General features: G+C 36.8%; 1 protein-coding gene across 1 annotated transcript; it reads left to right on the forward strand.

The window, feature by feature from the left end:
- Positions 1-3,791: 3,791 nt before the first annotated feature.
- DARS1 (aspartyl-tRNA synthetase 1) lies at positions 3,792-104,892 on the forward strand. The gene is made up of 16 exons (XM_036886618.2): positions 3,792-4,017; positions 6,029-6,086; positions 10,345-10,437; positions 33,686-33,788; positions 83,235-83,337; positions 86,103-86,183; positions 87,516-87,575; positions 89,030-89,141; positions 89,942-90,076; positions 92,091-92,238; positions 97,593-97,739; positions 99,379-99,421; positions 100,726-100,806; positions 101,872-101,983; positions 102,168-102,239; positions 104,534-104,892. Exons 1-16 carry the CDS (start codon positions 3,952-3,954, stop codon positions 104,623-104,625), a joined length of 1,506 nt encoding a protein of 501 aa, XP_036742513.1. The 5' UTR covers positions 3,792-3,951; the 3' UTR covers positions 104,626-104,892.
- Positions 104,893-124,587: the final 19,695 nt, after the last annotated feature.

Here is a 124,587-nt window from a genome sequence, read left to right on the forward strand (position 1 = left end):
GCTCCAAATTCCAAGTTGTAGCCTCAGCTATAGCTGTGGCACTTTTACTACAGCAGATGCACAAGACCTCAGGCACAGGGTATGTGGCTATTGATCCTTTCCATCACAAGCAGGAAAGAAGACCAGAAGCAAGAGTATATATTCACAGTCTTCCCCCAGGGCTATGTCCTAAAAAAATATATATATATATGCCTCTACGGAGGCAATGGGATCAAAGTAAGGAAGAAGTGAAAGTGGAGGCCTCACAGGCATTGGAAAGATATATCACTACCCTTAGCAGAGTGATAATATATGGGATTTTAATTCTGATTTCTGACCATCAGTTCATACATCAGGACTGTATCTGTTTGAGGAAATAAAAGCTTAAAAATATCCCAGGATGGAGAATCTTCATAGATGCTCTTCTATGTTGTAATCTCAGGACTAGGCAAGAATGTTTTATTGATCACAAAGACTCAGTGCTCCCTGAGAAATGGGTAAATTATCCTGGCCTGTGGAACTCGGGAAGGCCATGTGCCTTTTTTGGCCAATGAAATAGGACCAGAATGTGAAATGTGTTACCTCCAGGCAGCCAGTTTAAGAGCTAGGTTGTCTTTTCCCTATCTCTGTGATCATAGAAGCATGTCAAAATGGGACATCTAATCAGCCTAGGTCCCTGAGTGACTACATGTGCACAGGCCCACTGCTAACCTGCAAGGACTAGCATCAGTGAGAAACAGATTTTTGTTTTAAATAGCTGAGATTTGGGGAGTTTGTTACCACAGCATATCTGAGCAATCCTGACTGGACAAAAGTCTGCTAATCTGCCCAAAGCCCAGAAATTTACTTGGCCTTTGCAGTGGACATTTGTAGTTGCTTTTCCCGGGTCCATTTCCCTGCCCCCTAACTTCTGACAGAATTCCACAGGATTCCAGTAAAGCTAACTACCCCCAGCTTCAGGAGGCATATTGTCTAGGCTGAGCCAATCAGAACGTTTCAATTCCCCAGCATGCCATTGGGTCAGTAGTGGACATGTGCCCTAAGCTGAGCCAATCAAAGTGAATCTTAGGATTTTTACTTGGAATGCACATATTTACCAACATTACAACAATTGCCTTATTTCCTTATCATTAGTTACATGCTATTTTACTAACTGGAATGCACATATTTAGCAACATCACAATTGCCTTATTTCCTTATCATTAGTTACATGCTATTTTACTAACTGGACTATGTATTATTGAGAACAGGAATCATGATTTATCTTTTTATTGCCAGGACCAAGTGTAATGGGTGGCACAAAGTAGATGCTTATAAGTGATCATTGATCAATTATATGGGGAATAAAATTTTATTCTTTTCCTTCAAACTTCACTCCTCAAATTTCAGGGCAACCTATATGTCTGGATAACCACACTCAATTATTTGCACCTCTATATTTTCTTCTATCCTGATTTAAGGATAAATTAATTTGCCCAGTGTTGGTCTTCTGTGTTGGTAAAAATTTTCTTCTCATTTGTATGTGATGTGTATGGCATTTGTATGGCTACTCAGGGCAGATCGCTTCTGGGCTCCCTTCTGCTGAGCAGCATCACCACCAAAAACCCCACAGTGAGTGAAGCAACTATCTGCCCCTCTGTGACTCCACCAGACCAGCCACATGCTTTTGGAGTAGTCTCACTTCCAAGACCAGCTCACAATGCCTTATCATATTGGTCCTTACAATATAGAAATAATACCAAATACCAAACAACCTAGAGGGCTAATTTAACCTTTCCCATTCTCCTCAAATCACCCATCTTCCTTTTCTCCCTTCCCAGAATACACAACCCCACCATTCATAACTTAGCCTCTTCCTCTGGTGAAAACAGAAGTTATCAAATGGGAGTTTTCTCATTTTCCTGAAACCAAATGTCTACAACTATCCTAGCCTCCTTTCCTCGTCCGCTTAACCTACCACCTGTGCTTTCAAATCTAACTTTCCCTTATAGAAAAATATCTTGTACCATCTCTCAATCCTCTGTTGGCTTGCATATGCATCTGCTTTTTCACGAATCCTTCCCATTAGTTTTTAAATGCACTCAAGTCTCTCTCTCTCTTAAGAAGAAAGCTTCACTTATTCCCTATTAGCTGCCATCTGTATTTTTCCTTCCCCTCACATTCAATCTTCTCATTGTCTTCCAAAAGCAGGAAAGACAGTGAAGTACAGTGGTTAAGAACATGGATTCTAACACCAGAATTAAAATTCATTGTCATTTAATGGCTTTGAAACTGTGGGCAAGTTACTCACTGCCCTATGTCTCAATTTCCCCATATATAAAAGATAATAGTATTATCTCTTTGATAATGCTGGTGTAAGAAAGAGTTAGTGTATGTAAAACACTAACAGTGTTTGGCACACAGTTAAGTACAATATAAACATTTGTTGTAATTGCTTTCACAGTACTTACATTTCTTCACTGTCACTCACTTTTCAGCCCATTCTGACTCCATCACTTCACCCCAGTGTTTACTATTAACACCAATGACCTCTATGTTGCTAAATCCAACAAATATGTTTCAATCATCATCTTACTTGAGGTCTAGGCAGCAGTTGACAATGTTAACGCTCTCTTCTTGAATGCTATCTTTCCTAGTCCAGGGCTTCATTTACCACCTGCTTGCTGGACTCTAACCCAACTTTACCTGTCGTCCAGACCTCTCTCCTATAGTCCAGATCCCACAAGGCCAGTAGTACCTGAACATCTCCCCTTGACTGTCTCAGACATCTCATGTGCACACCCAAAAGTGAGCCATGCTATCTCCACAACCCCCTCTACCTTGAATATTCTTTCAACTCCTCTTCACCTGGCTGACCCCTACTCCTGCTTTAGATTTTTAGCTTTAGTATCACTTCCTCAGGAAAGCCTGAGGTGAATGCCCTCAAAGAAACTTTCATAGCACCCAATACCTCTACTTCATACCTGCAATGAGATGACAAGCTACCCATGGGCAGGGACCATGTCTGTCTTCTCACTATTGTACCCAGGACCTGAATGAGGAAGCCTCCAGAGTCCTTTAATTTGAACTGGGGTCTATCTGCACTCTTTAACAAGTATTATTGGTGCCACTTTGTGCCAGGCCAAGACAATACTAAGATAGTTAAAACTTGACATAGTATAGAGAAGCCTAGCAAGTGAGACAGCATTTAACCAAACCTCCAAATTATTTTCAATTATAAGAGGTTCATGAATGACTTAGCCTACCTCGGGGAGATTTCATCCTTTGGACAACTAACACCATAGCACTGTCTCTAACAATGCAACAATTCCCAGGCCATCAGTGCAACTGTGGGGATTTTGCCATTGTGTTTACACCTCACTTATCATTTGGGTACCGGTACCCAACCGTACCTCAGCAAGCCAGCACTCATAACCCAGCACTCCTGCGTCCCAGCGCTAGGAGCAGCAGTTTGCGAAGAGGTCTCCCTTTGACCCATGCAGCTACACTGCCGCTGGGGAGAGTGAAGGCGCGTTAGTTCAAGGGAGGAGAAGCCGAGGCCTGAGGTTGGATGGCTGTTTTAGTGAGAAGACTGCGGCTAAACCCGGGAGCGGTAACTAGGGCTGGAAATAGAGCACAAGTTGTCATTTGGGATAGGGCTGATTACTGAGAGAGTTACAAGGTGCGCCAACCACTAGAGCCAATCCCGCGAGACTATAACGAATTCCCGGGGATTCCCTCCAACCAGGTAGACACCATAGGGGCGGGGCAACAGGAGACGGCGACGCGAGGCCGCCCGCCTTGGCGGCGATCTCGAGAGAGCTAAGGTTCTCGCGATCTTTGCGAGCCCGACTATCCACGCGGAGTGCAGTGTGTGTGTCTTGACCGGAGTGCGGGGAGGGCGGAGACTGTGTGGGAGGGAGAAGCCCCTTGGTCTGCCCTACGGAAGCCTGCGAGGGAGGGCGGTGAGCGCTACCCGGTCGTTCTGTCCTGATGCCCAGTGCCAACGCCAGCCGCAAGAGTCAGGAGAAGCCGCGGGAGATCATGGACGCGGCGGAAGTGGGTTTACTCCTTCCCCGGGCCTGGGAGGACACCCCGTGGGCCGGACTGCACAGAGGGAGGGAATAGGGTGAGCGGGGCCCTGTCCTCGGGGTCCCTGTCGGCACTTTGCCTGCAGGCCGCTGGCCTGGGGTCCGGGCAGCCAAAGGCCTCACTGGGCCTCTAGGGCCTTTGCCCAAACAGCGTGGCCAGACCCACTGCGGATCGCATTTCTCACGAGGGCTCCCGGGAGGCATGGCCTGCAAGAAGCGTGTTCCGGGGTGGGGTGGACGTGAAGCATCAACTGTCTCGGAAGGAGCGGTGGGGGTCACACTTGAGACTCCCGAGTTAGGCACGTTCTTCACGTAATCCACCTCCTCTCCCCGCTCCTCCCCGGGAAAATTTTAATGTCCACTAGTTGATTTTTACTCAGCTCTCGCGTTCTTAATGTTTGCAGGTTACAACAGTACTACGTAAAACGGTCTACCATTATGTTTAATGACCATTTAAATATGACAGCTTGAAAAATACTTGTCCCTTTATTTACTTTCTCCAAGCAATCCAGTGAGGTAGGTAGGGAAGTTTGCCGCGAATACATTTGGGTGAAATGGCCCAAAATCATGTGAGAAATTCATAACACCCAGTGGTCCTTTGCTTCTTTTCAGAAATGAAAGTTTGAAACTATTTTACAAGTTATGTGTGCTGTAGTGTAATTGAGCCTAATCCCTACCTGGCTTCTAATTTTTTCTATTGAGGAATTGTGAATTTGTGATAAACTACATAAGGAATAGGTTGTGTTAAGAATATCAGGTGGATAGCGTTGGTGAAATATGAACAGTACTAATTATCTTTTATTTCTCTTCACACACTGTAACCTATTATGCAGCCCTCATGCCACATTGTATGACTGTATCTACTAGGGCTTGGGTTATCTTTGTCTTTAAGGTGTTTTTTATCTTGCTCTTGTTTTCTTTTAATTTGCAAAAGAAATAATTTCAGTAAGCATCTTAGCATGTTGTCTGGTTTATTTTGATATAAACACAAAATCCAGTATTCTCCAGATCTAAAGGTGAGGATTCTAACAGATAGCTGTAGAGTGGCAGAAACTTAATTGTTTCATACATATCTTAAGTTACCTTGTAAAATCTAAGGAAATTATTTTTGTATATTCTTGATCTGATTAATTACATAAACTGTGCACCCTTGCCAATAGCATAGGTCTAGATATAAGGTAGACAGACATGTGGCAGAGTTATTTTATAGCTTGAAGTATCTGGTGATCATTTTAGAGGTAGAGTGAGATTAAAATAAAAAGCCACTTACCTATTTAGTAAGTAAATTTGTTAAAAATAGTCTGGACCCTAGGTCTCCTGTTTGCTGTTACTGACTTTAAATCTCTAACAAAGTCAGGTATTATATAGTCAGCATTGGATGGCTTGCAACCTGGTGTGCTGAAGTCAGTTTTTAGAAATAGGAAGCTGGTGAATTTTTTGATGATATTTTACAAAAGGAATGTTGTAGTTAGTTTATACCTAACATCTCCAATTTCTAAAAACTGTGGACATCTGGTGCTCAGAAAGCTTACCCAGAAAACATTGGTTCTCTTTTGAACATCTCTTCCTGTAATAGGAAGTTAATAAAACTGTGGTGCTCCATCCTACTCCCTTCACAGAGGAAATTTATAGCCCTGCTTTGAAGTAGTTTAATCTCCTTTTTGAAGAAAGTAGTTCAGATGTGTTGAGTGTGTGTAAATGTTATCTGAGAATGCTGTTATGTATGGTATATCGACCCAGAAGTGGCAATCTCCAAAACAAACTAACCAGGAACTGGGTGCCTATCTTTTTTTTCTATAAAGTTCATATGTAAATGATATGACAGATTTCCACACTTTAAAACTATTGACTCTGAATTAATAAAATGGTCCAAAAGTTAAAACGAATTCCTTTTTATATTCTGTTATTTGTATCTATGTGTTTACTATGCTGTTAGTGTTTAAACAAAGAATCATAATGCAAAAAAACTTTTTTTGTAGGATTATGCTAAAGAAAGATATGGAATATCTTCAATGATACAATCACAAGAAAAACCAGGTTAGTAGTTATGTGGTAATAAAGCATTTTTTTCCTTTTTATTCCAAGAAAGTGCTTCATGAAGTTTTAAATGAGGTTGACATAACTAAAAGCATAACTCTGAAAACTTTAAATGACATTAATAACCCAAACAGAAGATTATAGCCCTGCATAAACATTATTGGCTTAGGGTCCCTAATCAAGACAGGAAAGAAAATATGTTAAATGAGTGTATTTTAAATGGCAAATTATATTAAAAAGATAATTCCTAAGTGATTAGGTAAAAGATTTAAGATTTAACACTGGCCTAGAAGATAAAAGAATAATGTTTAATAATAACTGTTCATCATATGCACACTTTTTGCATGTTTTATGAACCTACCTCCTTTACTTACTCTTCCCCTATGACTTAATTGTATTTCTTTGAAATTGACTTCTCTCGTATTATTTTTCCTAGACCTGTAGGTTTTCTATTAGTAAACATTTGCCTTCCTTTTGTTTCTATTTTGTGTATGTAATTTCAACAGATTTATCTTACTCAACTACTTAACAACCATTTTTCTTTTGGTACACACCCAAATTAGATCGTTCCATCTTTGGTACAAATGCAAACCTTTAAGTTCTGGCCCATTGGAAGTACTAAGTACAACTGACCCTTGAACAATGCACCTCTCCCACACCCTCCCAGTCAAAATATCCGCATATAAATAGAATTTTCCAAAACTTACCTACTAATAGCCTGCTGTTGATGGGAAGCCTTACCAAATAACATAAACAGTCAACATATTTTTTGTTACATGTATACATATTGCTACAATAAAGTAAGCTACAGAAAATGTTTTTTCAAAGTGTTGCTCATGTCCGTAAAATTTCCAATATATTTATTGAAAAAGATTCACATACAAGTGTGCAGTTCAAACCTGTGCTGTTCAAGGGTCAATTATAGTTCTGATTTAGAGGCCTGCTTTATTAATTTTATGCTCTGGAAATAATATTCCTTTAGGTTAATCTTACTGTTATTTTGGGTTTGATTTATTACATCATCACAAAATCACTTTTCCTTCCCAACTTTGTTGGAAAAGTGTACAATAAAAGACCGAAATAGCTTGCTAAAAACAAACCATTTCCAAAGATAAAGACAGTGAGGTTAAATAATTGAGTTCATGGTGGGATGCAAGCAATATTGTATAAGAGATGACATTTTTCTGCTAGGACAAGCAGAAGTGATCATTTGGGACTTTTTTTTCAGCTTGAAGTATCAGTGTACACTTGGACTTCCTTGAGGTCTAACACAAAGCAGCTCAGGGGAGTTGCAGTCTCTTACATAAGCCCTTATCATTCATTGCCATAATTACTGTTCCCATTTGGCTGGCAAATCCAGACTACTGTCTTCTACATACAAATGCTCCTCACTGGAGGGAAAGATAAACTTTGTATGTAATGATTTCAGTAATGTAACAGTAACACTACCTTTGATTTTCCCTCTGCTGAAGTCCTAACACTTGCTCAACATAGTTTCTTTTTTCATCTGCTTCAGATTCTCTAAATTCCTTCATTCTAATGCCAGTAACTTAAAAGCGTGGAGGAGGCAGTAATTATCAAACTGAAACCAACTGCCACTACTCACTGCCATAGCAGTACTGCTGGGAGTGTGTGACATGTGCCTCAAGTCCTTGTGGACCTGTTACAGGTTGGATCCCAGTGCTGATTAGTCAGAATGCCACTTGAAAAAAGGGCCATTACTCTTTCCAAGTACTGTTAGAATTATTGAAATCATGACTTTTATTTGTAAGTCTCCTCTTTTAGATTTATGATACTCTTATTTCGTTTTGAGTTTTGATTGCCCGGTTAGTAAATAGTTTTTCTAATCTTGGTATTTTCAAATCTGTCTTTTAAAATTTTAGGCTGTTTTGTCTGTCTTTTCTCCTTAACACTTTCTTTTGCCCGAATTTACACAGCAGAGTTGCAAGTTGAATTAACTCATAAGGTCCATTGGTTTTGTAGAAACTCTCTTTTAAGTCTGATGGCTTAAAAATTCCTCATTCATTCTCTGTTTTTGGCAATGAAAACTGTATTCTCTGGTAAATCAAATTCTAAGCTGCATCTTTGCTCTAAGAGACAATTATAAATACATTTAGACAAAGTAGATAAAATATATTTATAATGTGATTTCATTATAATATTCCTCTCAGATTTCTTTTTTTTTTTTTGTAGATAATTATTTTTTATTGAAGGGTAGTTGACACACAGTATTACATTACATTAGTTTCAGGTGTACAACACAGTGATTCAATATTTATATACATGATAATTCTAGGTACCAGCTATCACCATACCAAGTTGTTACAATATTTTGACTATATTCCTTCCTTATGCTATACATTACATCCCGGTTACTTATTTATTTTACAATTGGAAGTGTGTACTTTTTTTTTTTTGTGAGGGCATCTCTCATATTTATTGATCAAATGGTTGTTAACAACAATAAAATTCTGTATAGGGGAGTCAATGCTCAATGCACAATCATTAATCCACCCCAAGCCTAATTTTTGTCAGTCTCCAATCTTCTGAAGCATAATGAACAAGTTCTTACATGGAGAACAAATTCTTACATAGTGAATAAGTTACATGGTGAACAGTACAAGGGCAGTCATCACAGAAACTTTCGGTTTTGCTCATGCATTATGAACTATAAACAGTTCAAATATGAATACTCATTTGCTTTTTATACTTGATTTATATGTGGATACCACATTTCTCTCTTTTATTATTATTTTTAATAAGATGCTGAAGTGGTAGATAGATACAAGATAAAGGTAGAAAACATAGTTTAGTGTTGTAAGAGAGCAAATGTAGATGATCAGGTGTGTGCCTGTAGACTATGTGTTAATCCAAGCTAGACAAGGGCAATAAAACATCCACATATGCAGAAGATTTCTCTCAGAACAGGGGGGGTGAGGTTCTAAGCCTCACCTCTGTTGATCCCCAGTTTCTCACCTGATGGCCCCCCTGCGACTGTGCCTGTCTTAGGTTGTTCCTCTTTTGAGGAATCTTACCCGTCTCTGGCTAACCAGTCATCTTCCGGAGCCATACAGGGAAATGTAAAGTTGGTAAGTGAGAGAGAGAAGCCTTATTGTTTGAAATCAGATTTCTTTTTAGTTTTGTTGATAACTAGGTCTTAACTGCATGTGATATTGACAAATTTAGTTACAGTTAGGCAATATAACCCTTGAAGACAGAGATCTTTTTATTACTCTTGATATTGTGATGTCTATTACTGTGTTTTTAATTAATACCTAATTTTTTTCTTTAATATTCAAATTATAGCTTATTTAGAATAACAGAATGATTTCTGAATCATGATTGCCTCATATCACTATCTTCAGATAATAGTTGCCTTGTCACAGTTTTCTTATTTGGGGGACTCTAGATGTAGTGCCTTGTTATTAGTATCAGAGGGTATAATTGTTGGGGCTCCCTTAGAGCCAAAAGGGGAAGTTACTGGCTTACATGACTGGGGAACAAAGTATGAGATTACACAGGCACGATTGGATCTAGAGGCTCAGATGGCATCTTCTGAGATTTCTCTCCCCACTTCTTGCTTCATTATCTCATCCTGCAGGCTCAGATAGTGGGAAAGATGGTGGCTGCAGTCCTATGCATATACCATCACAGCTCAGCAACCCCAGGGAAGAGAGCTTCATTCTCAGTATCTGTATATTAAGTCCCAGAGACTTAATACCTGAATCTAGGGGGTAACATGCCCTTGCCTGCATCAGTCACTGTGTCCTGGGGAATGGTGTACTATGACCGCGCAGGCCTGGCACAGTCTTCCCCTGCAGCCAGCTGACTTAAATACTGTAAAACAAGGAAAAATACCATGTCCACTTAGGCAAAGGAAGGTGAAGATAGGCTGTGTTTGTCCTTATAAGGCATTGAAGTGTTCAGCAGCTTTGCATTTTGAAACTCTGACTCCAGTGTAGACTGAATTAGGGAATCGGGAGACTGCTGTTAGAAGACTATTGTACTTTAGGCAAGAGAATACTACTTTGAGATGGTGGCAGTGAGGATGAAAGAGATTTGGGTAGATTTTAGAGATACATTTAGAAAGTACAATTCATAAAACTTGAAGCAAATTGCATATGGGGGTTGATAGAAAAGAAGGTGTCAGATTGAAAATTAAGATAATACCAAGTATTTATGCTAGCTGACAAACCAAAATAATTACGATCTTTTTGTAAATTCGGAATTACAAAATTCTTCCACTTACTTACTACAGATCGGGTTTTGGTTCGGGTTAGCGACTTGACAGTACAAAAAGCCGATGAAGTTGTTTGGGTGCGTGCAAGGGTTCATACAAGCAGAGCTAAAGGTAAGGTTAATTTAATGACTATAGCTGTTTTGGTAAGGACTCTGAATTTTTTGTTCTGCAAATTTCTCACAAAGTAAATCTTTGAAAACAAAACAAAAGCATCTGTTTCTTTCTTAAATCACGGTAAAGTATTAGCCTGTGGTTAGTTATTTTTAGGTTTTTACAAGACTTTCTTAATAATTTGACCTTAAAGAATCAGATAAGATATAAGACTTCAATAAGGTACTTCCCTAGCATCTCTCAAAAGTTTAATTTTCTGAAGTAGAGTGTTTTTTTTAACTCATTTTAATATCATTAATCTACAATTACATGAAGAACATTATGGTTACTAGACTCCCCCCTTCACCAAGTCCCTCCCCACAAACCCCATTACAGTCCATCAGCGTAGTAAGATGCTGTACTACTTGTCTTCTCTGTGTTGCTCATCCCTCCCTATGCCCCCACCCAACATTATACATGCTAATCGTAAGGCCCCCTTTCTTTTTCCCTGCCCTTATCCCTCCCTTCCCATCCCTCCTGCCCAGACTCTTTCCCTTTGCTAACCGTTAGTCCATTCTTGGGTTCTGTGATTCTGCTGCTGTTTTTTTCCTTCAGTTTTTCTTTGTTCTTATACTCCACATATGAGTGAAATCATGTGGTACTTGTCTTTCTCCGCCTGGCTTATTTCACTGAGCATAATACCCTCTAACTCCATCCATGTTGTTGCAAATGGTAGGATTTGTTTTCTTCTTATGGCTGAATAATATTCCATTGTGTATATGTACCACATCTTCTTTATCCATTCATCTATTGATGGACACTTAGGTTGCTTCCATTTCTTGGCTATTGTAAATAATGCTGCAGTAAACATAGGGGTACATCTGTCTTTTTCAAACTGGACTGCTGAATTCTTAGGGTAAATTCCTAGAAGTGGAATTCCTGGGTCAAATGGTATTTCTATTTTGAGCTTTTTGAGGAACCTCCATACTGCTTTCCACAATGGTTGAACTAATTTGTATTCCCACCAGCAGTGTAGGAGGGTTCCCCGTTCTCCACAACCTCACCAACATTTGTTGTTGTTTGTCTTTTGGATGGTGGCGATCCTTACTGGTGTGAGGTGATATCTCATTGGGGTTCTAATTTGGATTTCTCTGATGACAAGCAATGTGGAGCATCTTTTTATGTGTCTGTTTGCCATCTGAATTTCTTCTTTGGAGAACTGTCTGTTCAGCTCCTCTGCCCATTTTTTAATTGGATTGTTCACTTTTTGTTCGTTGAGGTGCATGAGTTCTTTATATATTTTGGATGTCAACCCTTTATCAGATCTGTCATTTATGAATATATTCTCCCATACTGTAGAATACCTTTTTGTTCTCTTGGTGGTGTCCTTTGCTGTACAGAAGCTTTTCAGCTTGCTATAGTCCCACTTGTTCATTTTTGCTTTTGTTTCCCTTGCCTGGGGAGGTATGTTCATGAAGAAGTCGCTCATGTTTATGTCCAACAGATTTTTGCCTATGTGTTTTCTTCTAGGAGTTTTATAGTTTCATGACTTTCATTCAGATCTTTGATCCATTTCAAATTTACTTTTGTGTATGGGGAGAGACAGTGATCCAGTTTCATTCTCTTACATGTAGCTGTCCAGGTTTTCCAGCACCATCTGTTGAAGAGACTGTCATTTCTCCATTGTATGTGCATGGTTCCTTTCTCATATATTAATTAACCATATATGTTTGGGTTAATATCTGGGATCTGTATTCTGTTCCACCGGTCTGTGGCTCTGTTTTTGTGCCAGTACCAAACTGTCTTGATTACTGTGGCTTTATAGTAGAGCTTGAAGTTGGGGAGCGAGATCCCCCCACTTTATTCTTCCTTCTCAGGATTGCTTTGGCTATTCAGGGTCTTTGGTGTTTCCATATGAATTTTGAACTGTTTGTTCCAGTTCGTTGAAGAATGCTGTTGGTAATTTGATAGGGATTGCATCAAATCTGTATATTGCTTTGGGCAGGATGGCCATTTTGACTATATTAATTCTTCCTAGCCAAGAGCATGGGATGAGTTTCCATTTGTTAGTGTCCTCTTTAATTTCTTTTAAGAGTGTCTTATAGTTTTCAGGGTATAGGTCTTCACTTCCTTGGTAAGGTTTATTCCTAAGTATTTTATTGTTTTTGATGCAATTGTGAATGGAATTGTTTTCCTGATTTCTCTTTCTATTAGTTCATTGTTAGTGTATAGGAAAGCCACAGATTTCTCTGTGTTAATTTTGTATCCTGCAACTTTGCTGTATCCTGATATCAGTTCTAGTAGTTTTGGAGTGGAGTCTTTAGGGTTTTTTATGTACAATATCATGTCATCTGCAAATAGTGACAGTTTGACTTCTTCTTTACCAGTCTGGATTCCTTGTATTTCTTTGTTTTGTCTGATTGCCATGGCTAGGACCTCCAGTACTATGTTGAATAACAGTGGGGAGAGTGGGCATCCCTGTCTTGTTCCCAATCTCAAAGGAAAAGCCTTCAGCTTTTCACTGTTCAGTATGATGTTGGCTGTGGGTTTATCATATATGGCCTTTATTATGCTGAGGTACGTGCCCTCTGTACCCATTTTGTTGAGAGTTTTTATCATGAATGGATGTTGAATTTTGTTGAATGCTTTTTCAGCATCTATGGAGATGATCATGTGATTTTTGTCCTTTTTGTTTATGTGGTGGTTGATGTTAATGAATTTTCGGAACTGGTACCATCCTTGCATCCCTGGCATGAATCCCATTTGGTCATGGTGTATGATCCTTTTGATGTATTTTTGAATTCGGTTTGCTAATATTTTGATGAGTATTTTTGCATCTATGTTCATCAGGGATATTGGTCTGTAATTTTCTTTTTTGGTGGGGTCTTTGCCTGGTTTGGTATTAGGGTGATGTTGGCTTCATAGAATGAGTTTGGGAGTATTCCCTCCTCTTCTATTTTTTGGGAAACTTTAAGGAGAATGGGTATTATGTCTTCTCTGTATGTCTGATAAAATTTTGAAGTAAACCCATCTAGCCCGGGGGTTTTTTTTCTTGGGTAGTTTTTTGATTACCACTTCAATTTCTTTGCTGGTAATTGGTTTGTTTAGATTCTGTGTTTCTTCCTCGGTCAGTTTTGGAAGGTTGTATTTTTCTAGGAAGTTGTCCATTTCTTCTAGGTTTTCCAGCTTCTTAGCATATAGGTTTTCATAGTAGTCTCTAATAATTCTTTGTATTTCTGTTGTGTCCATCATGATGTTTCCTTTCTTGTTTCTGATTCTGTTGATGTGTGTTGATTCTCTTTTTCTCTTACTAAGTCTGACTAGAGGCTTATCTATTTTGTTTATTTTCTCAAAGAACCAGCTCTTGGTTACACTGAGTTTTTTCTATTGTTTTATTCTTCTCCATTTTGTTTATTTCTTCTCTGATCTTTATTATGTCCCTCCTTCTGCTGACTTTAGGCCTCATTTGTTCTTCTTTTCCCAATTTTGATAATTGTGACGTTAGACTACTCATTTGAGTTTGTTCTTCCTTCTTTAAATATGCCTGGATTGTTATATACTTTCCTCTTAAGACTGCTTTTGCTGCATCCCACAGAAGTTGGGGCTTTGTGTTGTTGTTGTCATTTGTTTCCATATATTGCTGGATCTCAATTTTGATTTGGTCATTGATCCATTGACTATTTAGGAGCGTGTTGTTAAGCCTCCATGTGTTTGTGAGCCTTTTTGCTTTCTTTCTACAATTTATTTCTAGTTTTATACCTTTGTGGCCTGAAAAGTTGGTTGGTAGAATTTCAATTGTTTGGAATTTCCTGAGGCTCTTTTTGTGGCCTAGTATGAGGTCTATTCTGGAGAATGATCCATGTGCACTTGAGAAGAATGTGTATCCTGCTGCTTTTGGGTCTAGAGTTCTATAGATGTCTATTAGGTCCATCCGTTCTAGTGTGTTGTTCAGTGCCTCTGTGTCCTTATTTTCTGTCTGGTGGATCTGTCCTTTGGAGTGAATGGTGTGTTGAAGTGTCCTAGAACAAATGCATTGCAGTCTATTTCCTCCTTTAGTTCTGTTAGTATTTGTTTCACATATGCTGGTGCTCCTGTGTTGGGTGCATATATATTTATAATGGTTATATCCTCTTGTTGGACTGAGCCCTTTATCATTATGTAATGTCCTTCTTTATCTCTTGTTACTTTCTTTGTTTTGGAGTCTATTTTGTCTGATACTAGTACTGCAACACCTGCTTTTTTCTCCCTATTATTTGCATGAAATATCTTTTTCCATCCCTTGACTTTAAGTCTGTGAGCGTCTTTGGGTTTGAGTTGAGTCTCTTGTAAGCAGCATATGGATGGGTCTTGTTTTTTTATCCATTCTGTGACTCTGTGTCTTTTGATTGGTGCATTCAGTCCGTTTACATTTAGGGTGATTATCAATAGGTATGTACTTATTGCCATTTCAGACTTTAGATTTGTGGTTACCAAAGGTTCCAGGTTACTTTCCTTACTATCTAAGAGTCTAACTTAACTCACTTAGTATGCTGTTACAAACACAATCTAAAGGTTCTTTTCTATTCCTCCGCCTTTTTCTTCCTCCTTCATTCTTTATTTATTAGGTATCAAATTCTGTACTTTTTGTCTATCCCTTGATTGACTTTGGGGATAGTCCATTTAATTTTGCATTTGCCTCACAATCAGCTGCTCCACCCTCCCTACTGTGGTTTTACTACCTCTGGTGACAGCTGTCCAACCCTAGGAACACTTCCATCTATAGCAGCCCCTCCAAAATAGACTGCAGAGATGGTTTGTGGGAGGTAAATTCTCTCAGCTTTTGCTTATCTGGAAATTGTTTAATCCCTCCTTCAAATTTAAATGATAAACCTGCCGGATGAAGTAATCTTGGTTCCTGGCCCTTCTGCTTCATGGCATTAAATACATCATGCCACTCCCTTCTGGCCTGTAAGGTTTCTGCTGAGAAGTCTGATGTTAGCCTGATGGGCTTTCCTTTGTATGTGATCTTATTTCTGTCTCTTGCTGCTTTTAACAGTCTGTCCTTATCCTTGATCTTTCCCATTTTAATTACTATGTGTCTTGGTGTTGTCTTCCTTGGGTCCCTTGTGTTGGGGGATCTGTGGATCTCCATGGCCTGAGAGACTATGTCCTTCCCCAGATTGGGGAAGCTTTCGTCAACTACCTCCTCAAAGACACTTTCTATCCCTCTCTCTCTCTCTCTTCTTTTTCTGGTATCCCTATAATGCGGATATTGTTCCGCTTGGATTAGTCACACAGTTCTCTCAGTATTCTTTCATTCTTGGAGATCCTTTTTTCTCTCTGTGCCTCAGCTTCTCTGTATTCCTCTTCTCTAGGTTTCTATTTCATTTATTGTCTCCACCACCGTATCCAACCTGCTTTTAATACCCTCCATCGTGCTCTTCAACGATTGGATCTCCAACCTGAATTCATTCCTGAGTTCTTGGATGTCTTTCTGTACCTCCATTAGGATGTTGATGATTTTTATTTTGAACTCCCTTTCAGGAAGAGTCACGAGGTCCGTCTCATTTAAGTCTTTCTCGGGAGTTGTATTAATAACTTTACTCTGGACAAGGTTCCTTTGGCGTTTCATGTTTGTATATGGTGCCCTCTAGTGTCCAGAAACTCTATTCTGGAGCTGCTGAGCCCCTGAAGCAATGTCCGGGCTTGCAGGGGAGCGGTACTGGTGCCTGGGGGGAGGAAAGAGCTGTTCCCCCCTCCCGGCTCCTGTGCCTGTCTCCACTGCTTGAGCCAGTGGGTTGTTCACACAGGTATAAGCTTTTGTCCCAGAGCAGCTGGATATGGATCCCTGCTTTCCACAAGCGGCCAGAATCCCAGTCTCCCCAGGAACTCTGCCTGTATTAACTTTCCAACCCAGTAGTCATGTGAGTCTCATGAAAGCACCATGAAATGTAGGTTTGTGCTCCCAGAGCAGATCTCCAGAGCTAGGTATTCAGAAGTCCCAAGCCTTCCTCTCCCTCCCTGCTCGGTTTTTCTTCCTCCCACTGGTGAGCTGGGGTGGGGGAGGGGCTTGGGTCCCACGGAGCCACAGCTGTGGTACGTTACCGGTTCGCTGATGTCTGCTCTTTCCAGGTGTGTGCAGTCTGGCGCTTCCTCTTTCCTGTTGCTCTCTCAGGATTAGTTGCGCCAATTAAGTTTTCTAATTGTATCCAGGTTTAGGAGGAACCCTCTATCTCTCCACTCAGGCAGCCATCTTTAATCTCTGAAGTAGCATGTTTTTGAATTGCTTTTCATTAGTTAGTATTCTTACATTTGTAGTATTTAGAATGGGAAGAAATGGAAGAAAGATAAGCTAAGACTGAGTACAGTAGCCACTGGTAACGTTTAGTTACTTAAATTAAAATTCGGTATTTCAGTCACTACTGTTATTCTGAATGCTTAATAGCCACAGTGGCTAGTAGCTCCCATATTGGACAGATAGCACAAATATAGAATATTTTTACATTATAGGAGGTTTTGTTGGACAGTACTGAGAATTTAGCATAAACAACAAAAGAAAGATTAGTGTGGTGTGGACAAACCTCAGTTCCTTATAGAAAATTGTCTTAGCTTAGTGTTCAGAGTTGTTTAAAAATACTAATGACACTCATATTAGTTGATAACTTTATATTTTTCCCACATTTTTTCAAATTTGATCATCTTTGCAAATGTGTCAAGTAGGCTGAGCATTGCTACCCCACTTTATGAATGAGGAGGTTAAGGTTCAGAACAATAAAGCTACTTGGCCTCAAGTTCTTGTAGTCATTGGTGGGATATGAACAGAATCCAGAAGCTTTCTAAGATACCTTCTGTCTCCCTAACAGAATTAGTTGCTTCTGTAGTATTTAATACACTCTACATTATAGCATTTCTTATATTGTGTTTTAAAAATTATTATAGAATTAATATAGGCCTATTATTTCTTAAATTACGGTATTTTGTACATATCTCACACTCTAAGTATCATTACTTTTGAGAGTTTGTGGTTCCAGTGTCCTCCCCTCAAACATGAATAGTGATGGACTTTGAGAAGAATTCTGGTGGAGTTTTGACATTTTACAAAACGCTGATTTGCATTTGTGGAAGGTTAGACCATTCTACCAGCAGATAACCAAGTTGTAACCCTTCAGTTCATTGTCTTTCTCCTATTAGACATAATAAATAAAATAGAACAGAGGGTGCCCTTGTTCTGTCCATACTGGGCAGTTTGTTTCCTAAACAAATTTAGCAAATTAAGAAATAGAAAGCATAAAAGCCTAAACCAAGAATACTTGCTTGCACATTGTCCCCAAAATCAAACAGCTTGCATATCAATAAGGATAACTGCAGTAAATTGAAACACATCAGATATATTTAAATCCGTAAATTTATAATAATGCTGAGGCAGACAAACAGAAAACCACAGAAACGAGCTCATTGTTTTGGAAACTGGTAAATAAAGAGAAAGTATAATTTCTGTGTGAGTTGAGTGTATCACTGGCTAACCAAATAATAGATGTGGGGAATTGTCTTTTGAGAGAAGTAGTCCTGCTAATAAAATTTAAAAAGAACATTAGACTGTCATCATTTTGTCCCTAGTAAATTATCTGGCCATTGATCAGCATTGATTACTAACAACACACTAGGGACACAACCAGAAATATTTTATGTCTATTCATAAAAGAATACACCACCACCCAGTAAAGCAGCCTTGTCCAGAAGATTGTACAGGCATCTCATTAAGTCTTTACATCTACTCACCAACTTACAGGACAAAGGAACATGTTTAGTGGCAAAGATGATGCAATCAGCAAAATCTACACTATAGGAATCTGCTGGTCAAAAATGATCTCTCCAAATAAATTGGAAGGTGTGGCAAAACCAATGTATTAAAACAGATTTAAGATATCTCTCAACCGTCACTTATCTGGACCCTAATTTAAATATTTGATTAAAAAAAGCACTTGAGACTTGGAAATTCAAGTACTGGGATGTTAGATGTTAAAATACAGGGATTTTTTTTTTCGTTGAGATAGTAGTGTGGTAACATTATTTTCAAAAAGATCTTATATCTTAGGGATCCATACTGAATTACCTAATGGGTGAAATAATGTGCCTGGGGTTTGTCTCAAAATAGTATAGATACTGAGGGATAAGTGGATTGGGGCAAAGCTGAAACAAGAATAGCCATGAGTTGATAATTACTGAAGCACATGGGGATTATAGGTAGACACTGGTATCATTTACAAATAATGATCATCTTGTTCTTTTCTTTCATATGTTTATCTCATTTCTTGTTTTTTCTCTTTGCAATAATTAGTGGATTCTACAATACTACAGGGATTATCACAATGTAGAATTTCTTAAGCAACAGAGATTTAAGTTCCTGATAGGGTATATCATGTCTTTAGGTGTTCTGTAAAAAAAAGAAAAAGCTATTAGAAAACAATGCCAGAGTTTAAAATTTTTTTTCTTCTAGTTCCAAGTTTTCTAGTACCAGAAATGGATGTTAACATTTTATCAGACCTTTTTCCAGCAGTTTTCCCCCTCAAAATATAATTGTGTTGAGTGTATTATATAGAGGTTCATTATACTTTTCTTTCTGCTTTTGTGTTTGTTTGAAATTTTCCATCTGATAAAAAATGAAGAATGAAATACAGTTGATCCTCGTTATTCATGGATTGTGTATTTGCAAATTCACCTACTTGATAAAATGTTTGTAACTCTAAAATCAATGCTTGCAACATTCACTGTTACTCACAGACATGCTTATGTGCACAGTGGCAAAAAATTTGAGTCATGCAGTGCACAGATATCCCTGAGGTCAACATGGTGAAGCTCTTCTTTTATCAGCTCTCGGACAAGTGTCCTTTGACAGTCTATTTAATGTCACAATCGTAACAGTTTTATGCTTTCTTGGTGATTTTGCTGTTTAGCATGGCCCCCAGGCATAGTGCTGAGGTGTTCTGTAGTGTTCCTAAGTGCAAGAAGGTTGTAACATGCCTTACTGAGAAAATATGTGTTAGATTACATTTTTTAGTTAATCGTGCTCACTGTTGGCCCTGAGTTCAATGTTAATCAGTCTACAATATACATTAAATAAGGTATCTTTAAACAGAAACAAAAAACAAGGCAATGTGTTGATGGACTAATGAAAATATTGTGACCAGAAGCTCTCTGAAACCTAACCCTGTATATCCCCTAGGAGCAATTGTTCAGTATTCGCTAATCCTTTGTTCTTGGTGACTTTATAGAACATAACTACCACAAATAACAAAAATCAACTATATGTAATTGTAATGATTTGCAATAATGGCTTTCTTAATGTTGAACCATTTTTGAATTGTTGGAATAAACTGAATTTCGCAAAGGTGTTGGTGGTATTCTGTCCCGAACAACACATTCTTGGAAACTGTTCACATCTTACATGCTCTTTTAACAGCAGACAGTCCATAGCAGCGCGATTCTGAGGCACCGCAGCTCGCAATTCTCTCACTTCTTGGTGGAGTTCAGATAATACAGAAGCAGTCAATTTTGTTGTTTTGCTGTATGCGCAGGCCAGCTTAGATATCTCCTTTAGCATTCCAACGACAAGTCCAGGAACCAGCAGGAGGAACGCAGCTGCAACTGCAACAGCAGCAGGACCTCAAAGCTCCAAGTTTTCATCACAGTCAGATGGCAGAGCTCGGAGAAGCCTCTTGTGCTTATATTCAGGATGGTCTATTAGAGCAGGAAGAATGTGTCTCACCCCACAAACACCTTGATAGTGTGGAGAGAGGGCTTGATATGTTTTGTTATTACACAAAAATACTTAACCATTTGGAAGTCTATATCCAGCAGACTATTTTACATTGATTGTACAATTACAGTAAGAGGGTACATGAGTACAATTAATACACACACAATCAGTAATTATAGTAGTACTAACAGGTAAATGTAATTGGGCATCAGAAGTAAGTGTCTTAGGGGGAAGAGTGACATTTCTGTAACATAAAACATTCAGTAATAAAGTTTAGCATTATTCCTTTTGACAGCACTTTTTAGGTAAGTATATATCAGGTAAATAAGCCAAATTAGTCAAATACTTTCTTTGATCAGAAGAAATTCTACTGATATGTTCCAGGGGCCCTCTGGAAAATATCAGAGTTAATTGAGAGGTAAAAATACTTTTTTAAAATTTGGTCTTGGGAAGTTGTCAAAAGGTTTTAAGGCACTTGCCTAAATAGAATTATAGTTATTAAATAACACTTATTATTTAACTAGAATGATAATAAGAAAGTTTAAAAGCAAATGCAGAAGGTTACATAGTTGTTAACACTTAGCTTAGTCTTTTTAATATTAGGATCTTATTTTCTTAAATACTCAGACAATTCATTAAGACTTTAAGCATAAGAAACTGTTTTAATAAAACAATTAGAGAACCCTTTGCAATCTTTCAATATTAAGAGCAGAATAACAGTTAAAGAATACTTTGTCTTTCCAACTGAAAACAAAACTCCAATTTTGCTGTGTTCTCGATATTAAGACTCACTTGCTTTAATTTCAGATAGCACGACTGTATCTGTAAGAATATAGTAATTTATTCTTCATTTGCCCCATGGTCCCAAGCACATAAACCGGTGAGAATTATGCCTGGGCTTGCCTGGGGCTTGACTGGGTTTATCCCGCCTTATCTCTTAACATATTGACCCTCCCCCAAAGCAACAGGCTGAGCGGATCTGCCACAACAAAAGGCACCACGCTGCTGCACCACACTGCTCTCTCTCTCTCTGTTTCCCTTTAAATAAATAGCTGTACTTTAGAACAATTAACCTTCTTTTACTCTCAACAAAACGAATTTCCATTCTTTATACTTTCTCTTATTAAAACACACATCTTAACATACTAAAATATTTTCCTTATTATATCAAGTAGTTTTCATTAGAACTTAAAACTATTTGATACTTTAACTTTCAGTGAACACTGAAAAATAGGCCACTGTAAACTGTTACACCAACATTCTTCAGATTGATACATTTATGAACATATTTTATCATTTTTGGAAATGTGCCTTATAGCACAATTTCTTATTAAGTACAAAATACGTCTATATAGCTTAGCAAACTTTAAGAATTTCGGTTACCACAAAAATTCTCAAGCTGTTTGCAGATATATACATTTATACATTAATACAGTAATATTATTAAAAAGTTTATTTGCTACACTTGTTTACTTATTTTTAGCAACATGCCAGATTACTTATAAAACTTTTACTAAACATCAAAGTCAAGCTTTTCTTTAAGCATCTTCTTGAAATATTTAACAGGTAACATCAACTTAAATGACTTTAAGTAAACTTTGGCAGTTAATAACAAGGACATGTCCGTATCAGTTAAGCTTAAATTAGCGTTAATGCATAATATTTTTTATTAGATTTTCTGGAAGTTTTAGAATGCCCAATTTTCACAAGCGCTTGTTTTTAAATCAATTTTTATTAATACCATCCGGAGGTAGAAAACATTTTTTATTTACACGCTTAGACACACAAACATACAGACCAAGACATAATGACTACAGTTAGCAACACTTTTCATATAAAAACATACACAGACAAACTGACATAAAGATTTGAGTTTCTAATATTCAATTGTCTTCTTTCTTCTTAGTTTATTTAATTAAAAGTACTTCAGTTTTCAAGAATACACTCTAAGGGCAAGCAGTTTACATTACCGGGTTAAGGTTTAGAAAGCCCCAGTCCAGGGGGCTGGAAATACCAACTGGAATTTTCTTTGGTCTGTGGGCAGTATAATGGGATTGTAATTTTTTTCCTACAACAATTGGGATTCAGAGGAGCTTTTTGAGGGGAGGGGAAGGGAGGTGGTGGAGCTTTTGGGGGAGGGATAACAGGGAGAGGACAGGAGTCAGTGGAATTATTAGGGGAGGAAACTTTGTCCGTCGGTGACGGGGAAAGACTCGACAGTCGGTAAGGGTGGGAGTCTGTCTGATGTCTGAGAGGGGTTTGCAGCGGAATCTGAAGGATGTTCTTTGAGAGAAGGGGAGGCTGGCCAGGAAGCCTCGGAGGGGGGACGAGAACGGGATCTCATGTTTTTTTTCTCCCTCAATGACAACTTTCTGCAAGTCAGGCTACTCGCGATGAACGCCCAAGATATCATTAATAAGGTTCCAATAGCTAAATGCTGACACAGGTACTTTTTCTGTACCAAAAACTCTGTAATACTCTTGAAGGCAATCGCCTATCCGTTGCCATTTTTTTTTTTTACTAATGGTTCCTTCTTGAGGAAACAGGGACACACATCTTCAATAAAGACTAAAAAACGTTTCAAATCTTTTTTCTTAACCCTTGTTCCTCGTGTCCTGAGGGACTCTTTGAGTCGGCTATGAACAAATCTTCCTGCAAGAATGCTTGCCCCATGACATGCGTCGCCGATTGAGTACACACGAGTCTGTCTCACGCCGGGTTCAGAACGTGGCGACTCTGGCGAGGGTCTAGCTGCAGACACCTAAGACAGTATGTGTCTGAGACAGATACCCAGAGGGAAATTTCTGGGTTGAAGAATATGCAATTTAAATTTCTAACACCAGGTTACCCTCCAGAAGTGCTACACTCAGTCACATAAATATGTGACTGTACCACTTCTTCCTCATCCTTGCAGTAATGATTGGTTTCTACCAAAGTAGACTATCAAAAAATAAATAAAATCTTGTGCTCTGAATTTGTAAAACTCTGCTGCCTTTTTCATCCTTACATAGGAAGTAATTATGTCAGTAAATAATGACTTATCTGGAATCATTCATGTGTTTTAACTCCAGAAGTAGTAACATATTAAAACTGAACTTAGAAAACAACCCATGCTGTAGAGCAAAGCTCTGAAAAACCTTGAATAAGGATTTGGGAGTATCAAAGTCATAGTGTCGGAAGTATGACAACTAGAATCCTGTCATGTGAAAAAAAAAACCAAAAAAACTATTCTGTTAATATAATGAAAATCTGTATTTGTTCCTTAAATTAAGAGCAGTGGTTTTTTTTTGTTTGTTTTCTTTTTATTAAGGTATTATTGATATACACTCCTATGAAGGTTTCACATGAAAAAACAATGTGGTTACTACATTTACCCATATTATCAAGTCCCCACCCATATCCCAATGCAGTCACTGTCCATACAGATGCACTATTTGTTTTCTCTGTGCTACATTGTTTTCCTCATGACCCCTCACACCATGTGTACTAAACATAATATTGGAGTCTGTGAGTCTGCTGCCGTTTTGTTCCTTCAGTTTTGCTTCGTTGTTATACTCCACAAATGAGGGGAATCATTTGGCACTTGTCTTTCTCCGCCTGGCTTATTTCACTGAGCATAATATCCTCCAGCTCCATCCATGTTGTTGCAAATGGTAGGATTTGTTTTCTTCTTATGGCTGAATAATATTCCATTGTGTATATGTACCACATCTTCTTTATCCATTCATCTACTGATGGACACTTAGGTTGCTTCCATTTCTTGGCTATTGTAAACAGTGCTACGATAAACATAGGGGTGCATCTGTCTTTTTCAAACGAGTGCTGCATCCTCAGGGTAAATTCCTGGAACTAGAATTCCTGGGTCAAATGGTAAGTCTATTTTGAGCATTTTGAGGAACCTCCATATTGCTTTCCACAATGGTTAAACTAATTTACATTCCCACCAGCAGTGTAGGAGGGTTCCCCTTTCTCCACAACCTCGCCAACATTTGTTGTTTGTTTTTTGGATGGTAGCCATCCTGACTGGTGTGAGGTGATATCTCATTGTGGTTTTAGTTTGCATTTCTCTGGTGACAAGTGATGTGGAGCATCTTTTCATGTGTCTGTTGGCCATCTGAATTTCTTCTTTGGAGAACTGTCTCCAAGTATCCTCTGCCCATTTTTCAGTTGTTATTTGCTCTTTGGGTGCTGAGGTGTGTGAGTTCTTTATATATTTTGGATGTTAACCCCTTGTCAGATATGTTATGTACAAATATATTCTCCCTTACTGTAGGATGCCTTTTTGTTCTGTTGATGGTGTCCTTTGCTGTACAGAAGCTTTTTAGTTTGATGTAGTCTCATGTTTTCACATTTGCTCTTGTTTCGCTTGCTCAAGGAGGTGCATTCAGGAAGAAGTGCTCTTGTTTATATTCAGGATATTTTTGCTTATATGGTCTATGAGTTTTATGGCTTCATGACTTACATTCAGTACTTTGATCCATTTAAAGTTTACTTTTGTGTATGGGGTTAAACAATAATCCAGTTTCATTCTCTTGCATGTGGCTGTCCAGTTTTGCCAACACCAGCTGTTGAAGAGGCTGTCATTTCCCTATTGTATATCCATTGCTCCTTTATCATATATTAATTGACCATATATGCTTGCGTTTATAGCTGGGCTCTTTAGTCTGTTCCATTGGTCTGTGGTTCTGTTCTTGTGCCACTACCAAATTGTGTACTGTGGCTTTGTAGTAGAGCTTGAAGTTGGGGATCATAATCCCACCAGCTTTATTCTTCCTTTGCAGGATTGCTTTGGCTATTTGGGTTCTTTTGTGGTTCCATATGAATTTTAGAATGATTTTTCTGTAGTTCACTGAAGAATGCTCTTGGTACTTTGATAGGAATTGCATTGAATCTGTAGATTGCTTTAGGCAGGATGGCCATTTTGACAATATTAATTCTTCCCATGAGTACAAGGTGTGTTTCCATTTATTGGTATCTTCTTTAATTTCTCTCATACGTGTCTTGTATCTTTCAGAATATAGGTCTTTCACTTCCTTTGTTAGGTTTATTCCTAAATATTTTATTCTTTTTGATTCAGTTGTGAATGGAATTATTTTCTTGATTTCTCTTTCTGCTAGTTCATTGTTAGTGTATTGGAATGCAACAGATTTCTGTGTATTAATTTTGTATCCTGCAACTCTGCTGAATTCAGATATTAGTTCTAGTAGTTTGGGAGTGGATTCTTTAAGGTTTTTTATGTACAATATCATGTAATCTGCAAACAGGGACAGTGTGACTTCTTCCTTGCCAATCTGGATGCCTTTTAATTCTTTGTGTTATCTGATTGCTGTGGCAAGAACCTCCAGAAATATGTTGAATAAAAGTGGGGAGAGTGGGCATCCTTGTCTTGTTCCCGATCTTAAAGGAAAAGCTTTCAGCTTCTCGCTGTTAAGTATAATGTTGACTGTGGGTTTGTCATATATAGCCTTTATTATGTTGAGGTACTTGCCCTCTATACCCATTTTGTTGAGAGTTTTTATCATGAATGGATGTTGAATTTTGTCAAATGCTTTTGCAACATCTATGGAGATGATCATGTGATTTTTGTCCTTTTTGTTTATGTGGTGGATGATGTTGATAGATTTTCTAATGTTGTACCATCCTTGCATCCCTGGAATAAATCCTATGTGATCATGACAGATGATCTTTTTGATGTATTTTTGAATTCGGTTTCCTAATATTTTGTTGAGTATTTTTGCATCTACATTCATCAGGGATATTGGTCTGTAATTTTCTTTTTTTGTGGGGTCTTTGCTTCATTTTGGTATTAGAGTGATGCTGGTCTCATAGAATGAGTTTGGAAGTATTCCCTTTTCTTCTTTTTGGAAAACTTTAAGGAGGATGGGTATTAGGTCTTCACTAAATGTTTGATAAAATTCAGCATTTAAGCTATCTTGTCCAGGAGTTTTGTTCTTAGATAGTTTTTTGATTACCAATTCAATTTCATTCCTTGTAATTGGTCTGTTCAGATTTTCTGTTTCTTTCTGGGTCAGCCTTGGAAGGTTGTATTTTTCTAGAAAGTTGTCCATTTCTTCTAGGTTATCCAGTTTGTTAGCATATAAGTTTTCATAGTATTCTCTAATAATTCTTTGTATTTCTGTGGTGTCTGTAGTGATTTTTCCTTTCTTTTTTTTTTTGATTCTGTTTATGTGTGTAGCCTCTTTTTTTCTTGATAAGTCTGGCTAGGGGGTTATCTATTTTGTTTATTTTCTCAAAGAACCAGCTCTTCCTTTCATTGATTCTTTCTATTGTTTTCTTCTCGATTTTATTTATTTCTGCTCTTATCTTTATGTCCCTTCTACTGACTTTGGGACTCATTTGTTCTTTTTCTAGTTTTGTTAATTGTGAGTTTAGACTGTTCATATGGGATTGTTCTTCTTTCCTCAAGTAGGCCTATGTTTCAATGTACTTTCCTCTTAGCACGGCCTTCGCTGTGTCCCACAGATTTTGCAGTGTTGAATTATTGTTGTCATTTGTCGCCATATATTGCTTGATCTCTGTTTTTGTTTGGCCATTCATCCATTGGTTATTTAGGAGCATGTTGTGAACGCTCCATATGTTTGTTGGCTTTTTCATTTTCTTTGTGTAATTTATTTATTTATGGTTTCATACCTTTGTGGTCTGAGAAACTGGTTGGTACAATTTCAGTCTTGTTGAATTTACCAAGGCTCTTTTTGTGGCCTAGCCTATGATCTGTTCTTGAAAATGTTCCATGTGCACTTGAGAAGAATGTGTATTCTGCTGCTTTTGAGTGTAGAGTTCTGTAGATGTCTGTTAGGTTCATCTGTTCTAATGTGTTGTTCAGTGCCTCTGTCTCCTTACTTATTTTCTGTCTGGTTGATCTGTCCTTTGGAGTGAGTGGAGTGTTGAAGTCTCCTAAAATGAATGCATTGTATTCAATTTCCCCCTTTAATTCTGTTAGTGTTTGTTTCACATATGTGGGTGCTCCTGTGTTGGGAGCATAGATATTTATAATGGTTATATCTTGTTGGATTGACCCCTTTATCATTGTGCAATGTCCTTCTTTGTCTCTTGTTACTTTTTGTGTTTTGAAGTCTATTTTTTCTGATACAAGTACTGCAACTCCTGCTTTTTTCTCTCTGTTAGGTGCATGAAATATCTTTTTCCATCCCTTCAATTTTAGTCTGTGTATCTTTGGGTTTAAAGTGAGTCTCTTGTAGTCAGCATATAGATGGGTCTTGTTTTTTTTATCCATTCAGTGACTCTATGTCTTTTGATTGGTGCATTCAGACCACTTACATTTAGGGTGATTATCAATAGGTATGTACTTATTGCCATTGCAGGCTTTAGATTCATGGTTACCAAAGGTTCAAGGTTAACTTCCTTACTATCTAATAGTCTAACTTGACTTACTTATTATGCTATTACAACCACAATCTAAAGGTTCTTTTTTACTCCTCCTTTTTCTTTCTCCTCCATTCTTTATATATTAGGTATCATATTCTGTACTCTTTGTGTATCCCTGATTGACTTTGGGGTAGTTGATTTAATTTTGCATTTGCTTAGTAATTAACTGTTCTATTTTCTTTACTGTGGTTTTATTAGCCCTGGTGACAGCTACTAAACCTTAGGAACACTTCCATCTACAGCAGTCCCTCTAAAATACACTGTAGAGATGGTTTGTGGGGAGGTGAATTCTCTCAGCTTTTGCTTATGTGGAAATTGTTTAATCCCCCCTTCAAATTTAAATGATAATCTTGTCAGATAAAGTATTCTTGATTCCAGGCCCTTCTGCTTCATTGTATTAAATACATCATACCACTCCCTTCTGGTCTGTAAGGTTTCTGCTGAGAAGTCTGATGATAGCCTGATGGGCTTTCCTTTATATGTGATCCTAGTTCTCATTCTGGCTGCTTTTAATAGTCTGACTTTATCCTTTATCTTTGACATTTTAATTACTGTATGTCTTGGTGTTGTCTTCCTTGGGTCCCTTGTGTTGAGAGATCTGTGCACCTCCATGCCTGAGAGACTCTCTCCAATCTGGGGAAGTTTTCAGAAATTACTTCCTCAAAGAGATTTTCTATCCCTTTTTCTCTCTCTTCTTCTTCTGGTTCCCCTATAATGTGAATATTATTCCATTTGGACTGGTCACACAGTTCTCTCAATATTCTTTCATTTTTAGAGATCCTTTTTTCTCTCTGTGCCTCAGCTTCTTTGTATCCCTCTTCTCTAATTTCTATTTTATTTATCATCTCCTCTACCGTATCTAATCTGCTTTTAAAACCTTCCATTGTATGTTTCATTTCTGATAGTGTGTTCCATAATGATTGGACATCTGACCGGAATTCATTCCTGAGTTCTTGAATATTTTTCTGTACCTCCATGAGCAAGTTAATGATTTTTATTTTGAAATCTCTTTCAGGAAGATTTGTGAGGTCGATTTCATTTGAGTCTTTCTCTGGTGTATTCATAATTTTTATTTGAACCTGGTTCCTTTGACATTTCATATTTGTACATGGTGCCCTCTAGTGCACAGAAGCTCTACTCTCTGGAGCTGCTCAGCCCCTGGAGCAATGTCGAGGGTTACAGGGGAGCAGTGTTGGTGTCCTGTTCCGAGGTTTATTCTTTTCTCCAGGTGTAGGTAGTCTGGCACAGCCCTCTTTCATGTTGCTCTTTCAGGATTAGTCGTATTAATTATATTTTCATATTATATGCAGTTTTAGGAGGAAGCCTCTGTCTCACCTCTCATGCCACCTTCTTTTAAGGGCAGTGTTTTTACACATTTTTAGAAATTAAAATCAGATTTCTTTAGTATGTGTATGTATCATTTCCCAAAATTCAAATGTTTTATATAGGAGAAATTTTTAACTCTTTACTGATATACACTTGAGAACAAGTTTCTTTCAATGGTATAAATTTATGAGCTTAAGTCTGTATATTAAAAGAGTAATTGAAATAATCTGGTTCCTTTCACTTTTTATATGTACTATGTAGAAGTCATTGGCCCAAAATAATTCTCTTTCAATACTATTCTTCCTAAAAACTTATACTTCCAAAGTAGCTAGTTTATTTTGGTGGTGAGATCACTTAGGATTTTTAATACCAAACGTCACAACCTCAACTTAGAGCCATGTAAGAATATTCTAGGGAAAATAAGAAATAGAAAGAACTTTAAAACATTTAGGTCTCTGCTTTTTTATTCTCTAATTCACATAAATGATGAAGGAAAATGTTAATATTGGGTCTAGGAAGGTAAGGTATATTATCTAAATAATGAATTCAGTGGTTTAGCAAGCTAAATAAAAGACATTAGGAAGAGATAAAAACAAGATTTCCCCACATCCTTGATAACCTAGTTCTCCCATGAGGCCTATTTCACTTCTGAGCCATTACCATAGGGGAGAGGAGAATAAACCTTTTTTCCCTAACTCCCTGCCATGTTTGTTCTTCATCTTAGAAATAAAGGTTGGTCCTGGTGCTGTAAAAGAAAGTTTTCAACCTTACATTTTTCCAAAACAGTAGTTCTTTATGTATTTAAGAAATAAACTGCGTCTTCTAAAAACTTAATCAAAATGCAGCCCAATTTTTAAACTTGACTTAAATTTAAAATATCAAAAAATAAGAGAATTCATTCAGCTATTTTGAGAATTGACTTTCTTTTCCTTTCTGTAAACTCTCCTGGTTGGAGAGTTCCAAGAAGAAAGATGAATCATATTTAGCAGTTGATAAATCTGGCCTATAAAGTTCCTATACTAATTTATGCACCATTAGTACAGAAAAATACAAAATGAAAAATAGAAGTCTCACAATTTTAGCTCCTCCATCCATCACAGTCTCTTACCCCTGAAATTACTACTGTTGTTTCTTAGGTATCCTTCCAGGAAAAAAATGCATTCATAAACATGGGTATACCCTTTTCATTTTTGAAGTTTACATTAAAGGGTCATGCTCATGCTGCCCCTTGTTATCACTCACACAGTATCCGTAAGATAGGGCTTTGCAAAATACTGAACTAAGCAGATTGTGCAGGGCACTGTATCACTAGCCAGAGCCAATGTAAGAATAATTTTGTTTACTAACACCTGGCAAGACCTTGGTCTCAAAAGTACTTGTTAGAGGTAGTCTGAGCAGATAGTTCTATTTACCAGGAAACCAGTACTGATTTTTTTTTTTTTTGAGTCTTCAAAACTGTTTGAGTGTATCATCAAAGTTCTGGTAATTGAACATGCTTTGAACACAGAAAGCTTTGGGACTACAGCTTTAGAGTCAGTCACATATAGATCAGTTCCACTAGTGAAGACCATGTAAATATGAAATGAGTGATAATAGAACCTCAGTTCTTCTATATAAATAATACTGCTACCAACATTTATGTCACAAAGACTTTTTCCATAATTTCCTTAACATACATTCTAAGAAGTGTGTTTCTTGAATCAAAGACATTTTTTAACCTTTTAATGCCCATTGCCAATTTTTTTCTGAAAACATTGGCCAAGTTTACCTTCATTAGCAAGTTAGGAAGAAACAGTTTTCACTGAATTCTCCCAAGCATTCTGTAGTATTATATATCTTTAAATCTTTGCTATATTGAGTAAATAATGTATCATCATTGTTTGCTTCAACTTGCTTTCATTTCCAGTAACATTTTTTCCTTGTGTTTACTTTCTGGGGATTTTTCTTTTTCTTTTAAATTGTCTGTTCTAGTCTATTGAGATCTCAATGTTATTCACTCATAACTCTTTAAGATCTTTTTATATTACAGATACTAACTTATATAGGTTATATGTCATTCAGCAAATATTTTTTTCCCAGAGTATTTTAATTTTTTAAATATAGAAGTTCTATAATTTTTAAACTTAGTTCTCCCCCTGTTGTGCAGTTTAAAATTCAGTTCCATTTTGTACTCATTTTTTATATGTTGGTTGTTTTTTTTTTTTCATCTCCTGAATTCTATCTAGAATTGGGGTCTCTTTTCTCTAATAGGGTCTATTCTCAATTCTTATGCTCCATTGATCTGCTATTTTTTTGGGCTGGTACATTTTTACTTACTGTAGGTTTATAATATGCTCATAGAACTGTTCTCACTACTTCACACCCTCCCATCTGTTGGCTTTTTAAAAATACAGAGATTTAATTTTTAGAATTACATACAGTGATACATTAAAGGAGAAGAGTAACATTCCTCACTTCATTCGTAAACATTGATTTCGTGATTTCCCTAGCAGGCATGTCAAATCTTATGGAGTGCATTTGCTTCTATGATTAGCCTCTCAGAATTTCCCAGGTTCTACTAACTGCTTGTGTGGAATCTTGAACATAACCAAGATTTCCTTCCAACCTTGCCTCTCTTCTATATCTTCCTCTCTCATTGTATTGTTCTCTTAAAAAATATTTCTTCTGATTAGAAAAGTAGTACATGCTTATTTTAGGAAGTTATGAAAATAAAAGGTTGGGATAATCCCCTATAATTTCACCATCCATTAGTAGCCACATTTTGTTTTTTTTCCCTATACAATTTCACATTTCGGTGGTGCTCTTTCCTATACAATAAACTTTAACATACTTCTTAGACAAACAAAATTGGAATTATATCCTACATATGGTTTTAACATTTTCTTCCTGTAATAGTCTGTTGTGAATGTCTACCAAATATTTACTTTGTGTTCAGCACCCAGTATATTTTTGCACATACTAATCCCCCTGTGAAATAGAAATGGTAATCCTCAAATAGCCAATGGCAGTGGTTCTATTAGTAATAATAATTATTTTTAGCATTAATAACAATTCTTAGTTAACATTAACTGGGTATCTGTCACAACTCTATGTTATATAATCCTCAAGACCTAAGAAAACTTGAGAAAACTCCATGAATAATAAATATACTTGCAACATTTTTACAGATGAAGAACTGAGGCATTAAGTGGTCAGTAAATTTCCCACAGGCCCCTTCATAGGAAGTGATAGTCAGGATATGATTCTAGGTCTTTTGATTTCAAAGCTTTTGCTCTTTACCAAACTTTTACACTAAATGTTACCCCCTAGTGCTGGCTCAGGGACATTTTCTTGTGTTCACCCTTTGTAAGTTCTATGGAGCTCTCCATTTTCGGTCTTTTATGTATCATTGGTGTTCATGGGAGGATGGCTTTGTAGCCCAGCTAGGTCTGTGCTGCCTCTGTCTGTACTATTAGAGCAGCTAAAATATTTAATAAATGTTTATTACAGTAAATCTTTATTACCTTATATAAATGCCCATTACCTCCTATACACACTAACCTCTTGTAAATGGGTTAATATCTGGCAGTAGTTTTAGTAGTTCCTGGGATGTCATTTGGATCCATCTGCAGATTTCTCTGTGGTAACCATCTTTATCCATTCAGTATCTTAAAATCCTTTTGAATTTCTTTAGGACGTGTAACTTTCTTTTTTAAGATTTTACTTTGTGAGTGGGTCATACTCCAGAGGAAAGGGAAAATGAGGGTCTAATTTAATGGTACAAATAAGTCAGTCATATATGACTTGGATGTCCATACATTATGTCTGTATTGGCACTTTGCAACCTTTTTTTTATTTTAACTCATGGTTGCTGTCTAATTTTGTTTTTGATGTTTTGCAGAACACTCTACTAAGAAAAGTGGTCTTGAAAAGGTTTAACTAGTTTTATGAGGAAGTAGTTTCCCAAAACTATCAGAGAATTAAAAAGGATCTGCTTTGGAGGAATGTCTCAAGGATATATAATGACTGAATCTATTACAAGTAATATTTTTCGAAAGATTAGAATAAGGTATGACAGTTTCTTATGAAAGGAGGGGGAATTAAGAGGCCCAGAATAATAGTAAAATTTGTCTAGGGCATAAAGAGAATGATCTTTTATAGACAAAATAAGTTACTGGAGTCAAGAAAGATGTGCCGCTATTATAAAGGATAAAGAATTAGGAAGATGATAAAGGAAAAATGAGGAAAATAGAACATGAAAGAAATGGCCTGTCTTTCTAAATGCTCTTTAAAATGTATTTTGGTAGGAAGTAAAATGGACCACCCCTGTAGAATGCTTGTGTCCTTCTTAATAAGCACTTTATTAGTACTTTTATGATTACCCTCTCTGAAGCTCCCATGGTGGTTAGCACAGTGCCTTTGCCTATAGAATATACTAGCTGTCGAATCAGCGTTGAAAGTTAATCTCATAGCTGTTGAGTGAATGTTGAAACTGATCTGAAGTTACTTGAAATTTGTTTAATCACAATGACAAAATAGTAATCTTGATTCACAGTATTTTTTTGAAATTAGTGATTCGCCTATGTTTTCATAATAAGTATGTTAGAAGCATTGTTTGTGACTCAATAGGAACTTGGATTTCTTGAAAGCTTGTCAGTTGAGTATGAGTATTTGGCTATGGAAGCAGATACACATGTAAGTACGTGCCTGATGAGCATAGTAAAATTTGGCCCAGTTTTAAAGTAGAGAAGCATTTTCCTTCTTGGTCAAAACTTAAGTAGTGTGTCCTTAACACACTTGTGTTCTTTCTGTCTTATTCAGGGAAGCAGTGTTTCTTAGTCCTGCGTCAGCAGCAGTTTTGTGTCCAGGCTCTTGTGGCGGTGGGAGACCATGCAAGCAAGCAGATGGTTAAATTTGCTGCCAAGTAAGTAAGCAATTATATCCTGTTGTCAGAATAAACAATGGTGGGAACCAAGACTCCCAGGGGTTTGGACCATTTTCAGACATTAACATCAATGCTTCATTTGTTTAAAAATGTAGTTATTTAAATTGTCAGTTCAGTGTTGCTGAATACATTAAACTTAACAAAAGGGAAAATATGGAGCACAGGCTTGCAATTCATTTGGAACTGCTGAAGCAGCACTCTCTACAGACAAGTCACATTTACTTTCAAGTAGAGTAACAGAAAGCCTGGCAACCTCAATACAGCAAAGCAACTATATTTTGTTGTGTTTGTTGAGCTTCATTTCCACCCTCTCTCCCCCAGTTTGAGATTTGCATATTAAGCAACAAGTTTTCTAACTGAACTGTAAGTGTTTAAAACGAAAGAATGTAGTTTTGCAAATGATTCCTTCCTCAAGGAAGTAAATAACCTGTTAAAACTTTTAACTTTGACACTTGATACCATAAAGATTTAAAAAAAAAAAAAGGAAAAATAGCTTCTCCCCAACCACAACAAGTCTTGCTGTCTGGCTCAGAGTTCTGTAGAAGCATTTTGTTTTGTTCAATTTGCAAGAGGCAGGATATAGAGATAGTGTAGTGGCTGTGCATGCTGTAGCTTTAAGGTGATAATTGTTGATGTGGCTAGTTGTATTAACATGTTTCTGTCAAAGTTATTTCCATAATGATCAAAGAAGACTTGAAAAAATGGACGATCTTTACATTTTAAGTAATGGAGTACTTCATAGCCATAAATGTTTCCTAAAATAAATAATAATTTAGAGTAAATGTTTTATTTTTTCTATCAATTTTTATCTCTGCTCTTTAGATGTATGCTTTCAAAGATGAGTTAATGTAGATATATATAATTATTTCACAACTAAAAGGAAACTAAAAAGTGATGTAATTTAACATCCTAATTTATGTTTGGGCTTTCCCTGACTTCTCCAGCACAGTATTTTATAGACTGTATTTTTAGCAACTGGTTTTGGTATAGAGATTCATTTACCAAATTTAGTTTTATTGTATCACAGCAATGTCTACACTCTGGTTTAAAAACTCCAGTGCTGTTGTCAGGTAGCTGCATGTGGGGAGTTCTCTCCCTGTGCACTAGGTGAAACCTAAACCTGGATGGGGGAGGGTTCCTGACTTTGAGAAAGAAGTCAGATGTGTGTGGGTAAGGAAGAAGGAATTCATTAAAGCGAGAGTAGTAGTGAAATGGCAGCAACCGTACAGGCTGTAGAGAGCAAGGAAGAGCAGAGGGAGGAAAGGGAAGCTCATTGAACTCCTGCTTGGCATAGGGCAGATCCCCTGCCAACTCCTGAAACCAGGGTCACCTAGCACCCAATGTCTGCTTGAAGCTGCACAGTTTGGGAACTAAGGCCTTACCACCCCAGGATTTGGGGGAGCCGTGGAGCACTGATTGGAGTGAGTTTATGTTCTGGCAACTTCTACTTCCCTACTGGTATGAAGTATAAGAAAGAAGACTTGTGCTTAAATCTAGAAAGTTGAATGAAGTAGCAAAGTAATAAAGACAACCACTGGAAGAGCACAGAGACAAATTGCAGTAAATTGAGCAGCAAGAAGACTTTATTTAAGGCTAAGTACACACTCGAAGAAAGGGGAGGACAGGCAACCTCAGAGGAGGCACACTTAAAGTTTAGGATTTGTGTCTTTTAAGTATTTCAAGAATAGGGCAAAGGTAGGAGGGAAATGTGGGCTTGACATGTGGTCTCGTGATGTCTGTCTCTGGTGAGAGACATTATATCATGCATAGTCAGTCCTCTAGAGACCCTGTAAGATAAACTTAACACAAATAATTTCTTAGTCCTGTTCTCTCCAACATAAGTTACCTTCAAGCACTGGAAACATACCATTTAGGACTCTTTGCACTGTCTTAAGATAGGGTCAGTTGTTAGCTACTTATCATTAAATATTAGGAATCGTATCTCCTAACTCCCTGGGGGTTTTTTCTTGTAGGTTTTTTTTTTTTGTATCATTAATCTACAATTATATGAGGAACATTATGTTTACTAGACTCCCCCGTTCACCAAGTCCCCCCAACAGACCCCATTACAGTCACTGTCCATCAACGTGCTAAGATGCTGTAGATTCACTACTTGTCTTCTCTGTGTTGCACAGCCCACCCTGTGCCCACTCCCACACATTATACATGCTAATCGTTATGCCCCCTTTCTTCCCCCTCCTCCCACCGACCCCCTGTTATCCCTCCCTTCCCACCCATCCTCCCCAGTTCCTTTCCCTTTGGTAACTGTTAGTCCATTTTTGGGTTCTGTGAGTCTGCTGCCATTTTGTTCCTTCAGTTTTTTCTTTGTTCTTACACTCCACAGATCAGTGAAATCATTTGGTACTTGTTTTTCTCTGCCTAGCTTATTTCACTGAGCATAATACACTCTAGCCCCATCCATGTTGTTGCAAATGGTCGGATTTGTTTTCTTCTTATGGCTGAATAATATTCCATTGTGTATATGTACCACATCTTCTTTATCCATTCATCTACTGATGGACACTTAGGTTGCTTTCATTTCTTGGCTTTTGTAAATAGTGCTGCGATAAATATAGGGGTGCATCTGTCTTTTTCAAACTGGGCTGCTACATTGTTAGGGTAAATTTCTAGAAGTAGAATTCCTGGGTCAAATGATATTTCTATTTTGAGTATTTTGAGGAACCTCCATACTGCTTTCCACAATGGTTGAACTAATTTACATTCCCACCAGCAGTGTAGGGGGGGGTTCCCCTTTCTGCACAACCTCACCAACATTTGCTGTTATTGTTTGTCTTTTGGATGGTAGTGATCCACTCCCTGGTTTTTAAAATAGAATCTTAGCCATAGGATGGAGTCCCTCCTATTCTTACTATACTGTTTGTATCTTGGCATTTTCATCATAGGCAGGAAAAATTAATCATGCTGCTTGTCCCATGTCCCTGTGTACCTCAGTGCCATGAATTACACATCAATTCACTGATAAACTCAGTAGTATTAGTGTTACTAGTACAGTAGTCCCACCTCTCCCTATCTCCTAGTCCTTGTGCCCAGAGACTGTCACTTTGACCTCTTCTGCCTGTATTTTTGGTGATTAAGTTTGCTGTTTCATCTCATAGTCTGTAAGGGTGTATGTTTTTGGGGTGTATTTGTCATCTAGCCTTTTAAGGTCAATCTATATCCTGTGAAGTGAGACATAAATAAGCTTGGTCCCTAGAGAGAAACTTTATCTACCCAGAGCCTTCTGTCAGAAGAGCCCCTGGAAACTAGACACATATGCTAAAATATTTAATATACTGAAAAGTACTGGGAAAAAGCCAACTTCAACAAATAACCTTTATGGCTTTTGTCTTTTATATATTAAATTGGTTCTGAAAGCTAATATAGGAAACTGACAGTTTCATATAGAATGTTATACTTTTAAACTGTTTTATAATCTCAGTGTTACATTCTTAAAGAAAAGAGTCTAGTCTAAAAATCTTTTGAAAATTCCACTCATCCTTAATATTCCCTAATGGGAATTCTACTGACAAGAGGACAGTCAATTCATGTTGATGTATTTAGAAGTAGACACCTTAAAGTAGTCCACAAATACAATTTTGGATCTTCTTATAAACTCCTGGGACTTGACTAACTGCATTTGACCATATCATATGTCAACCAAAACATACCAACTGAAAGAGCCACTTGCATGTGGTCTCCCAAACAGAACTTAGTTCCCTAATGCCTTCATAATATATAAATTAAAGGTTTTCACCTGAATGGGATACTGTAAGGGTGACCTTTCTTTTAAACAAAGGAAGACTAGGTAATTACCCTGGATTTCATAATCTTGAAGTAAAACTCAATCAAGATCTAGATGTAATTTAGGTTAACAATTTAGTTGTGACTTAAATTTTTTTTTTTAATCAAAGAACTTATACCTATTTTTAGTCCCTTAAAAAAGAACTGGAAAAAAAGGGCAGTTCCTGTGTGGTAACCTCCAATGATTTCTACACAAGGGTATAAAGGGCATATAAAAGTGTAGGCAAAGGGTCTGTTTGTGTTTATACAGAGGATCAAAGCCTAATTGGGCTACCCCGAAAATGAACTAAGATACGATATGAAAGAAAACTTCCAACATCAGCACTCTCTGGAAGACTCATGCCAGAAGATAATCATCAAAAAACCCCAACAAAGATCCACGCACTGCTACAGCTGTAGATGCACTCATCCCACCAGCTCCTGGACTTGCCATGGGAATGAAGGAGATATCTAAGCTGGCCTGTGCATATAGTAAAACAACAAATTTGACTGGATCTATACTGTTGGAACTCAACCAAGAATTAGGAGAAGTGCAAATTGTAGTGCTCCAAAATCTTACAACTACAGACTATTTACTGTTAAAAGAACATAAGGGATGTGAACATTCCCCAGGAATGGGTTGTTTTAATTTGTCTGATTTCTCTCAGACTGTTCAAGTTCAGTTGGACAATATCCACCATATCATAGATAAGTTTTCACAAATGCCTAAGGTGCCTAACTGGTTTTCTTGGTTTCACTGGAGATGGCTGGTAATTACAGATTGGGGTGGATTAATGATTGTGCATTGAGCATTGACTCCCCTATACAGAATTTTATTGTCGTTAACAACCATTTGATCAATAAATATGAGAGATGCCCTCACAAAAAAAAAAAGAACTGGAGTTTATATAATTACTCATATGTGGGAAAAGATAGTTTCTGAATAGAGCTGTTTCAAATTACAAAGCCTTTAATGGTTTATATACAAGTGAATAGAGCCAGTTTTATACAATAGGCTTAACATGTGCTACTTAGGTTATAATTATTTAACTTCTGGCACTAATTATGTTAAGGTATTGAGCCTGAGTAATTAAGAGTAAATCTGGAGTCTGGAAACCATGGGATTAAAGATGGCGGCGTGAGAGGAGAGACAGAGGCTTCCTCCTAAAACTGGATACAATTAGAAAATTTAATTGGTGCAACTAATCCTGAGAGAGCAACAGGAAAGAGGACGACAGCATACTGCACACACCTGGAGAAAAGAGCAGACCTCACCGAACGGGGTAACGTTACAGAGCTGTGGCTCAGCGGGACCAGAGCCCCTCCCCCACCCCAGTTCCCCAGCAGAAGGAAGAGAAACGGAGCAGGGAGGGAGTGGAAGGCTTGGGACTGCTGAATACCTAGCTCCGGAGATCTGCGCTGGGAGCACAAACCTACATTTCACGGTGCTTTCATGAGACTCGCATGACTACTGGGTTGGAAAGTTAATACAGGCAGAGTTCCTGGGGAGACTGGGATTCCAGCTGCTTGTGGAAAGCAGAGATCATATCTAGCTGCTCTGGGACAAAAACTTATACCTGTGTGGCTGGCCCACTGGCTCAAGCAGTGGAGACAGGCACAGGAGCCAGGAGGCGGGGAACAGCTCTTTCCTCCCCCCAGGCACCAGTACCACTCCCCTGCGACCCCCGACATTGCTTCAGGGGCTCAGCAGCACCAGAATAGAGCTTCTGGACACTAGAGGGCACCATATACAAACATGAAACGCCAAAGGAACCTTGTCCAGAGTAAAATTGTTACTACAACTCCCGAGAAAGATTTAAATGATATGGACCTCGTGACTCTTCCTGAAAGAGAGTTCAAAATAAAAATCATCAACATCCTAATGGAGGTACAGAAAGACATCCAAGAACTCAGGAATGATTTCAGGTCAGGGATCCAGTTGTTGAAGAACACGATGGCGGGTATTAAAAGCAGGTTGGATACGGGGGAGGAGACAATAAATGGAATAGAAACTAGAGAAGAGGAATACAAAGAAGCTGAGGCACAGAGAGCAAAAAGAATCTCCAAGAATGAAAGAATACTGAGAGAACTGTGTGACCAATCCAAGCGGAATAATATTCGCATTACAGGGATACCAGAAAAAGAAGAGAGAGAGAGAAAGGTATAGAAGTGTCTTTGAGGAGGTAGTTGCTGAAAACTTCCCCAATCTGGGGAAGGACATAGTCTGTCAATCCATGGAGATCCACAGATCCCCCAACACAAGGGACCTAAGGAAGACAACACCAAAACACATAGTAATTAAAATGGGAAAGATCAAGGATAAGAACAGACTGTTAAAAGCAGCCAGAGGCAGAAATAAGATCACATACAAAGGAAAGCCCATCAGACTAACATCAGACTTCTCAGCAGAAACCTTACAGGCCAGAAGGGAGTGGCATGATGTATTAAATGCCATGAAGCAGAAGGGCCTGGAACCAAGATTACTTTATCCAGCAAGATTATCATTTAAATTTGAAGGAGGGATTAAACAATTAACAGATAAGCAAAAGCTGAGAGAATTTACCTCCCACAGACCATCTCTGCAGTCTATTTTGGAGGGACTGCTATAGATGGAAATGTTCCTAGGGTTGAATAGCTGCCACCAGAAGTAGTAAAATCATGGTAGGGAGGGTGGAGCAGCTGATTGCGAGGCAAATGCAAAATTAAATGGACTATCCCCAAAGTCAATCAAGGGATAGACAAAAAGTAGAGAATTTGATACCTAATAAATAAAGAATGAAGGAGGAAGAAAAAGGTGGAGGAATAGAAAAGAACCTTTAGATTGTGTTTGTAACAGCATACTAAGTGAGTTAAGTTAGACTCTTAGATAGTAAGGAAAGTAATCTGGAACCTTTGGTAACCATGAATCTAAAGCCTGAAATGGCAATAAGTACATACCTATCGATAATCACCCTAAATGTAAATGGACTGTATGCATCAATCAAAAGACATAGTCACTGAATAGATTAAAAAACAAGACCCATCTATATGCTTCTTACAAGAGACTCCCCTCAAACCCAAAGACATGCACAGACTAAAGTCAAGGGATGGAAAAAGACATTTGATGCAAACAATAGGGAGAAAAAAGCAGGTGTTACAGTACTAGTATCAGACAAAATAGACTTCAAAACAGAGAAAGTAACAAGAGAGAAAGAAAGACATTACATAATGATAAAGGGCTTAGTCCAACAAGAAGATATAATCATTATAAATATATATGCACCCAACACAGGAGCACCACCATATGTGAAACAAATAGTAACAGCACTAAAGGAGGAAATAGACTGCAATGCATTTGTTCTAGGAGGCTTCAACACACCATTCACTCCAAAGGACATATCCACCAGACAGAAAATAAGCAAGGACACAGAGGCACTGAACAACACACTAGAATGGATGGACCTAATAGACATCTATAGAACTCTAGACCCAAAAGCAGCAGGATACACATTCTTCTCAAGTGCACATGGATCATTCTCCAGAATAGACCTCATACTAGGCCACAAAAAGAGCCTCAGTAAATTCAAAAAGATTAAAATCCTACCAACCAACTTCTCAGACCACAAAGGTATAAAATTAGAAATAAGTTGTACAAAGAAAACAAAAAGGCTCACAAACACATGGAGGCTTAACAACACGCTTCTAAATAGTCAATGGATCAACCACCAAATTAAAATGGAGATCCAGCAATATATGGAAATAAATGACAACAACAACACAAAGCCCCAACTTCTCTGGGATGCAGCGAAAGCAGTCTTAAGAGGAAAGTATATAGCAATCCAGGCATATTTAAAGAAAGAAGAACAAACCCAAATGAATAGTGTAATGTGACAATTATCAAAATTGGAAAAAGAAGAACAAATGAGGCCTAAAGTCAGCAGAAGGAGGGACAGAATAAAGATCAGAGAAGAAATAAATAAACTTGAGAAGAATAAAACAATAGAAAAAGTCAATGAAACCAAGAGCTGGTTCTTTGAGAAAATAAACAAAATAGATAAGCCTCTAGCCAGACTTATTAAGAGAAAAAGAGAATCAACACACATCAACAGAATCCGAAATGAGAAAGGAAACATAACGATGGACCCAACAGAAATACAAAGAATTATTAGAGACTACTATGAAAACCTATATGCTAAGAAGCTGGAAAACCTAGAAGAAATGGACAACTTCCTAGAAAAATACAACCTTCCAAAACTGACCGAGGAAGAAACCCAGAATCTAAACAAACCAATTACCAGCAAAGAAATTGAAGTGGTAATCAAAAAACTATCCAAGAAAAAAAACCCCGGGCCAGATGGATTTACCTCGGAATTTTATCAGACATACAGAGAAGATGTAATACCCATTCTCCTTAAAGTTTTCAAAAAAATACAAGACGAGGGAATACTCCCAAACTCATTCTATGAAGCCAACATCACCCCAATACCAAAACCAGGCAAAGACCCCACCAAAAAAGAAAATTACAGACCAATATCCCTGATGAACGTAGATGCAAAAATACTCAATAAAATATTAGCAAACCGAATTCAAAAATATATCAAAAGGATCATACACCACGACCAAGTGGGATTCATCCCAGGGATGCAAGGATGGTACAACATTCAAAAATCCATCAACATCATCCACCACATAAACAAAAAGAAAGACAAAAACCACGTGATCATCTCCATAGATGCTGAAAAAGCATTCAACAAAATTCAACATCCATTCATGATAAAAACTCTCAACAAAATGGGTACAGAGGTCATGTACCTCAACATAATAAAGGCCATATACAGTAAACCCACAGGCAACATCATACTGAACAGCGAGAAGCTGAAAGCTTTTCCTCTGAGATCGGGAACAAGACAGGGATGCCCACTCTCCCCACTGTTATTTAACATAGTACTGGAGGTCCTAGCCACGGCAATTAGACAAAACAATGAAATATAAGGAATCCAGATTGGTAAAGAAGAAGTTAAACTGTCACTATTTGCAGATAACATGATCTTGTACATAAAAAAACCCTAAAGACTCCACTCCAAAACTACTAGAACTGATATCAGAATACAGTAAAGTTGCAGGATACAAAATTAACACAGAGAAATCTGTGGCTTTCCTATACACTAATAATGAGCCAATAGAAAGAGAAATCAGGAAAACAATTCCATTCACAATTACATCAAAAAGAATAAAATACCTAGGAATAAACCTAACCAAAGAAGTGAAAGACCTATACCCTGAAAACTATAAGAAACTCTTAAGAGAAATTAATGAGGACACTAGCAAATGGAAACTCATCCCATGCTCTTGGCTAGGAAGAATTAATATTGTCAAAATGGCCATTCTGCCCAAAGCAATATACAGATTTGATGCAATCCCTATCAGATTACCAACAACATTCTTCAATGAACTGGAACAAATAGTTCAAAAATTCATATGTAAACACTAAAGACCCCGAATAGCCAAAGCAATCCTGAGAAAGAAAAATAAAGTGGTGGATATCTCACTCCCCAACTTCAAGCTCTACTACAAAGCCATAGTAATCAAGACAGTTTCGTACTGGCACAAGAACAGAGCCACAGACCAGTGGAACAGATTAGAGACTCCAGACATTAACCCAAACATATATGGTCAATTAATATTCGATAAAGGAGCCATGGACATACAATGGGGAAATGACCGTCTCTTCAGCAGATGGTGCTGGCAAAACTGGACAGCTACATGTAAGAGAATGAAACTGGATCACTGTCTAACCCCATACACAAAAGCAAATTCAAAATGGATCAAAGACGTGAATGTAGTCATGAAACCGTAAAACTTGGGGAAAAAATAGGCAAAAATCTCTTGGACATAAACATGAGTGACTTCTTCATGAATATATCTCCACAGGCAAGGAAAACAAAAGCAAAAATGAACAAGTGAGGCTATATCAAGCTGAAAAGCTTCTGTATAGCAAAGGACACCATCAATAAAACAAAAAGGTACCCTACAGTATGGGAGAATATATTCGTAAATGACAGATCCGATAAAGGCTTGACATCCAAAATAGATAAAGAGCTCACACACCTCAACAAACCAAAAGTGAACAATCCAATTAAAGAATGGGCAGAGGAGCTGAACAGACAGTTCTCCAAAGAAGAAATTCAGATGGCCAACAGACACATGAAAAGATGCCCCACATCGCTAGTTATCAGAGAAATGCAAATTAAAACCACAATGAGATATCACCTCACACCAGTAAGGATGGCTACCATCCAAAAGACAAACAACAACAAATGTTGGCGAGGTTGTGGAGAAAGGGGAACCCTCCTACACTGCTGGTGGGAATGTAAATTAGTTTAACCATTGTGGAAAGCAATATGAAGGTTCCTCAAAATGCTCAAAATAGACTTACCATTTGACCCAGGAATTCCAGTTCTAGGAATTTACCCTGAGGATGCAGCACTCCAGTTTGAAAAAGACAGATGCACCCCTATGTTTATCGCAGCACTGTTTACAATAGCCAAGAAATGGAAGCAACCTAAGTGTCCATCAGTAGATGAATGGATAAAGATGTGGTACATATACACAACGGAATATTATTCAGCCATAAGAAGAAAACAAATCCTACCATTTGCAACAACATGGATGGAGCTAGAGGGTATTATGCTCAGTGAAATCAGCCAAGCAGAGAAAGACAAATAGCAAATGATTTCACTCATCTGTGGAGTATAAGAACAAAAGAAAAACTGAAGGAACAAAACAGCAGCAGAATCACAGAACCCAAGAATGGACTAACAATTACCAAAGGGAAAGAGACTGGGGAGAATGGGAGGGTAGGGAGGGACAAGGGCAGGGAAGAAGAAAGGGGGTATTATGATTGGAATGTATAATGTGGGGGGTGGGGAAAGGGGAGGGCTTTGCAACACAGAGAAGAGAAGTAGTGATTCTACAACATCTTACTATGCTGATGAACAGTGACTGTAATGGGGTTTGTAGGGGGGACTTGGGGTAGGGGAGAGCCTAGTAAACATAATGTTCTTCATGTAATTGTAGATTAATTATAACAAAATTTAAAAAATGAAAAAAAAAGAGTAAATCTGTTAATAACTTTTGCTTCCTTATGAAAAAAAGTCTCATAAAAACAGTGAGTTTTTTGAAGGAACAAAACAGCAGCAGATTCACAGAACCCAAGAATGGACTAACAGTTAACCAAGGGGAAAGGGACTGGGGAGGGTGAGTGGGAAGGAAACGATAAGGGGGAATATGGGGCATTACGATTAGCACACATAATGTAGGTGGCGGGGGGGACACGGAAAAGGCAGTATATACAGAGAAGATAAGTAATGATTCTATAGCATCTTACTACACTGTTGGTCAGTGACTGTAATGGAGTATGTGGGGGGAACTTGATAATGGGGGGAGTCTAGTAACCATAATGTTCAAGTAATTGTACATTAATGATATCAAAATTTAAAAATTAGAAAATATATATACTGATACTTCCATTACAAAGGTTTTATAATGATTTTTTAATAAGAAAAGTATCTGGCAAATAGTAAATGTTGAATAGATGTTAGCTATTACAAATATTATCTCCAGTAATAGCCAAGACAACTATCTGTGGACAACATAATTTGAAAATAAAAATATAGCATCATTACACAAGAAAAAAGAAAAAAAGCAATGAGTTTTTAATTTTTGTGGTTGTTCAGATCATTTTCCTAGGACGTGATTTCATGCTCCTGATAGATCATTCAGCTTGGTTTTTTTTATGTGATTGGGGAATAAACTCCTAAGGTAATACAGAAATGCTATCTTGCTTGATAATACAAGTCTAAGGCACATGTCCTTTCTAACAGAACACCAGTGTAAGATGTTATAGTCAAAGTGCCAATTTTTAAAGAAGAAAATGGAGAACAGAAAAATTTTACCTTGAAAATTATCTGTTCTACTCATGAATAGTAATAAATCAAGAGAAGCTGTAATAGAAATACTAAAGAAATTTAAGAATGTTTTGGAAAAAAGATGTGTTGGTTTTTTCTTCACCCTTCAAAATCCTTTCCCTAAAACTTTACTGGTTAGGCTGAACATAAAACAGTGTTTTATTTAAAATGGATGTGCATTGGTTCCATTGTGAAAATAAGATTAAGGTAGCTTTCGTACGTTTGTCTTTGAGGTCTGCTCTGGCAGTGCTGTTTTGTGAGATAGCACTTAGGTAAAACAAAAATCTAAGGTATAAGATTATTAAATAATAAATAACCATAAATGCATTGGGGTATGGGTGGGGACTTGATAATATGGGTAAATGTAGTAACCACATTGTTTTTTCATGTGAAACCTTCATGAGAGTGTATATCAATAATACCTTAATAAAAAATTCTAAAAATAAATAAATGAATGAATAAATAACCGTAAAAATAAGTTCTTCTGTCTGACATTGGTAGGTGAAAATTAAGAATTTTTTTTTTATCATTATTATGGTATCATTGATATACAATCTTATGAAGGTTTCACATGAGCAGCACTGTGGTTACTACATTCACCCATATTATCAAGTCTCCCCCCACATTTCCCATTGCAGTCACTGTCCATCAGTGTATTAAGATGCTATAGAGTCACTACTTGTCTTCTGGGTGCTATAATGCCTTTCCCATGCCCCCCCTACATTATGTGTGCTAATCATAATACCCCTGAATTCCCTTCTCCCTTCCTCCCCATCCCCTTTCCCTTTGTTAACCGCTGGTCCCTTCTTCAAGTCTGTGAGTCTGCTGCTGTTTTGTTCCGTCAGTTTTGCTTTGTTGTTATACTCCACAGATGAGTGAAATCATTTGATACTTGTCTTTCTCTTCCTGGCTTATTTCATTGAGCATAATACCCTCTAGCTCCATCCATGTTGTTGCAAATGGTAGGATTTGTTTTGTTCTTACGGCTGAATAATACTGCATTGTGTATATGTATCACAACTTCTTTATCCATTGATCTGTTGATGGGCACTTGGCACTTAGGTTGTTTCCATATCTTGGTTATTGTAAATAGTGCTGCAGTAAACCTAGGGGTGCATATGTCTTTTTGAATCTTTTATCTTATTTTCTTCACATAAATTCCTTGGAGTTGAATTCTTGGGTCAAATGGTATTTCTATTTTTAGTTTTTTAAGGAACCTCTATATTGCTTTCCACAATGGTTGACCTAATTTACATTCCCACTAACAGTGTAGGGGAAAAGTAAGAATTTTTATAACCACTGTGTTCTAACTATATTCGCTTGTTATTGTTACATGGTACCTTAATGTAAGTTCACATGGACTTTTGTGCTTTGAAGCATAAAGGATAATCGACTTTTCAGATATGGCACCAGAATGAAAGTAATACTATATTTACTAAAAGTTTTAAAAATTTGTGAGAGAAAAGTCTTCTGTTTGTCTCTCTAAATACTTGGCTTCAAAAAATTTTTGTCTCTTTTTAGTGTTGTTTTCTATAATTTCTGCCACATGTTAGTTGGGTTAGGACAAGATTGTCCAAGTATTTATTAAACTAATATTTATAGAGAGATACAAGCTCATTTTGTTCCTTACTTAAATCCATACTTGCCAAAGTTTCTTTATAAGTGCTATTTTTATCTAAAATCTTTAATGACTTCCTGTTTTCAACCATGTCCAGTGTTAATTCTACCTGCTTGTTCCCTCACTACAGTGTTATTTCCCAGTACTTACCAATACACTCTTCAGATTGAGTAGACCCTCTATATATGCAATGACCTCTCCTTACTTTACTTCTTGTCAAAGGCTATGGCTTTATTCATTAAATTCTTTGTCCTTCATGATCCTCATTGACTGGTTTCTCTTTTCATTTCTTTGGGGTCCACAAATGTGTTCTTAGGAAACCTGGAAGTTTATATTTTTAAAAATTTTAGTGTACATTTTGATGATTAACTCAAAGTTTATAAGTGTATTACTCCATATCATTTTAAAGGCTAACTAACGGGGACCTACTGAATTCCGTAGTTCATTAACATTTATTGTCATATTTACGGTTGTGTCCATGAGAACTGAAGCCAAGTGACAACCGTGTTCTAAACAAATGAAGATTTCACTGTAGTTTGAATAGTGACACAAGCTTAATGAGTTGGGTTACTAGTGGTACTTGATAGTTCAGAGGCATTCTGAACTTTTTAAAAATGTGTGCCATTCAAGCAGATTTTTTTCATCCTTTTTTTGTCTGTAGAGGGACAACAGATTACTAATAGTATAATTTCCGTGTAAGGAAAAGTTTTATTCCCAATTCTAGTAGTTATCAGATTAGATACCCATTTGATTCAAATTTTAGTGGACAGTGCTACATTATTAACCTGCCCATGAACAAGACAGTTTTATAAAAATTATCCAGTGATACTTTTCTTACACTGTCATTGTTGTATTCTTTGCAAAATGTTTTTGGTTAATTGTGAAGCATGATTATCCTGAACCAACATCAAAGTTAATGTTTTATGTAAATTTTATGTGAACAGGCAATCTTCACATTACTAACATTAAAGTAAAAATACAGGAATATTAAATAAAGAACTGGATCTGAGGCTACAGCTTTATATAGTAAACCAAATGTCAGTAGTATAGTTTCAGTAAACTGTAATTTTGTTCATTTGAATTTTGTTGTTTTTAATATTTGTTTTTATCTTTAAAAATTCATTTTGATTTACAGGCTATAAGCATAAGATATTTATACTGGTTTTATACTTGTAGGTATTTAAATACTGTGATAAAGCTAACTGAAGTGCTCACTGAAAATCTCTGACATTATTCCACTAAAGAGAACCCGTATAGTAGTTTGAGTGCCATTTTGAGTAATACTTTATTCTTACCAAGCCTATTTTAAACTTAGGGATTTAAGTGAAGAAAAGTAGGTTCACAAAGTCAGTAGTCATAGAACTACTAGAATGATTTAAATCTTTGATTTTACAAAGTGCCAGTGGGCAGCTGGGCATTAGTAGAAGGCCAGAGAGCCCAGAGACTTGACTTCTCACTAACCAGCCACATGACTTCATAAATTGTTCACTGTGTGCTAGTTTTAATTCATTCTTTAGAGCTCCTTTAAACATCTTTATTTCTACTTGCCTGGGAAATCTTATAAAAGTCTGAGATTGAGTGTGGTACTAATGTACCGTAATTGAAAGAAGTAACTTGACATATGAACCAAGCTTATGCCTACCTTAGAATTGGAATACAGATTTTTATTATCAAAAGGTGGTTTATTATATTTTCAAATAGTTACATAAGTCATGTGTTTAGGGTGAGGTTTGATTTAACTGGCAAATATATGGTTTTCATGTTTGGGCTTTGCGAATTTTTTGCCTCAATGAATTGTATACTTGATTTACATCATTGAAATACCTTTTGTTGGTCCATTATCGAAAAATTAGTGTGTAGTAACTTTATAGCCTGGCCTCTTTGCTAACTAACCTTTTATTACACCTTTCCCAAAATTTAAAAGTTATTACTTTGAATGTGGATGGTTACGTAGCTCTGTGGAACACATTTCTCATTGAATATAGTAAGACTCAACAAATCTCTGACAACCAGGAAGCTAACAGATTTGTTGCCTATTTGCTGAAAACCCTTAATACTCAAGTTTCTGTGCATGTTAAAATTTTAATAGTTTTGTTAATATTAGAATATGTATATATGCAGGAAGAAAAGCTTAAAGTAGTGTTTTTTTCACCATTGATTTTAAGGGTGGGGAGGAGTGAAGAAGGAATCAAATAGGAATAAAAATGGGAATAGTTTTGAAGAATATGAGCTGTGACTATCTAAACTTACAATTTTTGTCATCATAGACTTGCAAGTTCATCCCTACTACTAACAAGTAATAATAAGCATGTATCAATATATAGGTTTTCTTACATATTTTAGGCCTTTTTGTGATAATCCAGTATAATAAAGCACTTACAGGGCTAAAATCTGTGTAACCTAAAACAACATGAAATGAAAAGTAAAAACCACTATTCACACAAAGGTTATGCCATTAACCTTCCATCTTCATCTTGGGTATTGAATAGATTATATGCACTGATGGGATACTCTTCAGTGACCTCTGTAATGGGTGTCATATATGTTTTAGATAAAGAGTCATGGAGAAAAGCCCCTCTGCCACACACACACCTGGACTTTCATTGCACATGAAATGCTTTTAATATTTAAGAAACTTAATCTATAATTAAAATTCAGTGTAATGACTGCCCTTGCTTTATCTTGACAAGCTTTCCAGTATGTAGTGTGAATTTTTATATTTACTAGGATGCAGGGCACCTAAGTAAAGGTGTGGTCCAGTGGTTACCAGCAGTTACCCTATCTGATGTACAGGGGGAATAGCAGATTTGCTTAAAATATAACAACAGCAATAGTAGCTAACTATTACTGCATACCAAGGATGGAGCTGCAAAGTGGCATACTTACATTTTCACCCCTGATTCTCACAGCAGCACTGATGTATAGATTTTATTTTATTTTTTGTCTGTTTGCTTTTACAGGCAAGGAAATTGAGATTTAAAATACCCTATTGACTCTAGGCTCACACTCCTATGTCATCCTGCCTCTCTGAAACGTATAATGGTATTAGTTCAAAGACCTCCGAACTAGCTCATTCAGAATACAAACCTTCATGTCATTCAAATGTGTTGATGACTAGGAGAGGGAATCTCCGTTGCTTTCCATCTCAAAAGTGTCTTTTCTAGGATGTGCAGTTTATTCTGGTACATATCCTCCAGGAGTAGATAGCTATTTTGTTTCTTAAGGTGATAATGACTTTTAGATATTGCCCCTGAGTTGAGAACCAAAACTGGTAAAATAGTAATTTCGGTTTAAAAAGTGTAACTCATTGTAAAGTAATAAAAAGATATTTACCATGATTCATAACTGATACTAAAAACAGTTCCAAAAGAGGAATTAAAAAAATTTTTTAACCATCAGTAATACTAATGAACTTGTCTTTTATACTTTAAAGCAGTGGTTGCCTTCCTGAGGAATCACCCTGTTGTTAAAAAGCATGCTGTAAAAACAGTAGGGGAAAAAGCAGTTAAAAACTTGAGTGTTTCATGTTTGCAAGGACATTTATTTTGCTTGAACAATTTCAATATGAAAATGTTTGATAGCTATAGTTATAAATATGAAATCTAAGACTCATCAGGCAAACTTAATAATTGCATCTATTCTTGCTTATTCTTTTTTTTTTCTTTTGGTATTAATCTACAATTACATGAGGAACATTATGTTTACTAGACTCCGCTCATCACCAAGTCCCCACCACCCACACCATTACAGTCACTGTCCATCAGTGTAGTAAGATGCTATAGAATCACTACTTGTCTTCTCTGTGTTGTACAACCCACCCCATGCCCCCCCGCAACATTATGTCTGCTAACAGTAATGCCCCCTTTTTTTTTTCCATTTATCCCTCCCTTCCCACCCATCCTCTACAGTCCCTTTCCCATTGGTAACTGTTAGTCCATTCTTGGGTTCTGTGAGTCTGCTGTTGTTTTGTTCTGTAAGTTTTTGCTGTTCCTATACTTCACATATTACTGAAATCGTTTGGTACTTGTCTTTCTCTGCCTGGCTTATTTCACTGAACATAATACCCTCTAGCTCCATCCATGTTGTTGCAAATGGTAGGATTTGTTTTCTTCCTATGGCTGAATAATATTCCATTGTGTATACGTACCACATCTTCTTTATCCATTCATCTACTGATGGACGCCTAGGTTGCTTCCATATCGTGGCTATTGTAAACAGTGTTGCAATAAACATAGGGGTACATATGTCTTTTTCAAACTGGGCTGCTGCATTTTTACAGTAAATTCCTAGTAGTGGAATTCCTGGGTCAAATGGTAAGTCTATTTTGAGTATTTTGAGGAACCTCCATACTGCTTTCCACAGTGGTTGAACTAATTTACATTCCCACCAGCAGTGTAGGAGGGTTCCCCTTTCTCCACATCCTTGCCAGCATTTGTTGTTTGTCTTTTGGATGGTGGCAGTCCTTACTGGTGCGAGGTGACTTATCATTGTGGTTTTAATTTGCATTTCTCTGATGATTACCAATGTGGAGCATCTTTTCATCTGTCTGTTGGCCATCTGAATTTCTTCTTTGGACAAGTGTGTGTTCAGATCCTGTGCCCATTTTTTAATTGGTTTATTTGCTTTTTGTTTGTTGAGGTGCGTGAGCTCTTTATCTATTTTGGATGTCAAGCCTTTATCGGATCTGTCATTTACGAATATATTCTCCCATACTGTAGGGTGTCTTTTTGTTCTATTGATGGTGTCCTTTGCTGTATAGAAGCTTTTCAGCTTGATATAGTCCCACTTGTTCATTTTTGCTTTTGTTTCCCTTGCCTGGGGAGATAAGTTCATGAAGAAGTTGCTCATGTTTATATCCAAGATATTTTTGCCTATGTTTTCTTCTAAGAGTTTTATGGTTTTATTATTTACATTCAGGATTTTCATCCATTTCATATTTACTTTTGTGTATGGGGTTAGACAATAATCCAGTTATATTCTCTTACATGTAGCTGTCCAGTTTTGCCAGCACCAGCTGTTGAAGAGGCTGTCATTTCCCCATTGTATGTCTGTGGCTCCTTTATCATATATATAGATTGACCACATATGTTTGGGATAATATCTGGACTCTGTTCTGTTCCACTGGTCTGTGGCTCTGTTCTTGTGCCAGTACGAAATTATCTAGATTACTGTGGCTTTGTAGTAGAGCTTGAAGTTGGGGAGCGAGATCCCGCTCACTTTATTCTTCCTTCTCAGAGTTGCTTTGGCTATTTGGGGTCTTTGGTAGTTCAATATGAATTTTAGAACTATTTGTTCCAGTTCGTTGAAGAATGCTGTTGGTAATTTGATAGGGATTACATTGAATCTGTAGATTGCTTTAGGCAGGATGGCCATTTTGACAATATTAATTCTTCCTAGCCAAGAGCATGGGATGAGTTTTCATTTGTTAGTGTCCTCTTTAATTTCTCTTAGGAGTGTCTTATAGTTTTCAGGGTATAGGTCTTCTTTCACTTCCTTGGTTAGGTTTATTCCTAGGTATTTTATTTTGATGCAATTGTGAATGGAATTGTTTTCCTGATTTCTCTTTCTGCTAGCTCATCATTAGTGTATAGGAATGCAACAGATTTCTGTGTATTAATTTTGTATCCTGCAACTTTGCTGAATTCCAATATTCTAGTAGTTTTGGAGTGGAGTCTTTAGGGTTTTTTACGTACAATATCATGTCATCTGCAAATAGTGACAGTTTGACTTCTTTGCCAATCTGGATTCCTTGTATTTCTTTGTTTTGTCTGATTGCCGTGGCTAGGACCTCTAGAACTATGTTAAATAACAGTGGGGAGAGTGGGCATCCCTGTCTTTTTCCCAATGTTAGAGGAAAAGCTTTCTTCTCACTGTTAAGTATGATGTTGGCTGTGGGTTTGTCCATATATGGCCTTTATTATGTTGAGGTACTTGATCTCTATACCCATTTTGTTAAGAGTTTTTATCATGAATGGATGTTGAATTTTGTCAAATGCTTTTTCACCATCTATGGAGATGATCATGTGGTTTTTGTTGTTCTTTTTGTTGATGTGGTGGATGATTTTAATGGATTTTCAAATGTTGTACCATCCTTGCATTCCCTGAGATGAATCCCACTTGATCATGGTGTATGATCCTCTTGATGTATTTTTGAATTTGGTTTGCTTATATTTTGTTGAGTATTTTTGCATCTATGTTCATCAGGGATATTGGTCTGTAATTTTCTTTTTTGGTGGGGTCTTTGCCTGGTTTTGGTATTAGAGTGATGCTGGCTTCATAGAATGAATTTGAAAGTATTCCCTCCTCTTGTATTTTTTTGAAAACTTTAAGGAGAATGGGTATTATATCTTCTCTGTATGTCTGATAAAATTTAGCAGTGAGTCCATCTGGCCTGGAGGTTTTGCTCTTGGGTAGTTTTTTGATTACCGATTCAATTTCATTGCTGGTAATTGGTCTGTTCAGATTTTCTGTTTCTTCGTTGGTCAGTCTTGGAAGGTTGTATTTTTCTAGGAAGTTGTCCATTTCTTCTAGGTCTTCCAGCTTGTTAGCATATAGATTTTCATAGTATTCTCTAATAATTCTTTGTATTTCTGTGGGGTCCATTGTGATTTTTCCTTTCTCATTTCTGATTCTGTTGATGTGTGTAGATTCTCTTTTTCTCTTAAGAAGTCTGTGTAGGGCCTTATCTATTTTGTTTATTTTCTTAAAGAACCAGCTCTTGGTTTCATTGATTTTTTTTATATTGTTTTATTCTTCTCAATTTTATTTATTTCTTCTCTGATCTTTATTATGTCCCTGCTTCTGCTGACTTTGGGCCTCATTTGTTCTTCTTTTTCCAGTTTCTATAACTATGTGTTTAGACTATTCATTTGGGATTGTTCTTCCTTCTTTAAATAGGCCTGGATTGCTATGTACTTTCCTCTTAGAACTGCCTTTACTGTGTCCCACAGAAGTTGGGGCTTTGTGCTGTTCTTGTCATGTCTCCATATATTGCTTGATCTCTATTTTGATTTGGTCATTGATCCAGTGATTATTGAGGAGCATGTTGTTAAGCCTCCATGTATTTGTGAGCCTTTTTGTTTTCTTTGTATAATTTATTTCTAGTATTATACCTTTGTGGTCTGAAAAGTTGGTTGGTAGAATTTCAATCTTTTTTAATTTACTGAGACCCTTTTTGTGGCCTAATACATGGTCTATTCTGGAAAGTGTTCCATGTGCACTTGCGAAGAATGTGTAACCTGCTTCTTTTGGGTGTAGATTTCTGTAGATGTCTGTTATGTCCATCTGTTCTAGTGTGTTGTTCAGTGCCTCTGTGTCCTTACTTATTTTCTGTCTGGTGGATCTGTCCTTTGGAGTGAATGGTGTGTTGAAGTCTCGTAGAACAAATGCATTGCAGTCTGTTTCCTCCTTTAGTTCTGTTAGTATTTGTTTCGCATATGTCGGTGCTCCTCTATTGGGTGCACATATATTTATAGTGGTTATATCCTCTTGTTGGACTGCCCTCTTTATCATTATGTAATGTAGTTCTTTACCTCTTGTTACTTTCTTTGTTTTGAAGTCTTATTTTGTCTGATACAAGTACTGTAACACCTGCTTTTTTCTCTCTATTGTTTGCATGAAATATCTTTTTCCATTCCTTGACTTTTAGTCTGTGTATGTCTTTGCATTTGAGGTGAGTCTCTTTTAAGCAGCATATAGATGTGTCTTGCTTTTTTATCCATTCTGTTACTCTGTGTCTTTTGATTGGTGCATTCAGTCCATTTACATTTAGGGTGATTATTGAAAGATATGTACTTATTGCCATTACAGGCTTTAGATTCATGGTTACCAAAGGTTCAAGGGTAGCTTCTTCACTTTGTAACCATCTAACTTAACTTGCTTATTCAGCTATTATAAACACAGTGTGATGATTCTTTATTTCTCTCCCTTCTTATTCTTCCTCCTCTATTCTGTACTCTTTTGTGTTTCTTTTGACTGCTTTTGTGAATAGTTGATTTTAGTTTTTGCCTTTAGTTAGTATTTGGTTGGTCTGCTTTCTTTGCTGTGATTTATTTTCTCTGGTGACATCTGTTTAGCCTTAGGAATGCTTCCATCTAGAGCAGTTCCTTTGAAATACCCTGTAGAGGTGGTTTGTGGGAGGCAAATTCCCTCAACTTTTGCTTGTCTGGGAATTGTTTAATCCCTCCTTCGAATTTGAATGGTAATTGTGCTGGATACAGTATTCTTGGTTCAAGGTCCTTCTGTTTCATTGCATTAAGTATATCATGCCATTCTCTTCTGGCCTGTAAGGTTTCTGTTTAGGTGTCTGTTGATAGCCTGATGAGTTTTCCTTTTTAGGTGATCTTTTTTCTTTCTCTGGCTGCCTTTAATACTCTATCCTTGTCTTTGATCTTTGCCATTTTAATTATTATATGTTTTGGTGTTGTCCTCCTTGGGTCCCTTGTGTTGGGAGATCTGTGGGCTTCCATGGTCTGAGAGACTATTTCCTCCCCCAGTTTGGGGAAGTTTTCAGCAGTTATTTCTAAAAAGACATTTTCTATCCGTTTTTCTCTCTTCTTCTTCTTCTGGTATCCCTGTAATGCAAATATTGTTTCGTTTGGATTGGTCACACAGTTCTGTTAATATTCTTTCATTCCTGGAGATCCTTTTATTTCTCTCTGCCTCAGCTTCTCTGTGTTCCTGTTCTCTGATTTCTGTTCTATTTACAGACTCTTGCACGCCATCTAGTCTGCTCTTAAGTCCTTCCAGACATTGTTTCATTTCTTTAATTTCCCTCCTGACTTCATCCCTTAGCTCTTGCATATTTCTCTGCACGTCCATCAGCGTGGTCATGACCTTTATTTTGATTCTTTTTCAGGAATATTGGTTATATCTATCTCTCCAGGCCCTCTCTCGAGGGTTGTCTGGGTGATTCTTGACTGGACCAGATTCTTCTGCCTTTTCATGGCGATAGAGGTAGTCGTAGGCAAGTGGCGCATATGTCAGCTGTGAGAACAAAGTCGCTTCCTGCTTGCTGGTCGCCTTGCCCTTCTCTGCTGCCTGTGTTTGGTACCTGCACACTGGGAGCAGCCTCCTGATTAATCCCCTGAGCTGCTGTGGGCGGGGTAGCCCAGAGCCCTGCGGGGAGTGACAGGCGCACTGGCTGTGCTCTCCTGCAAGAACGGCGTCCCTTCATGCCTTGCCCCAGCTTCCTCTGTCTGTGCCAGGCAGCTGTGCGCCGACAGCAGCCTCTGCATCTGGGCCGGGTAGCTGCGTGCTGGGAGGAGACTGGGCATTTTCTGGGGGTGGGGCCACTCTCCAGCTGCTCCACTGCTGTGTGGGGCTGTGCCCACTGGGGGGAACGAATGGCAGGCTGCTTATCACCGTGAGGGCCTTCAGAGCTGCGTTGGAACCCAGGTGGTTAGGGTACCTGAAGTTCCTCAGGATTCCCAGCCTGCTGGGCTGAGTGTGCTGGGATGATTCCGTCCAGCTGTAAAGCCCCTGTCCCTTTAAGACTTTCAAAAAGCACTCGCTTTTCTTTTGTCCCACAGGAGCCGGCTGTGGGGACCACTTGCAGATTTTACTTTTCAGTTTCTCTAATATCCAGTACACCATGTAATGTGTGTCTGTGCTCCTGGTGCAGATTACTAGGGCTGGTTATTTAGCAGTCCTGTGCTTCCACTCCCTCCCCACTCCAACTCCTTTCCTCCCACCAGTGAGCTGGAGTGAGGGGAGCACTCGGGTCCCGCCATGTTGTGGCTTTGTATCTTATCCCCTTCGTGAGATACTGAGTTATTTGCAGATGTAGTTGTAGTCTGGCTGTTATACTGTATCTTCTGGTCTCTCTGTTAGGTGTAGCTGTGTTTGTTGTATTTTCAAAAATATGTATGGTTTTGGGAGGAGATTTCCACTGCCCTACTCACGCCGCCATCTTGGCTCCTCCCCTCTCCTCTTGCTTATTCTTATGCCCTTTTTTCTATCAGCACTGCCATACTGTACATAGTACACATTTTAATCACTCATGAGAAATAAAACATGAAGTCACTCAGTAAAGCAGCTGTGTTTGGATATGTGACTCGTGGAAAATCAGACCACAGACTCAGAATTTAAATAAGAATTAATGCTTTAATAAGATTCTCAATGCAGGAGGTAAATTAAAGTTTGCCTGAATAAACTGATGCTGTTCCTTATGAGTCTCTTCATTCTACACTTGTACAGCTAAGGTCCTCTTCTAGAATTGCTCTGCTGTCAGCAAGGGAGGAGTTCTTGAGACATTCAGGAATGGCTATATTTTTGTGTCACCTTTTTGTACAGTGGTGCAAATACTCAGTCAATTCTGCTGTAATGTAACATGCTTCCCTAAAAATCATAATTCTATGCAAAATTATGCTATTAAAAACCTTAAGTTTTATGTGGAAATGGGTTGATAGCACAGCAGTAAAAAAAACCCTTCAGGGCATAGTTTTTTTAAAGTGATTTTTTTAAATAGTAGAGAAATATATAAAGAGTATAATAATTACAGTACTTTAACTTTAAAAAAAATTTCTTTGTGGAAATGGGCATCAGAGGAGTTGTAAACTGTTGTGTAGTGGTGGAAGAAAGGCTGTCTGAAATGTGAAGGTATGTTGGACTACCAGGTATGGATGGGTGTGGCTTATAACACAGATGTTTGTGGTGTGTGTTTTTTATGTATGTTTTATATGCATGGCTAAGTTCACCTGAGTACAGTTTTCGGCATTGCCCTGGTGTTTCTCACTGATGAAATCTGGCATAAACAAACACAAAGTTCCCATATGCTCAGATGGATCCATAATATATATTTTTTATTTATATATATATATATATATATATATAATATATCAATTTGTGTTGTAATTAATTTATATTGTCAAACCAAGTGTTAATAGTAAAACCAGTTATACTCTTGCAAAACAGAACTGTTTGCCCAGTGAGTGGGTAGACACGTTAAAGTCTTACTGTTTGCCGACTGCTTATGTGGAAGGGTAAAGAAAAGAAAAGTAGAAAATTACTTGAGAGTCTCTAGTTACAGAAACTATGTGGAAATGACCCCATCAGTCTGGAGTAAATTCCTAGGATGTGTTGAGACTAAAGACGACCCAGTTTTTGGAGCTGGGATGGGCACACCTTACACTAGAGCACTTGGTCGGATACAGAGTGGATACTGAACAGGGGTGAGGCTGTTAGCAATGAAGAAAGAGAAGGTGGGTTTGAATAGGCATCTGGCAGTATCTTCTAAGCTTATCTGTGTTGAGTAAATTGGAGAGAAGTTCCAACCTTTTGAGTTCACGAAAAGCCCAAAGATAGAAATAGGTTGTTACAACTGGAAAACATTTATTTTTCTGGCTGGTAGTATTCTGTTCCTCCCATTTCAAGTAAGTCATTCCCTCATTCTAAATTTCTAAATGTTTTTAGATGTCTGTATGGAATGCCTTGACCTTAAAATTCCATACTTTTCCTCCACTAATGTTAACCATTACTTTATTTTAATAGCTCACTTCTGTGGCCACTACTTGAATTTGCCCTGCAGAATTTCATTTTAAAGTCCAGTGGCCATTCTCTCTAACCATAATTTTCACCTTTCTGCCTATCCCATACCTCCTAATCATCTGTTAGACCTCATCAAGATTTGTAGTTTTTTATCAGTCTCCCTATTTCCTCCTAGTTTTTTCTGTCTTCTTCTGACCTCATACAACCCCAGTTCCATTCCTGGAACTATTCTCACTGCTCCCTGAACCCACTGTTCCCCATCTCTTTGTTTCTGCCCTGTAAGTGCCCTGCAAACTCCCCTGCCCCATAGACTCCTGATCCCATAATTTAACACAGAAGTAAAAGAGTATATTGTGTATTTATGGCAAACAATTGATCTTTATTCTTCAACAGGGCCCAGTAGACTATATTCTACTTTATAATGAAAACAGATTTGTAGGCTGCCTCTTATTTTCATTGTTAAGTGAACTCTTCAGTATTTCATTCTTCTTTATCCCTTAGTTTCTAAGTATAATTTTAAGTAGAAAAGAGAAATTTGGAAAATACTGTGAGTTCCATTGCTTAATATACCACCAGCCTTCTCTTATTAAAAAGAGCACAGAACAACATGTAAATTCTGGTCGATTCTGTAACTCTTTAAGTAAAACAAAAATTAAGATGTTTTTAGTTACTTTAGAAATTGAAGACCAATGAAGCATGAGGTAATTCAAATGAATATTTAGTAACATACATTTTGGGAAGGTAGCAGCTTAGTCAACTAACCATTCTGCTAAAGTCTTTGATTTGGAAAATAGCATGGGTAGAAATATATCCATGAGAAAAAGGCTCATTTCTAATCCTCATTTAATTTTCATTCCCTCTTAGATCAGATTTTATATATGAAATGCTTGTAATTATTGTTACACTAGAGAAGTGCCTAAGGACTGTTTATTCACAGGGTGTTTTAATTTTGAGTAGTGCTACCCTTAAGAGACTGGACATTTAAAATGTGAACTCCTATACAAAAAACATGGGAGAAATGATGGTATTTATATGTTAATTCCATGAGGCCCCAGATTTAACTCTATTCCCTCTGGTCATATACCAGGTGGAAAAAAGCAAGGACTCCACTATTAAAAATATCAAATCAGATAGTTCCAGCTGGGGTTTTCTAATCATTTAAAAGGCAAAATATGAGGTCAGTTTTAATATCTTAAGTAGATAACTATCTTAGCATTTACTTTAGATATTAAATCTGAGGTACTTATCTTTGCCTTACTGACTAGATTGTACTGCTAGCAGTTTCTAGCTTTTGAGTATTCTCCCTAAAGAGCAATAGACACTTAGTATGGAGTCAGTTGTTTTCCTCAAATTATCTTTCCTAGGAATATCCAATTCATCAGTACACTAATCTGAAAAGCTGGCTCCCTAATTGGATTTACATGCCACAGGACTCTTCAACACATTATTTTAATCAGTTTTTTGGAGAGATCAATGTTCCTATGGTTGGATACATATCAAAATGAAGCAAGTAAATGAGTTGCATAGGAAGATTGGCCCATCTTAGTCCCTAGAGATCTTTAAGATCAGGTTTTAATTGTATATCTGTACTAGTTTGAGGTCTTTAAATGAAATTTGTCTGAAAGCAGAAAGATGGGATACCTATCCAGGCTTGTGCTTCTGAATCAACATCTTATATTGACATTAAGTTTCTAATATGCAGTAGTTAGTGTTTCTGTTGAGGCAAGAAGTCATCCCCATTTTAAAAAAATTTTTATTTAGTGCCATTTTAAAGTAATGAATAGAGTAGTCTGTATTGGTTATAGTTGAGTTATGTAAAAATAAAATTTTTTTAAGTCAGCCCTGGAGACCCTTTTGTATTGATTGTTATAAAGGACTACAGTAATTGTAAAAGTTTTTAAAGTTTAAAGCTAAATTTGTAGTGCCTACTGTAAAGGGCTACAGTTAATTTGAATAGCACGTGTTAAAGTTAAAAATTAGATTTTGCTATTTGTGCTTATGTAAGACCCCCCTAATCCCCTCATAAGGATGTTTGGATTTGGAAAAAAAGGCTTATTTGTTCTGTTAGTTGTATACATCTGTATTTTTTTCCCCCATATTAGTCATTGTAGTTGAGTGATTTATTGGTAGCTGGTGAATCACAGGTTTGTTTCTTCTCAAATGAGTCACCTAGCTGCATACAAGCTTGTTTATTTTTTTCTTTCCTGTCTAGATCTGCCTAGAAATAGATATTTTACTTAGTTGGTAAGTTAAAATTTCAGTTTGCTGCATTAACTTTTAGAACTGTAAAATATCAAAATATTATTTCTAAATCATTGATTTAGGAAACTTCTGTTTAGTACCTGCTCTCATCCAGGTACTCTGCTGGGCTTGGGTATACAATGACACATATCACATAAGGAATTTAATTTGGGGAGAGGGGAAAAATAAACAGCTGCATGCAGACATGTTACAGGTGCTATAGTAGAAGTGTGTATATATATCATCTACATTTGAGGCCCAGAGGGAGGTGGGCATGTGAGTATTTCTTGAGCATCATGAGGATAAATTGGTGAACATATGCTAGGCTATTATACTGTTAACAGATTGCAACTCTGAACAACCATTCCTAGATGGTTTATACGTCTTTGTTGGAATGAGGTTCTTATCTGTTGGAAGCGAAACAAAACTTCAATTTTGGCCCTGTCCAGTTCAACATTTGTATTGAAAACTTTGATAAAGATGTACTTTAAAAGTAGGTCTAAAATCTGGTATCAGAAATTCCTGGGTAGTTTATGGGATTAATTATTCCTAGTTAAATATAACTTTGAGTAATAACTTCATATTGTTTTATACAATGATCTGATGAATTTCTTTTGAGGCTGACAATAACAGCAGGACATCAAGATGGATCAGCATTACCAGAAAAGCAACCACAATTCTTGGGCATTTTGTCTATTATTTCTAGTCACGTAAACGATAAAGTAATCTAGCAGCTTGTGAGCTTCTCAGAATAAGAATGTACTGTTCCCAAGTGAGCTGATGATGCATTCTGGAGAATTTACAGTGTGGTGCTCATTTGTGAATAAAAGAACTGTGAGAACCATCTAGTGCAGTAATCAGTACATGATCTTACTAGCTATGTGATCTTAGGCTAATTATATGAGTTCCAGTCTTCTCAACTGTAAAATGGTGGTAATACTTACCTTGTATGCCTCAGTGAAGTTTAAATGAAATGATATATATGTAAAGCACTTATCTCAGGAACTGGAAAATAAAAGGAAATTGCTAAGAGATATGGGAACAGTACTTTAGATATTTATATATTAAGATCAGTCTCATTTGAGCTGTTAAAATAAAGAGAAAATGAACAGAACTACTAATAGGAAGATGACACAAAGTTTATGAAATATTCCTTATTTTTTGTAATAGAGAAAAAATGCAGAGGAATATAGACCAAAGTGATTATAAGAAGGGTTTAAAATTTTAAACTTTAATGTTTATTTAACATTGGAATTCTTAATAATAAATAAGTGTATGTTTTATAATAAAAAAATTTTTGAAGCAATATTTGAAAAACACTGTTTCAAAGGTATTTTTAAAACATAGATCAAGCCCTGCCATTTCCAATCCCTTACTGATGAAGGGGCATTATGAATTGGAGATAATTCTTTGTTCCCCAAGAGGATTTTAAGTTAGAGTCAGCACCTCACAATGGGAATTGGCATCAAGAGATGACGTACTTCTTTTCCAAATCTACTTCTGTATTGTCTATATGCAGGATGGTGATCTCTTTGACTCAAGTCATGTGCTATTAAATGCTTTTTCACCTGTCTACTCTACAGAAATGATACTTTCACTAGTGGCCTACAAATCACCTGTTCCAATAGCCTTTCTCAGTCTTTATGATTCTTGTTCTCTGTCATAGTGGTCTCCAAAGTGTGATTTGCTCAAGATTACCCACTGAGGGAAAGAAAATAATTAAACTTATATTTCTTTCCCTTCCTTTCTTTCCTTCTTATCTGAAAAGGTAAGGAAATTGAGTTTTTCAAATAGTTAATTTATAAATAAATACTAGGCATATCATTTGGATTGCTTCTCAGAAGGCCTTATATTACCTGTAGTGAGGTCTCTGAAGGAAGACTGGGGGATTCCAGTAACACAAATGAGCTAACCCTGGTACCCTTCTCTGGTTCACTTACAGCATGTTGTAACCAATTGCAGTTTACTATGGTTGGTTAACTGGTTTTGAGGGATTACATTTATTTATATTTATTTAAAATAAAAAACCAACTCAAAAAATGGACAAGTGGCTTAAAAAGATTTCTATCAAGAGATTATAGATTGAGGATAAAACAAAATGTAAGTGCAAATGAGAAAATGTCAACTTTGATCTTTCTACTCATTGCGTGAGATCTTTGTTTCTGCCACATGAGTTTGTGGGATTTTTTTTTAAATGATAATCTAATCAGATTTGACAAGATGTTAGTACTACCCTAAGTAGAATTATCAGGAACACTTTGTGAAGTATGGATTTGAGTTCACTATTGCTAATTATGAACCTCACCCTGAGGTAATATTTGTCTAAAAGTAATACCTATGTTTAGTATTAGATGTATATGATTTCAAAATAAATATATACATATTGGGGTACATACCTCCCACCTTTTTCATTGATGAAATAGATCAAACTATCAAAAGAGACAGCTACCCAACCCTATAGGTGATATATCAACTTTATATATATTAACCCTATATATATATAAGGTTAAAATCTATTTATATTAATCCTATAGTTAACATATTAACTATTCTCTCCTTTTTGAAACATGTTACTTCCTTGCACCTCCATACCATTCTCTCTCTTTTTTTTAAATTGTTTCTTCTTTTCCCCTACCCAGATTTCAATCGTGGTCTTCAGCATTTCTGAAGGAAATTAAACAGTAGGTATAAATGAGATTGGCTAAAACAAAAACTGATTTGTCTGACAAAACCAAGAAGTAGTTCCATATAAATAGTTTTAAGACTGTTTTAGTGCTGATTTTGAAATGTGTTTATAATCCCTAGATCCTTCCCCTGAGTAGTTACTTTGAAGAGGACAGTATTCATTTCAGTTGATAAATTCTGCTGTTTGATAAGAAATCAGTCTTAATATTTAATAGCTAAATTTTGTTTATCTGTTTTTTTTTAATCTCTCTACAATGCATAATATTCATTGTAGGTTTGCAGTGCTTCTGTGATGTAGTACAAGTAAACTTTTACTGATTTAAGAGAACTTTATTACGATTACATGATAGCTTTGAACTCAGGAAGGGTTTTTTAATTTCATAACTTTCTTAAGCTTAAGATTGTATCAATTGCTATTGCAAAAAAAACTACAGTGTAACAAATCACCTCAAAACTCAGTAGCGAGACAATATTACCCAAAGTGATCTACAGATTTAGTGCATCCCTGTCAAAAATCCCAGTGGTATTTTTTTTTTTTTTTGAGGAAATAGAAAAGTCCATCCTAAAGTTTGTATGGAATCTCAAGGGACCCCAAATAGCCAAAACAATCTTGAAAAAGAAGGAAAGTTGGAAGACTCACACTTCCTGATTTCAAAACTTATTACAAAACTACAGTAATCAAAACAATGTGGTGCACATGAGAAAGACATACAGACCAATGAAATAGAATGTCAAGCTCAGAAATAAACCCTGGCATATATGGCCAATTGATTTTTGACAGGGGTACCAAGATCGTTTGATGGGGAAAGGACAGTCTTTTCATCAAATGGTGCTGAGAAAACTGGGTATCCATATGCCAAAGGCCTTACCATATACCATATATAAAAATTGACTCAAAGTGGATTAATGACCTAAATAATAGAGTTTATAGAAAACAGGATAAAAGTTCCATGATGCTGGATTTAAACAGTAATTTCGTGGATATAATATCAAAAACAGGTGACAAAAGAAAAAAACTAGATTAACTGGACTTTATCAAAACTTTGGTGCATCAAAGGGTACTATCAGGAGAGTGAAGTGATAGCCCACAAAATGAGAAAAACTATTTGCAAATCGTATATTTGATAAAGAATTAATATCCAGAATATACGGAAACCCCTGCAAGTCACAATGACAACAACCACCCAATTCTAAAATCGGCAAAGTACTTGAATAGGCATTTCTCCAAACAAAATCCACAAATGAACAGTAAGCACATGAAAAGATGGCTCAACATCACTAGTCATTAGGGAAATGCATATCAAAAACACAATGACATGCCATTTCATACACATTAGAATGGATATTATTTTAAAAACACAACAGAAAAATAATGAGTATTGGTGAGGGTGTGGAGAAATTGGAACTCTCATGTATTGCAGGTACGAATGTAAAATGGTATAGCTGCAGTGGAAAACAATATGGCAGTTCCTCAAAAAGTTAAACAGAATCATATGATCCAGCAATTCCACTAGTAGGTAAATAACCAAAAGAATTTTGAAACAGGAATTCAAACAGATGCTTATACGCTATTACTGTTCATAAGAACATTATTCACAATAACAAACAATAGAAATAAACCAAATATATTAGGTACATATAATGGAATATTATTCAGCCTTAAAAAAGGATGAGATTCTGATACATGCTGTAACATGGATGAACCTTATAAACATGCTGAGTGAAATGTCAGGCACAGAAGGACAAATACTACCATTCCACATACTCAAGTTTCCTAAAATAGTTAAATTCATAGAGACAAAAAGTAGAATTAGTGGGTACTAGGAGCTGGGGTGGGGGGAACTGGAGCGAATGGGTGTGAATTGTTTAATGAGTACAGAATTTCTGTTTGGGATAATGAAAAGGTTCTGAAAAATCGATAGGGAAATACAAATCAAAACCACAGTAGAATTGCACAACATTGCAAATACTACTGAATTGTACCCTTACTAGTGATTAAAATGGCAAACGTTATGTATTGTATACTTTACCACAATAAAAACATTTTTAAAAAAGGTAAAACCCCGTGGCATACAACAATAAACCTTGATTTCTTGCTCACACATCTGTGGGTCAGCCAGAGTCCAGCTCAGGTAAGCTTGTTTTGAAGCTATGGTTTGGGTCCTGGTCTGCTCCTTGTGTTTCTCAGCTTCCTTGGACCAGCAGCTACCTGAGGCATCATCTTACAGAGAAAAGTGGGAATACTGATGGGCAAGTGCAGCTGCACAAATACATTTCAAGCCTTTGCTGGCATCACATCTACTGACCTCTCACTGATAAAGCAAGTCATACGGCCAAACCCAAAGGCAGGGGAGAGAGAAGTACCTTTGTATGCCTGGAAGCCATGGCAAAGTTGTGCATGAATACTGCTACCATGGGAAAATGAAGATGTGAGGCTAATAATTAAGTGCACTACAGACATACGCTAAGAACTTTTAAAATTTTTTGGCAACATTAAAGAATAAGGCCTTAATCTTTAGTACATTATTTTAGACTATGAAGCTTACCTCCAAGTATTGAAATAAATTTGATGGTTTTAACAGAATCTTTGAAGTCTATTTTATACTTTCTTCCTTTTTAACTTTTTCTTATGACCGGATGCCAGAATATCTATTACTGTCCTAGGTTATAATGTGGTTCTTTACTACTTTTTTGTCTCTGTTTGTTTTCTTTTTTTTTAATGTACATTTTCAGCAGTCAACTGTTACTTAATACAACAGTAGTGCTTGCTCTACTAGTTCCACCAGACTTGTTTGTTTGTTTGTTGCTTCTTATGGAATATAGACATGAAAACTTAGAATCAAGATGGATGGAACTACAGATAATGAAATTGTCCCTAAGGTTATTAGTGAGGCCCTATGTACTAAACTTTCTGGCATTTGTAGTAGAAAGATGGGATTTCATTCCTTCAGATAACTGAATACTATTTATTTGTCTCTCAAGTTGCACATTTTATAATTGTTTGAGTTATTCACACATTATATCATTCATTTAAAAAAATTGACAGTAAACTCAGTATTTTTATAAAATATTTTATATAAAGAATGGTGCTTTTCAGAGTTTTATTTTCTAAGAAAAGTTTGAGAAGTAAACTATTAAGTTGATGATTGACAGTTCCTAACAGGTGACATGAAGTCTGTTGTGCCTTTTAGGCATTTTTAGTAACAAGGCTAACCTAATTCATCTTATTTGTGGAGTGATTAATTATATGTAGGGTCAGAAGGGTGGTTGGAAAATGAAAGAGGTATGAAACACAATTCAGTGATAGTGTACTTTGGGAGGTAGTGGTAATAATAGAAATAGCTGACTTAGCTCTTGAAGAGATGTGTTCAATTTACTTCATCCACTTCTCTAACAATAAAATAGTCCCCAGGAGTTCTCTGCTTTCCACTGTGACTTTTTTTCCTGCCATATCCTCTGTAAGAACCCAAGGCTTTCAGTTGCCAGTTAGACATAACCCTCTTTCAAAGTATGGACATAGTAGCATATTAGTTTCAAACTGTAAAACTGAAACCTTAGTAGGGTCTCTTTATGGCAGCAGCCATGCTCTAGTATATACACCATAAGGTATTAAGCCATCTTAACATACAGTGTCAGTTAAATTCATATTAGACTTTTTCTACAAAATGGAATTTTGTCCTTATTCTGGCAGTAGTAGCTCATGCAAGTGTCCCTATCCCTCTCATATGGCTCTGATTAAACACACATAGAAAACCTTCCTCATGGAAACTCATGAGGTAAGCAACAGAATTCTCACAAAGCCTGAATCAGGTTATCAGGTATCAGGCTTACTAAGGTGACTGATAGGTGGCAGTCACACTGAAGAAAGATTGAATGACACTAGATTGCCAGTATTAGAAAGCCCTTTTAACAATGAACTGAAGCTTCTGGATCCCTTCAGCTCTCAAAGGAGCCTTATATTAGTTCACTGGCTACCTCTTTTAACAGAGGCAAAATAAATTCTGTGTTTCTTTAAAACATAACGTTTTAGCTAGATACTAGATGATAGCTCTAGTGTAAGAGTTATGAGAGTGCAAGAGACGTCTACTGTTGATTTTTTAATTGGGTTTATTGCCACTTGAGTTTCCTCTCCCTATGAAGAGTCTGCCCAAGCATTTTTTTATTAATGTATGATTAACATATATAAATTTCAGGTATACAACATAATGATTTGATACTTGCATACATGGCAAAATGATCACTGTAAGTCTAGTTACCACCCATCACCATACAGAGCTACAAAAATTTTTTCCCCAATTATTTTTGACATTAATTTGTAGATGTCCTTTATATATTCCTGGGAAAGCAATCCTTTTAGTTTCAAGTGCTACATTATCTCTGAGTTTGTGACTCATCTTTTTACTCTTTGTAAAAGTTTATTGTTTAACAAAGTAGTTAAAATATGAACTCTGAGCTAGACTACCTGGATTCAAATCCTGGCTTCATCACATACAAGGCATATGATGTTAAGTAATTACTTAAACTCTATATGCCTCAGTTTTCTCTCTTACAAAATGGAGAATAGTATCTCATAGGTTTGTTGTGAAGTTAAACTTAGTTAATGTGTGTTGAGCATGTAAAACAGTATCTCACACATAGTAAAAACTTTATACATATTGCTGTTGCATAAACATTATTGAAGAAATCCTTTCCCACCTCAAGGTCATTAAGATGCTTTCCGGCTCCTTTCTCTGAGGTTGCGTGCACTTTGTAAGTGTGTAACCTTTAATCTTTAACTTTCTCACCCCACCTTTTCAGGGCGCCTCTCCTTACTGAGGCTGCCTGCTGCACTTGTCTCTTTAAGTAACTAAGTAAAACTTTCACTCTGCTTCAAAAAAAAAAAAAAAGATATTTTCCTAAAAGCTTTATTATCTTTTACATTTAGCTCGTTAATATGCCCAAACTTTATTTTTGCTTGTAAGTTAGAGGTCCAGTCTCATTTTCTTTATTGTAGATAATCAAATTAGTACAGTTCATTAAAAGTCCCTCCTCTTATGTAAGCTTTACTACCTCCTCTGCCATATGTCAAGATATCTTTATACACATGGATTGTTGCTGAGATTTCATTTTTGTAATTTTTATCTGTCTAGCCCTGAACCAGTACCAACTGTCATAATTACTATAGTTTTTTTTCATAGAAGTGTTTTGCATGTAAAACTTTTCAAGAACATAGATAAGTTGGGCAGTATTATAAATATCTGTGTATATATTTTGCTGTTATCTAGTACTCCTTTAGCACTTTCTACCAGCTTACATCACTTCATCCACACTCACCTCATTATTGCTCAAATGTGCTAGGCATGTTCCTGCATTAGGGACTCTGTACTTGATGTTCTGTTAGCAATACCCTTTCCCCAAAGGATCAGTGTGGCTCGCCCGCACTGTTTTTGTTATTTATTCAAATAATCATATTCTCAACAAGGCCTTGACTAGCCACACCATCTAAAACTGTATCTCTTACTATTAAACATACTGTATATCTTATTTTAATCTCTTGCCCCATGTAGAAGGTCAGCCTTATGAAATAAGGGGATTTTCTCTGTTTTTCCCACTGCTGTATTCCCAGGGCCTACCATAGTGCCTGGCACATGATAGTCAAATTTTTTGTTTAATGATTGTATAATCTGGCTCCCAAATCTGTGTTTTCTTCATTAACTCATGATGCCTCCTGAGTGTAATACTGTCTTTGATTTAGTCCATTTAATATTTTCCAACCACCTAATTTTGATATTGATAAGTTACGTCATATTTAAATAAACATCTTAGAATCTTGAAAGTAGGATTTATTCTAAATGAACTAAATGAGATATTTAATGACTGGTCTATAATGGGTCAATTAACCTTGTAAGACACTGATTCCTTAGGTTTGTCCTTTAACGTAAGACAAAGAAGATCAGACAGGAAAAAATCTACTGGCCCTCAAGGAAGTCTGTTTTGCTTCCCCAATATTCTAATGTGACTCACTAAAAGGTGTATTTAGCTTATATTATCCTCATAAACAAAGAACAGATGCTGGAGTGCCTTAAACAAGCCTACTCTTTATTAGTCCTGGTTTTCTTCTACATATAAATTTACCTTACATTTTTTGGGGCAACATACTGTCCATTAGAGCAGAGGTTCTTAAACTTTAGCGTGAGTAACAATCATCTGGAGGGCTTGTTATAACACTGATTGTTAGACCCTATGCTAGAATTTCTGATGCTAGATCTGGGGTTGGACCAAGGAATTTGCATTTCTAACCTCTTCACAGGTTATGCTGATACTGGTCTGGGAACCATACTTAGAAAACCACTATACTAGATTAACTGGAAAAATACCACTTCTTTCACTCTATACTTTTCTTTTTTATTGAAGGATAGTTGACATAATATTATAATAGTTTTCAGTTGTAAAACATAGTGATTATATACATTACAAAGTGCTCACCACAGTAAGTATAGTCACCATCTGTCACCATACCAAGTTATTATAATACTATTGACTATATTCTTCATGCTGTACCTTGCATCCCTGTGACTGACTTATTTTATAATGAAGTCTGTACCTCCCTATTATTTCACTTCTCTCCTCATCCCTCCCCCTGGAAGTCACCAGTTTGTTCTCCATTGAGTCTTTCTAGGTTTTTGTTTATTGTTTTATTTTTTAGGTTCCACACATAAATGAAATCCTGTTTGTCTTTCTCTGACTTATTTCACTTAGCATAATATACTCTAGGTCCATCCTGTTGTTGCAAATGGCAAGATTTCATTCTTTTTTGTGGCTGAGTAGTACTTCATTATGTATATATACACATCTTCATTATCCATTCATGTTTTCATAGACACTTAGGTTGCTTCCACATTTTGGCTATTGTAAATATGCAATAAACCTAGGGATACATTGATATTTTCAAAAAAAGAAATTTTCTTTGGTAAATACCCAGAAATGGAGTTAACTGAATCATGTTATTTCTATTTTTAATTTTTTAAAGAACCTCCCTATTGTTTTCCATGTATCTGTACCAATTTACTTTGCCACCAACAGTGTATGAGGATTCCCTTTTCTCCACATCCTTACCAACACTTGTTTCTCCTTGTCTTTTGATACTAGCCATTCTAATTGGTGTGAGGTGTTATCTCCTTACAGTTTTCTCTGCATTTCCCTGATGATTAGTGATGTTGAGCATTTTTTCATGTGTCTATTGGCCATCTGCATGTTTTCTTTGGGATAATGTCTATTCAGGTCATCAGCCCATTTTTTAATTGGATTCTTTGGGGGTTTTTGTGGGGTTTTTTTGGTGTTGAGCTGTATAAGTTCTTTTGGATATCAACCCTTTATCAGGTACATCATTTGCAGATATAGTCTCCCATTCATTAGGTTGCCTTTTCATTTTCTTGATGGTTTCCTTGTGTAAAAGCTTTCTGATATGATGTTGTCCTACTTGTTTACTTTGCTTTTGTTTCCTTTGCCTAGGGAGTTATATTTAGAAAAAAATTCCTAAGGCTAATGTCCAAGAGTTTACTGCCTATGTTTTAGGAGTTTTTTGGTTTCAGGTCTTACCTTGAGTCTTTAATCCATTTCAAGTTTATTTTTGTATATGGTGTAACAAAGTGGTCTAGTTTCATTCTTTTGCATGTAACTGTCCATTTTTCTCAGCACCATTTATTGATGAGACTGTCTTTTCCCCACTGTTTATTCTTGACCCCTTTGTTGTGGATTAAGTGACCATGTAAACATGAGTTTATTTCTGGGCAAATTGTTCCATTGATATGTTTGTTTATTTTTGTGCCAGTACCATACAGTTTTGATTATTATGGCTTTATAGTTTAGTTTGAAATCAGAGGGATTGATACCTCCTACTTTGTTCTTCTTTTTCAAGATTGCTTTGGCTATTCTGAATATTTTGTGGTTCCATACAAATTTTAGGATTTTTTGTTCTTGTTCTGTTAAAAATTGCCCCTAGTATTTTGATAGGGATTGAATTGTATGTGCAGATTGTTTTGGGTAGTATGGACATTTTAACAATATTAATTCTTCCAGTTCATGAACACAATACATCTTTCCATTTATTTGTTTTGTCTTCAATTCCTCTCATCAGTGTCACAGCTTTCAAAGTACAGATCTTTCACTTCCCTGGTTAAATTTATTCCTAGGTATTTTATTCATTTGTATGCAGCTGTAAATGGGATTATTTTCTTAATTTCTCTTTCTTCTAGTTCATTTGTAGTATATAGAAAAGCAACAGGTTTTTGTATATTGATATTTGTATCTTACAGTTTTACTGAATTCATTTATTAATTCTATTTGTTTTTTGGTGGAGTCTTTAAGGTTTTCTATATATTGTGTTACCTGCAAATAGTGACAGTTTTACTTCTTAATAATTTGGGTGCCATTTGTTTCTTTTTCTTTTCTAATTGCTCTGGCTAGAACTTGCAATAGTAGAATTTTGAATAAAAGCAGTGAGAGTGGACATCCTTGTTTAGTGAGCATTTCCTGATCTTAGAGGAAAGCTTTTAGCTTTTTGCCACTGAGTATGTTAGCTGTGGGTTTGTCATATATGGACTTTATTACATTGAGCTGTGTTCTCTGTACACCCACTTATATTGAGAGTTTTTATCATGTGTGGATGTTCATTTTTTTCAAATGCTTTTTCTGCATCTGTTGAGATGATCGTGTGAGTTTTACCCTTCCTTTCATTAATGTGGTATATTACATTGATTGATTTCTCGATGTTGAACCATCCTTGCATCCCTGGAATAAATCCCATGTAATCATGATAAATTATCCTTTTATGTATTTTTTAATTCAGTTTGCTAATACTGTATTGAGGATTTTACATCTTTGTTCATCAAGGATATTGGTTTATAATTTTCTTTTTTTTTTTTTTTAATAGTGGCTTTGTCTGGTTTTGGTTTTAGGGTGATGCTGGCCTCATAGAAAGAATTTGGAAGCATTCCTTCCCCTTCTATTTTTTGGAATAGTTGGAGGATAAGGTTTAACTTTCAATGTTTGGTAGAATTCTGTGAAGCATGGGTCCTGGGATTCTGTTTGGGGGGAGTTTTTTGATTACTGATTCAATTTTGTTAGTAATTGGTCTGTTCAGATGTCTTCTTGATTCAGTCTTAGAAGATTGTATGTTTCTAGGAATTTATCATTTCTTCTAGTTTGTCCAGTTTGCTGGCATATAATTTTTCATAGAATTCTCTTATAATCCTTTGAATTTCTGTGGTGTCAGTTTTAACTTCTTTTTCATTTCTAATTTTATCTAATTGAGTCTTATCTCTTCTTTCTTGATGAGTCTGGTGAAAAGTTTATCAATTCGATTTATCTTTTCAACAAACCAGCTCTTTTGGTTTCATTGATTTTTGTTTGTTTTCTTAGTCTCTATTTCATTTATTTCTGCTCTGATCTCATATGTTCCTCCTGCTGTTAACTTAGACTTTGTTCTTCTTTTGTCTGATTCCTTAAGTTTTAAGGTTAGATTGTGTATTTAGATTATTCTTGTTACAGTAGGCCTGTGACAATACAAACTTCCATCTTAGAACTGTTTTTGCTACATCCCCAAAATTTTGAACTATTATGTTTCTATTTTCATCTCTCTGTATTTTTTGGTTCTTTGTTTTCTTCATTGATATCGCGTTCGCTCCTTGTGGCGGTGACGACAGCGATACGTACACAGACCTGGTTCACTTCAGTTCTTTATTGTTGCTCGGAAGGTCGGGAGAAGGTGAGTGAGAAGAAGCAACAGCCGGAGGGAGCGAGTGAGAGGAAGAATGAGAGGAGAGAGAGAGAGAGAGAGAGAGAGAGAGAGTGTCTCTTTCCTGCTTATGCCTTATATAAAGGAAGCTGGCCTATGGTGATCAAGATCATGCGTGACCTTTAAGCTGATTGTTAGCATGCCTTCTGCATGAGTTGAGCACGAGCGCGGAAGCATGGGGCAAGCCTATAGGAGCAACTTCCTTATGCTAATGCCACCAAACCAGGAAGGGTGGCGCCCAGGAAGCGGGCACCATCTTAGGGCATTGGTCAGCTACAGTGGAAGGGCGGTGTTCAGCCATAGTGGGACTCAGCCTCGGCCGTAGGCCAGCCCCTACATCTCCCCATTTTTTGTTTTTTAACACAATGAGGCTCGGGGACCATGCCTGTCTTAGGTTGTCAGGGAGGCGCAGCATCCTTACCCGTCATAGGGCAACAGACAGCTAAGGTCTGCGCCCTGTCTTAGGTTGGTATGCGTACCTCCTGATCTTACCCGTCTTTGACTACTGGTGCAACATATTGTGCTACACCCTAGGGGAGATGCCTTCCTCTATAGCTGCCATGGCCTGCACCAGAGCCATCCGCACTTCCCGATGTTGCCGTTGCATGGAACAGACTTTTCTCCCAAGTAGGAGAAGACCTACAAGGAGTAATATACCCATAACACCCATGCCTGACCAGGCTTTGGTGGCATTTAGCACGGCTTCAGAAACTGAGCTACAGACAGCGCCTCTACCTTTTGGGAACTAACATTCAATATCTCTAGCCGTAGCTGAGTGGTGAGCACGTCAAACTCACTGGACCAATTGGTGGATAACATCTTGCCTAATTCCCTGGACAGATTGGCAGCTTTAGAGAGGTTATGAAAAGGAATGCCAGTAACACATAGAGCTGTCAAAGGGCAGATATGGGAGATTAAGTGTACTATAGGTAGAGAAAAAGGCAGGAAAGGTATGTGTAGTTTCAGTCACCGGGAGTGGTAGAGGCCAAGCCTTCACCAGACCCCATAGTTTTCTGGGTTCCGCTATCACCTGCTGAAGGATCAGTAGTAGGATCAGCATCAGTGGGGTCGGCATCTCGCACTTCCGGTTCTGGTCTTGCCACTCTCCGTGTCAGGCATTCAGGCACCCAGATGGGATTGTTTCGGTCCTGTGGGAAAACACAAACAGAGCCTCGGTTTCAGATTAACACTGGATCCGGGCCTTTCCATGATCCTTCCAATACATCCTTCCACATAACTGCGGGCATGTCTTTAGGCCTGGAACGGCGATTATGCCGCTCTGCTGCACTGTGGCCATCTTTGTCCAATGTCAAAAAATTTAAAATAAACAATATGATGTTAAGTTTGTCTCTGGGGGATCTGAAGTCTGCCCCTATTCCCCCTTTTTGTTTATAGAGAGCATTTTTAAGGGTCAGGTTGGCGCGCTCTACCACGCCTTGCCCTTGAGGGTTATAGGGAATGCCCGTGGTGTGGGTGATATCCATTGTTTTTAAAAAGCTGAGGAGCGATTGGGATGTATATGCTGGCCCATTGTCAGTTTTTAAATGTTTGGGCTTTCCCCAGGCCGAAAATGCCTGGAGGCAGTGAGATATGACATCTCTAGATTTTTCTCCTGTATGGCAAGAGGCAAAAATGATGCCTGAGCAGGTGTCTACAGACACATGGACATATTTCATCTTACCGAATTCTGGAATATGGGTAACATCCATTTGCCAAATGTGATTGGGGAGTAGCCCCTTTGGATTAACTCCTTCTGAGATGGAGGGTAGGAGTGTGACACACCATTTGCAACTGACTACTATGGCTCTTGCTTGGTCTCTAGTAATATTATATTTTAGGCGAAGAGTATGTGCATTGACATGGAATTGTTTGTGAAATTGAGCAGCTTGTTCTACAGGGTTAAATAGAGCTAAGATGTTAAACTCACGGGTCAGGGCATCCGCCTGCCTGTTTCCCTCAGCAAGGGGTCCTGGGAGTGAAGTGTGAGCTCTTATATGTCCGATAAAGAAAGGTTCTGATCGAGTCCATATTAGTTGTTGTAGCTTTCTAAAAATGTTGGCAACGGGGGAAGACTGGCTAATATAACTTACATTCTCTAAGATGGACACAGCATTCACTACATACTGACTATCTGCTAAAAGGTTAAAAGGTACCTGTGAGAAAAGTGTAAAGGCTTGTGCTACAGCCAACAGCTCTGTTTGTTGGGCTGAAGTGGTTGGGAAACTGAATGTCCAAGATTGGTCACCAGTGACCACAGTCCCGATGCCATTCTTTGACCCATCAGTGAACACCACCTTAGCCTTGGGTATGGGATTACATCTTGTGTTTTTAGGAAAGATGACGGGATTAGAAAGGCAGAACTGTAGCCAAGGATGTTTTGGGTAGTGGTTGTCAAAGGAAGCATTGGTGATGGTATAAGCAACAGCCCATGCATCACAGCATGCAGTAAGACATTCAATCTGCTCAGCAGTATAAGGTGTTATTATTATGTTTGGGGGAATCCCAAATGTTTTTATAGCTGTCCTGATTCCCTTGATGATCAAATCAGCTATACTCTGAGGATACCATCTTAATGTTTTTCTTGGAGAGTGGGCCAGATATACCCAGAGAATTGGCCCTTCCTGCCAAAGTACCCCTGTTGGGCTATTATTACTGGGTATCACCATAAGGAATAGCAATTTGCCATAGTCTGTTCTATCTACCTGGGCAAGCTGCAAGTGGGATTAGACTAGGCTCAAGGCTTCCTTGGCTTGCTTACTGAGAGAGCGCGGAGATGATAAATCAGAATCGCCCTTCAGTGTCTCATATAATGGACTGAGCTCTTCATCTGTAAGCTTTAGGAATGGCCTTACCCAATTTATATCTCCAAGCAGTTTTTGAAAATCATTAAGGGTTTTTAGTTGATCTGTTCTTATGGTTATTTTTAATGGCCTAGCAATAGTATCTTCCAATTTAATTCCTAAATACTGTTTGGTGCAAGTTGCCTGTATTTTCTCTGGTGCTAGTGCCAGGCCCCATATCTTAAAGTGTGCTTGCAAGAAGCAGAGGGCTTCTTGTACTTTACTATTCTTTTCATGACATAAGAGAATATCATCCATATAATGATAGATAATTACATCAGGGAACTTTTTTCTAACTTCTGCCAGGGCCTCATGGACATACAACTGGCACATAGTAGGGCTATTTGCCATGCCTTGTGGCAACACTTTCCATTCATACCACTCATCTGGGTGACCATGATTGACGGCTGGTACCGTGAAGGCGAACTTTTTACAATCCTCAGGATGTAGAGGGATGGAAAAGAAACAATCTTTGATATCTATTACAATGGTCTTCCAATCTTTTGGCAGGGCCATAGGCAATGGTAAACCTAATTGTACTGATCCCATGAGAATCATCTGTTTATTTACAGCTCTTAGATCATGCAGCAATCTCCATTTTCCTGATTTCTTTCTTATGACAAATATGGGTGTATTCCATGGAGAAGTAGAACTTTGAAGATGCCCTGCGGCAATTTGCTCTTGCACTAATGTGTGGGCTGCTTCTTTTTTCTCTCTGGTAAGGGGCCACTGAGGAACCCACACGGGCTCCTCTGATCTCCATTGTATTTTTAGTTCTTGTCTGTCCTCAATGGCCCCGAGGAAAAACCCAGTCCTGGACCTCCAAACCTACTGGGTGTCCCTCCCGAGAATGGGATAGGTGTCACTCTACCAGTTAGGTTTTTCCCTAGGCCTCCGGTTCCTGTATAGCCCTGCTTCCTCATAATGGGCTTTGCCTGATTACTATAGAAGGTTTCTGTTGTTAGTTTAAGATTCATCTGGGTCAGTATGTCTCTTCCCCAGAGAGACACCGGTATGCTCAGCACATAAGGTTGAACCACTCCCTCATGTCCCTCCGGGTCCTTCCAGGGGAGTGTGGCAGCACTACATAATGGGGCTTGAGCTATGCCCAGCCCTCTTAAAGTCTGAGCAGCTCGGTTTAGAGGCCAATCTTTCGGCCACTCATCTTCCCTTATAATGCTGCGATCTGCTCCTGTGTCTAATAGTCCTAAGAAGTTCCTATCTCTAATCTTTAGGACAAGCATAGGCCTGTCTCCCAGCTCTAATGTGAGACAGGTCAGGGGGGCCCCAGGTGATCCAAATCCTGATTGACCTCTTTTCATGTTTTTATGTCCATATTGTCTATGCTTACTAGGAAGCATAAGAATTTGAGCAATGCGGTCTCCAGAATTGATGGCTGTAACGCCTCTTGGGGAGGAGACCATAATCTTTACTACTCCCTCATAATCTGGGTCAATAACTCCTGGGTGTACTATTAATCCTGCTTTGGTTGTGGAACTCCGGCCCAATAGGAGTCCCACTGTCTCTTTTGGTAATGGTCCTTTAAAATCTGATTCTACTAATTGGACTCCCATCTCGGGAGTTAGTACAAGTCTGGTGGTGGCACAGATGTCCACTCCTGCGCTCCCTGCGGTGGCTCTCCTTGGTTCTTCAACTCTAAGCTGGATCCTTGATCTGTCAGATGAAAATGTGTCCTGGGAATTTTTTGGATCACCCCATACATTTGAGGGCCCTGAGGTGGGGGGCCCGGCCTCCCGTTTTTTGCCTGCTGCGGGGGTAGTGGGCGTCCCTCCACATCTACTACTGATCTGCACTCTCTTGCCCAATGGTTTCCTTTTCTACATCTGGGACATAATCTCGGTTGTGGTTGGATGTTGGTCACACTGGCTCCTCCTCCGCCTAATTTCGGGCAATCTCGCTTTAAATGACCCATCTGCTTGCAATAGAAGCATGCCCTGGGAGGGGTAGCCCTTCTGCGCGCATTTTGCAGTCCCTGAGTTATGGCTGCAGCCATTACCTGTCCTTGCACTACAGTGTCATTGATATCCCTGCAAACTTTGAGGTAAATATTTAAGTCTTTATTTTTCCAAGGTCTGATAGCCTCTTTACACCATTTATTTGCTTGCTCATAGGCCAACTGTTTTACTAGGGGCATGGCTGTGTCAGCATCTCCAAATATACGGCCTGCGGTTTGCATCAGTCTCGCCAAGAAGTCTGCATAAGGCTCATTTGGTCCTTGGAGTACTTTAGATAATTGACCCTGTAAATCACCAGTGCCCTGGAGTGTCTTCCAGGCCTTGACAGCTGCTGTAGCTATTTGCATATACACTGCAGGCGGGTAATTTATCTGATTATGCTGTCCTAAGTAAGGTCCTGTGCCCATCAGCATCTCTAGGTTCCACTGATTGTTCCCTGTGGCAGCGTTGCGCCGGGCAGTGTCCTGTGAAAGCTCTGCCCACGCAGTTTTGAATAGCAGGTACTGAGCTCCAGTAAGGCATGCTCTGGCTACATTAGCCCAATCATCTGGTGTTAGATTCTGAGTGGCTAATGACTCCACTATGGCCACAGTGAACGCTGCTTGCACTCCATAGGTGGTGGCAGCTTCCTTTAGGCTTTTAACAAGCTTAAAATCTAGGGCTTGATGGTATCTTTGCTGGGTGTTTGGATCTTCTATTACTGGGAAGGCTGCATTCCCCTCCATGGTTAGCCATTCCCTCCATCTATTCTTGCCCAATTGTTCTTGGCACCCCTGGCCACCACAACATGAGTAACTCTGGTAAAGGGGTCGCTCTGCTCTATAGGTTGGAGAACAAAATGGATAATTTGGGGCGGTTGGCACAATCTCTTCTACCTTACTGCTCTTATTGGGGAGAGGGGCCGAACTAGTCTCTCCTTCCTCTCTGCTTACTCTCAGTTGGCTCAGTGAGGGGTACAATGTGGGCCAATGTCCTCTCTGAGCAGCCCTAGCCTCTAACTCTTCTCCTGATAATTCTTGGTCCTCTTCCTCATCAGAGGACCCCCCTGTGTCAGAGGCTCTTTCTTCTTTCAAGAACCTCCTCTCCTTCCCTTATGGCTTATCACTAATTTACATTTGTCGCTATACCACGAACTTTCCTTGCTTCGTCGCTATCCCGTGAACTTTCACTGGCGCCCTAACTTTTCATAACATTTTTGACAAAACAAAACAGTACAACAAAGAACACTATGACGGACAGACAAAACAGAAATCCCCACCACAGCCGCTTGCTATCTCCTTTCCTACTTCTACTTTCGCTTTGCTCGTTGGTCCACTCACCCTTCTCCTCTGAGGCGCCTTCCCGAGCAATCCTTCCGAATGGGGTCCACAGGTACTGCTTCAGGGTAAGAAGCTCTATGGCGTCCGCGTCCGCCAGTTTCTCCTCTGGGTGGTTGGAGAAAAATTCCCGGGTTTCGGCACCAGATATCGCGTTCGCTCCTTGTGGCGGTGACGACAGCGATACGTACACAGACCTGGTTCACTTCAGTTCTTTATTGTTGCTCGGAAGGTCGGGAGAAGGTGAGTGAGAAGAAGCAACAACTGGAGGGAGCGAGTGAGAGGAAGAATGAGAGGAGAGAGAGAGAGAGAGAGAGAGTGTCTCTTTCCTGCTTATGCCTTATATAAAGGAAGCTGGCCTATGGTGATCAAGATCATGCGTGACCTTTAAGCTGATTGTTAGCATGCCTTCTGCATGAGTTGAGCACGAGCGCGGAAGCATGGGGCAAGCCTATAGGAGCAACTTCCTTATGCTAATGCCACCAAACCAGGAAGGGTGGCGCCCAGGAAGCGGGCACCATCTTAGGGCATTGGTCAGCTACAGTGGAAGGGCGGTATTCAGCCATAGTGGGACTCAGCCTCGGCCATAGGCCGGCCCCTACAATTGACCCATTGTTTAGTAGCATGTTGCTTCACCTCCACTTATTTTGTGGGGTTTTTTCCTATTTTTTTCTTTGTGATTGATTTCTAGTTTTACTGTTCTTGGAAAAGATACTTACATAATTTCAGTCTTCTTAAATTCATTGAGATTTGTTTCCTGACCTAATGTGTGATCTGTCATGTAGAACACTCATGTGCACCATAAAATAATGTGTATTCTGATTTTGAATGGAATGTTTTATATATGTATATATGTTTGTTAAGTCTGTTTGGTCTAATATGTTGTGCAAAGCCACTCTTTCCTAATTGATTTTCTGTGATTTATCCATTGATATAAGTGGGGTGTTAAAGACCCCACTATTATGTTATTACTTTCATTTTCTCCTTTTATGTCTATATATTTGCTTTATATATTTAGGTGCTCCTATGTTGGGTACATAGATATTCACAGTTGTTATATCCTTTTGTTGGCCAGATCCCCTTATCATTATGTGATTCCCTTCTTTGTTCTTATAGTCTTTGTTTTGAAGTCTGTTATGTCTGATGTAAGTATTGCTACTCCAGCCTTTTTTTTTCCCACTTTTATTTGCATGGAATATCTTTTTCCATCCCTTCACTTCCCTTGTGTGTATCTTTAGGTCCTAAGTAAGTCTCTCATAGGCAACATATAGATGGGCCTATGTGGATAACCTCATGGTTACCAAAGGTTCATGTGGAACGTGTATATATCTCTCTCAGTCCATATTAGGTTGATGGTCTGAACATATTCTAAAAACCCATTATTATTCCCCCCTCCAGTTTTATATATATGATGTAATAATTTACATCTTTTTATTTTGTATATCCCTTGACAAATTCTGTGTATGTAAAATTTCTTACTTTCATCTTTTGAACTTCAAACTAATTTTGTTAGTTATTGGTCTACTACCTTTACTGTATGTCTGTTTTTACCAGGGAAATGTTTTCCCTCTCCTAATTTTCATACTTCTAGTATGGCCTTTTCTTTCCAACTCAAAGAAGTCTCTTTAACACTTCTTGTAAGGTCGATTTAGTGGTAATGAACTCCTTTAAATTTTGTGTCTGGAAAACTCTTTTATCTCTCCTTCAGTTCTGAATAATAACCTTGCTGGGTAGATTATTCTTGGTTTTAGATTTTTTTGCCTTTCAGCACTTTGAAGTTACCCATGCTGCTCCCTTCTGGCATTCAAAGTTTCTGCTGAAAAGTCAGCTGATAGCCTTGTGGGGTTTCCCCTTGTAGGTAACTGCTTTTCCTTGCTACCTTTAAGATTCTCTCCTTATTTTTAATCTTAGTCATTTTAGTTACCATGTGTCTTGGTGTGGACCTCCTTGGGTTCATCCTCTTTGGGGTTCTACGTGCTTCCTGGACCTGTCTCTTTCTCCAGGTTAAGGAAGTCCTCCACTATTATTTCTTTAAATAGGTTTTCTGCCCCTTTCTCTCTCTCTCTCTCTCTCTTCTCCTTCTGGGACCTCTCCTTATGAGAATATTGTTTTGTTTGAAGTTATAGAGATCTTTTAGCATCTTTTCATTTTTAAAAATTGTGTTTTTTTTTCCATCTGTTTGGCTTGGTTGCTTTACTTTACTCTGTCTTCCAGATTGCTAATCCATTCTTCTGCATCCTGTAATCTGCTGTGATTCCCTCTAATATATTTTCATCACAGTTACTGTATTCATCAGCTCTGACTGGTTCTTTTTTTATTTTATATCTTTTTGTTGAAGTCCTTCTGAGTTCATCCACTGTTCTCCTTAGTTCAGTAAATATCTTTATGACAATTACTTTGAACTCTCTATCAGGTAGATTGCTTGTTTCCATTTTGTTTAGCAATTTTCCTGGTATTTTGTTCTAACCTTTGAAACATTTTTTTCTGACTCTCCTCATTTTGTCTGGCTTTATGTTTGTTTCTGTGTTTGCTTGTACTAGGTAGGTCAGCTATGTTTTCTGGTCCTGAAAGCAGTGGCCTTATGTAGTAGGTATCCTGTGGTGGCTAGCACAGTACCCCCTGGTCACTAAACTTGGTACTCCGGGGATGTCCCCTCTATGGTATGTGTGTGCCCTCTTGTGCTGAGGCATGACTGCTGTAAGCAGGCTGGTTGGTGGTGGGCAAGACTGACCTTCTGCTTGGCTGTCAGCGATAACTGCTCTTACTGTAGTTACACTAGTTTACCAGGCTCTCTCTGGCTACAGCTGGCTGGGAGGCTTGGGCTACAGCCCCTGCCTGTGTTGTGGTGGTTTTTATTCTAAGTTGGTACCAGGCATATAGAATTCTAGATAGTGAGGCAAAATGAAGTGATTTTTATTTCTTACTTTCTTCACCACTTTTCACCCTTTAGCCTCATTCTGATCCTTTTCCATCCCTGAGCAAATGTTCAGCCCTGAGCAAATGTTCATTGAAATGGATTGTGGTTTTTTCCTTCTGTACAATAAGCATTGTTGGATTTCTGGAATCTTATAAAATAGCACCAAAACTACTCCAGACCCAGTTTCTCACCATGGCAAATAGAAATTTTCCTATGAAAGTTAAATCTTCTTTGTTGTTTTTTATTTTTCTCTTAGTGTATGTTAAACTTCATATAGACATTCTTAAATGTAATTACATAATCTAATAGTCTGTCTGCCATAAATACAATGACAGTGTGTACTCAGTAACTATAAGCAATGAGGATTTAATTGTAGGACCCTAATGTCCTCTTATTACCTTGAAAACTTTTCAGTTGACCTTATTCTATTATTTAATTCCATTACATACCAGTAATTGCATTTATAAGCCAATGTTTCTCATTATAGGAAATGCTGATCTTAGTAAAATTTCAACTATAGGGAGAGAAATGTTCTTTAATAAATAATTGAGATACTTTTTCCTACTTTTCACAATTCAGTGCTGGTCATGTTGCCTTTTAATGTCTAGAAATTTTATAAATGGTAACTAAATTGTGGCATCTAGAAATTTATCTCTTTAAGACATCACATAAGGTGTGCTACATTATGGCTTAGTGTAAGTACGTTAAATAGACTGACATTATCTCAAGTGGCTTACTGTATTAAAGAGGATTTTAATATATTCAGCTTTACTGTTGAAACACTAAATGAGCTCTGACACCTCTGATTGGATGATAAAAGTTGGGAAATTTTTTCTTTTGACAGCATCAACAAAGAGAGCATCGTAGATGTAGAAGGTGTTGTGAGAAAAGTGAATCAGAAAATTGGAAGCTGTACACAGCAAGATGTAGAGTTACATGTTCAAAAGGTAACTTTTTTCAAAGTAAAAGCCATATACAGAAATAGAAATAGATTTGAGTAGTTCTTGAAACTACTCATGTCATATCTATATTTTATTAATAATTATCATTGATGTAAAATACCGATTTGTAGATTGATTACTGAATCAATTAGCTTTTGTTATATAACAGACTACCCCATTACTTAGTGACTTAAAACAAAAAACATTTATTTGTTCACAATTCTATGCATTTGCAGTTAGGGTCAGCCCATCCTGGATGGCTCCTCTGTTCCATGTGACATCATCTGTCCCATAACTGATATTTCTGGGTTATCTTTCCCTATGTCCTTTCTTCATTCAGTAGCCCAGTCTTGCTGACATGGTTCCAGGGTTCCCAGAAGCAAGAGAGGGAAGCCCTAGTGTGTAAGCACTTTTTAAGCTTCTGCTTGTGTCACACTTGCTAAATATTCCATTAGTCAAAACAAGTCAATCAGATTTAAGGGGTGGAGAAATATATTCCATCTCTTAATGGAAGAGAAGCAACGTCATTGGAAAAGGACATGTATACAGGAGACCGAGGGGTTATTAGAGACATTTTTGCAAACAGTCTACCACAGATATAAATATATATCTTTATGTTCATATATAAAAACATCTAAAAAGCTTTGTTTACTATTATGAACCTACTTTGCTATGAACTTTTTTTTGATGTATTTGTACTCTTAATCATTATATTTCCTTATTATATTTCTCACATTTTTTAGTACAGAGAAGTCAAAAGAGATAATACCATATTGTTGTTACATTCCAGCAATAATTTCTTTTCACACGAGTTGTATCCCACATGTGTTTTCTTTTCAAACATTAAAGACTAGAAGTGCTCATTATAATTGACTTTTAAAATACTATGAGTGAATTTACACATACTTAGTACAGTTGAAGTAGCCCTACAGTTTTGAACCTACAGTTCTCAGATCCAGGCCTAGTTTGTATCTACAATATGCATCGTGATTTTCTCTTAAGGAGTAGTCCCATTTTACCCTTACCCCTGTGTGTTTGTGTGTGTGTGTGCGTATGCATGTGTGTGTACATGTGTGTGTGTGTGAGCATGTGTAAGAGAGCAGTCAGGCAGACTGACTGACAAATACAGAAAGATAGACTCAAATATATACACTAATTTGGGCATAAGGTTGTATTTAACTGGAATTGATTGTCATGGAACTCTTCAAGACAGAAAATGTTATATTTTTTACTGATCTAACTTGCCAGATTACTTTGTTCTCTTTCTATAAGCCTCAATTCAAACCAGTTTCACTCAGAAGTCTGTAACCTACCTAGTAGAGGCAAACCAACCCAAGGGTACACTAACCAAGAAAAACAGCCCCTATCTTCCAAATAACATATCTTTTTCAACATTTTATTAATAAAGAGGATTCTAATAAATAGAGCAAGTAAATGTACTTCTCAAATATTCTGTTATCTAGCATTCAGTACAACCTTAATAAATGTTAATAAATATAAAGCCTGAAGAACTTACAAATTTTGCCTTAATAAAATACTTACGAAATACCTCACAGAGCATACAGGATTCTACACTATTATAACTAACAAGCAATGACTCTTCTTTTTCTATTTATATATCCAGCCATCAGTTATTGAGTACTTACTTTGTGCCAAGCACTCTGTGTAGTTCTGAGGATCAAAGTGGTTATGAAGATGATGATGAATTTCTACTAGTTATAAAAATAGAAGAGGTAGTTTTCCAGTTCAACTCTGCATTGGATATCAAGTTTCTGTTAACTCATCAAAGGGAAGCATCACAACTTGGGTGTAAGGGATGGTGACAATTCTATTTTACTATGAGGAGGAATGGAGTATCCTTCTGATACTTTTTCTTGGAGTGTCTGTGCTGAGTGCTAAATGTGATCTACCACCTGGAAGAGTATAATTTCCTTTCCTGAATTAACTAAATAAGGTCTATTTCCCTTTTGTGCTTCAGCAGGTTTTCCAGGCATAATTGGGAATAACTAATAGGGTAACATGTTTTTTAAGGGCAGCCAAAAAACCCGACCTCATTTTTTATGACCTAACTGCTTTTTAACACTGAAATGTATGGTTAGTGTGGGTGGATAGTGAGGAATTTTAGCATCATAAAGAAACACCCTCCACAGCAGCTCCCAGCCATAATAGCAGCAGGAAATAGAGCATGTTTGATGAACGATGGCAGTCAAGGGATATTTGGGGTAAAAATGAGAAAATGAAGGAGAGGTACAGCAGAGTTGGGATGATTTTGGTTCTAGTGGTAGAAATGCAAATACTGTTGACAGTAATATTAACTTATTTGCTGATGGCCCCTTCAAATAAGCAGTGTTTTCATATTCATTACTCCATTTGATTCTTACCTCAGACTTCATTTTATAAAGTATAATATTGAAGCTCTGAGGTTAAGTGATTTGTCTATTACCTTCTTTTATGTGACAAAGGCAGGCCTTAAGCCAAGACCCCTTGACTGCAGTTATTACTTACTTATATTGGCATCACCTTAGAATTCACAAAGTGTTTGTTATATGTTATGTCATTTGTTCCAGCAATGCAGGGAAGAAGGCAGGAAATACTGCTATCCCTATTTTATAGGTGAAAAACATGTACCATTTTATTTAATTTTAGCAAGTAGTTTCAGTTAAAGATGTATGCAAAATTGCTTCATGTTTAAGTCAACTGTAAATTCTTTTTAAGCAAAAGATAACAGGTTTTGTATGTTTCATGTAGTTTTGGTAATTTCTCACTTTCAGATTTATGTGATCAGTTTGGCTGAACCCCGCCTACCCCTGCAGCTGGATGATGCCGTTCGGCCTGAGGTGGATGGAGAAGAGGTAAAAATTATGCTTTTGAGATACTGGACTTCCTCTGTATGTTTAGTTTTCAAAACACTGAAAACTTGATGCCCTACTTATTTGTATAAAGGGTACCTGTGAATGGATTTGAGCTTCATTTTTATTTAAATTTATTCTTATATCAATAGTTCTTAAACTTTTGGTCCCAGGGTCCCTTTACACTCTTAAAAATAATTGACCCCACATTATAATTAGCACACATAATATAGGTAGGTCATGGGGAAGGCAGTATAACCCAGAGAAGATAAGTAATGACTCTAACATCTTACTACACTGATGGATAGTGATTGCAGTGCAGTGTGGAGGGGCTTGATAATATGGGTGAATGTTGAAACCACAATATTGCTCATGTGAAACCTTCATAAGATTGTATATCAATGATACCTTAATAAAAAAAATACTAGTTGACCCTACAAGCTCTTGTTTTTGTCAGTATATCAATATTTATATATTAAAGTTAAAAAAGAAAATGCTTAATGCTTATTAATTCATTAAATTGACAGTAACATGTTTATGTATTATTATTATATCAATAATTAAAAAACTAACATTTTATGAAAATTATGGAAACAAAAAATAATTTAGTGTCAAGAGTGACATTGTGTGGTGGGGACTTGATAATGGGGGGAGTCTAGTAACCATAATGTTGCTCATGTAATTGTACATTAATGATACGGAAGGGAGGGAGGGAGGGAGGGAATAATAAAAAGAGTGACATCGTATTACATATCTACAAATCCTTGTAATGTCTGGCTTAGTAGACAACCATTCTCTTATCTGTCTCTGCAGTCATTCTGTTGTGATAGCACACATCATGAAGCCTTTGGAAAACTCCTTAGTACAGTCAGGAGAAAATGAGAGTGAAAAGGTGTTATTGTGAAAAATAGGTTTGACGTTAGAGACTCCTTAAATGTGTGTCAGGGACCTTCAGTGGTGCCCAGAACATACTTGGAGCACCAATACTCTTTGTCAGCTTTGATCTGTTTCTTCAGTCTTTAGCAGGTAAAATCCAGGTATCAGTGAAGATGCAGGTGGTAAATTCTTCTGATATCCCAGTAATAAGGCAAGGATTTTGGAGGTAGGGAATAGAAAGAAAGCAATAACCTTTGTTCTCATTTCTCTTCTTTCCATCTTTTTCTTATAACAATTAACTTCTCTCTGGCCTTGCTTATTTCTTAGATCCCTGATTTTGGAGCATAGTGTAAACACACAGAAACATACCTATTCTCACTTAAAAGTAAACATGACTTCTTAAAGTGTTTTTTGTGTTCTTAAAATAATTAGTAAAATCTGTTTTTCATCTTTTTTTAGGAAGGAAGAGCTACTGTTAACCAAGATACAAGATTAGACAACAGAGTCATTGATCTTCGGGTATTCCTTATTTATTTATTATGTGACTTGCTTGTGCCCATATCAGGGTGCCCAGGGATGCCGTACCTGTCTCTGGCTTGAAGAACTAATTGGCATTTGCCTATACATTAATATGGTAACACAAGAAACAGTTTACTTTTCTGACTCACCCCTTCCCTAAAAAGAACTGCAGGCGAAAAGGACAATTGAGTAATAAGTAATAACTTGTCTACCTGTTTTAGACAAGTTAGTCAACAAGTAGAAACAGCCATTAATATTGCTATAAAATTATGAAAGAAATTATGTCATGTTTTAGATCAGCCAGGGGGAGATTAGTAATTAGTGCCTCAATCCTTTGAATTTTATCTGAGCATAGAATTAATAATAATGAAGCAGTTGGTCCTCGTGGTTTATATAATAATCTCATAGGTCTTCTGTTTCCTTTTCTGGTTTTGTTTGCAGTGAAAGAGTTCTGTGGTTTCATCATTGCTCTAAAACCAATGTCATCTTTCTTTCTTAATGTTTTGACCACATCTTCCTCCTTTACTTAAACATTCTACCTAAAGCTTAACTTCTTTGTCACCTCAGTAGTTCTTTCCAACTTTCCTGCAGTCATCTGTGTCTGCGCTTGTTATATAGTCATGAATTTCCCCTGATTATTTGCTTTTTATCTGCTGCTACCTTGCCTATTTTTAGTATATAAAAAAGGTTAGTAGTAATCAAATGTACTCATGATACTGCCTAAAAATCTCAGATTTTTCATAATTTTGGCCACAGTATTTAGACATCATAGTGTATTTGCCCATTTACCCCCACTATTTCCTCACACATTATTTGTTGTGCCCCTAGAATTTGATCCAGAGTGTTTTTACAAATATTACAAATTTTTACACAGTTAAATGTACCTCTGTATACCATGCTACCTTTTTTTTTTTTTAATTCATTGCTACCTTTGAAAAGGGGGGGTTTTCTTATTAAATCCAGATGGTTTTTCTTAAAAAGTTGGAGGTGAATCTGGCAACATCAGCTATCACTCTCTTTGGGGTATATGCCCTCTACTATGGCCTGCACCACCCAGGAAGTATCATTTGTTTCATTTATGTTATTTGTCTGACTTTTGTAAGTATTCCCATTTTTAACCCTGCTTTGACTTTACCTCTTGGGAAGCACTGTGTACATTTTTAAATCTTTGAAGTACTGTAGTTTATGTTTGAACTGCTATCTAATTTAACTCAAAACCAATTATCTTATAGATCTCACTTAAAATCAGGAATTGGAAAGGATGAAAATTGCCATTCTTCTATAATATGAAAAATTCCAAGATATGTCTGTATCCTGATTATCATATAGCCTACCTAGTCTCTCATACAATGAGTTGTTTTCTCTGTGAACTTTCCAGGCAGGTACTCTGGACAATACTCCATATCAATTAATGTGTTGCATTGATTAAATTAGGTTTTATTATTGTCTTGTAGACATCAACTAGTCAGGCAGTCTTCCGTCTCCAGTCTGGCATCTGCCATCTTTTCCGAGAAACTTTAATTAACAAGGGTTTTGTGGAGATCCAAACTCCTAAAATTATCTCAGGTATGCTTTAGTATATTTCTCTTAATTTTTAAAATCAGTTTGCTTTCCCCCAACTTTCTTTAAATTTGAGAATCCCAAGTGTCCCTTAAGGTTTATTGCCATGAGACTATTTATTTAGAAGATGATGCTATGTAGCAGCAGTCAGATATCACTAACATCAGTAATACGCCACCCCTTATTTCAGGAGTCATTATGGGATGATTATAAAATGAGGCGTAACACACCACTAAGATTGTTATTATATAAGTTGCACCAGAAAGTATTTTCATTATGTAGGTTTCTTTCTAAATTGGTACTGCAGTTTTGTTTATATAAACTGCATTATAAAGTTTCTAAATACTACAGATAGGAAAATCTCAATAATTCCCAATTTTATGTGAGAACCTTACCTTAATCATTTTGCCCTTTTTAGAGTTGCTTAGTTTTACAAATGTCATTTAGTTATTAATAAACTGAATATTGCATTCTTGATAATTAGAAAATTATTATATCTTTTTTCCTTTTTAAATAAAATTTTACAACTCCAAAGTAGCTTTGATACATGAAACTGATGCAGAAAAAAGTGTGTATATCCCAAGAAGTAAAATGAAGGTGGAGCCAAAGAAGTAAATCTGTCCTAAATGTAAGCTGTTTGGAAATAGGCATAAGACAAATGTAGACTATGGTTTCTCTGCAATTCTTGGTTTCCCAGTTTTTCTTCTTTTTTAAGTTTCTGAGTCAAAAGTATTAACTGTTTCTTCCAGAAGTTTGCGTTGGTGAGCTTAGAATTGATTATAATAACATAAATGTCTACATTTCAGCTGCCAGCGAAGGAGGAGCCAATGTATTTACTGTGTCGTATTTTAAAAATAATGCATACCTGGCTCAGTCCCCACAACTATACAAGCAAATGTGTATTTGTGCTGATTTTGAGAAGGTTTTCTGTATTGGACCAGGTAAGATTTGAGCAGTTATGGTTTTCTCAAAAGTAATTTCACCATAATTATGGTTTTACAAACACATTTTACATACAGATATTTTGAAAAGCATAAATCCTTTCATATGCTGACTAGACTTTGAGGTAAAAGTGACAGTGTGCTTGCGTAGGTATTTCCCCCCTAAAAATTATGTGATCAGTAGTTCTTTAAACAGTTGAGCATTGTTCATGTGAATAGAATTATAAACATTATATATTCCTACAGAAGAATAATGAAGAAAATTTATATCTTAGGAATATCTCATCTTTAAAATGCATACTTTGAAAATCTATACCCTCTGAAATATACCTAATTGTATTATTTATTATACTTAAGTGTAGTTAAAACAAAATTAGTTCTTGTTTGGACTGTCCTTTCAACTCTCAACACTAAAGAACAAGTAGTTGCAATCTTCCAAATAATACATTTTGTCATCCTTGATAGCCTGTTACTATTGTTGTACGTTTATAAATGTGCCTCTATATACTTTGCAAACAATTTTATTCTAAAGCTATTATATTTTACTATTACTGTTTGTACTGTTCTTAGTATTAATAATATGCTAAAATCCATTAGAAGTTACTAACAAATGTTTGGTATTTAATAGCTTATAATCACATGGTTTTTAAGACATACTTGCTAAGAGTCAAACAGACACATAATTCTGTAGCAGATTCTTTTATGAAGTTAATTACAAGCAAGAAACAGCTTCATTCTTTAATACTTAAGGTATTTTAAAGAAGTTTTTGACAGCTAAATAAAAGTTAAATACCTGCTGTTAGAAAAACTGTCAACGTCCTTAAGTGTCTTAAATTTCTGAATTTATTAACCAGTTTGTTGAGCACCTGCTGCATATGTAGCCTTATTCTAGATACTCTGTACACAAAAAAGAATCAAACAGTACTTCTCAAATGCTAATGTGCATACAGGTAACCTGGGATCCTGTTAAAATGCAGATTCGAACCAGTAGGTCTGGAGAGAGGCTTGAGCTTCTGTGGTTCCCATGAAGCTCCCAGATACTGCTGATTTGCAGACCAAGCTTTGAGTGACAAGGGAATAAACATTGTCCCTGCTTCCAAGACAGAATAAGATATGCATAACTTACAGTAGTCACAGAGAATAATCAACTTATTTTCACTGAATAATCAGACTGTACTGTACAATCAGATTGGTGTTAATAATATAACATAGATAGTGTAAAAGGAGAGAGAAGATGGGAGTTTTACAGAATCACCATGAGAGAAAATACAAACTGAAATGGGCTTTAAGGACAGAGTAGGATATATAGACAGTGGAGATGGCATTTTAGTCAGGAAGCAGGATGAGTAAAAGCATGAAAGAAAATAAAAATAAGACTAGTTAGTATTAAGAAATGGGAAATACAGGGTAAGATTAAATTATGAAAGCATATAGGTGTTAGACTTTTTGTCATTTTATGTCTTATTACAGTATTTTGGGAACCATTGTAAGTTACTGGAGCGAGGATGTGTTATAGGAATATTAATCTTGCAGTGATGTGAAAGATGGAGCAGAGCTAGAGTCAGGAAAACTGGAAAGGAAGAAAGTGCAATGAGGATAATAAGAACTGGACTGAGGTAACGGCTTGAATATGGATAAAGTTACTTAATTTGTGCAGATTTCATTTGGCTTGAGTCAAGTTTTAATAAAATTGAGAAGGACTCACTTTTGAATCTATTTTTAATTATTGAGAAGGCACATAAGTATCTTGCATCCCCTCGGGATTGGATTCTCTTGTGCTTCCTTTATTAATTTACACTCCGTGCAGCTTCTACTACATGACTATAGGAGTTTGTAATGAACTTGCTGTTCAAAAGAATGCCAAAACAGATGGTTTATCAAGTCTTTCCAACCCTATAATGATAATGAAAATAGTATCATTTTAATATTAGTAAATAGAACTTCATATTTAAATCTCAATTTCTCTAAAATTTAAAACACTATTTACTGTGTATTTCTTGTATTAATGTTACAGTGTTCAGAGCTGAGGACTCTAATACCCACAGACATCTAACAGAATTTGTTGGTTTGGACATTGAAATGGCTTTTAATTACCATTACCATGAAGTTGTGGAAGAAATTGCTGACACCTTAGTACAGATATTCAAAGGACTTCAAGAAAGGTAAATATATATATATATATATATACACACACACACACACACACGCACACACACACGTGTGTGTGCGTGTGTGTGTGTATTTCTTTTCCTGGATAGACTTAATTTCAAAACAGTTTTGGTTCTTCAAATAAAGCATAATTTTGAAATGAAACATGTAAACTAATTTTTATTAACTATATATATTGAAAAAATACATATATTATGGACCTGCCAGTTAGATGGTCAGTTAATTAGTGAAAAAATCCACACTCAAAATAGTATGTCTGGACAAAAATCACATGATCATCTCCATAGATGCTGAAAAAGCATTCGACAAAATTCAACATCCATTAATGATAAAAACTCAACAAAATGGGTATAGAGGACAAGTACCTCAACATAATAAAGGCCATATATAATAAACACACAGCCAACATCATACTGAACAATGAGAAGCTGAAAGCTTTTCCTCTGAGATCAGGAACAAGACAGGGATGCCCACTCTCCACACTGTTACTGAACATAGTACTGGAGGTCCTAGCCATGGCAATTAAACAAAACAAAGAAATACAAGGAATACAGATTGGTAAAGAAGAAGTCAAACTGTCACTATTCACAGATGATATGATATTGTACATAAAAAACCCTAAAGACTCCATTCCAAAACTACTAGAACTAATAATATCAGTATTCAGCAAAGTTGCAGGATACAAAATTAACACACAGAAATCTGTGGCTTTCCTGTACACTAACAGTGAGCTAACAGAAAGAGAAATTAGAAAAATAATTCCATTCACAATTGCATCAAAAAGAATAAAATACCTAGGAATAAACCTAACCAAGGAAGTGAAAGACTATACCCTGAAAACTACAAGACACTCTTAAGAGAAATTAAAGAAGACACTAACAAATGGAAACTCATCCCATGCTCTTGACTAGGAAGAATTAATATCGTCAAAATGGCCATCCTGTCCAAAGCAATCTACAGATTCAATGCAATCCCTATCAAATTACCAGCAGCATTCTTCAACGAATTGGAACAAATAGTTCAAAAATTCATATGGAACCACCAAAGACCCCAAATAGCCAAAGCAATCCTGAGAAGGAAAAATAAAGTTGGGGGATCTTGCTCCCCAACTTCAAGCTCTACTACAAAGCCACAGTAATCAAGACAATTTCGTCTGGCACAAGAACAGAGCCACAGACCAGTGGGACAGAATAGAGACTCCAGACATTAACCCAAACATATATGGTCAATTAATATACGATAAAGGAGCTATGGACATACAGTGGGGAAATGACAGCCTCTTCAACAGTTGGTGCTGGCAAAACTGGACAGTTACATGTAAGAGAATGAAACTAGATCACTGTCTAACCCCATATACAAAAGTAAATTTGAAATGGATCAAAGACCTGAATGTAAGCCATGAAACCATAAAACTCTTAGGAAAAAACATAGGCAAAAAATCTCTTGGACATAAATATGAGTGACTTCTTCATGAACATATATCCCCGGGCAAGGGAAACAAAAGCAAAAATGAACAAATGGGACTATATCAAACTGAAAGGCTTCTGTACAGCAAAGGATACCATCAATAGAACAAAAAGGCATCCTACAGTATGGGAGAATGTATTCATAAATGACAGATCCGATAAAGGGTTGACATCCAAAATATATAAAGAGCTCACACACCGCAACAAACAAAAAGCAAATAATCCAATTAAAAAATGGGCAGAGGAGCCAAACAGACACTTCTCCAAAGAAGAAATTCAGATGGCCAACAGACACATGAAAAGATGCTCCACATCGCTAGTCATCAGAGAAATGCAAATTAAAACCACATGAGTTATCACCTCACACCAGTAAGGATCGCCACTATCCAAAAGACAACATCAGATGTTGACGAGGTTGTGGAGAAAGGGGAACCCTCCTACACTGCTGGTGGCAATGTAAATTAGTTCAACCATTTTGAGGTTCCTCAAAAAGCTCAAAATAGAAATACCATTTGACCCAGGAATTCCACTTCTAGGAGTTTACCCTAAGAATACAGCAGCCCAGTTTGAAAAAGACAGATGCAGATGCACCCCTGTGTTTATCGCAGCACTATTTACAATAGCCAAGAAATGGAAGCAACCTAAGTGTCCATCAGTAGATGAATGGATAAAGAAGATGTGGTACATATACACAATGGAATATTATTCAGCCATAAGAAGAAAAAAAGCCTTCCATTTGTGGCGGCATGGATGGAGCTAGAGGGTGTTGTGCTCGGTGAGGTGGGCTGGGCAGAGGGGGACGGATGCCAAATGATTTTACTCATATGTGGAGTATAAGAACAAAGAAAAAAACTGAAGGAACCAAACAACAGCAGAATCACAGAACCCAAGAATGGACTAACAGTTACCAAAGGGAAAGGGACTGGGGAGGATGGGTGGGAAGGGAGGGATAAGGGTGGGGAAAAAGAAAGGGGGCATTACGCTTAGCATGTATAATGTGGGGGTAGGCACAGAAAGGGCTGTGCAACACAGAGAAGACAAGTAGTGATTCTACAGCATCTTACTACGCTGATGGACAGTGACTGTAATGGGGGTTGTGTGGGGGACTTGGTGAAGGGGGGAACCTAGTAAACAATGTTCCTCATGTAATTGTAGATTAATGATAACAAAAGAAAAAGGAAAAAGAAGAAAATACTATGTCTCCAAGTCAGTTAGGGTTTCAGCTAGTTAATCTCATTCTGGTGGGGAAGTTTACCAGACTGTGAACAGCCTAATTATATTTGTTTTTTCCTTTGTACTGACATCCTGAATGTCTTAAGAAGTGGAGTTAATCTTACTTTTATAGCAGTTTCTTATTAAACTGGTAGTATTAATAATAATGATGTAATAATTTTACAGAAAATTATTAGGCTTGTTCTTGATGCTCAGAAAATTGAATTATGTAAAACGTTCACTTTAGGTACACCCTGTAAACTGGCAAATAGTTTCTCCCTTAAAGGTCACTGAAAGTTGTTTACCTGTGATAATGTTCTCTTCCTAATAAGAAGAGAAAATGGAAAGCGAGTTAAGTAGGATCAACTATTTTTGCTTTCTCCATGCCTGTGATAGTACTTCAAGTATTAAGTAGGCTGTAGTACACTTCTCTAGTGCTTCAATAACTGACAAAGGACTGTATTAACATTTTTATTTGATGACCTCTCATTTAACTATTAATTGTTGATATATTTGGATATGCTTCATTGAAATTTAAAAAGAGTTAAAAAATATTATGAATCTTTCTTACTCCACTGCAAGTTCTAATGTGTAATTTCAGGAACACAAAAATTAATCATTGATCTTAGAAAAATCCTGTAGCATAAGCACCAATATTTGCCAGGCATTATCTGCATTGCATAGTACCTTTGATGACTAGTTAACTATAGAAACCCTTTATTTTTATAACCCTTGCCCTCTGAAACATTTCACTGCAGTTTCTTTTTAGGCAACTACAATTTAGTCAGATAGTCTGTGGAACAATTAATGTTTCCTTATAAAACAAAATATCCTTTGAAACTACTGTGAAGGAACAGAGCTTTTCTCATTTTCTTCTTACATTTATAGTTCAGGAAAGTTTCCAAAACCCATTTAATTTAGGTATTGATATCTTCACAAAACCAATTTGGTTTTTCTGACAACAGTCCAAGCATGAACTGGACCCTTGGAATTAATCAAATCTCTGCTTACAAATTAGAGACTCAAGACACCATTATCACTGGACTTTTTCAGTAGACTTCAAAGTGGCAACTTGGAAATAAAAGCTCCCCTTCTATATTCGCTAGGTCATTTAGGAATTTTAAGTTTCTGTGTCAGTTGTAAACTAGAGGCTTGCGTTATGCCCCTCTCATGTTTATCATTAGTACTTACCTCATAGAGGAAGTGTCCTGTTTTTGTATTCGCATTAATAGACATGATTGGGGGTTAATATCCAAAGCAAAGAAAAGCAATTTAAAAGTCAATTATTGGGGTCCTCTTAGTCCTTTTTACATCAAGATTGGAATAAATCAGTAGCTAAGCTTCATTGATTCTATGCTTTTTAAAACTAGTCAGGAAATGATAGTTTTAATTTCTACTGTTTTCATAGAACATAAACATACTTCTTTCAGTCTATCAATTGTGAAAAAATTCAGAAGTAGGGAAAGTAGCCTAATGAACCCCCACATGCTTATCACCCAGTTTCAACTGTTGTCCGCCCATGGTCGATTTTGTTTGACCCATTCTTCCCACCCCTTGTTACTTTGGAGCAAATCCCATCTCTCATTTCATCCATAAATACTTCAGCAAAAGTAGGCTTTTTTAATCTTAATAAAATATCACCCTGAAAGCAACAGTTCAGTGCAGTAAACATTTGTCTTGTGCCTACTGTTTAGAAGATAGGCACTATACTATAATGATTATTAAACAGGAAAGAAATTGGCTCTCTCCTAATAAACAAATTTAAGTGTGTAATGGGAGTGGGGGAGGATAGGACAAGTATTCCTTAATTTGGTCTTCCTTGATTATAATAGGTGGTGTTAAAGGTTTAAAAAGTCAGATTTTTTTTAATGCCTCATAAAATGGCTATTTTATGTTTCTAACAATGCTAGCTGATATGAGATACAGGAAAGCTTTTAATCCTTCAATGCTACCATGTTGATAAACAAGAGACTGAGAAATGATGTTAAATATTTTAAGTATTTCAATTTCATTCATTAACTTAAATAATTTCTTGGTAACACTTTTTCTTGCTGCCTACACTAATTCAAAGAATGATTTTATTCGACATGGATAGGTCCTCAATACCTACTAGATATTTTTTCTTAGCTGTTACTACTATTCCTGAAGATCCTAAAGTCCCTGAGGCAGTTTCTGCCCCTGAGGCTGATTTTACACAAAAGAGCTTTGCTCTAAAAGCATTTCCTTCTGGATTATCTCTGAATTCCAAAATTATCAGTGGAATGCGTAGAATTAATAGTATGTACAATTAGGCTCTTGGGTCCATGTCACCCCGTCACTTGGGAACGAGTTCCCTTGACAGCTAGGGGGGTCTGCGGGGCAGAGGGGTTCAGCTGGAGAGGGCACTCAGCAAGACCTGACTGGAGCTTCCACCAACCTGCTCAGGCAGCCCTTTCCTCATCACTGCACATATAGTGACTCCTGTGAATATTTAAAATGTTGTTCCTTTGTAGTTTTTTTTTTTTAAAGATCAAACGTGGAAGAATAAAGCTATATTTGTTCCTTATTCTACTAATATTACTCAAAAAATTTTTTTCTTCAATGATTTTTATGTATTGCCACAGTGACCTCTTGTGGGGGAAAAAACATTTATCTCACATTTTTTATTAACTACATCATTGTTGAAATAGGTTTCAAACTGAAATTCAGACTGTGAATAAACAGTTTCCATGTGAACCATTCAAATTTTTGGAGCCAACTTTAAGACTTGAATATTGTGAAGCATTGGCTATGCTTAGAGAAGCTGGAATTGAAATGGGAGATGAAGAAGATCTGAGGTTTGTCTTTGTGATATTTTAAACTTTAGTAATTAGATTTAAGATATGAAAGAATGAATATATTAATGAATGAATTTTTTTTCCCAGCCTGAAGCCTGATAAATATCAGTTTAATTAACTTTAGTATATAGTCTGAAATGTTAGGTTTAATCTGATTTGCCTAAGCTTCAGTAGTTGTGTCTATAATACACCATTTTTTTGTTTGACCCTCCTCATTTGTAATGAATGCTTTAAGGAATATAGGAACTTTTGCCTGTGTTTGTATCATCTAATATGTTGCTTCTCTTTCTGAATCAGTAGTATAGATAACACAGGCTAAGTCCATCCCCACAAAGAATTAGAGCATAAAACTGAAGATCTCCAAAAGTTATAAAAGTCTGTTCTTTATTTGATAATACAGTATTACATTATCTAAATACAGATCATACAACTTACAATTTTGAAACAAATTATGTAGTTTAATAAAGACGATCTATATAGTAGTTCCTGCTTATCCAAAGGACCCACTGTGGATTCCTGAAACCAAAGATAGTACCAAACCTTACGTATACTATATTTTTTCCTATGTGTACATACCTGTGATGAAATTTAATTTATAAATTAAGCACAGTAAGAGATTAACAATAGCTAATAATAAAACAACCGTAGCAATATACTGTAATAAAATTATGTGAATTTGCTTTCAGAATACCTTACTGTATTATACTCACCCTTCTCGTGGTAATGTGAAATGATAAAATGCCTTCTTGATAAGATGAAGTGAGGGTAGATGATATAGTCATTGTGACATGGTGTGAGGCTGCTATTGACCTTCTGAGGATATCTCAGGAGGATCATTGGCCTCAGACCACAGCTGACTATGGGTAAGGGGAACTACTTACTTAGATTTTATTGAAGTGTTCTTAAGCTAAAATACTTAAGCCATCACAAAATTCATATGGATGTAGGAGGGAAAGGGATAATTATTGTCTTTTCTTGGGTTTTTTTTTTTAAACATATTTCACTCAAAACCATTTGTTTATTTTTGTTGGCTTTTAAGCATCCCTACAATGCTAGAAGGCATTTTAAGGCAAACAGTGAATTATCTAATTGCTTTAAGCTAGGTAATATTTTCTTAAGTATTTTGGAAATTTTTAAAATAGGATAGGAAGCTTAAGTAGCAACCTTTTGGCTATACAAATTTAGTTGGTTTATATAAACATTTACATTTTAAAGACTTGGAAATACTGGTTTTTGTTTTCTAAAGCTTTGTAAAGAGTAACAAAAAGAGACCATTTTGAAGTGGAACCATTTAATTGCAATAATAGCCTATGTTTGTATAGTGAACTTTTATTATATGTAATTGTAAGAAATTATTTCATCCATGTTATTTCTGAAGCAGTAAATTGCTAAATCTGTCTATTGTCTTATTTAAATATTACTGAGCAGCATCTATTAAATGCTAAATCACTATGCCAGATGCATTCATAAGTGGTTTCCAGTAATACTTGCCTTTTAGAAATGGAGCATGATATTTGTATTTTGGCTGAATTTTTTATCCTTTGAGAACTTCATATACAACAGGCGCCTTATTAACTTAAAGCTCTTTTATGTTGCTATTTGATTGTCATAAACATCTGATTTCATGTTTCTTTTCTAGTACACCAAATGAAAAACTGTTGGGTCGTTTGGTAAAAGAAAAGGTAGGACTACTGTTATGTACTAGATTTCTTTTTCTAAATCTGAACCATATTGTGGTACTAAAGAGCAGTTGCAGAAAGGACTAATATTACCTAGAATAGTATGATTCCAGAATTTTAAAACCCAAGGTGAAAAATATTTTTTTTAATTCTTAGAAAAGTTAAAAATATTCCAATAGGTTTTGCCTAGATAGTTTGCTTGGCTCAATATTTGATTTTTATATTTAGTGTTACTGAGGTATCTCTAAGAGTGATATCTATGTCAAATTGTCAGATTAGTTAGAAAGGACCTCAAGATGATATGAAATTATTTAGAAATGGGTCTTCCCTGGAAAATCTTGTGGTTTCATGGAACTTGAAGGTGAATAAGTTTCCTTTCTGCCTCTTACATGAATGCTACTTTCCTGCCATATTTTCTAATACTCCAAAGAAAATAAAAGCTAAACCTAGTGATTGATGTCTTTATAAAGAAATTTACAGAATTGTGTAATGAATGAAAACAGTCCTTGAGCTCCTCCTGCTGGCTGCACTTGAAACTCTTAACCTGACGGGTTAAGTTCAGCAGAGCCAGGTTCCAGTTTGTCAGCTATGTTGACATTCCCCCGTGCTCCAGTTCTCGCCAAATGTTTAACATCAAAACAGTTCAAATATAACTGGTTTCCTTTTAATTAAATCTAGGTCACATAATAAGGATTCTTTCTAACAAAAATGTCATTTCCATGTTAATGTTATTTATTTCAATTGTAGTTTCCATTTGAAGAAAATAACCAAATTTCTTTCAATACCTAGACAAAAATTTTAATTACTGTGAAAATAATCAAGGTTTTTTAAATATGAATACTTTAAAAGATACCAGTTTTTCCCAAAATAGTTTATATATTTAATGTAGTTTTAATGTAAAACCCAAAGAGATTTGGGATTATTTCATAAAAAGTTATAAAATATATATAAGAGACTAAGTGAGCTAGAATAACAAAGGGAAAAATGAGAACAAAGTTTATTGTAGCATGATTTTTGTTATGAAAGATTGGAGATTCCATTTCAAAAAAAATGAATATTTGAACTATGATTGAAGAGTCAACAACTCCTAAAAATTAAGTATTGGAAGAATTTATAACATCACAGCAAAATACTATAAGACAGATGTCACTTAAAGAGGCAGAAAATACTTACTGTATATACAGTGTAATTACATTAATTTTGAAGAATATGTGTCTAAAAAAGTAAGACAGTTAATTACCAAACTGTTAGTCCTCTTTTTACTTTAAATTTTTTTTAAAATTATTTTGTGTTTATTCTTTTCATAGTATGATACAGATTTTTACATTCTTGATAAATATCCATTGGCTGTAAGACCTTTCTATACCATGCCTGACCCAAGAAATCCTGTAAGTTGATTTTAAATAACCTGTTTTGGGGAAGAAGGAAAACTTTATTTTCATTGCATCAAATTATATAATGGGAATATGGTTTTCATTAGTAGTTTGCACTATTAATGGAGACATTGTTACATGTATCACTACTAGTTTCTGTTAATTCAGATCAAAATGATCTTGTGAAATTTGAGTATTCTAGCAAGTTAGTCCCAAAAACATATTAAAAACCGCTTTAATGGGTAATTTTGTGAAGATTTATGAGGAAGAAATGCCATGTAAATAATGAATAGTATTATTAGATTTGCAGGCTTTAGCAATTCTTCTTACCATTGACCTTGAACTAACGTTTCACATTCTGTTCTGGGAGTTAATCAAAATGTTGTGTGGTGTTTTACTGGTTTTCCATTGCAGTGGTCCCCAAACTTCAGTGTGCATAATCACTTGGAGGGCTTTTTAAAACACAGGTGGCTGAGCCCCATCACCAGACTTCCTGAGTAGTTGGTCTGGGGTGGGGATTGGTAATTTGCATTTCTAACAAGTTCCAGATAATACTGAGGCTCCTGGTCCAAGAATCATACTCTGAGAACCATTGGTTTATTCAAAGCTAGAGAAAGTAAGTTAAAACCTGATAGGGAATAGGTGAAACTATGGTAAATTGATGTTCAACTTACTTTGCTTAAAATAAAGTTTTAAAATTTAAAAAGACTAACACCTGTTGATAATTTGAAGTTTCAAAAGTGATCCCAAAATCCCATCACACTTAAAAGCATTCAGATGGTAAAGTGAAATAAGAATCGGCACTACTTCCTGCAAGTTAGTTATGGTGCTCCAGTTTGTTACTGGCAGGTGTGGGAGAGGGGAACATGAACCCTGATGGAGGCAAGGAAGGTATTATTCACTAGTTTAACCCTGTTTTAGAGAAACAGATTATGTTCATTGGAACCCGTTACATTATGAACCATAGGGGAAAATGGATTTGCTCTTCATGCAGCAGAATTTTTTTCTACATACATGTCATGGAAATAGGTTGATATCCACCTGAAGAGTGGTGGTTTTTTTTGTTTGTTTTTCCTGCAGAAACAGTCCAATTCTTATGATATGTTCATGAGAGGAGAAGAAATACTGTCAGGAGCTCAAAGAATACATGATCCTCAGCTGCTAACAGAGAGGGCCTTACATCATGGAATTGGTAAACAAGTTAAATATATTTAAGAGGGTGATGTATATTCTGAAAACAACATATTTTAAACCTTTTAAAGACTTCTCATAAACATAGTCATTTATTTTAATCTTCATTGAACAATAATTGCTTTTGTAGTTTTTTAAATTAAGATGATAAATTATGTTTGGTGTTTTTGATTTGTTTTTTGTAGATTTGGAGAAAATTAAGGCATACATCGATTCCTTCCGCTTTGGAGCCCCTCCTCATGCTGGTGGAGGCATTGGTAATATTCCTTTAATATTATAACAGTAATTTCTCCAGCTCAGATTTCATTTGGCAAGGCATTTATTCAGTTTAACTACAGCTGATCCTTGAATAACATGGGTTTGAAATGCACAGGTCCATGATAATGGAAAAAATTTTGGATATTGGAAAAATTTTTGGAGATTTGCAACAAGTTGGAAAAAATGCTTTCTCTAGATTACTTAATTGTAAGAATACATTATATCATACATTTAAACATAAAAAATATGGGTTAACAACTGTTTCTGTTATCAGTAAGGCTTCAGGTCAACAGTAGGCTTTCAGTAGTTAAGTTTTGGGGGAGTCAAAAATGATGCTCAGATTTTCAATTGTGTGGGGGTCAGTATGCCTAACACCTGCAATGTTCAAAGGTCAGCTATAGGTTTCTTAAGCATTAGACTCCAGAAAGTGAATTTGTGTATTGTTATTGCTTACAAATAAGGCCGTAAGTTCTAAGTGTAATACAAATTTAAATTTATAAGAATTTTAAGTTAGTTATGACTAAATGAAAATTTGATTGCCAAGGTATAAAATGAACAGCTAACTTATATATAAGGTCTTATAAATAGAGTATCCTGTCTCATTTCATTGATAGGTTAATTTAGCTGGATGCAAATTGAAGCTGTTCCTTGAGTTAGCTCAGATTGCTGCTAAATGTTTTTGTTTAAATGTAATATTTTGTTGACTTACAGGACCACTTCTAGAGTATATATGTAAGATACTGCTCTGTGATTTAAAATGAGTAAATGTTCAACTAACTCAACTTATGAATGTCATATCAAAGAATCTGAAAAGGAATTCTGAATATATAGTTTCATTGAAGTTTTTGTTTGGGGGCCTTTTTGGTGAATAGCTAATACACAACAAACAGTTCAAATTAAAAAGGTATAGAAGAGTGTGCATTCATCTCCCTACAGGAAATTATTGTTTCTAGTTTTCTGTTTACCTTTGCAAGGGTAGTCTTTGCCTATGTAAAAATAAACACACTTTTAAAAATATATTTTGCATACAAATTATAGCATACTATATAAACCGTTGAATACCTTGCATTTTTCACTTAACTATGTTTTGTAACCCACTCTTTCTCAATACTTAAAGAGCTTTTTAATTTTTTTTTATCGTTAATAGAATCCATTGAAAAGGTACACTGTAGTCTTATTAACCAGCTTCCTATTGATGGACATTTACTCTGTTACCAGCCTTTTGTTATTATAAAAAATACTACATTGATTAAATTTCAATGGAAATTTTTTTCTATTTTTTCTTAGAATATTCACCTATGTGCTTTTTGTATAATTCTGTACAAACTTTTGTGACAATGTAAATTATAATCTTACTTGTGAAAAAGGACACTTGAATGGTTATTAAAATACCACCTATTTCTTTGTAATTAGTGTTTGAGAGAAAGATGGGATATGGTTGGGTTTTTTTTAGATTAGTGTTAGATTATTATGGTAAAATTACAGTGGCAGGGTTTTTGGGGGGTAAGAAATAACAGTAAAAATGTTAATTCTCTTATTTCTGTTTTAGAAGTTAAATATATTCCTTTAAAATTCAAAGTTGCTATATAAAAATATTCTTTGATCTTGCTTCTTTTGTGTGATATATTGGTGTTCTACAACTTGAGTGAAATAGGTAAATCAAATTGCACACAGAAAATTTCATTTGCTAGTTCTCTGTTTCTTAGGTGGATCTTGGTGGTAGTTCTTGTCAGTAATATAGTATTTAAGTCACATGTCGATATCAGTCTTTTCGACACTGATATGTGTAGAGTGTTTCTACACTGGAAACATTTAGTACAATGTACTCTAGAGTCCTTTAGAGTACTACCATGTCTGACATGTTTCATGTCTGTTGAATTACAGTGAGTTTCTGGTACTTCCATTAATAAACCTTGAACAAATTTGTGGCCCTCATACTGATGGCCTGGTCTGCATAATTAGAATCTGGTCTCATTTGAAAACATGCAGGTTTATAAAATGTTTATTTGTATGTTTAAATCATAAATTTTAGACATTTACATTGATTTTTGTAGTTCGCATCTCACAGAATCTATGCAACGCAAGGATATCTGAGTTCTTCCCACATACATCATCTCTATATCTGAATCAAACCCATACATTCTTTTTTAAATAAACTCAAAAAAATAGAAGTTATTTTCCTGTCTAACAAGGAAAAGTATTTTGTTCATCAGACTATATTGGTAGTTTCAATAAGTAAGACCCCTGAGAGATTTTCAGAAAAAGAATTAATGATTATTTTGGTTTTTTCCAGGGTTGGAACGAGTAACGATGCTGTTTTTGGGATTGCACAATGTTCGTCAGACCTCAATGTTTCCCCGTGACCCCAAACGACTCACTCCTTAAAGAAAGTCGTGCTTTTTATTCTTTCCAGTAACCTGTTATTAATCAGACTGTACCTTAGGTACTTAAAATATGGAATAGAATAAATGTCTTATCTGAAGTGCCACATTAACTTTTGGATTAATTCAGTATAGGTTACTTTAAAAGATAAGATTTTTATAACTTTGGACATGCTTCAGTAAGAAATAGTAAAACATTTTAATGAAAAATTCATGATTATGTTAAAAATTGATATTGCATTACTACAATAAATGTTAAAAATTTTAAACAGTTACGACTCATTTTTTTCTTTTCTATATTACAGCAGCTGCAATATTAATGTCTTAAATTTTCAATATTTGAGCTTTTTTTAAATTCTGACATTGAGGCAAGAATAATTTTAATGAACATATAATTGACATATCATGGAAAATGAGGCAGAGAGTATCAATTCTTTTAAAAGTTGTTCCCAGAAATCATGTAAAGCAGGTGGGAATACTGGTTAGAAAATATGCAATATAATATTCTGTGAAATTGGTAAATTCTAAATCTGAATTTCAGTAAAATTTTTAACTTAATTATAGTTGTTTTTGTGTAACTTCATGGCAGTCTGATTTTATAACTGGTTCTTGGCATTTATAATTTTGGAAAAGAAAATATACAGCTGGTTTACATAAATGCCTAAAAATAAATGAAAACTGATAAATTTATAACACGTATTCATATCAGGATATAAGTTCAGATGGGTGTAAGAAGAGAAAGCTCTTAAAAACTCAAAGCTTGGGTTGCTTAGTAGTGTTTCACGTGGATTAAAAAATTGGCAGAATTTTCTGTATCATTTTTAATGGTATTTACTGTATTTAATGAATTTAAGGTACTGTTATTTAATGAATGTCACTAAAATCCACTCTGGTTTTCCCTACCAAAAAGAAATTTCTGTGTTAAGAATTATAATTAGAAACGTTTTCCTTCTAGATTATTAAATATGTTGATGCTAATGTTAATTTTACAGTGAACCACCGTAATGGTCAGGAACAAAACAAGTATTTCTGTTTTGCAGATATTTTCCTACAGGAAAAGAAAAAATAATTCATAAAAATAGGGGAGTCAGAGAGGTAAGATATTACCCACAGACCACAAACATCTGTCCATTATTTTTGAAAGTTAAATTTATTTTACCATCTAGATTTTGAGCTCTTTGAAAGTAGGGACTGAATTTTTAGACCTTTCTTTCATATCCTATGAGATTTTCTTGAGTCTGTCAATAAATTTAAGCCACACCAAGAATGCAATGGACTACTATCTACCTTTTTCTGTATTTGTGTAATTCCCAGGCCCTAAAATAGTATAATAATAATAATGGTGCTAGAACTATTCTCAGGTTCATAGAATTGTAACTTCTTTCAAAATAACGGTCTATAAGTTCTCAGAATGATATAATCTTAAAAAAATATTTTATTATTAAATATTTCAAACATGACAGCCAGATTAGAGCATAATAAAAAGGACAACCTTGTACTTGTCCCCCTGCTTTGTTAAATCTTAACATTGTCATATCTCCTTCAAGTATTTTATTTTCTTTTTTTAAGGGAAAAGAAACTGTGAATACAATTAATGCTTCCTGTGTTCCTACCTTGATCCTATTCATTCCTACCCTAGTGGTAACTACTTTATGAATTCAGGTTTTTTAAATTCTTTTCCATGTTTTTATATTTTAACTAAATATTTATGTTTCTATAAGCATTATCTAGCATTGTTTTGCATATTTACTTGATATGTATATTCTGGGTTTTTTACTGGAATTCCCTTGAGTGTATAGAATATTTTGGAAATACTTGGAATCGTCTTCTCTGATTGAACATGATATATCCTTTCATTTTAGAGGTAACTTTTTCTTTAATTGGTATAAATTATATTTGTATTCTATAATATTTTTCAAAATTGTTTTTTAATTTTTAGTTTATGCTAGAATACCTTACCATTTTTTTCTACTGGGAATGGGATTTATTTTTTTTCCTTTAAAATTTTAACCTGTTACTAAGGCATAAGAACACAATCAGTTATCACTTTTTGTATGTTGCCTTTTCTATGTAGCAACATTGCTAAATTCTTATTAGTTCTAATTGTTTCTATTGAGTGCCTAGTATTTTCAGAGTAGACAGATATGAGAGACGATAGCATAGTAGTAAAAAGCATGGATTCTTTGACTATACTACCTGGATTCACATCCTGATTGTGCTCTTTACTAGCTGGATAACCTTCGGTAACTTGCCTTACCTCACTTCCCTCATACATATAATCCATTCCATGGGACTATCGTGGGGATTAAAAAGTGTGAAATGCTTAAAAACGTGCCTGGCACATAGAAGGTGTGTGACAATTAAGGAGAGTATTACCTCTTCCTGTCTAATTCTGTTGTCATATTTACTTATTGCATTAGTTAAGCTTTCCAGTAGAATGTTGGATAAGCAGTGATGGGGACCTGCTTTTCTTGTTTTTGATTAATTTTAAGTATTTCAAGTCTCAAGATGAAGTGTGATCTTTTCTTTAGGTTTTTGATAGTTTCCCTTTATCCAATCAATGAAGGTTCCATTTGTTATGAATGACTGTTGAATTTGTCACTTTTTATTTGCAGCAATTTTTTTTCTACTTGTTTTAAATATGGTAGATAATAGTAGTAGAGATTCCTGAATTTTTCTGGAATGAAAATGTGTATTCTGACCTTGCTGAGTGTAGTCATATGAATAATGTTGTTCAGAACTTCTGTGTCTTTGCTGTTTTTTTCTACTTCTGTCAGTTGCTGACATTGGACAGATAATTTTGGAATTGTCTATTTCTCCCTTTAATTCTGTAAATTTTGGATTTGTATATTTTGAAGCTTTGTTACTAGGTATACACATGGTTATGATTGTTATGTCTTCCTGATGAATTGTCCTTTTTATCTGATGAAGTGCCCCCTAATAATACTGGTAATGTTCTCTCTTGAAATATGTTTTATCTGATCTTAATATAAACATTCCCATCTTCTTGTGCTTATTCTTTGCATGGAATATCTTTTTTCACCATTAACCTTCAGCCGACCGGTATCTTTCAATTCAGTCGGTGTCTTATAGACAATACACAGCTAGGTCTTATTCATCCATTCTAACAATCTTTCCATTTTAAATGGAGAGTTTACCCAAAGATTTAATGTAATAATATATAGTTAGGTTTGTATATCATAATAATGTGATATAAATGAAAATATATATAAAATAATATATGGTTAGATTTATATTACCATTTTATTGTTTCTTGGCCTTCTGTTTTTCTTAACAGTCTTTTTAAAATAATTATTTAAATATATTTTTAGAATTTTTTTATTACTGATTAATTTTGTAATTTTAACTAAACCTCTTTGTAATTTTTTTTTTTTTTGGTTAGTCATTGCTCTAGAGATTATAATACTCATTCTTAACTTTTATAGCCCACTTATAGTTGCTAATTTTATTTTTATATCTATAAATTATAAACCATATAAATGGTTTATAGCCATTATTTCTTTTTTATATTGTCCTCTTCCAGTTTGGATAACTATGGCATATCAGCCTCTGATTTTTGAAACTGAGACAGAGTTGTTTTTAGTGGATAATGTTCATAATATTCTCTCATGGTTTTAAAAAAAATTAACTTCAACTTTTTGTGCCTTTTCTATTTTAAATTATCAATGTCTTATTAGACATTTATTTTTGAAATCTCTTAAGCTAATGTCTTTAGTCTTTTATCTGATTGATCCTCTGTTGTTTTTTAGTTCATTAGTTTCTACTTTTGTATCATTTTCCTTCTTTCTTTTTTCCTGTCTGCAATTTTTTTTTTATGGTCAATAGTTATTTAATAAACTGACTTCTATCAGGTTTTGTGCTCACCATTGTTTCTTATATTTGTACATTTCATCCGGGTTCACTTTCTTAACTAAAGTACCTCCTTTAATGTTTCTTTAAGTTAAGGGTCTGCTGATTATAAACTCTGAAGCAGTCCTGTACTCTTGAATGATTGTTTGGCCCGGTATAAAATTCTAGATTAACAGTTATTTTCCCTTAGCACTTTAAAATACTACATTAAATCCTCTTGTTGCCTATGCGCAGTTTGCTGACAGTATAGATGTTTTTCCTTTGTAGATTATCTAGCCTCTTTCCTTAGTAGCTTTTAAATTGCCTCTTTATTTTTGATATTATACCAATTTCTTATGATCTGTTTGACAGTTACTCATCTTGCTCAGTATTCAGTGTACTTTTTGTCTAGAACCCAGATCTGTTTTCAAATTAGGTAAAATTCTCAGGAAGTATCTCTTCAAATACTGCTTCTTTATCACTTTCTCCTGTTTTTGAAACATCAGTTAGCTAAGTTTTGGTCTCTGTTCTGTTATTTTTCATCTTTGTCTCTTTCTGTGTTCTGGAAGAGCTCAGTGCTGTCTTCTAATGTATTTAATTATTATTAATATATACCTCATCTAAACCCCATCTGTTGCATTTTTAATAACTGTTTAATTTCTAACTAGTTCCTATCTCATTTTTGCCTTTTTTTTTATTCATACATTCTTTGGTGGCAGTTACACCCATTATTCATGTCTTTCAATAAATTCTATATCATAACATCCTACAAATATTTTTGCCTGTGTCTTTGTTTTTGTCTGTTCTTGACATGTGTTCAGATAGGAGTTATCACAAGTAAACTCACTGGACCATCTTGAGGAAGATGATTATAATATGAAAGAAGAAAATAATGTTAAAACTGATACTCTTCTGGCACAATAGTTTTCATACTAAGTTGTTGTCCAGTTGAAATTTGCAGTGGCTGAGGGTAGCAGGCTCCACAAGTAGTTCTCTCTTTGTTACAGGGAGCAAATAGGTTTCTGCTAGGGTTGAGCTGGATTTGTGTGGAGCCTTTTGACATGGTCCATTTGTTATGTTGATTGCATAACTCCCTGCATTTCAGATTTTTTCTTTTTCTCTTTAACTTATAGTAAGAACACTTACCAAAATAAACCTTAGTTAACTCAAGCTAAAACAAGTTTAAGACTTTAAAAAAATAGTTCTCCTTTAAGTGGATGTTTGTATACAGTACATTACTATGTAGATGGTTCAGGCTAAGAATATATTTTTCAGCAAACAAGCTCCTGCAAGCTCTAGAAGGTTTGTTGTTGTTTTTCCTTTTTTTCTTCCAGCTCTATTAAAATATAATTGACATACTTGGAAGTATTTAGACAATTAAAATGTCTTTCCCATAGGTCAGCCTGGTTTTTTAAAGCTGCAGTTATAGACTTCATGACATTGGCTTTGGCACTAACTAGAGAGAAAATAACATTCTCCTAATTTGTTTTAATTCACTCTGCTAACACTTGAGGATTTCTATAGATTCTGAATTGCATGTATTATTTGGTGTTTCAGTTTCTCAAAAGTCAGATAGATCCAGATTAAAACAAACGTTTTTATTTTGCCACTTTCTTCCATATTGTCAAAACCCTGCATAAAGGACTGTGGTTATTAACTCGCCAGAGTAGCCATTTGTTCCACTATGTGGTATCTTCACAGTACTTCATCTGTACAACAGAGCCCACACCATCCGCCCCTTGATGTTCTGACACTTCCTCATTCAATCTGCATCAGACATTCTTTCCCTTTGCTCAGCCATAAAACACTGTCTTTTTATCTTAGGGGACCTTGGCAAAGCTCCTCCAGCACTCCCCTTCCTAGGCCCTGCTTCTATTTCCCAAAGTCTCACACACTTAAAGAATGTATCTTCTGTTCCCAAGGCTATTCATGATCTTCAAAAATACTGATCTATCCAATTTATGTCCCAGGCTAATCAACCCCATAGAAAACTATACCATCTTACTACCAAGACCACATAGTTTTGCACCTAATTTTTCTCTGTAATTTATGTTACTACTCTCCATTCCTTTTGTTTCTTCAGCTGGATTTTTGCGATTTGGTGTAGCAATGTGGAGTCAGAAACTTCTGAGTTCAAACCTTGACCTGACAATAGGTACGTAATTCTGAGGCTTAGATCTCCTCATCTGTACAGTGGAGTTAATGCCTATATTGCAGGGTTATAAGGATTAAATGAGACACATAAAAGCTCTTTCATTGTACTAATCATATAAAATACATTCACTAAACAGGTATTAACAGTTAATGCTAGAGGAAGGGATCACATCATAAACTTTTTATAGCCACATATTCATAGCATAATGATGAGTACATGGCTTGTGCCTGATAATACTCATAAATTGATGGGTTAATTTTGGGAGTTTAGGGATGAAGCTGTTAAGCCCAGGATGAAGTATATTTACGCAGGAGTTTTATTTTTACACTCCCATCTTAGAGTGTATTGTGTTTATTTAAGACTAATAGTGTGTGTATATATTTAGTTGAAAAACCAAAGTATGACCCATCAGCCTTCTTTAAAAACAAGCCATCTGGCTAAGGGTGGTAGCCACCAGTTTGCCAAGTCTTACTATTTTTTTGTAAACTCCTTCAAATTGTTTGTGCCTTGCTTAATTTAAATGAGCCACCAGACTCTTAATTGCTGCATAGAAAGTTGGACTGGTGGCTGCCACTTTTCCTCATGGATCAAGATGTCATTATATCACAGACCAAGTAAATGGCTCTGTCCACTTTCAATATCAGGAATCTTCAGGGAATTCTTTTTTTCAGATAACTTTTTAAAACCTTATCTCTTAAAACTGTTCAACCTCTCTGGCAGTCCGATTGAAACAGCAGGGAGATATCAAACTGGCAGTGATGACAAAACATGCTGATTTTCACAACAATATAAAGAATTTGAAGTTTGAGGCATTGTTAGTGGAATGTAAACTGGCACTCAGCCAGCCTTTCTAGAAGGCAGTTTGTAGTATGTATCAAAATATGAATGTGCATAGCTTTTGAGCCCATAAACCCTCATTCTTAAAACTTGTCCTAGGAATACAGGTACACAAAAGGATGTCATAAGGATAATTATAGCATTGTTTATTCCAGTAAAAATTGAAAACAACCAACTTCCATTGATAGGGCATTAAATAATGCTTTATCCATATTATAGAATGTCAGTTAGTGAACAATACAGGCAGTCCTTTGTTGTGTAGGATCCTCAAAATACCATACAAACCAAAGCAATATTAATAAAGAAGGAGAAATATTCTGTGATTTAAAATTTGTGAAACATTAAAAATTATCTTACTTTTGGTTATAAGTGTATATGTATAGGGAAGTAAATAGAAAAACTAATATTTATTTAATATATTATCATTTAAAAGATTAGAAACATTGAGAATTAAAATGTTTTGTTCCTTTGTAAAAAACTTACCAAGAGTAATTTGAACAGTGCTTCCCCTCCCAAGTTCTCATATAACGTTTAGTATGGAGTGACCGTCTCTCCTGTGCCTTGGTGAATTGTCATACCCCTTCCTCCTTCAGGAGATTAAATGGAGAAGAAAAAGGTCAGGATATTTATTTTCCTTCTCTGGTCCCATGGCTGCCCTCCTCTTCTGGAGGCCACAGCTTCCATTGAGCAGGAAGCCACAGCTCCCTCTCTACAGCTATAGCTTCTTCTTGGGTCCCATTTGCTGCTCTCTCTCTTTACCTCTTAAGGCCTAGAGGTGGTAATAGCTTCCTGTAGTTGCTAGCTTTCTGGTTTCCTTTACATCTACTCAAACCTTTGCTTATCATCTCTTCATAAAACTCTCTTGAAGCATACTCCTCCTGAGTGTGCCATTTTTTCCAGCCAGGACCCAAACCTAGATACCATGTCACACTCTACAGAAGGTTATGTGCACATATCCAAACCTGTAAATGCACTCGAGATCTGAAAGGATATAAACTAACATTTTTAACCCTTTGCCTTTTTCCTATCTGCTCTTAAAAATAATTATATATATTGATGAGTTATTTGAGCTCCAAAATAGTTATTCATTTTTCTAATTCAGTCAGCTCTTCATAGAAACTCTTCCAAATTAACTACTTTGTAACACATTCAGCCAGCAATATCTTTGTAGGAATGTTCTTTAAAGCTATTGTAACAAAAAAAAGTTGATCATGCAGCAATTCATATTAAGAAATTGCTGAACAGAGACAAGTTTCAGGAATTAAGTGAGATTAGTTGTCTGCTTCCTTAAACAGAGTAACTCAGAACCTGCTTTAAGCCTTAACCGACTCCGGTATCTGGGCTGTCACTGGATCCAATTTGGAATAACTAACATTTCCAATTTTCAGGAAAACCATTGACATACACACACAGCTTTATTCCTGCTCTGATTATTAGTCATAGCTTCCACATATCCAACTTAATATTCCCTTCAGAACCAGACCTAATTGAATTTTCTACTTGCAAGAAGCATTAAAATGCTAATTCCAGAATTATTTTGTATCCCTACTGCCATCATCAGAATACTTAACAAGGCAAACAGACATAGTGGGGCTAAACACAAATGGATTTTGAAAATGCCTATGACTTTATATCATTTGAAATGTTAAAGGTTCTGTTTAATTTTTATTTTAAGATGAAAGGAACTTAAAACATTTCTTGAATGTTTTTAAAGAAACCTATCACAGAACAGCATCCTAAAAGATCTGTTCACTGGAACTCCTTACCTTTGCCCTGACAATTTCTACAGTAGTACTTGCAGAATGAACCATGCTGGTTTTGTGATTAGAGATTTCCTCCATAATGTTTTAAGGCTGCTCTACTTTTTATGAGACATTCAAAAATTGTAATAGTAAGACTATCCAGCTTCTTTTTACTTCCCAAGTCTAGAATACATGGAATTAATAACTGTTGAACAGAATACTTCACAGAATACTGCTCTGGCCCATCTACATGGAAGGCTGTCAGTTTTGAGTGGTGCCTGGAACAGAAGAGGGCTCTTAAGCAGGTCTAAGCTGACATTCAAGCAGCAGAAACTGGTTCTAATGGTAAAAGGTGAGGTGTAGAATTGATAGGAGACCCAAATAGGAGAATCGCAACATAGACCCCTTAGTTTCTGGAGTAAGCCTATAGCATCTATAGCAGAGAACTATATACTATTGAGTAAATAGCCCTTGACTTGCTGCAGGGCTCTGGTGGAGATATAGCACCTGGCTATAGGACATCAAGTGACCATGTGGCCAGACCTTCCCATTATGTGCTGGAATCTATCAGATCCACCAAATTATAACATCAAAAGCAAGCCTTTACTATATGGTGGTTGGTACATCTGGGACTAGGCATGAATACAAAAAGGCCCAAGTCAACTGGATCAGCAGGACTCCCAGAGTCTCATCATCACCACTGTTCCTGCAGTGCTTCACCTCATCTCAAACATATGGCCATGTATGAAGGTAATGGGGGCAAAGGAGACTCCCGTAACACCAGCTATATTGGAAAAGGGCCATGTTCAGTTCATGGCTGGGCTGACGTGGCAAGTGGCTTGTGTTGTACTACTGCCCCTCAAGGGTGGTCTTGAAAGACTTGAAATCCGCCCAATGGACAGTGCCTCTGGGTATCTGTTCTGTATGGAAAGAGCAGTAGCCCAAGGTAAGACTACACATACATTTATGGGCATCGGTGAATGGCTAGGCTGATTAGTCAGAGGCTGGGGAAGAGAAATATTGGAAATTTGGGAGTAGGGGCATATAGAAAAGGCATACGGATGGATCTACAGCAGGAGGCACAGAAGGTAAAGATTTTAGTATTACATTAATGCCTCCCAGAGACTGTCCACCACAGAAGAGGTGCTGGTAGAGTGACTTGAGTTGACCAGTTGATTTCTGCCACTGCAAGGCTGGCACAATAGCTCATGAAACAGTAGCCAGGTGGCCAGAGATAGAGGCTATGGGCCCAGCATGAGTTTCCATTCACCAAAGCTAATCTATAAGTACTCCCACTGCCAAATGTCCTATCTGCCAGCAACAGAAATAAATGCTGGGCCCCAGTTGGAACTCTGTCTTGAGGAAATCAACCATATACTTTAGCAAGTTGATTACATTGGACCTTCCACCCTGGAAAGGCAGCATTCCACCTTGACTCAATGCACACTTCAGCTGTGGATTTTCCTTTCCTGCCCACACAGCCTTTGTAAGCCATGTCCAGAGCTTACAAAGTTTGAGCCAGCAACTTGGAATCCCATACTACAACTCAGACTAAAGGTCCCATTTTATAGCAATGTGGTAGGCACAATACCATGAGATCTACTCGTTGAGGAATCCAGCTCCTGGCTAAAAATCTGTTATGTGACTCTTCAGGCATGGCCATTTCCCTGGCAGACTTCACAGGGGAAAAGCACTCCCCACACCAGGTGTGCATCACAGTCTCGTGGTGGTACAGCCAAGGACCCAGACCCCTTTGGCTGGTCGTACTCGTCATATATTTACAATGAGGAAGATGGAATTTCAGAGTCAGCACCCTCAGTGTGGAATCCAACAGCAGAGTACCCTAGTATAAGCCACAAAAGAGCAATCAAATCCAGGATTATTGCAATCCCTTAACTGTATTGAAAGCTGGTAAAGTGCCCTAGGAAATTATTAGAATATATGTAATCTCTTTATATCTTGAAGAATGGCATGTGAAATTTCCTTCTTCAATTTCAAGCCAGGGAGGTGGGTTTTTATCTTGTGAAACACTAATTGTTGGGCCCTAAACAGTAACAGGAACAGTTTACCTGGTTGAAGCTCAATATCAAGAAAGAATGAATTACACCAAATTCTTCAGTGTGTTCCAGGGTGACTGGCCGTCTAAAATCTATGACAGGCAGGGACTTCTGTCTTATTCACTGTAGTATCTCTAGTACCTAAGTACTGATACATAGTAGGTATTCAATCAGTATTTGTTGCATGATTGAATAAATGAATGAATGGAGCAAAATATGGGGATTGCTGAGATTTTACAGGTACCAAGTAGCTTTTATTGCCCAAATAATCCTTCCCCATCAGCAGATCACAACCTGTGATTCTAAAGTCAGAACTTAATCCATTTGCGTTAAGATTTTTATTCCACTGAAGATATAAAAAATGCCCTGTGTTTTGGTGAGAAAAATTAATTTAGTGCAAACTAATTGAAAGGTAATTTGGCAGTTTACGAAAACTTTAAATGTTCATTCCCTTTCACCTAGGACCAAACCTTCCAGAAATCTATCCTCCAGAAATACATACATACAAAGATGTTTATTGCACTATTGTTTCTAATGGGGGGCAAGGCAAAAAAGGGAGGGAAAGAAACAAACCTAAATATCCACTGATGAAGGATTGGTTAAGGGGAAGAAATTTAACCACTGATATTCCTCTTCCATTGATCAAGTTCTCTGGGGCTTTGACTCCTCCAGGGTGATTCTGAGAGACATGAGCCAGTTCCTTAGTAGTGAAAACAGGGAAGCTTGAGAGGAACAGCGAACTGGAGACACTGTCAAGTGGGTCAGAGCTGACATGGAACTGGAATAGGAGACAGGTGAGCAGGGGAGGATCTGAAGGGGTACATGGGAGCATCTGATACTAGTGGGTTTTTTTTTTTTAAAGAATGCTTGTCATTTAGAGATATATACTTGAATATTTATAAAAGAAATTCTATCATGTCAGAAATTTATTCTCAAATAATTTTCCTAAACAATAAAAATGTTTGACATGAAGCCAAAAGATAACAACCTGAAAAGAAAACCAACCAAATCAAGGCAGAAAACCATATGTGCCAAATGAGTGATGTAGTATTTCCAGAGTTCAAAAATAGGAGGGAGAACCATAGGCTGGGAGGTCAGAAAGCCTCATGGAAGAGGTGAAACCGTGAGAAGACTGGTCTAGTAATAATGAATGCATATCCTGTATTGGTAAGGTGTCCCTGAGTCCCTGAAAATGAGAGTGCCCGCCAAATCAGTCCTCGCATGAGTCCTCATAGCACAGTCCTTTCGGAAATGCACTCCTGAAACATCCGCATTTGCTCTTGGGCCTCCTCAAAAACTCTGAAGTTAAGATATGGCTCAGACTATAGTTTCTCTCAGGCATCCATCTATACCGTTTGGTATGCACATTTTTGGACATTGAATGACCTGAATCTTCAGCTCCAAGGTTTTGACCAAAACATATTTAAAGAACATTATAAAATGAAAGTACTTTATTTTTCAAAAATTGTATAAGCAAGGTTGTGTTACTTTGCTGTCCTCCCAGGGCTAGTGATGTTTATGATGCCCTTCACAACATCCATCTTCCACCATCTTCCAACTGCTAGTCCTAAATCCAGATGAGCTGTAGAACACACCCGATTCAGTAGATGGTACAGTTTTTCAGTGTGGTGGGCTAACCAAACTTTGCTGGTAGAGAATACCCAGTACAGTGGCTCTCTTTGGCTGAGCACTCTTAAGAGCACTCAAAGCAAGGTTACACACACACACATGCACATGGTATGTCATAATATATAACCATATTTTTATGGAAAATACTTCAGAGACAAGTAGTTATAATGAATCAGTCCTAAGCAGGGTTAAATAGAATGAGTGTGGTATCTAATATGTACTAGGAACATTTAAAGCATATTATGAAGCACTTTACACATTACTTCATTTAATCCTTACAATGACAGCTCTATGAGCAAATACTATTATCCCAAAGATAAAACCCATTGCACAGAGATTAAGTAACTTACTCAAAATCATTTAAGTAGTAGAGTCAGGATTTTCAAATCCAGAACCTACATGCTTAACTTAAACTATGCCATTTTCTTGGCACACAAAATGTTCTTCAGATAGACTGGATTCTGATGTAAACTTTCAAGTGCTCCTTTATTGCACACACCTGTTTTTTCCCCTATTTCATATTTGCTTGTTGGAGAAGTGAGATTGGCTAAGGCCATGGATCTTGGAAAGAAAAGGGCTATCTATATGCAGGCTGCTAGCCCCTGGGTGCCTGCATGCAATCCAGAACAAAGTTCTTACTCCAGGATAAATGGCTACACTGGTAGAGTCGGACTGATTTCAGCAGCCCCCAACTTTGCTTACTATAAATGAGATCCTGGCCATACAAGTGAAAAGAGTTGCAGGAGCCCTTCCTGGAGTATGACACTTTTCCATCACAAAAGTTGGGAGTCATGTTAGTTTCCCTTCTGGGTTGGGGAGGGAGTAACTACTGACTTGGCTGTCTCTCTCCCTGAACCTTTGTTCCAACATACAATGGTTTCAAAGGCACCAAAGCTTTGTCAAGGGCCTCTCAGCCCAGTTAGAGTAGAGCAGGTCTCTCCCTCACAAACCACTGTCTCTTCGCAACCCAACTTAGTAAACAGTGGTTGCCAGGCACGCTGCTTCCTCACCTCCTTTTCACTCCCCTGCAGTCTAACTGCCACCCCCTCCAGGGCCCTGAAACTCCTTCCATCCTATTCAGTCTTTATCCTCCTTGATCACTCTGCCCAACTCACCACTGACAGTGATTGGTTCTAGAATCTTCTCTTGGCTTTTCAGATTCTCCTCCTAATTCTCTGGCTGTTCTTTCCCAGTTTCTCCCATGGCATTTTCCTTATCAGCCTCCCCTTAAATGTTGTTATTCCCCAGGGTTTCATGCTTGGACTTGTCTTCTCTTTCTTCTGACGTGCTCTGGTTAACTGAATCTACTCCTAAGGCTTCTCCACCATCTGTTCTGAGAATTCCTTTGTCTGTTTCTGCTGCCCAAATTTCTAGCTCCTAAACTTGAAAAAAAAAACTTAATTTCAACACACCTTTGCTTATACAATTTTTTTAAATAAAGTACTTTCATTTTATAATGTTCTTTAAATGTTTTAGTCAAACCTTGGAGCTGAAGATTTAGGTATTCAGTGTCCAAATATGTCTATCACATACTCACTTAGTAAAGCCTGTCCTCATTAAAAAGTAGCTAAATCACACTTACTGTTTTTTTAGGAAAAAAAGCCAACTTTGAACTTCAATTCAAACAAACATTTCAAGAAATAGTCTAGATTAAAGTTTCAGGGAAAAAAAAATCTAAAAACCAGTAGGACTTCTGTACAGCAAAGGACACCATCAAAAGAACAAAAAGGTATCCTACAGTATGGGAGAATATATTCACAAATGACAGATCCGATAAAGGCTTGACATCCAAAATATATAAAGAGCTCACGTACCTCAACAAACAAAAAGCAAATAATCCAATTAAAAAATGGGCAGAGGAGCTGAACAGACAGTTCTCCAAAGAAGAAATTCAGATAGCCAACAGACACATGAAAAGATGCTCCACATCGCTAGTTATCAGACAAATGCAAATTAAAACCACAATGAGATATCACCTCACACCAGTAAGGATGGCTACCATCCAAAAGACAAACAAAAACAAATGTTGGCGAGGTTGTGGTGAAAGGGGAACCCTCCTACACTGCTGGTGGGAATGTAAATTAGTTCAACCACTATGGAAAGCAGTATGGAGGTTCCTCAAAAAGCTCAAAATAGAAATACCATTTGACCCAGGAATTCTAGGAATTTACCCTAAGAATGCAGCAGCCCAGTTTGAAAAAGAGAGATGCACCCCTATGTTTATCGCAGCACTATTTACAAAAGCCAAGAAATGGAAGCAACCTAAATGTCCATCAGTAGATGAATGGATAAAGAAGATGTGGTACATATACACAATGGAATATTACGCAGCCATAAGAAAAAAACAGATCCTACCATTCGCAACAACATGGATGGAGCTAGAGGGTATTATGCTCAGTGAAATAAGCCAGGCGGAGAAAGACAAATACCAAATGATTTCACTTATATGTGGAGTATAAGAACAAAGAAAAACTGAAGGAACAAAACAACAGCAGAATCACAGAACCCAAGAATGGACTAACGCTTACCAAAGGGAAAGGGACTGGGCAGGAGGGGTGGGATAAGGGCAGGGAAAAAGAAAGGGGGGCCTTACAATTAGCATGTATAAGGTTGGGGGGCATAGGGAGGGCTGTGCAACACAAGAAGACAAGTAGTGATTCTACAACATCTTACTATGCTGATGGACAGTGACTGTAATGGGGTTTGTGGGGGGGACTTGGTGAAGGGGGGACCCTAGTAAACATAAAGTTCTTCATGTAATTGTAGATTAATGATAACAAAATAAAAAACCAGTAGGAGACAAAATATGGAACACATTTTATAAAATTAATGATTAAAAGCAGTTAAATCAATATTAAAATATAGATATAATTAACATGTTCTTATAATAGCTATAAAAACAAGTTTACATATGGTTTCTCATTTCTTAATTTATAATAATATAACAAGATATAGTTAAAATAAGTCATGAATTGAGAAGTATAATGAAAGTTTTAAATATTTTTTCAGTAACTGTGCATCTGTGTATGTGTATATAATTCTGATATTCAGCCTCTGGGAAATATTAAATAAATATATAAAAATAAGTAAAAAGTGGGATTGTAAATTAGTTCAACCATTGTGGAAAGCATTATGGAGTTTCCTCAAACGAATGAAAACAGAAATACCATTTGACCCAGTAATTCCACTCCTAGGAATTTACATGAAGAAAACAAGATCCCTGGTTCAAAAAGACATATGCACCCCTATGTTTATTGGAGCACTATTTACAATAGCCAAGATATGGAAGCAACCCAAGTGTCCATCAGTAGATGAATGGATAAAGAAAAGGTGGTACATATGCACAATGGAATATTATTCAGCCATAAGAAGAAAACAAATCCTACCATTTGCAGTAACATGGATGGAGCCGGAGGGTGTTATGCTCAGGGAAATAAGCCAGGCAGGGGAAGACAAGTACCAAATGATTTCCCTCATTTGTGGAGTATAACAACGAAGCAAAACTAAAGGAACAAAACAGCAGCCAATTCAGACTCCAAGAACAGACTAGCGGTTACCAAAGGGAAGGAGTTGGGGAAGGTGGGTGGAGAAGGAGGGAGAAGGGGATTTAGGGGCATTGTAATTAGCACTCACAATATAGGTAGGCCACTGGGAAGGCAGTATAGCACAAAGAAGACAAATAATGACTCTATAGCATCTTACTACGCTGTTGGACAGTGATCGCAATTGAGTGGGGGTGGAGGCCTGATAATATGGGTGAACGTTGAAACCACAATGTTGGTCATGTAAAACCTTCATAAGATTGTATATCAATGATACCTTAATTTTAAAAAAAGATAGATAAAAACTGCCATTGTTCCCACCACCCTTCCCACTGCTTTTGATAGACATCAAGGTCAAACTTCTCATATGTGAGTAACCAAAGAGGAAGACAAATGACATTTAGTCATATACTGCTAAAATCTAATAGGTCAGCAGCTAGCATATAATTTTCTTATTTTGTTTATAAGAGGTAGGATGTATTAAATATTTTATAGGATGAGGATTGACTGTACTTGGAAGAAAAGCTTTCATAATATGATTTGATAAATATTATTGTATGCCAACTAAAATAAATCATGTAAAAATTTAATCTGCTGGTTTTATTCAAAGTCAGTTGAAGTATTGGTAATCAGGGTAAGTATTACAATATGAATTAAAAGAATCAGCATCATTAGCTTGTACTGCTACAGCTTTGAAAATAAGGTTCCATCCCAGTCAAAGATATGTATAGGAAAAAGAGCCGTTATCTTTCATTCATTCTGAAATACCTACATATGAAATGATACGATATCTAGGACATTCAAAATCATAAGAGAGTGGTGAGAATTGTGCTTTATCCCTGTGGTCTTCCTCCTAAAACCTGTAACCACAGTCTAATGAGAAAAACATCAGACAAATCCCAATAGAGGGATATTTTGCAAATATTTTGAGGAGTACACCTCAAAACTACCAATGTCGTCAAAACCAAGGAAAATCTGAGAAACTGTCACAGACCAGAAGAGATTAAGGAAACATGAGAACTCAATGTAATGTGGTATTCTGGATGGGATCCTGGAAGAGAAAAAGGACAGTAGGAGAAATCAAACGAAATCCAAATAAATTATGGAGTTGTTAATAATACTGTACTGAAGTTGGTTCTTTGTGACAGTAGGGGGGAAAAAGCACAGAATATGTGAGAATTATATACTATCTTTTGCAGTTAGTAAATCTAAGGATAGTCTAAATTTTTTAAGATAATAACAGTGGAGAGGGAAAAGTAGATGGGGTATGTAGTTGGGAGGCAAATAGCTGCACGTTGATGACTACTGACACTATGTAATGGAAGATATGTAATGCATTATACTATTCTGTCTACATGTGTATATGTTCAAAATTCTCTATTACAAAAAGGTAAAAAATATATATATATACACACATATATTGTGTTGGGGGTCCTCAAAACCATCCTCAAGTTTGATGATCTGCTAGGAGGACTTACAGGACTCAGCATAGAATCTTATTCAGAGCTGTGATTTATTACAGTGAAAGAACAGAGAATAAATTCAGCAAAGGGAAAAGGCACACAGGCCAAAGTCCAGAAGAGACAAACACAAGCTTCCTAGAATCCTCTCCCCATGGAGTTACATAGAATGTGCTTAAATCCTCCCTAGCCTCAAACTGTGATGATACACATGTCACGTCTACCAAGGAAGCTCATCACAGAAGCCCAGTTTTTACTGGGGGCTGGTCACATAGGTACCCTCTACCTAGGACACATCAAGATTCTAGATTCTCAGAAGATAGTCAGCATAACCCACATTGTTTGTACAAACATTTTAGGCACAGTGAGCCAGACTTATCATTTAAGGCAAGTGACACATCAGTGTTCAGAACCGTTTACCAATTTTCTGAATGCCCGCCAAGGCCAACCTTGTAAGCGGACCTTTCTAAGGATAGCAATCTCAGATATACACACACACACAGAAGCATACAACTCTCTGGGACATAGCACAGAGATGTTTCATAACTCACACTCTCCTTCTGTTGTGGAAGGTATCCCCACAACTCTCACTTGAAGACCTCATCTACGACTCTGGTCCAGAAGTGCATGTCTGAAGAAGGAGAAACGGGCCTGTGAGGTATGGAGGGCTGAGAAAGAAAGTCCCAAGTTCTTAGTGGTCACAGCTGCAACAGCCTGGAACTCTGCACTCTTGTTCTTTGCTTTTTTCCTTCTGTACATGGCACTTTAGTTCTGAGAAATCTACCCTGAGTATATAAGGGATGTTAGGAAAAATAGGAAAGAGAAGAATGAGGCCTTTTGAGAGGATACAGCAGAATCTGGCCAGCTGACTACTTCTGTGGATCCATTCTTAGGCACAAGGATTGTGAATATCATAAAGAATGTTGAGTTTGGTGCTCCTAAAATACACAGAAGTGATGTCCAGTAGGCAGGCAGATTCTGGAGCTGGTGAAGTGGTGAGGGATACAGGGCTGGCAAGTGCCCCCATCCCCTTCAAATTACGTTAATACATACAATTTCAGATACACTATGGTATACTAGCAATGAGTATTTTTGTTAAACCTTGTAAATATCTTATGAATTGTGTGTGTGCGTGTGTGCGAGTGAGAAAAGAATTACTATAACTTCTGTCACCCGTTTGGCATTAAGAAAAAGAAATTAATACGCTGGTAGCCTCAAAAAATGGAAATGACCCAGGCCTAATCCCTTGGAGGGCTGGTAAAGCATACTGGTTGGTGATAACAGTTTGGAAGTACCCAGATGTTTACTGAAGCTAAGGGGATGAAGGGGGTCACCAAACACCATTATGGGGAATGAGGGCTCTGAACCAGACATTAAGGGACTCGCTGAAGAAGAGGCACCTACAAAGGGGGCTAACCAGGAATGGCCGAAGAGATAAAACCACAAAGTGAAATGAAATTGGGGAAAGGTTGCCAAAGAGGGGGTGTAAGTCTGGGCAGAGGAAACCCCGGGCCAAAATACCTCTAAAAACCAAAATCAGTCAAAGGGAGAAATAAAGTCTAAAATTCATTTATTTCTTACAAACTGCAGTCCAGAGCCCTCTCTTTTCTGCTCCAGCAGCAGCAAAACCAGCCCTCCCCTCACCTCTCAGTTACAGATAAGCCCTCTTTGCCCAGGTAATCACCCATTGATATGGAGATGAACTTCTCTCCACCCCTGAGGAATGATGCAAACGCACTAAAGCCATATTCTTTCCACTTCTGAACATCTACTGATATGCAGATGTACTAAAGCCAGGTGAGATATTCTGGAAATATTACAATTTTACCCACAGGCCACCCCTCCAGAAATCTCACCTTACAATTTACTCGTTTCCCCCTCTTCTGACCAATCTAGTAACATACAATAGCAACAGCGATAAAATCTTGATAATCCTCAAGCCAGAGGATTCAGCCTGTGCAGATTAAGTAAATGTACTTTACAGCACAATCTCTCACTAAGCACAAAATGTTTCTACACTTGTTTACTCATTCCTAACCATGCTAGATTGCTCATAAAACTTTTACCAAACATTAGACAAAGTCAAGCCTCTCTTTAAGCATTTTTTTCTTGACAACAGCAACACAATTATGATAATTCTCAAGCCAGAGAATTCAGCTAGGTTCAAAGTCCTGTGCAGATTAAGTCCAAAGCTCATCCATTCCAGCCATCACACGGCAGTTGCAGCCAGGGGGCGCATCCAGGACACAAGGACTGTAGAAGCAAATAACCATGATTGTGGGGGGTCACTTTGCAGTTATCCCAGGAATACACAGGAGGCCAGCTTCCAGGCCTTTTCCCCAATGTGCCAGAAGAGAGAGCCATCACTAGTCCATGTGTCGAAATGTCCAGAGCCACATCCATTTTATTCCTAATTGCTGCACCCATCCTTGCAACGCATGTCCAATAAAGGGGGTGCCTTGATCACTCTCAATCACCGGCAACCGGCCATAGGCTGCAAAGACATGCTCTAGGCCCCTCTCGGTAGTTTGCTGATGTGCACAACATGCAGGGCACTCCTTCCAGGCTGGGCCAACTTCTTCAAAGGTCAATGGCAAGCCACACCAAAGGGTCCACATTGTCTTTTGTCCTGCATGCAACAAATGCTGATGTAGCCATTGGGCCACAACAGAGGGAGGCTTTCTTTCTAGCCAGT

Source organism: Manis pentadactyla, chromosome 8 (genome assembly GCF_030020395.1).
Source record: "Manis pentadactyla isolate mManPen7 chromosome 8, mManPen7.hap1, whole genome shotgun sequence".
Lineage (NCBI taxonomy): Eukaryota > Metazoa > Chordata > Mammalia > Pholidota > Manidae > Manis > Manis pentadactyla.

Excerpts from the sequence above, each read along its gene's own strand:
- DARS1 (XM_036886618.2), top strand. The coding sequence starts at position 3,952 with ATGCCCAGTGCCAACGCCAGCCGCAAGAGTCAGGAGAAGCCGCGGGAG. Across the intron at positions 4,018-6,028 it reads AGATCATGGACGCGGCGGAA|GATTATGCTAAAGAAAGATA; the intron begins GTGGGTTTACTC and ends CTTTTTTTGTAG. Across the intron at positions 6,087-10,344 it reads ACAATCACAAGAAAAACCAG|ATCGGGTTTTGGTTCGGGTT; the intron begins GTTAGTAGTTAT and ends TACTTACTACAG.